Raw genomic sequence first — 144,179 nt, forward strand, 5'->3', positions numbered from 1 at the left:
TCATGAAGGGCAAAATTAGCCATATAGACCAAACCACATTTTTTACCAGGCTGTAAACATGATTTTTTTTCTGCTGTAAAGTTGGGCATTTTAACATGGGGCTCAATGAGATTCTGCTCCCTTCTGGAGCCTGTGTGGAGCCACCCCTAGTGGTCAGTTGATGAATTGCAGTTTAAGTCACTTCCGTATTGGCTTCAAGAGAAACTGCGGGAGGTTGCCGCTTGGAAAGCACCCTTAAAGGATTAGTTCACCCCAAAATAAAAATTTTCTGATTATCTTCTCACCCCCATCTCATCCAAGATGTTCATGTCTTTCTTTCTTCAGTCGGAAGAAAACATTCCAAGTTTTTTTAATCATATAATGGTTTTCAATTGCAACCAAAATGCTGAAGGTCCAAATCAATGCAGTTTCAAAGCACTTTGATGGGCTTCAGAGGCTCTGCATGATCCCAGATGAGGAATAGGGTCTTATCTAACGAAATGATAGGTCATTTTCAAAATAAAATAAAAATGAATATACTTTTTAACCTAAATTGTTCATCTTGCGCAGCTCTGCGAGGTGCTAAGGATGACGTAATCACGTAGGAAAGGTCACGCCAGACGTATGCAGGTAGTCTTCACACAAGCGCTTTGTAAACACGAGGGCGGTACTTCTGCCTACATCTAGCGTGTCCTTTCCGACATGATTACGTCATCCTTTGCACCTCACAGAGCTGCGCAAGATGAGCAATTTAGGTTAAAAAGTATATAAACTTTTTTTTTTTTTTTTTAATGACTGATCGTTTCCCTACATAAGACCCTATTCCTCATCTGGGATCACGCAGAGCCTCTGAAGCCCATCGAAGCGCTTTGAAACTGCATTGATTTGGACCTTCAGCATTTTGGTTGCAATTGAAAACCATTTTATGATGAAAAATCCTGGAATTTTTTCTTCAAAAAAAAGACTGAACAAAGAAAGACATGAACATCTTGAATGAGATGGGGGTGAGTAAATTATCAGGAAATTTTCATTTTGGGGTGAACTAATCCTCATGGATTCAGTTATAATTCTGAAATGTAAGATTTGGAAAACTGTTGAAAACTAAATCCCATTATTATCCTACAAAATGTGTGTCAATGAACTCCAGTCAGCACTGCTAAAATTAGTACATTGTGTAAATACCTTTCAATATAGAGGAAGTGGGATTTCCAGGTTTGAAAATGTATTGAAATGAATACAGTATCTCCCCCCAAAAAGCAAATATAGACACATGCAGTTACAATAAAAAGATATGTAGTCTACACAATAGTCTACACATTACAATACAGTTTACACACTACATACAATTTTCAGAACAAAATTAGGCTATATAAAAATACAATATACATATTACAATATGCAATCTAAATGAACAATTGTAGAAGGAAATAAAATAAAGAAAATAAACAGCTGCTCTCTGTGAATGCAATCTTTGTTAAATGATTAAAAAATAAACAAATACAATAAATACAATTCATAGCTCAAAAAGAGTGGTATCCCTTCATGTGGGTGAAAAGAGGTGGATTGTACACATGCATGTGTGGTCAGGGAAACAGTGCCAGTGAACAGTTCATTTAGCACCATGCATTGGATACATTTTACCCAGCCTATTAATGAATGAACATTTTAATGTATTTTTATATGTTCAGTGTGTACTTTAAGTTATAACTTAAAAAGCTACATGATTACTTGAGATTATGCCTTATTGGCAAGCTGTTGCCTTCTTGGCAAGCTGTCCTGACATTTCAGCCTATCCTACCAGGGCTTATTGGGCATGCACACATAAATATTTAATATTATTTGTTTAAAAAAAATATTTGCATTGTTTTAAGGGCAGGTGTAGGGTATATGATGTATGGATGTTTTAAAAAAAAGCCTCAAACCAGATGAATATGATGCTGGTAGCACAATCTGATAGCATTTTTCACTGTTGAATTGTGCTATACTCTTTTAATGGGAGGTAGCAAAACATGACAAAGTAGGCCTAGGACAAATCAACAGAACACCAGTCACACATCCATGTTATTGTGTCAAAAGTGTCAGAACATGGAACAAAGCACACAGCACTTAAGCGTTGTTTTAGCCATGAAATCTGACTCACAAAAACACGTACACAGAACTGTTAGAGTAGCCTAATTAAATCCAGCCGCCCTCAGACAGATCTGTGTCTGGTCACATGGCATGAACAAGATCCTGGTAAGAAAACAGAGGCACATGCATTAGCCAGAACAGTGCATTGAGACTGACACAAGCAGAGAGAGCTGACATTGCTGAATATGGAGAGGGAGACAGAGAGCGTGAGGGCGAAAATGCAGAGTGTGAAAAGAGAAACAGAGGGATTTAGTTAAACAGGGAAACGTATTAAATTATTTTTAAAGTCCACAAAAATGAACACGGCAGTAACTAGGTGTTGATCTCAGAAGTAGGAACAAGGAAAACCAAGGGCTTAAATGGATAGTTCACCCATGAAAATTCGGTCATTATTTACTGACCCTTATGTTTTTCCAAACCCGTAAGACCTTTGTTCATCTTTGGAACACAAATTAAGATATTTTTGATGAAATCTGAGCGCTTTCTGACCCCTCCATAGACAGCAATTTAATTAACACTTTCAAGGCCCAGAAAACATTGTTAGAATAGTCCATGTCAATGGTTCAGCCATAATTTTATGAAGCGACGAGGATACTTTTTGTGCACAAAAACAAACGAAAATAACGACTTTATTTAACAATTTCGTTTTAGCCTGTGCCAGTCTTCTATGCAGTTTACATTGTAAAAACAGTGCAGCTCCCGCGTCATCACACGCATGCATCGTGGTGCTCACTAATCAGCATCGGCTGCCGTAGAACTTGAAAGCGCTCTGCACTATTTACAACGTAAACTGGGTAGGAGACTGACACAGGCTAGAACGAAATTGTTTAAAATAACTTGTTAAGATCAATGATCTTGGAGATCAATACATATACTGTATGTATCTGCATCCACTAATTTTCCATACTGCCTAGTGCTGGCTCTGATGTCAGACCCAGCATCCCCCTTCACCTAGGGTATTTTGTGCAGTAAGTTTATATAAAATATGTAATATAATATTAATATAAAAGTATACACGTATATAAAATTACAAAATAAACATTCATCTATCAGTACATTTTACTTTTAATGCTTAAGTATTACAAAGTACTTTTTTACTTTTACCTAATTAAAAATGAAAAGGAGTACTTACTGGAGTAAAATTTTAATAGAGTATCTGTACTTTTAATCAAGTACTTGATTTGTGTACTTCATCCACCATTGATTTTATATAATATGATTGTGTGTAGCATGAATGTAATCTGTATGTACTACATTCACCATATTGTCATTATAATGTTACCTACCAGCGCTTTACTGACATTCACAAATCCTCTCCCGTGGCATCATGGGATAGTAAAGTGTCCATCCATCGTATGCACACTTTAGAATCTTGTTGGAAGTAGTAGGTCATCCAGGTACTTTTGCCTACACTTTCATGAGTACTGTGAATTCGGACATACTTATTTTGTCACATACTCTTTTTCACCTATATAGTAGGGAAGTATGCGATTTCGGATGCAGCCTATGAAACCAAACATAACCCTTACACAGGAACCTGAGAATATAATGCTTGCTAAGCGTCTTAAATGGCAAGGAGAACCATATCAAATGCAATGTGGCACTTGTCACTAAAAGCATAGGTCATCAAATAAATAAATTAAATAGGCCTCTAAATACAAGTCAAAGATAATAAGTGTATTAGAAAACAAAATATTTCCTTAATTTTTTAATGTAATTTTTGAAGCATAATAGCAGGTTATGAACTACTTCATGAATGATATTGGCCAGCTTACAAAATTTACAGCCACTACTTTGGAACAACTGTATGTTTGCATTTCTTTTTCAGTTTTGAGGTTAATTTATCTAATTTTGTGTCTCCCGAAAATAGTGATCTATAACGTTGTATTATGTTGAATATCAAAGTTTTTTGTCTATTTGTTAATGATGGATTTGTGGACAAACCTATATTTCTGGTTTGGTGGAGTTAAACTTTTTATTTCAAAGTAAAAATATAAAATTAGACCCATGGGGTAAGATGAAGCCCCCTAGAATTGGCACAGAAGGCCCCAAGTGGCATGTTGTTGCTAGTTTCTTACCCCAGGTAGGGGGCCAATTTACCCCAGCAAAGGGTAATCTTATAATTAATTTTAATAAATCTTAATATTTAATATTTTGTGCTACAACAACTAAATTAGCATATGTTTCTATTTATGTCGTATAATAACACATTGGCTGATGCATCATCGTCCTACACATGCTAAAGTTATCTAAATATGTTACAATTTAAAAGTAAATCCACATTGTTCTCAAGGGGGGCATCTTCCCCCATCCTACCATACATTAACATGTAGGTATATGTGATAAAATTAAGCTAATTAAAATTATCCTTTATAATTCAATAAATATAAATATAAATAAACCCTTATCATTTAGTGATTGAATCCTTGGTTTATAATTAAATGTTGATAAAACCCATTATAATCTAAAGCATGTTATATTAACAAGTTATATTGGCCCTCAATATGTTTGTCACTAACACTTGACAAATATCTGCTAAAACAATCCAGACAGACAATTTTAGAAACCAAAGAAACTAATGTGTCTTTAACTGTAAAATAAAAGAATAATGACCCCATTATCATTTTCTCTTAATTATTTTAATGACTTCTAAATAATAAGTGCAGTCACAGTGTATTAAGAGTGTGGCAGTTTGTCATTTGAGATTCTTTCAAAATCTTAGCATTGCATACAAAAGGTACAAAAACAGTATTATTCACTTAAAAATGCAGCCTATCAAATTCTTAAAAAAACCAACAAACTATTTTTTTTGTTATTGTTGATACAGCATGTATTGAACAGCATCACACACAGAACAGTCATATACATATACTAAAGGCCCAACAGTAGTCAATTAACCAATTATACAGACAAAAAAAATGTAATGCACAATTTTACCAAAAATATATGATACTTCATTAACTTGCTAAAAATAATAATATTAATTAAAAATAAAAATTATAATAACGAACATTCATTTAGTTCAAGATATGAATGCTAAAACAGGCATTTTGTTTATTATATCATAATGTTAAAATTACAAATTAGGAAACTGATGTGTAAAAAAACACAACAACACACTTGGTGACCAGGTTTTCTTTACACTACAGCAAAGTTGCAAAGCTGTGGAGAATTAGAGGTTACAATCCTATTCAAATAATGGAGTATGTTCTAACACAGTATATTTTCTGTTTGCTGTCCTGAAACACAAACACTAATCTTAAAGAAAGAAATCTTTGGTGTTTGCTGCAAGCTTTCATCACTCCTTTCCTCTTCAGTTGCTCTGTCGTTATTTATTATTCAGAAGTGCGTGTGGATTCATGGCTAATGGCAAGCCTCTTCTTCTGCAGGATTCCACTTATCTCGCTGCAGCTGAATTAAATGGTGATAGAGACAATACAAATATAGAAGCAAAAACCCAAATTGCCCAAATCACTGAATTAAAGGAACAGTTATAAGTGTACATTCTGATAACAAGACTTCTCAGAATAGTTGTAATAAATAATTTAACCAATAGAGGGAGGAATTGCGCCTTTAAGTTGACAAAATTTGTCAACTTAAAGGCGCAATTCCTCCCTCTATTGGTTAAATAGAGGGAGGAATTGCTTTAATAAACAACAACAAAAAAAACCCATCAAGCTATACACAAATATTTATTAGCTCATTGCAGAAGAGCCTTTCTTTTGTGGTTTATGAGAAAAAAAAATCGGACTATTGTCAAATTTAATGACAATTAGGCCATTCTTTTGTTAAACAGAAATTTAAAATCCCAAAATAAATGTTTTTTTTTTTTAGGTTTGAGGTGCTCACTATGCATTGTTTTTTGTTTTTTTTGTCTATCATATATTCTATATTTGTCTATTATGTACAAAATCTCTATCTAAAATTTTCATGAGGTAAACAGCTGTAAATTGCACTACATAATGATAAATTTTTATCACATTTATAGGGTACTTATATAAAACTATTATGCCAAACATTAACATGTTCCTTAGGTAAACAGGAACAAACCACATTGTCGCATTGACATGCTGGACACAATAGTTGTCCAAAGTCACAGCACTCATTCTGCTTTCTATTCAACAAAACAATCAAAAGCATTTCCTTCATTCATGGTCTAAAGTATGCAGTCTGCATGTCAAATTAAATTTACTTCGCACACTGTACTGGGCATGAGCTTGCAGAGCAAAAGCTGTGTGTTATACACAACGGCATTGCAGGTCTCTAGGGTTACACAGTGTTAGTGATAGTGTTTTGCAGTGGAAGTGCCTTTGATCTCCCTATTATATTTTACTGGGTGGTGGTTAGGGAAAAGGGGTTAGAGGCAGGGGAATGCTGGCATTGTGGAGGAGCGATGAATGGGTGGAAGCACCTTCCATTGCACTGCAGTGCTTCAGATCTAGCTTTCCCAGTCATCCACAATGAGAAAGCCCTCGGCTTCCTCTGAGTGTTTGGAGATGAGAAATGCGATGGAATTCCAAGAAGGGAAGGGTGTGGACAGATGAGAGGGAGAAGGGAACAATTTGGGTATGAAAAATAGGATTGGATCTGTGTCTTATTGCCTGGGAGAGGCTTTTGAACCAAACAACTGAATCTCACTGCATCTAATCATAGCAGGGAATGTTTGCACTACGCACTAGCAATGAAAACAAGTAGCAAACATGCCAAACACATGAGCGAAGTCTAATAGCTAATAAATATTCAGGCTTTTAATACAGATGGTTTTATGTCTTAAAGGGACAGTTCATGCAAAATTTAAATTCTGTTATCATTTTTTCAAGATCATGTTGTTCCAAACCTGTATGTCTGTCTTTCTTCTGTAGAACACAAAAGTGGATATTCTGAAGACTATTTCCATCAGATATTGTCAAAAAAACACATAATATGAATAATGTGTTTCACAGAAGATAAATATGTGCATGGTTTGGAACAACACAAATTTGAGTTTTAAAAATGACAGAAAAAAGACCACTTTGCAATATTTTTAAGAAAGATAGCTGTTGTGTTTTATCTAAGATCTGATTCTTTGTGTAATGTTTTATTTTATTTACTTGGTATTATGAATTTGTTAGTAAAAAATACATGCCCATTATAAACAAGACTATCCAAAGTCGTATTCCTGTGTTCTCAAACATTTATGCAGTGATTATCACAGACAGAATTAAGTGACATACCATTGTCCTCTCCAACTGATGTCTTACTGACTCCTAACAGCATAACCCCATCTTTGTTACTGTCTGTCCTCTGGAAAGAAGCACTGAGTGCCCCGCAGCAACATGAAAGAGAGAAACCACATTAAAAACGATAACCTCACATGAGCCATCAAAACATAACAATACATTGTCTTACTGTTAAGAATTTTAATATTTTATCAGCAATTCAATAAAATTTATATTTTAGACAAGGGTAATGTATAGAATTGAATACTAGCATATACACCAAAGTGGGTACACTGTATATGACCCACCAAAAATGTGTGACATTAGTTAACAATGGTATAACTGCATTGGTGTCACATGACCTCATTTACAGTTAATGTTTAATACAGGGTGTGGCATTTTCTATTTTTAATCCAGGTTTGTGTAAAAAAAAGTAATTCTGATTAAATAATACGCGAAAAAAAGGAATACCAGTTCATTCATCGCACTCAGCCGTGCTATATTCAGAACAGCAGCACTTGTTTGTGCAATATTTTAAGATAACAATTAACTGGCACACTATCTTTATATGATAACTAAACTTTACAATCTTAAAGGTCCCATGGCAAGGCATTTTTCTATTATTTTATAATGTTTCCTGAGGTGTACTTATATTGTTAGTATGATTTTTACATAAATTTTTTTTTCATAATTTAGAAATAAAAGGCATTTTTTCTTTACTGTTATCAGTGTTGGGCACGTTACTTTAAAAAAGTAATTAGTTATAGTTACTAGTTACTTCTTACAAATAGTAACTGAGTTAGTAACTGAGTTACATCATTATAAAAGTAACTAATTACCAGGGAAAGTAATTACTGCGTTACTTTTTTTTTTCCCCCAAATGTTCAAATATGTCAAATAACTAGCTCACGTTATCACCTCGGTTTTTAGCCACTAATTTTCTGGCATATGATGATGTGAGGCGCTTCAGAATCACTTGCCACCGGCGTGGAGAGACTCTTTCTTCCTGGGCATAAGTTGCACGTTACATAAATATTCTGACCTTTCACCTCAATGAGGGGAAAGTAGCGCTTATAGGCTACTTCCAGTTTGCGAAAGCTACCTTTGAAGTCGTTGGACCATCGCTGAATGTGCATATGCGTGTGCGTCATAGGTGTGTGTGTGAACCATAGACCGTGAAAAAAATAGGTGTAAACTCAACCTATCAACTTCAACCTTGTCTCCCACCCACCAATCATCATCAGTTATATGTACCACCGCACCCACCCCCAACACGCATGGCTGGTGCGCACACACACACACACACACACACACACACACACACACACACACACACACACACACACACACACACACACACACACACACACACACACACACACACACACACACACACACACACACACACACACACACACACACACACACACACACGTTACAGGTCCGACTGACAGAGAGCCTGTTCGGATGAAAACCGCTTCAGTGAACTCAATTATAGTAACGCGACTAACGCCGCATTTTTTTCCCTCAGTAACGCTAACGGCATTGTAACGGGAGAAACAGTAATTCGTTTGATTACTCGTTACTGAAAAAAATAATTCCGTTAGTAACGCCGTTTATCTGTAACGCCGTTATTCCCATCACTGACTGTTATTACCCCTCTGGCTGAATGTCCAGACCCAGACTGACAGGGCACTCATGAACCACGGAGAGATGGAGGAAGTTTTATTGTACTGAGTTGTTGAGAGCGCTGTGCTGTTAGTGCGAGCTTATTTGTAGCTGAGAGTTCTGAATAAACAGTTCCACACTGTAAAACCTAACAGTTGTATGTACTAAATAAAAATGAGTTCACTGCACTCAAACATTACCGAATGTTGTGTGGACACAATGACTGAAACAGAACTCAAAATGAATGAGTTATAGAACATTTCTAGTTCCCAGCATGATAATTGGATAATAATTGTATTCTTAATTGATTAAATAAGTGTTAATTGCAAATTGGTGGTGACACCTGATGATGGTAATGAGCAGAATCACTGAAGGAAATAGAAACACAAGAACTACAACTGACTTCAGCCACAGCTTTAGATGAAATCAACTGAAGGATAAAAGAAGACATTAAATCTCTGAAGATCTCAGCAGAGGAGGATTAAACAACTCCACAAACAGCATTACCAGCTTCACACATTACTAACCAAACTAACTTTATTTCTGTCATTTCTGATATATTGAAAATAATAGTTTTGTTTGAATTCACCATGATGGTGTTCAGTGTTTGCGTTTGTTGGGATCTTGACCCTTGACAAAACATGTCTTGCTCTGGCTGCTTTAACGAAGCACATTTGTTATAATAAGAAAAGCCAAGAGGAAATGTGATTAGCTGGTGTTGGTTGTTTTTTGCCTATGATATTATCGTAATGTAATGACTAAATCACTTATCTCATTCAGAGTCTAATGCTCTGGTTATAGAGGTTTTATGTGTGTGTTTTTTTTTTTTGTATTATTCATAAAAGAACTTATGTGATTCTACAGCACAAGATCCAGGATGGTTGTGGAAATCGAACAATATGCAGGATATAAATTAATAAAATTATTGCACAGAAGGTTTTAATCTACAACAGTACTTGGACACCAGTGCCGGCCCGTGGCATAGGCGGAATAGGCAAATGCTAGGGGCGCCACTCATCCATAGGGGCACCAAAATGTATTAATGATACTATTTTATTAATATTAATTTGAAATATTACCAAATAAAGCATAAAAAAACGTAACTAAGTCCCCCGCATCTTCCCGGTCCGCCTCATCAATCTCCCCCCGCCGATCTACTTGAAGTGCGTCGGAAATACAACGCGAGATCAGTTTATCGTTAGGGGAATTTGTTGTGTTGTGTTGCGTCGCCTCTCGCCGCATCCAACGCAGACAGGATTGCTTTCATTTTTTAGGGTGCTTGGCCGTTCGCACCAGGTGTTGACACGGTGTAAGTTGCCTGATTATTTATGACGGATGGCCGAATTGAAGTGTCAAAAAAGAAAGAAGCCCTCTGATGCAGGGAAGATAAGGGATACACTGCTCTTCTTACATAGTATTTGTGTCTTGTTTCTAGTCTAAATATCTAAAAATTCTTAAATCAAGGTGCATTTACTAGATAAGTAAATTAGATAATTTTCTTGTTTTCTTGAAAATAAAATCAAAATGATGTGAGTTTTTGCTTAAAACAAGCAAAATTATCTGCCAATGGAGTGGAATGAAATCTTGCTTCTGTCCCAAACATAAATTAGATTATTTTTCTCACCCCATTGGCAGATAATTTTGCTTGTTTTAAGCAAAAACTCACTTCCTTTTGATTGTATATTCAAGTAAACAAGAAAAATGTCTTATGTCATTTTACCTATCTAGTAAATGCACCTTGATTTAAGAATTTTTAGATATTTGGACTGGAAACAAGAAAAAGATTCTAAATAAGAAGAGCATTTTTTGTAGTGTAAAGACAGAAGTAAAGTGATGTAGGCAAATAAATGAACAGTTTATTTATTTGCATAGTAGTAAAATACTAATGTTTGCTAATTAATTCCAGTTATTTTTACCTTAAACTTTTTGCAAGCAGCTGTTCCGGGTTCTCCAGAGGCCACAGCCAGTGTGATTTTGCACAAAATAAATAATATAAAAATATTAAACGCATGAAATATCACTTTTTTAATAGCCTAATGTTTTTACTCTGCAGTTGTGCAGTTTTAAGGGGGTGTATAGCAATTTTAAAATGTATTTGCCGAAATTAGTAATGATATTTATATACAGGTTTATTTAAAATAGCAACATTTTATGTAAAATTCACATTAAATATCAAAATTTCTCAGTTGAATTCCTGGTGAAAACATGAAAATGCTCATAGTTTAGTGGAAGATTGCTGCCATCTACTGGAAAACAAACACTTTTGCTAGTTCTCAATGAATAGTTTGGCAATGAATGTTAGATGCACTCTTGCTCTTTGTGTTTAGGCTGTAATGTGACATAGGTGCAATTTTTGTACAGTTTTACTATCATCAGCCTTTAAAAAATAAAAAAATAATAATAATATCATGAACATAATGACGGGGTAGAATGAACTGGACATCATATAAAACAACAACAACAATAAAAATAAAACATCAATGCATTACAAAAATAAAACAGTACGAGTTAGTGATGTGTCGTTCATGAACGATTCGTTCATTTTGAACGAATCTTTAATATGACTCGGGACTACCGAGTTGTCTCAGAGAGTGATTCGTTCATTTTGTGTTGACCGCGCATGCGCATTACACTGAATCTGTACTGGAAAGAACAAAAATGATTAGTTCATCTTTCGAGTCTCCAGTCTCGAGTTCGGGTTTGAGTCTTTTGTTCTTCCTGTCAGTCCCATAGAGTCTGTGCTGTCAGTAACTGAAACAGAAAAGATTCGTTCTTACGAGTCTTTCGGGTTTGACGTTTGAGTCATTCGTTCTTTTGCCACGTGACTTGACTAGTATTGAACACTAGTTCACATCCTTTTTACTAACAAGCGCGTAGTTATTTTTTTATTTTTTTTTTATTTTTTTTTTATAATTCTCAGTTAATATCAGACATATACAAATATGGGAAATATATTGACTATTCAAGTCCAACATCACAAATTCAAGTCAATTAGACTATTACTCGTTTTGAATCAACTGTATTTTATTTTTCTCTATTGAGTTATATATATATATTTTTTGTCCTTGTGTTATTAATGAATAAAAATCAGTTTAAAAATGTTACCTAAACCTTTGTAACATAGCTTATAGGCCTATAGCACCTATACAAAAACATATTACACACACACATATATATCTATATATATATATATATATGTATATGTGTATGTGTGTGTGTGTGTGTGTGTGTGTGTGTTTGTGCTATATTATTCAAAATAAGTAATAGTCTAATTGACTTGAATTTGTGATGTTAGACTTGAATAGTCAATATATTTCCCATATTTGTTTATGTCTGATATTAACTGAGAATTATATATAAATTAAAAAAATAAATAAAATAAAAAATAACTACATGCTTGTTAGTAAAAAGGTTGTGAACTAGTGTTCAATACTAGTCAAGTCACGTGGCAAAAGAACGAATGACTCAAACGTCAAACCTAATCTTTTCTGTTTCCGCTACTGACAGCATAGACTCTATGGGACTGACAGGAAGAACGAAAGACTCAAACCCGAACTCGAGACTCGAGACTCGAAAGATTAACTAATCATTCTGTTCCCGGACCTGTGTCACATGGCCCGGCCCCAGATCAGAGTCAGACACAGACACGAGAGGCGGAGAACAAACGTGATAAATATGAAGTTGCAAAAGAAAGAATGTCTTGGATCAGGAGGTGAGGTGAACTAACAGAGTAAGACTGCAATAGCTTGACCCAACACTAATCAATTAATTAAACGTTTCAGTTTCTTATCATTTGGCTTTGGTTGCAGTACCCTATAGTTTATTTTTATTTAGTTTTACAAATGTAATCAACATTTCCATAAGTACTAGATGGGTTGGGCTATTTAACATGTCATTTTAATTATATTTTTCTGAAATGAACGAAATGACTCGAAATGACTCGAAAAAAGATTAGTTCATTTTGCTGAACGAGACTCAAAGATCCGAGTCAGTAAAATGATCCAAACTTCCCACTACTAGTACGAGTTTTTCCACAACTTAGACTGATAACGTGTAGTGCTAAACCTTGATACAAGGGGCACCAAGTAAAATCTTGCCTAGGGCAGCAAATTGGTCAGGGCCGGGCCTGTTGGACACACACAGACATCAAGAATCAGCATATGAATCTCAACAATGGTGACAATCAAAAAATATATTCAGATAAACAGATCAACTTTGAACATAAAACAAGCTACAAAAACATTCAATGGAAAAGTGTTGAATGTTGAAAGTGAAACTCAAGATGCGTACGTGATGTCATGACTTGCGTACCTGGTCGCGTTAGTCTTTCGATCGGCAGGGGAACTTTCAACAATTTTTCCATAAATTGAACAGGGAAGGCGGTTGGTCGAAAGTTTACTTGATAAAGTTTTAAATATGGATATTTTTCTTACACAAACGCATCGATTCGCTTCAGAAGGTTTTTATTAACACCTCAGAGCCACGTGGAGCATGTTTTTTGATGGGCAGATGCACTTTTTATGGACTTCAAAAACAGAGCAACTATGAATCCAATTCTAATGCTTGGATTAGCCTGGACTTTTGTAATATAACTCAGATTTTATTCGTCTGAAAGAAGAATGTCATATACACCTAGGATGACTTGAGGGGGAGTAAATTATGGGCTAATTTTCATTTTTGGGTGAACTATCCCTTTAATAAACACTGTTACTCACTGCTTGTGGCGGTGCTGTCGAATCCATATTGAAAAGTCTGTTTGTAAAGCCTGTGCTGACATAAACTGAATCCATTTTCTCCGAATGCTCTGGGCGGGCAAAGCAGAGGAAGGGGAGGTAACCTTTCCTGGCATGACGTCATAACAAGAAAATTCCAGATCAGCTCGTCTGAGCTCTCATTTTCTCAAAGGCAGAGAAAGACAGCCAGAACTCGGTTTACACCCATCAAAATTTCTAGCCACTTGGGGACCATATACAGGCTAGGGGAACTCATATTAATGTAAAAAACCCCTCATAGAATGAAATTTTCATGCCATGGGACCTTTAAGACTGAAATTCTATAAACAAAGACATAAAACAGATACACTCACTTTTCTGTTCCATTGTCAGCCATTTCTGAAAAGAGGGAAAATATCTGATTATCATTAATAGAGTTACTGACAGAAGTAAAGGAAATATTAAATATATGATTCAGTCACCTGGCCGATGCTGGACTTTTTTACACTTGAATTTTGAGTATATCAATGATGCCACTACTATACACAGAACAGGCAGCAGAATCCACAGATATCTTTTTTCTGTGAAGAGAAAGATGATCATGACTAGGCCTATATTCACTGAATAATGTACTCCACAAGTGCAGCAGTATTCTTTACACAGCGGTACACATTTTTACACAGATCTATTGTCCAAAGCATTAAAGCAGTCACATACACACAAATAATTTAAATTGTTGAGCTTTAATTACTGCTGTCATTTTATTTATTGTATGTTGGATAAGAAAGAAAGCCATGCTTTGAAGACCAGAGCTATAAGCAGTAAATATAGTACATGAAACACAAAGTAGATCATTGTGCTAGCAATGCCACGATCATGGCTCCAGTGCCCAGAGAATGCAAGACTTATAAAGTATACCTGCAATTCAATGTAATTCACTGTGGAAAATGCATAAATTACCCAAACATTTGTAAAGATAAATTAATGTCATTGCATTAGATACCAAAATATCAAACTATTCAACCCTTTCAAAGAGTGGATTAAGTATCCAAATCTTTTTTGGGGTAAATATAGTTGAAAGTTGTATTATAAGCAGAATGTGTGTTTAGTAAATTTAATTCAGGAATATTCCCTTTACGAAAGTCATGATTGCAAAACCTTGAAAATGTTGTCCTTAAAAATGTGCAAATTGTGAAAAGAATGCTCACCAAAAGATGGTTTTGCTGATGTTGCAGGGGTGGTCGGTGAAGCAGGATGGTTGGTAAAATTGCTTTTGTGACTTTGTTTTGTAGTGCGAGAATTTGTGTTTGGCTCTAGAGTTGCTGAAGGGGCTACAATACAACATATATTAAATATTACTTCAAGTATATTTTAGCTGAGGTGGATGAAAGTTCAGTTAAATGAATGACATGAAGAATCAAATTATACAATATAACTTTTCTAGAGAAATCAAAATTTATCAAAAAAAGATGCTGTAACAGTGGTGTACTGCACCTTCTGCTGAGCAAAGAAACTGTCAATCTACATATTTGCATTTAAACATTGACACTTAAAAAATGATTCAGGTCCTTCATAGATGTGACACATTTGAATTCTGTTCACTTTACTTAAACATATCTAATTTTGTCACAACTTAATTTAATTGTGTTCAATCAACCTAATATTTTTAAAACTGAAGTTTACTTAATTCAGTTGTGTTAAAACTACATTAAATATTTGTGTTGACACAACTAACTGGGCAGTTCCCAGCATGCTTGGCAAGGAGAGTAGGATTAGGATTAGGAGAGTAAATTTAAGGATTAAAGTGTTATTTTATTTGTTTTTCTGTAAAGGGAATGATGTTGTTAGTTAATGTTAGTGTTTAATGTTCAGTTATGTTGGACATTTAGAGAGGTTTCTGTAATGTTTTTTAATTTTGTGGTTACCGTTATGCTGAAGAGAGGCATCTGCTTAGGCTCAGTGATATAATGTCAGGAGTGACACCTCTTGTCTTATATTTGCATTATATACATTTTGTATGATGATGAATGAAACTGCTTATAATTGATTTCCAATTAAATGTTTTAATTTAAGTTTAACAAGTATAACAAAGTCATGTTATAAGTATATAAATAGCATTTAAACTGTATTTGATAAAATTGAGTTGGACCAACTCAATTACATTTCATTGCATTAATTCGTTTTTTATGAGTTGGGGCTACACATTTATTGGATGGAAAACCTGCCCTCAATTAAATGGAGTTTGTCCAATGAATTATTTTTTTTGAGTGTAGAAGAAATATGTGGTTACATATTTTCCTCGAAACGGATGCGATAATCTCTGCTTAATTACAGAAAACACATATCTTAAATTATTTCTCAATAAACAACCAGTGTGGATACCAGTGTGTCATTCTAGCCAATTAGAAATTAATGTTGCTAAAACAAAATAATTAATTATGTGCACAAAATGAGACATGATAATCCAGCCAATTTCACTTGAGGGTCAACAAGTTGAAATTGTGCAGAATTTTAAATACCGTGGTTAAATTCTGGACTCACATGTGAGCTTTGATGAAAATTCAGAGTACATTTTTAAAAGATGCTCGCAACGACTATTTCTTCTTACAAAACTCAGTGGCCTTGGGGTTAGTCAGCATATTTTAGAACTGGTGTACAAATACATTGTAGAGAGTGTATTAACTTTTGTTAATAGGTTCTGTTAGGTTGCTGTCAGATGTTGCTGAGCAAAGCAGCAACTGGCTGTGACTAAAAAGGAAGGACCCCAAATGGACTGCAAAATGACCAAGAGGGGTAAAAGCAGAGGGGAGCATACCCGGGACGCCAGGTGTTGCTGTTGAGCCCTCTGGAGGTGTTGTGGGCCTATCAATGAAACGCAAAGGAAAGAGGGTGCCCACCTGATGACCCCCATGATGTGATTACCCCTACCCACTCAAGATATTAAGAAAGTGCCGATTATTCAAAGGGATTGTACTATCAAGTCCAAATGCTCAACTGATAAGTTGGAGAAATCCAATGACTGCTGTGAAAGTGCAGCTGACAAATAGAGAAAGACCATGTGACTGCGTGGAAAGACAGCTGACAGGAGGAAAAGACCCCAACGGGGCTGTCATGGACTAGCTATCCATGAAGGCAGGCTTTGTTTAGTGAATAGGAGTCACCCTATATGGCTACGGAAAATTCAATAAGGAAAACACCCCTTGAGTCTGCGAGAGTGGGGGCAGAAGATGACTCATCGATTGACAACCTGGTAATCGACCCTGGCATGAATATGACGATGAATCAGATAATCGGCATGGCACCTGCAACATCAGCTGTGAGACAAGAGCTCAGAACATGCAGCTGTGGCTGGTCCAAGGTAACATCCATCAGAGGCCTAAAAATACATCAAGGACGGATTAATTGCTTGAAGGAGGTGAGATCGGGACCTCGCATTGATACTTATCTCTTGAGGAAAAGATCAAGTCAGTCAAGTGAAGCTCAGTGGCAGGACATAACCCACAGTACACGGAGCATCAATACCCCAATGTCCGAGGAGGGTAATTTGAGCACAACATCTGAGAACCTGGAACCCAGCCAGAGGCAGTCTGTTACGGAGAAGAACATTCAAGGCTACAGACCTCAAGTGAAGTGGCCAAAGTCCGGCAGCAAGAATGAGTGGACAACAGTCAATGCAGACCTGAGTCAGGTCCTGGACGAACTCAGAGGAACAGCAGAGAAGAAGTTGGAGAAAATTAGTGATCTGATCTATTCATACGGAGTGGAAAGGTTTGGAACAAAAGAGAGACGAAAGAAGGAACCAACAATCCCACCCAAATCCAGAAAGCTGCAAGAAATTGTGTGCCTTGTCAAACAGAGAAGGGATTTGAGGAAACAGTGGAAGAAATCATCACTAGAGGAGAGAGTTGGCATAAACCTTTTGCAAGCAGACCTAAAAGAATGCCTGGGAAGACTGCGGAGAGCAGAAAACATCAGAACTAGACGCAAGAAGAAGGAGAGGGCAAGAGCATCCTTCTATAAAGATCCTTTCGGATTTATGAGAGCTCTCTTTACAAAGGAAAAGAGCGGGTCACTTAAATTGTCAAAGAAGGAGATGGAGGACCACCTGAAAGCAACACACAGACAACCAGAGACATGAGCGGAGGGTGATACCACCAGACATGCCACCGATTCCTCAGCCAAAACATCAATTGGATGACAACCCTCCAAGGTGGAGTGAGATCGAGAAAACTGTGAGAAAGGCAAGGGCAGCTTCAGCTCCCGGACCAAACGGAGTTCCATACCGGCTGTACAAGAACGCTCCCGATGTCTTACGGTTCCATTGGAGACAAATGAAAGTAGTTTGGAAAAAGCAAACCATCCCAAAAACATGGCGAAGAGCGGGGGTGGGGGGGGGGTTGGGGGGGGGGATGGTAGCATGGCGGGGGGTGCTAATCCCAAAGGAAAAGGAAGCCTCAAACATCAACCAATTCCGGCAAATCAATCTTTTGAATGTTGAAGGTAAGATCTTCTTTAGCATTGTTGCTCAAAGGTTTTCAACATACCTGAAACAGAACAACATGATTGATATGTCAATACAGAAAGCTGGTATACCAGGCTTCTCTGGATGCTTAGAACACACAAGCATGATATGGCATTAAAACCAGGCAGCAAAAAGGGAAGGAATGCTTTTGGATCTGTTGCCCATTCTCTCCTCTGGACAGCCTTTGAGTTATTCCATGTGCCAACAACCAATACTCACCTGGTCAGAAACTACTTCAAAGATTTGCAATTTTGCCTTACAACAACAGAATACACAACTTTCGTGTCAACTTTATTTATATAGCGCTTTTAACAATGCAGATTGTTTCAAAGCAGCTTTACAGTGTTAAACAGGAAAATAATGCAGCATAATTTTATTCAGCCGTCTAGCCATTCTGGAGAAAACAGTGATTTCATCAGTTAATTTCAATTATCATACAGTGAAAGTTTTGGCTTTACATCAGTAATTAGATCAGTAATTTAGTTTATATGGTTAATTTAATTTATTAATTAGATTTATTTCGATATTTAGTTGAAAAATGTAGAAAAATTGAGTGTCCCCAACTGAGCACGCCAAGCCAGAGGCAACAGCGGCAAGGAAACCAAAACCCCATCAGGTGACCTAATGGAGAAAAATAAACCTTGGGAGAAACCAGACTCAGTCGGGGTGCCAGTTCTCCTCTGGCCAATTAACAAACAGCGTATGATTATTATTCTGGAAACTTTACAGGTCAGAGGTCATAATAGATCGGAATATTCAAAGGATCGGAGGCAACACGACGGAGACGGGTTTATTGAGGATGACATATCGATTTAAGTATTATTAAATTGTAATATTCGAACAATCGGAGTCATCATGCCGGAAACGGGTTTATTGAGGATGCCGTGTCGAAGATGCAATTTCAGGGGAGTCTAATTGACACAGTCTCTGCAGACACTTCAGGGTCCTGTGTTGGTCATGTCTGGGAGCAGGTCCACCATCTGATCTGGTTACGGCCCGGATCTGGCTGACTGCAGTAAACCTCGGGATAAAACAGAGAGACTATCATTAGCGTAGATGCCATTCTTCTGATGATGTAACGAGTACATCAGGTGTTTTGGGAAGCGTTCCCGGTTCCGGCTGACCTAGTTAATGCAGCCTAACAATCATTTAATTGAAAAAGTGTTTTATGTGTATGTCATAGTAAAGAGATGTGTTTTTACTCTAGATTTAAACTGACAGAGTGTGTCTGCTTCCCGTACAATGTAAGGAAGACTATTCCAGAGTTTAGGTGCTAAATAGGAAAAGGATCGACTGCCTGAGTTACAAACAGAGGTGACACGGAGAACAAAGGCAGGTGAAAGCAGAGTTTATTTCGGAACCAGGAAGTGAGCAGGTGCGGTGAGAGTCAGAGTGAGAGTATCTGGAAGTGCTGGATATGTTGGTAATACGATACGTCTTGGAATCTTGAACACAGGAACAATGGATCGAAGGAGACGAGGACCAGGAGACAGGACGAGACCAGGAGACAGGACGAGACGAGGAGACACTCAGGATTCGTTGGAGATCAGGTAAGGTATCAGGTGAGTCCGAGGAAGCAAGCATGTAGGGTCATGTGCAAACGATACCGGACAGTGACTGAGTGTGAGCGTGGAGCTTAAGTGCAGATGGTGATTACTGTGGTGATGACGTGCAGGTGTGTGTGCTCAGTACTCTGGTGATTGGGATCGTTGTGGTAGTGAGGGGGTGGAGCCTGGCGTGCTTGTAACAGCCTGCAGTTGATTTGGATATTCTCGGTATTATCAACTGGCCAGAATTTTGAGACCGCAGTAGACGTGATGGAGTATAATATGTTAAGAGCTCGCTCAAGTATTGGGGAGCTAAACCATTTAGTGCTTTGTAAGTAATAAGAAAGATTTTAAAATGTATGCAATGTTTAATAGGCAGCCAGTGCAGTGTTGACAGAACTGGGCTAATATGGTCATACTTCCTGGCTCTAGTAAGAATTCGAGCTGCTGCGTTTTGGACCAGCTGGAGATTATTTATTAAGCGAACAGGGCAACCACCCAGTAGAGCATTACAATAATCTAACCTTGAGGTCACGAACGCATGAACTAACTGTTCAGCATTTTGCATTGAGAGCATGTGCCGTAATTTAGATATATTTTTAAGATGGTAGAATGCAGTTTTACAGATGCTAGAAACGTGGCTTTCAAACGAAAGATTGGTATCAAAGAGCACACCCAGGTTCCTCACTGACGACGAGGACTTGACAGAGCAGCCATCAAGTGTTAGACAGTATTCTAGGTTACTACTTGTGGAGCTTTTTTGTCCAATAATTAAAAATTCAGTTTTTTCTGAATTGAGTTGCAGGAAATTACTGGTCATCCAATGTTTTATATCAGCTATGCATTCCGTTAATCTTGTGAATTGGTAAGTTTCTTCAGGGCGTGAAGAACTATATAGCTGAGTATCATCAGCATAACAATGAAAACTAACGCCATGCTTCCTAATGATATCTCCCAGTGGTAGCATGTACAGGGTGAAGAGCAGCGGTCCTAGCACTGAGCCCTGCGGTACTCCATACTGAACTTGTGATCGGTGTGACATCTCTTCATTTACTGCTACTAACTGATAACGGTCACAAAGCTATGATTTAAACCATTACAAAGCAATTCCACTAATACCTACATTTTTTCGAGTCTATTCAAAAGAATGTTGTGGTCGATAGTATCAAATGCAGTGCTAAGAACGAGTAACACTAATAGAGAGATGCAGCCACGATCGGATGATAAGAGTAAATCATTTGTAACTCTGATGAGAGCAGTCTCAGTACTATGATACGGTCTAAATCCTGACTGGAAATCCCCACAGATACCATTTTGTAACAACAATAAGTTTCTGGGAATAATTAATTCAAATGGTATGAATATTCATGAGGCTATGAATATGATTTGCTTGTTGTACAGACAAAAATTAACGTTTAACGGAACCTTTAATCATTTAAAAGTAACCTTTATCCAAATTGATTTCTTCATCAATTATCAATCTTACAAACCTTAAGAAACATTGATCTGTTTGATCAGGACAAATAATATCTCTTATGTTTGTACAATTTGTACTACTGAAGTAGTAATACAGGAAAATCAAGCTTAAATGGGGAGCTAAAATATTACGTTTCATTGACTTCGATATTTGTGAGCAAAACAATACGGATTCAATTTAATGCAATTATTGGGTTTTAATAAAACAACTACAGAATACAAAGCTACGAATCACACGGGGGTAAATATACATATATATGTAGGAGAAAACAAACGATATGGTACAAACAAGGAAAAATCAAACTTAACGAATAAAATCAAAGGGAAAAGAATGATGGAAAGAGAGAATCCACGAGGGAGAGAGAGAGAGAGAGAGAGAGAGAGAGAAAGAAAAACAGTTCCAAGCACTTCACCAGAGCCTTCCAGACATTTATGATTTCGTGAATCAGGAGTAATTAAGACAACCTTTTTCAAGCAGTTTAAAGGTGAAATATAATACTTGCATTAGGCTCTCTCGTGTACGTGTCTGAGTTCGAATCGTCGTGGCAGTTCGCTAAGGAGTTGCGTGTCCGGGAGAATTTCTGTGAAGTTCAGGAAAGTCGCTCCAGAAGTTTGCCGGTCTCTCTTTCTTGGCTGGGGATGCCAAAGGGATCCTTCTCTCAGGGGGGCGAAGGCCAGGGTGGTCTTCCGTGTGGTGGCGGAGTGCAAGGAGTTAATGATAAGCTCCTTGTTCTTATAAATGGAGTGGCCGAGCCCAGAGAGTTGGAAGGATCCAATCATGTCCGTGGAGAGAGAAGGCGCGAGTGTTTAATTGTTTCTGTACCCCCCTCCTCTTAGTTAATCAATAGGGTGGAAATTGTAAGCCTCTAATTCTTAGAAACCTGGTATTTCTATAATAATGCATCTTGTTGTAATTTGTGGACAAGATTCGGCACAGTCGGGTTTTTGCGTTAACAGAGATACCAAGAATGTTCATTCTGCGACTTGAGCGTACAGATATACAAGATTATCACAGTTACTGGCATACAGGTTTTGATTTACATACAGTAAACATCCTAGTTATTCTAATACATTCTAATAGTTAATCTAATAAATTTAAATCAACTAATTATATATATTTGAACATTATTGAGACAGTTTTTAGTCCACATGGTTCAAGTAACGCGTGTGTGTGTGGACGTGATGCTCCGCTATGTGTGTGCGTTTGCGGACATGAAGTCATGTGAATGTCTTTAGGCTGTCCTGTATACGCAACATGTGTCGGGAGTTATGTAGATGTCTGAGGCTTGAGTCATCAGTGAGCTCAGAGTCAGTGATAGGGTGGCAGGAGGGGTCAGAGAGGTGGTCAAGACTTGTCTTTATTGCAGTGTCAGAGGCTTGCATATCCGCAATGTCGTTGTTGGCAATCTGCGGAGTTAGCGATAGCGGCTGCGAGGCGGGCATTGTAGCCGGTGCCGGTCGCTTGCTGCGGGTTAGCACTGCAACGTTGGGGCTGGATGTGGGGTTTGGGGGTACCCACATGACGCCGTGTAGTGCGCCCGTCTTGGCGAGGGAGTCTGTTTGGTCATTCAAGTCTTTGTCGAGACCTGGTAGCTTTGAGTGTGCTTTTACCTTCTTCCAGTCCACTGTCAGGTCATGTGTTCTTGTGATGTTGTCACATTCCTGGAACAGGTGTTGGTGTTTGACTGGCTTGTTGTTAGCGGTCTTGAAACCATTCTGTTTCCAGCTTGGAAGGTGGCACACGAAACTGAGTCTGGCATAGTTAGAGTCTGAGCAGATGAGCAGTTCTCTGATGTCAGTGGCTGATGCGATCTGTAGGGCTATGAGAATAGCTGCTATCTCTGCATATTGCGATGACTGGGGGCCCAAGGAGCACCCATCGACGTAGGCCGTGGGCATGCCCTGGCACGCATTCGGTTCAAAGTATCTGTGACAGGTCAGTTGTTGTTGTTGGGGTTCTTGTGCATCCGCTGCAGCAGCAGGCGTGTTATCAGAGCAGTTATCAGAGCATGCAGCCAGGCCATTGCCCAGTGCAGACTTGTGATTCTGTGCGTACCGTGCCTCAACATTGCGTCCCTGGAGGGCCATTAACCACATGGCTATACGTGAATTAGTGACAACGCCATCTCGGATGCGTTGGCTGTTGAGTAACATTACGGGCTGGTGACAAGTCTCAATGATAACTTTCTGTGCCCCAATGTAGTTGGAGAATCGCTGAATGGCCCACACCGTGCAGAACAGGGCTTTTTCACAGTCTGAGAACTTGCACTCTGGTGGGAGAAGCGTTTTGCTGGCATATGCGACCACCTTTTTGTCTTGGTCATGTCGTTGATATAGGCCAGCACTGAGACATTGGTCGGAAAACCCGGCTTCCAGGTAGAATTCCTTCTGTGAATCGGGGTAAGCAAGGCATGGAGCTGTGCATAAATGTCTTTTTAGTGCCGTCATGGCGTATTCTTGAGCGTCTGACCAGACGAAAGGGCAGTCTTTCTTCAGCAGGGCTGTTAGAAGTCTGCCAATGTCTGAGTAGTTTTCGATGAACTGTCGGAAGTAATTGCATACCCCGAGAAAACTGCGCAGCTCAGAGACGTTTGTAGGGGGCTTGATGTTTTGAATAGCATGAATACGGTTTGACTGAGGTTCAATGCCTTGGGATCCGATGAGCAGGCCCACGTAGTTGACCTTGGTCCGGCACCACTGTCCTTTGTGGAGGGCGATCTTGGCACCGGCTGCGGATAGTTGGTTCAAAACATAGTCTATTTCATTCAGGTGGTCTATTTCATAGTCTATCGTGGGTCTCCAGGCTCCGCTAGGTTTCAGCACAAGCCACAGGGGACTTGAATAGGTACTGTTGCAAGGACGGATGACACCTTTTTCAAGCATGGATTCGATGATCTCCTGCACTGGTTCGTGTGAGGCGATGGGAATCTTGTCTTGCTTGACAAAAGTGGAAGGCGCATCAGGGTGCGTTGGGATGCGCACCGTGTGGAGGTTGGTGAGACCGCAGTCTAAAGAGTCTTTGACACAGGATTCTTTGAACTTATAAAGGACTTGTTTGATTCTTTGACGGTCTGTCTCGCTCTGGAGCGTGTCAGCGTCTCGTAGAATTTGCTGCACTTGAGACTCAAAACCTGGGTACGGTTCCTCCGTATGTGTGTCGTGGGTCAGGTTGGTCTTGAGAGGTGTGGCAGGTTCATCAGTCTCACCGACAGGCTGGTGGGAGACTGTGTATACTGCGAGGTGACTGTCCTCAGTCAACTCCGTTCGGTACACCTGGTCTTTGGTCATCGGCATGACAGACGTGATGGCAATGACTTTGAAGGGTGCAGTGAACAGTGTGTTATCTGTACTCCCTTCGGGTATCAGTGCAGGTGGAATGGGCCCAATGATGGGTAGTACAAGTTCAAAGTCATGAAAGTCATGGCTCACTAGCCATCCCAGCCGGTAGGCCTTGGGAATGTTGATGTCAGTTGCTGTGCAGTTGTTGAAAAGGATGTATACTACACGAGATGACACTTCAGTGAGGGGTGTGGCTTCAAGTGTGAGTCTGAGTTCCACACATTCAGGTGAGGGTTGGAAGAAGCCCAGCGTGTGGTTTAAGGTTTGACCACATCGCATGTTGAGCCGAACAGCGACCCCTTTGGTGTATGCTGGTACCACCGTTCCCTGTTCCCTGTGACCTGACAGTCTTGCTCAGAAGACCTGTGTGTCTGGAAGGGACGAGGTTCTCGCACTTGCGCCCAGAATTTCAGCTGTTTGAAGTCCAGTAAAGGTTCGAAGCAGTCCAGCAGGTCTTTGCCGATGAGAAACGGATAAGTGTTCATAGGTGACACATAGACAGGATGTACAAGATTCATAGGCCCAACTGCCAGGTGAATGGGAGCTATGGTTTTGAGCTGGATGTCGTTTTGGCTGTACGACTGAACATTCAGCTTACACGTGTGAAGGTTAAGAGTGCGATTCTGTCTCTGTGCTTCAAATTTGAGTTTGTCAAACAGTTGAACGGATATCAACGTTAGGTCGGAGCCGGTGTCAACCAGGGCTTCGAGTCTCAGTTCCTTTTCCAAGGTGATGGTTAGGTAGAGTTTTCGAGTCATTCCCTTCTCGATCAGGTTCCCCAAGAGTCTGGGTGTTGGGGCCTGTGTGTTGATCGGTAGGCAGTCGGTATATGTCTCTTGTGTTTCATTGTGAGTGCAGATAACCAGGACAGCACTTTCATGTACCTTGGTGTGCGGAGTGACACTGTCTCGGTCAGGAAGTGTTGCCGTCAGCTGGAGTGAGTGGATGTTGCTGACGTGTGGGGGTGCAACAGCTAGTTCGATAGTCTGTGGTTGGGAAACAGTGTTCTGGGTGTTTGGTTCAGTTGCAGAAAGGTCAGGAAGGTTGATTTCAGGCGTCCGGTTCAGTCATGCGGTGTCTGGTTCATCCTTCTTGTCTGTCTTGCGGGGTTTCTTTTGTAGAAACTCCTTCAGTACCTTCAACAGTTCTGGACTCGACCGTACTTTTCTTGTTAGCCGTGGGCTCAGATCCGCGCTTACCAGTATCACGTCGAGAGTGGCCCCTCTGTCGGTTTTCTGGGTTTGGGGTTCTGTGAGAGAGGGTTCGGCTCCTTCTAGGTTGCCGGCCAGCTTCCCATGTTACCCCCCCCCCCCCTTTGGTTGTGGAGGGGGCGAGGCCGGTCCCAGGATCCTCCAGAGCGATCGTTCTGGTACCTTGGATGGGCATTACCATGATCATGCTGCCCTCTGCTGGCTGGGAACGGTGTAGACTCTCTGTTGACGCGTAACTGTGGTTCTGTTGGGCGCCCTCTAGGGTCAGCTCTGGGCGATGCTCAGAGACAGGGCAAATGGTTGGGTGTTTTACAGTCTTTTCAGAAATAGCCTTTTGCTTGGTGTAAGCCTTGTGAGCTAAGTCTCTTAACTGTTGGGTGGACATGCTGCGTGTACAAACCAGAACTCCCAGATGGTGATTAATCGTGGGGTGGAGGTTTCGGAGGAACAGGGTTCTGAAGCTGAGGTCCTCCTCCATGCCTGGTTCGTTTCGTGTGCCGAAGTAGGTACGTCGCAGTCGATTATAAAAGTTCTGTGGGGTTTCAAGTCGACCTTGCCTGAGGTCCACAGCAGCGATGAGCCCCTGGACTGATTCTGGATCAGAGTATTCACGAATTAAAGCTCGTCGTAGCTGCCCGTAGTCCGCTTTGACAGTCTCTGGTTGGCGGTCTAGAAAGCTACGCACGTCCCGGTTAGACGTGATTCTGAGTAGGTACAATGTGTCCCAAGTGTTCGCATTAGCGACAGTCTGCAGGTGAAAGTCTATGTCTTGCAAATAGGCATAAGCATCGTGTCCTCCTGCATCGAGGCTCCCGAGGATCTTGACCAGTTCTTTGTGAGAGTAACTCTGCGTCGGGTCATGTGCCGTCAGCTTGTCTAGCTCTGTCCAGTTCCTCCTGGCACAGCTGTTGCAGATCACTGGTGTCCTCAGACGGAACAGTGCTCGTCATCGCTTCCAGCCATACCGCTAGGTGATCCCAAGGGACAGCGGGACTGGATGAACGGGACATACTGGTTCACTGTGGGCGAGAGAAACACAGCATACACACACAAAGAGGCCAATGCAAGTTTGTTCTAAGGTTTACAAGCTCTTGTACGGACTATGCCGTCGACAAGAATTTTGGCTAACTGATGTAGACAGTTAGACAGTTAGACAATTAGGCGGGCCAATTTTTGGGTCGGCCTGAAATAGAGACTTTGACAGGCGGTAGCCCTGTGGGTCACCTGGTGACGCCGGCTGCTTGGTTGTCACTCTATTACTTAGCTTTCCTTGGGGTCTCTTGGTGAACTGAAAGAAACAAGATTACGACAGTCCGGACAGTGAAGGTAGGAAAGAGCACAGTGAAAACAAACACAAAAATGAATTGGTCTGCAATAAAAAGGAGAATAAGCACGAACACTGGGAGTGTTAGAGAAACACTAAAAGGGACTAAGCTTGCTACCTTTCGTAAGAGTTTCTGATAGGGCCTACAGCATGTGTGGCTATCGGGGTAGGAAACCTAGGAAAAGGGTGCGGCTTAGAGAGGAAAGGTGGGCCAAACGTTTGGGCTATACTCGGGGAGTATCTAATATTCGGCTTATAATGTGGATTTTATCACATTTAGTTTATCCGGGGCGAGTTGAGGTCGCTCAGGTGGAAAACCATAGGCGCAGTCGGCCTTCCGGGCGTTCCCAAACACCCAACTGCCGTGTCCTCTGTCCTTCGTTACTCTGTATCGCATTACGCCCACTCAAACAGTTTAGACTTTAAACACAACCTGACGAAACCGAAACCGAAACCGAGATTCACACACAGCCGGTGCAGGTCACGTCGGTTGGACAACCTTGCTCGTGGAGACCACGTTGAGACGATTCTCAGTTCACCACAGATGCTTGTGAGCCTTACAATAAATACACAAAAGAGGGTAAACAGGTGAAATCAAAATTAAATAAGGCTCTATTGTTTACCGGATCAAGTGATTTATGGTTGCAGGCGAAAAGGAAATGCAAAACTCCTATATCGAGAGCGATTTAGAAAAAGGCAAAGGTTTCTATCAAATAACGATAAAACAAAAGGCAATTTTGATACTGTTGGTAACTATCAAAAAGAACCTAACCCTAATGAGAGGAAGAAAGGGACAAGCAAAAAAGAACTTAATAAAATTAAATTAAATAGAAAATAAAAATAAAAATTAACAAGACCAACTTAATTCAAATTAAATTCAAAACAAGTTTAAAATTTAAATTTAAATAAGCCTGTAAGGAGAATGTAAATAAAAGAAAGCAAGTCCAAATAATATCCTATTACAATTTAATGCTAACGTTGGAGTATCATCAATAACCAAAAAAAATTAATCATCAGAAAGGGAAACAGGAATAAGCACTTCACACAGAATTGGAAGAAAGTGGAAAAGAGAGAGAGCTGTAAGCTGACTTAGCAGGGTACGGCCACACGGTGGCGCCCTTCCTTCCAAGCGGACTGTCAGTAACTTTAAGAACCTAATTTCAATTTAAGTTAGAGGAAATTCATTTTTCCTTTTAAACCCAAATTCAAATAAGTGTGTTTAATCAGCGAGAATGAGACCTGGTTGCTGCCTAATGCTTAGTGAAATTGCAAAAATGAAAACGTTTCTAACGTGAAATTGCATAAATGAAAACGTTTCTAACAGTAATCAATAACAATTCACATGCTCGACTTAGGAAGGAAATTAAAGTTTGTCAAGACAAAATTAATAGCGGAGAGTAGAACTATCCGAAAATACCCACGAGATGGCGCAGTCGAGTCCACCCAGACTAGAGTTAGTTAGGAGGAATGCCCACCAGATGGCGCTGTTGCGCTCGCTCGGGATAAAGTTATGATGAAGTGTAATTCGAGAGCTGTGAGCTCGCGCCCTCTGGTGTCTAGCACGCGGAGTTGCAACACCGGCTCGTGTGATTTGGACCAAAAATCAGATGATGGTCGCACACAGAATTAACACATCACAATGACTTTTAGACCACGGCGGATCTTTTTGTGCTATAATGGCACAAGAAACATGTGGATACAGGAATTAACATCTGCTTTGCTTCACATTTAAAAGAACTCCAATAGACATTTATCAAATTGGCTGACGGTCAGTCAGCATTTATGAATCATGTGTTAGGCCTTTGATTTGGGTAGCTAAGCCAATGTGAAACCAGGAGTTTTATCGTTTATCTTAACGATTTAATATTATATTAGGCCTATTATTGAAGAGAGGAAACTCGCTCTATTTCAATCTTCCGCTTGAAAGAAGACTTCTTCGTTCAAGTCAAGCGGGATAAAACAATATTACGCATGTACGGACTGTACAGAGATTTCTTTATCTCTGCAGGACATTTAATATTGCCAATTTAGCATCTGTTAATATGCTTAAGCTGAGCTTGGCGTTGTGCCTTAGTCAGTAAGTGAGTTCGCTTTGCGCGATTTGTCTCACAGTTCAAACAAACGAACGAAAACGCGTGTGCATAATATTAATACCCAAAAATACACATGAATATGAATATTAATATTGCTCACAAAAACAAAGTTTGAAACTGCCACAATATTTCTCCACCAGAATGTAACAACAATAAGTTTCGGGGAATAATTAATTCAAATGGTATGAATATTCATGAGGCTATGAATATGATTTGCTTGTTGTACAGACAAAAATTAACGTATAACGGAACCTTTAATCATTTAAAAGTAACCTTTATCCAAATTGATTTCTTCATCAATTATCAATCTTACAAACCTTAAGAAACATTGATCTGTTTGATCAGGACAAATAATATCTCTTATGTTTGTACAATTTGTACTACTGAAGTAGTAATACAGGAAAATCAAGCTTAAATGGGTAGCTAAAATCTTACGTTTCATTGACTTCGATATTTGTGAACAAAACAATACGGATTCAATTTAATGCAATTATTGGGTTTTAATAAAACAACTACAGAATACAAAGCTACGAATCACACGGGGGTAAATATGCATATATATGTAGGAGAAAACAAACAATATGGTACAAACAAGGAAAAATCAAACTCAACGAATAAAATCAAAGGGAAAAGAATGATGGAAAGAGAGAATCCACGAGGGAGAGAGAGAGAGAAAGAAAGACAGTTCCAAGCACTTCACCAGAGCCCTCCAGACATTTATGATTTCGTGAATCAGGAGTAATTGAGACAACATTTTTCAAGCAGTTTAAAGGTGAAATATAATACTTGCATTAGGCTCTCTCGTGTACGTGTCTGAGTTCGAATCGTCGTGGCAGTTCGCTAAGGAGTTGCGTGTCCGGGAGAATTTCTGTGAAGTTCAGGAAAGTCGCTCCAGAAGTTTGCCGGTCTCTCTTTCTTGGCTGGGGATGCCAAAGGGATCCTTCTCTCAGGGGGGCGAAGGCCAGGGTGGTCTTCCTCGTGGTGGTGGAGTGCAAGGAGTTAATGATAAGCTCCTTGTTCTTATAAATGGAGTGGCCGAGCCCAGAGAGTTGGAAGGATCCAATCATGTCCGTGGAGAGAGAAGGCGCGAGTGTTTCATTGTTTGTGTACCCCCCTCCTCTTAGTTAATCAATAGGGTGGAAATTGTAAGCCTCTAATTCTTAGAAACCTGGTATTTCTATAATAATGTATCTTGTTGTAATTTGTGAACAAGATTCGGCACAGTCGGGTTTTTGCGATAACAGAGATACCAAGAACGGTCATTCTGCGACTTGAGCGTACAGATATACAAGATTATCACAGTTACTGGCATACAGGTTTTGATTTACATACAGTAAACATCCTAGTTATTCTAATACATCGTATAAAGACATTAAATCAACGAATTATATATATTTGAACATTACTGAGACAGTTTTTAGTCCACATGGTTCAAGTAACGCGTGTGTGTGTGGACGTGATGCTTCGCTATGTGTGTGCGTTTGCGGACGTGAAGTCATGTGAATGTCTTTAGGCTATACCACTCAATGCTCCATTCTTTGCGACAGCAGACATCGTGGCTCCTCGGGTTGTTAATTAATTTCGATAGCCCTATCACACACACAGCCCTTTGTTTATGTATGAACTGATCAGGAAAGTCACGAGTTGGTGTGTGGAGGTCCATCCTGTTGATCATTTGGCCAAAGTCTGATTGAATCGGAGCATTGTTGCTACAATTTCTTTCTAAAAAGGAACATAATTGTGAAGACACTGCCTTTTCAAGTATTTTTGACAGAAAGGGTAGATTTGAGATTGGTCTATAATTGACTAATTCTGTAGGATCAAGTTGCGTTTTTTTAATAAGTGGTTTAATAATAGCCAACTTAAAAGTTTTCGGTACATATCCTAATGAAAAAGATTAATTAATGATATTAAGAAGAGGATCTATGACCTCTGGTAGCATCTCTTTTAATAGCCTAGTCGGTATAGGGTCGAGCATACATGTTGTTGATTTTGATGATTTAACGAGTTTAGCCAATTCTTCTTCTCCTATAGCAGCGAATGAGTGTAATTTTTCCTCAGTGACGCTACAATGCTCTGTCTGATGTGAAACTGTAGTAGACGGCTGCATGGTTAACATTTTCTTCCTAATATTATCAATCTTACATGTAAAGAAGTTCATAAAGTCATTACTTCTGTGCTGTTTACAAACATCAGAAGTTGAAGCTTTATTTTTGGTTAATTTAGCCACTGTATCGAATAAATGTTTGTTTTCTTCCAAGAGAATCGAGAAATAAGCAGATCTAGCAGTTTTTACGGCCTTTCTGTATGCGATCATGTGCTCTTTCCACGAATTACAAACAACCTCTAGTTTTTCTTCCAGCTGCGCTCCATTTTTCTGGCTGCTGTTTTAAGGGCCCGAGTGTGCTCGTTGTACCACGCCGTTGGACTATTTTCTTTAATCTTCTTTAAGCGCAGGGGAGCAACTGTGTCTAAAGTACTGGATAAGAGAGAGTCAGTAGTTTCTGTTGCAACATCGAGTTCTTCTAAGCTATCTGGGATGCTGAGGAGATGATACTGATGAGGAAGATTATTTAAAAAGCAATCTTTAGAGGCGGCAGTGATTGTCCTGCCATTTTTGAAGCGAGGGGACGGCTTTGCAGCCTTAGCTAAATTAAGTATACGTGATACTAGGTAATGATCTGAGATGTCATCGCTCTGCTGCAGAATTTCAACGGTATCAACATTTATTCCATGTGACAATATTAGGTCTAAAGTATGATTATGACGATGAGTGGGTCCTGACACGTGTTGCCTAACTCCAATAGAGTTTAGAATGTCTTTAAATGTTAATCCTAATGCATCTTTTTCATTGTCTACATGGATATTAAAATCACCAACAATTAGTACTTTATCTACAGCCAGTTCTAACTCTGATAGAAAATCAGCAAATTCTTTGATAAAGTCTGTATTATGCCCTGGTGGCCTGTATACAGTAGCTAACACAAATGTTAAACAGGTTTTATCATGTACACTACACAACGTTACATAAAGCACCAAAACTTCGAAGGAATTATATTTGAAACTAGACTTGTCACGATTCATGGATTCACTGGCTCATTTCTCTTTAGATGTGTGTTTGGTTGTGTTGGAGGCGTGGTCACTGATCACAGCAATCATCAGCACCGTCAGCTGCACCTCATTCACCTGCCTATATAATTGCCTCACCTGCTATCTGTGTTTGTCGATCGTTGCAGTTTGTCCCGGTGTGTTTCCTGTGCAGTCGTCTTCCCTGGTGGTCTTGTGTTGAGGATTCCGCTTCTTTGAAGTTCCCGTCGCCTGGTCTTGCCCATTGCGTCCCTGTGTCACGCCACGCTGCACAGAGTCTCTGTCTCCGTCATCTCTCTGCCTGCATCGGACTTTCTATTGGGACTTGTGTTTGGACTGTTTGTTTCCTTGAGTCCTTGTCAGTAAATAAATACTTATTTTCACTCGCTATTGGATCCTCATCTATTCCTGCATATATCAGCGTGACATGACTTCTGAGTAATACTGAAGATATTATTATAAACTACAGCAACCCCTCCCCCTTTACCTTTCAGATGCAGCTCATATTTATAACAATAATCTTGGGGGATGGACTCATTTAAAGTAATGTAGTCGTCAGGTTTTAGCCAGGTTTCTGTCAAACACAGCACATCTAAATTATTATCTGTAATGATATCATTAACAATAAGCGCTTTTGGGGAAAGGGATCGAATATTCAGCAACCCAAGCTTTATCAATTGTTCATCTGTATTATATCTGTTGTTCATTTGTTGGACATCAATAAAATTTTTACTGTTGAATGGTTTTGATGTTTTTTTGTATTTACTAATTCGGGGAACAGACACAATCTCTATATGATAATATCTAGGTGAAAGAGTCTCTATGTGCTGGGATTTATCTGACTCCGGTGACGTGAGACAGCTAGCAGACGGTCGGTTTAGCCAGTTTGTCTGCTTCCTGACCTGGGCCCTAGTGAGTCAAGGTTTAGCTCTAAGACTATGCCAAATTACTAGAGTGAAGAGCGGAACCACCCCAGGAGGGATGGATGCCATCCTTCTTCAACAGGTCAGGTCTGCCCCAAAAATGTTTCCAATTGTCTATGAACCCTATGTTATTTTGCGGACACCACTTAGACAACCAGCCATTGAGTGATGATAGTCTGCTAACTATCTCATCACTCCTTTTTACAGGGAGTGGTCCAGAACAATAAACAGCCTCTGACATCGTACTAGCGAGTTCACACACCTCTTTAATGTTAATTTTGGTGATCTCCGACTGGCGAAGTCGAACATCATTAGTGCCGACGTGAATAATAATCTTAGAGAATTTACGATTAGCTTTAGCCAGCACTTTTAAATTTGCTTTGATGTCAGGCGCTCTGGCTCCTGGTAAGCATGTGACTATGGTGGCTTGTGTCTCTATTTTCACGTTCCGTGTAATAGAATCACCAATGACTAGGGCACTGTCAACAGGATACTCAGTGGGTGCTTCACTGAGAGGGGAGAACCTGTTTGATGTTCTAACCAGAACGGAAAAGTGATTTTTTGATCTGCAACTATGCCGTCTCACCGTTACCCAGTTTCCCTGCTGCGGGGGCCCTGCAGCCGGAACCAAAGAATGTACAGAGTTCACTAAGCTTTTCGTATCCAAATCAGTATCTAAAGCTGTTACATCCTCACTACTCTCAGATAAAGTATGGATGCGTGTTTCTAATTCTGAAATCTTCTCCGTCAGCCTGTCATGATCCTGGTTCTTCCTTCTTTTCCCCCCTCTGCTGATCGTTCTCTGACTCACACTTTCCCTCTGGGTGCTTGCACGCACACATGTTGATCAGCTGTCGCTCGTTATCTGCTGACAGGCTGTTTCTCGCTACACCTGTTCCCTGTTCTCCTCTGATTGGGTTTTCTATTTCTAGTCCCTGCCTGTCCTTTGTTCTTTGCCAGATTATTATTTCTGTAGACGTATGTGTCGATCGTTATTCTTCCCGTCTGGCTCTGTCTTGTCTGGTTAATACTACCTTCGTATTGACCTGCGCTAATGCTTATGCTTAGTCTGTGCTCTGCCCAGCTCGCCTGCCGCTGAATGCTGATATCAGGACACTGAGTGCTACTATCGACGGCCGCCTGCCTGTCACCACTGTTTTCATCTAAGGACTGGTCTACCAACCCAGATCTCCGGCAGCTTTGGTTATCCTTTAAAGACTTTCTGTTTGATGGTGCCAGCGGCTGTTTTGCCTATTTTTCCATTAAAAGACTGTGTTACTTGCCTTCGTCTCTGGGGTTCTCTCTCTCACACCTGACACAGCCTAACTATCTCCTTACATTTATCACATGTGAAGCCCTGTTCGCCAGCGGAGAAACCTATACTGAACATGCAGCATGCGGTGCAAGTGACAATGACAGGAGATGACATGACTTACCGTGTTTGTTGATTAGTCCAACTTACCACAATTGTTTGCTGGACACTATTTACTAATCCAACTAATGAACTCAGAAAACAAGAGACCTGGGTGCAGAGATGACAAGCTAACAGGCTAGCAAAATGCTAACGTGTGATGGTGATTTAGATTAAAAGCTAGCGATGTCAAATTTAACGTGATAGGCAATATTTAAACAATGTATGATGATGAGTAAGTTATATTTAGCAGTAGAACAAAGAAGATATATCAAAATAGAGATTCAAACGCAACCAAGGCTGTACAGAGCTACAGACAGGCAGGAGGCAAACAGGAGACAGGAGACAGGAGCAATCGATCAGGAGCCAGGAGCAATCGATCGTGGCAATCATTGGAAGTGTGAATAATGGCTTGATCTACCACCTCCCCCCTAGCTTTTACAGTGGCAATGGAATTGATCATTCGAGCTTCCAAATGGGTTGTAGGAGGAGAACGTCTGCAGTCTGGCCTGCGGCTTACATGGATGACATGACCACGCTGACCTCAACTATTGCATGTACCAAACATCTACTGGAAAAGCTTCATGCCAACATGACATGGTCACGGATGAAGTTAAAACCTAGCAAATCCAGAAGTATATCCATCATTAGAGGGAAACTCATAGACCAGAGATTTTGCATTGAAGAAACACCTATCCCAACAGTGTTGGAAAAGCCAATAAAGAGCTTAGGGCGATGGTACAAGGACTAAGACCAGAGTGACCAACTAAGGGAAGAAACCATCCAAGGCCTTGCTTGATCACTTTAAGACGAAACTATGCTAATAAACAATTCCTTGCTTCCTGGGAAGCTGAAACTCTGGTGCCTACAATTCGGATTACTCCCCTGTCTGATGGGGCCTCTAACGGTCTACGAGGTCCCCATTTCCAAAATTGAGAAACTGGAGAGAACAATCAACCATTATATCAAGAAGTGGCTTGGACTCCTGCATTGCCTCAGTAGTATTGGCCTGTGTGGGAAAAGTGCTCTGGAACTGCCTGTCTCAAGCCTCACTGAAGAATACAAATGTAACAAAGTGAGACTGGACATGACCTTGACCGAGTCTCAAGATGCTGTAATACAAGCGGCTGCTCCCAGACTGGCAACTGGGAGGAAGTGGACCATGGCTGAGGCCATACAGCAAGCAAAATCTGCTCTCAGGCATGGAGACATTGTAGGACAGGTGCAGCAGGGAAGAGGGGGTTTTGGACTCGGGGCAAGCCGGCCCTCATGGTTCAAGGCAACATCCGCCCAGAGAAGAAAGCTGGTAGTAGCCGAGGTCCGACAGCAAGAGGAGGCAGAGAGATGCACAAAGGCAGTCTCACAGTCCAAACAGGGACAGTGGACTAACTGGGAAAACCTGGAGAAATGTAAGCTCACCTGGAGGGATCTTTGGGAGATGGAAGGAAACAGGCTGAGCTTTATGATGTTCTTCTTACACCCAAGAACCTAAACCAGTGGACTGCAGAAGATCCATCATGTCCTCTCTGTCGAACCCCAGCAACATCAAAGCACATCCTTGTTGGCTGCAAAACCTGGGGGCACAATCAGGTCCTGAGACAACTGGCGATTATCCTGGAAGGAAGGAGAACCATCACAAATGCCCTCCTCAAAAACATGCATGTTCAAAATCCATTACATTCATAAGAACAGGACAACTTCCAATGAAGCCAACTACAAAAGTGGAATCGACAATGCTGGACGCTGCCCGGGACTGGAAAATGCAAGTTGACCTAGACCGGAAGCTCAGCTTTCCCCCAGAGATAATTACAACTAACCTCAGGCCGGACCTGATCATGTGGTCAACCTTGCAAAAGTCTCTGATCATTGTGGAACTAACTGTGCCATGGGAGGCTACAGTTGGTGAAGCGAATGAACGCAAAAGCCTAAAGTACAGCGACCTAGCCGAAGTAGTACAACGGGGTTGGCGAACCCAGTTGATCCCAGTAGAGATTGGTTGCAGAGGTTTTGTAGCCACAACAACAACTAGGCTATTGAAGGGATTGGGAGTCAGAGGACAGGCCTTCCAACAATCTGTTAGGTTGCTGTCAGAGGCTGCTGAGCAAAGCAGCAACTGGCTGTGGCTAAAAAGGAAGGACCCCAAATGGACTGCAAAATGACCAAGAGGGGTAAAAGCAGAGGGGAGCATACCTGGGACGCCAGGTGTTGCTGTTGAGCCCTCTAGAGGTGTCTTGGGCCTATCAATAAAATGCCAAGGAAGGAGGGTGCCCACCTGATGACCCCAATGATGTGATTACCCCTACCCACTCAAGATATTAAGAAAGTGCCGATTATTAAAAGGGATTGTACTGTCAAGTCCTATATGCTCAACTTCATCTCCCTGCCTGGTATGATCACTTAAACTGTAGATCTAAGAACAAACTTAACAGAATTGTATTAATGGCAAGTAAAATAGTTGGTAGACCACAAAAGCCCTTAAAGGATTAGTTCACTTCAAAATGAAAAATTCCTGATAATTTACTCACACCCAAGATGTTCTTGTCTTTCTTTCCTCAGTCGAAAAGAAGTTACGTTTTTTGAGGAAAACATTTAAGGATTTTTCTTCACATAATGGACTTCAATGGCAACCAATAGGTTGAAGGTTCAAAAAACGATTTCATTCATCTGTGACAAATCAAACACAAACTCACTGTTGGATGGTAAAGCTGTGGTGGTAGCTGTGGTGGTAGGTGCTACACTTGAAGCTGCAAAGAAACAGATATTAACCAAATTCCAATGGTCACTGACACAATTTATTGAACATGTTCAAACAGAGCATAGTAGAAACATACTCAAACAGTACAAAATTCTCATGTTGTGATGTTCATGTCTTTAAACTATTTGTGCCAGCAGCCATATCACCCTGTAGCCCAAGACTGGTTTCCCACTGAAGCTAAGCAGGGCTGAGCCTGGTCAGTACCTGGATGGGAGACCAACTGGGAAAACTAGGTTGCTGCTGGTAGAGGTGTTAGTGAGGCCAGCAGGGGGTGGTCTGTGTGGGTCCTAACACCCCAATATAGTGATGGGGACACTATACTGGAACAAGCACCGTCCTTTGGATGAGACGTGAAACCGAGGTCCTGACTCTCTGTGATCATTAAAAATCCCAGGATGTCCTTCGATAAAGAGTAGTGGTGTAACCCCGGCATCCTGGCCAAATTTGCCCATTGGCCTCCTAATCATCCACAAATATATACACATACACATACACACACACACGATTGGCTTCATCAATCTGTCTTCTCTCCACCAATCAGTTGGTGTGTGGTGGGCGTTCTGGCGCAATATGACTGCTGTCGCATCATCCAGGTAGATGTTGCACATTGGTGGTGGATGAGGAGATCCCCCCCCCACCCCCTTCTATGTAAAGCGCTTTGAGTGCCTAGAAAAATGCTATATAAATGTAACAAATTATAATTATTTATAAAAAGTGTTTAGAACAATTGTGTATAGCAACAAATGTGTATAAAGCAATTTGCCAGCTCTGAAAAGTGGTGTACTGTCTGTGTGTTGATTTCAGTTATAGCAGTTTACTGTAGGTATATTTATAGTATGATTTGACTTGTGAAAAGTGATTTTGGTATAGAGATACCATTAGTTCCAAATTACTACATGTTGCTCTAACAATAAAGGCCCTTTCACACCGGACGCGTAACGGAAAAGCGAAGCGGAGAACCGAATATTTTGTGTGCGAATAGTTTGCGTCAAAACCATTCACATCAGCCGCGATGCGAGTTTGCGACGTTTCAGAGCTCCAACATTCCAAAACATTCGCGCCGACAGCTGTGAAAACACGGACACTTCATCATTCAGTGAAGACGAGCTTTTCATTTTATTTAAAAGAACGAAAAGATGGTATTGGGTGCACCCAGTCTTAAAGAACAAAGAGTCTGAAGGGGAGTATGCTAATCTTGTACAGGAGTTAAAACTTTATTATGGCCGGTTCTGCACTTACTTTCGTACTTACTCAGTCATACTGACGGAAACACATTCACTTTCTAGTCGCAGACACAATTAGATTAGAAAAAAAAATCTACGAGTTTTAACTCAAAAGGTTATGATATCGTTGTCTGTAGCCTACAGTGGGCAAACACAGCTGCAACTGTACAGCTGTAAACACAACTACAGCTGTAATCTCGTGAGAAACGTGATACCTGGCAAAGGTTAATCTTGATTGAATAGCTAATGACATCAACTGGACATTTCATGACCTTTGTTTCCTTGTATGTGATTGGTTTAAGCTTTTTCTGTCGCTGTGAGTGTTAAAAAAAAATCGACATTGAAACGAAAAAAATAAACACCGTTTTTTTGCCGCAGCACATTCGCGTTCGGTGTGGAAGCACTCATTACACAAACAGTTGATCAAAAAATAAAACCATTGCGCGAATTATTCGCGCATCCAGTGTGAAAGCACCTTAAGAGAGGACGTAATCCATGATGATGCTATGATCCACAACTAACCAAATGCAACAATCTCTGCTGCTAATAATGGTAATGCTAATATGATGCTGCATGTCCTTTCTCTGGTTTTCCACTATTTGTAAAGTCTGTGTTAGACTAAGCAACACACATACACACAAACCCAGGCGCGCTGGAAGCCGTTTCATTCGAGGGGGGCTGAGAGTTGGTTCGGAAAATGTGTGACGTCATTATGTTGTCGCTGGCGACCAGACAGGTGTTGTATTAAAACCACCCCTATCGCGTCAAAGAGCACAGACGGCCCCCACCGCCGCAGATTATTGTTGTTTAAAATTAATTACTTGTTAAAACCTGATCATACACAGACACTCTTACTTGATCTGCACAAAGGGTTAATCATCACTCATAAAGCATTCTTTTTATTTGTGTTCATAGGTTACATACAATATCCAGCATCTGCCAGGGCTCTTAGTCCATGTGCGCATATTTGGAGAAATAATGATTCATAATCACGTTTGTAAAATATTTTGTCATACAGAATAACATTTCTATTCATTTTGCTGAATTATGCGATCTGAAGAGCTCAAACAGCTATAGAGCTAGCGATGACTCCCCTCTGATCCGGCAGCTGTGATATCATTAGCTTGTAAAGCTGTCAATCATCTCACATGATTCAACGTGACCATAAGGCTGTGATTCTGGATGGCGTTCCTGTGTACACTTCCTCATTATCTGATTCAAGAAGCTAATAAATGCAGGATTCAAGTAGGCTATATCTGGTGTGTGATTTCCTTTCGATTTTTGTTATTATCATTTCAGTCATTTTTTATTTAATTTAATATTGAAAGCAAAAAAATTAGAAAACGGTTCCTTTTTCTTTCTTTTTTTTTTAAATACGAAAAACAAGAATTCAGCTTGATTTTTTTTGTTTTTCGTTCTGAGGTAGAAAAATTAATAAACAGCTGGAATCCAGCTATTTATAAAATAAATAGGCCTACACTAAATATTTTTCACTTAAATAATTAACAAATTAAGATGACAAAACGAAAACACTGACTCCGTTTGAAGCTTTGAAGAACCGGAATAGTTTTTTCCCGTCAAACTAAGTTTTTTTCATCATATAAAAATAGCAGGCCACACCTTGACTGGTTTTACATTTTTTTAAAGTAGCATGTCTAAGTGGTGCAGGGGCGTGGGAAGTGGGGGTGCTGCAAAGGATTGCAAATGCAATGCAAATTTTTGTTCATTTTATTCATTTTTAAAATGTAATAATTTATTTGTAATAAACATTTTAAGTGGCCCATTAAAAATTATTATACTTGTTGAATTATGTAAAACGATTCCGTTCATTTCTGAAGCTCATTCCACTCAGCACCGCATGCTCAACCCAGAACTCAATTTGTGACATGTTGGATAAAATATAGGTCTATCTGAAATAAATAGTTAGGGCTGCCCCTGACCCATTTTCTAGTAGTGGTTCATTTAAGCCGTTTCAACGTAAATAAAAAAAAAAAAAAACATTATAATATTTAAACTGAAACAAATAACGTGTTTTAATGGCTACAAGTATAGTAGGCTACAGTACAGAGAAATGTCATGTCGCGGGATTTGAGCGCACGTCATTTTACCGCTGAGCAGTTCATGAGTGAAGCTCCGCTTTGCTGACATGCTCTGGTAAGGTAGGCAGGTTTTTTGCGTTAATTTTTATTTCCTGTCACTGTGCAAGCTCGTTTACTGTATATGACTGTGTAAACATTTTATTTAAAGGTTTAATGTAGGCCATAGTCCATTGCATTACGATTGCAAGAAGAATCAACTTTAGGAAAATTGTGATATGCAGTCCCAGTGTATGTAGGCTTAAAACGAGTGTTCTCACCGATATATTTGTTGTTCTTTTGTGTTTAATAGACTCGATATTGTTTCTTATAAAAATGTGGTGATGCAGCAAAAAAAAAAACTTTTAAACCGTTTAACTGATAGTATTAATCGGTCAAAATTCATTTCGTTAACGGTTAAACGGTCAATATGAGCATCCCTAGTCCCGACCTCAGCAGACTGGTGAGAGTCCATGTTAACGTCCAGCTCACAAACCTCGCTGCTCGCGGATGTCTGAACAGAGTTTTTGTCGGTGTCAAGGTCAGCATTTGGCGCGGATTTAGTCGCCGTCGTTGTTTACATCCTTTATTTGAGAAGAATTCACAATTTTACTTTTCTTAACCGTGTTAGTAGTAATGTTACTCAAAAAAAGTCTGAAATGCGTTTCTGCTGCTTATTGCTAGCCATGACCAAACGAGTGTGCGAGGTGACGTGACGAAAGCTCTTCCTGAGGAATTATTAAAATAATTAATCATTAGTTTATATCTTATCCACTGCCCATTATTTTAATCCCATATCAAACAGTATGTTATGTCATTTTAATTTATTTTATTTCATTTCATGTTTTTAAATAGAGTATAATTTTAGTCCACAGCCCCCCACCAGGGTATATAACGAGGGGGGCTGCAGCCCCCGCAGCACCCCCCTTCCCGCGCTACTGCACAAACCCCTAGTTTCAGCCTCACATGACATGCCAACAGACCACCCATGGTTGAGTAACCCTCTGATGCATTCTGCACACATGGAATGCACGCGCTGAGCGGAATGAGTGAGCGAATAGACTGCTATTTATATTTGACGAAAAAAATGTGTCTGACGGCGGAGATTAAGATTAAATGGATTCTATATTATTTCTATAGGCGTTACAAATAAAATACAAACAAGGACAAAATAAATAGGCTGAATAAGCTGATCTAAATGGTGGTAGCCTAGTCTATGAACGGTATACCCCCCCCCCCCCCCCAAGCTCACAGAAATGGTTATACCCAAGTCTTCAGCAGCCAATGACCTGTTTAAACAGATTTTTTTTAATGTGTATTTCACGCGTATTTTACTGTATTTAACATGTAAAATATGTGTGAAATACACGCAAAATACGCACTGATTTGTCACGCATAAACAACACGTATTTAACGCATATTTCATGTGTATTTAATGCGTCAATGAAATACACGTTAAATAGGTGTTAAAATTCTCATGTTTTTGGCCCTCTTGACTTTCCATAGCAGCGCAGCCTTGTGAACACGCTGCCGCTTGTCCTTAAAGGAACTGTATGTAAGAAATGTATTTCAATTAATCATAAAATGGCCCTGATATGTCACTAGACATTAAGAAATCATGTTAATTTCAAATACTTATATCACTGACAACAGTTGTCCGGCCAAGATATTGTCATTTTAAAAGTGAAGTTGCAGCCCTCAACTGATGTTGATGTTGACATGTTGTGTCATGCCTGAAGCGCCACCCTCCACCTATCTACCAATCACGAAGTCAGTAGTGTTTCTGCATTCGGGTTGCCAGCTCTGCTCTAGTTAACACAGCTGCAGCTATAAACTTTTTGGATAAACAATGTCTAACTTTACGAAACCTAAACGACCTCGTTATGAATAAGAAAAACGTTGTGACAGTGTCCGAAATAAAACAAGGATTTGTATAAGAGATGCCTTTGAAAGATGGAGACGGCTGAAAACGGAGAATAATTTGAAGACTGATGCCAACGTTGCTAATTTTCTCCTGGACAGGTAAGGTTCATATGTTTGGCTAACTTGTACTTAATGTAAATGGACATTTCAAATATTCATGACAGTCGAACAAAGTTATGCATGTTCGTGCAAAGTAACGTTAGGTTTGCGCAGATGGAGGAGGTGGGTCATTGAATTGAAAAGGTAACGTTAAGGAATTGTTTGGTAAATAAAAACGGCGAGTCGTCATTGCTAACATTAGTAATGCATTATCAGAGCCCGTTTCTCTGTCATTATCCTGGGACGCTGAGGAAAACAACATTAGCACGCCTATTATGGCAATGTGAAAACGTATTTGAGACAGTAGCCTAACGTTACCTCTGTAAAAATTATTCCTCATTCGTTCTTCGCATATATAGTGGACAAAACATGCTGCAAGTTGACCTGTATGACCATTGCTAATGTTATTTAGCTTTGCTGTAATTTTACTATAATATACTATAGTATTTTTTCATGTGGGAATGTACTGTCACATACGAGCGTTCATATTTACGATTATATTTGGCTAATCGCCATTAGTAAATGTTTGCCATTCATAATTACTTCATAAAACATCGCTCTTGAAGCATAAACATAATTAACAGAAAGAAAAAAAACTAACTGTGTACGACTCGTCACTTGCCATTGAAAGCTCCGTGTAGCAGCCTACGTTCCTGCTGCATCCTGCAGCCTATCTGGCAGCCTCGAGTCAGGGGGAGGGGGAGAGGGGATACACCGCTCAACAGTCATTTGAAAGTGATTGCAGTACCAGTTTTGGCCACAGTCCTACATACAGCTCCTTTAAAGGGACAGTTCACCTAAAACTCAAAAATTATGTCATTATTTACTCACTCTAATATTGTTCCAAACCTATACTCATTTCTCCCGTTGAACACAGACAGTTGAATACCAGACAGTTGATGGTAGCCATTGACTTCAATTTTATTATTTCCTACAATGGGGACCAGCAACTGGTTGTTCCCTTTCGAAAGGGAACTCTCGCTGCATCAGCTGACGCTATGGGGAACGCCTCCAGCGTGACAGGTGTCTGAAGCTACTATCGAATCAAGTCAATCCTATTGACCGGCGACAGCCCATGATGTCATCAATGTGCGACCTGGAAGTATATAAGGGTGCCTTGCCAACACATACACATCTTTCTCGTCTTCAGGGACTGTCTGTTTGAAGTGCTATACGAGTTAAGGTAATACAAATTCATTATTTAATACACACGAGTGTGTATTTACTGCCTGGGATCAAGAGCATGCACAGTCAGTTCATTTGAAGTTGTTTGTGTGTAAGTGTGAGCGGTTTTCAATCTGAGATCGCTCCACTCTAGTCTGGCTTTCTTCTTGAGGGAAGAGAGTTTGGCATCTGGGACTGGATGATGCTGTCCCGCTCATGCTGAGGCTGAGCGCTGGCATCCATCATGGGTTCTCAGATGCAGCTCGCCGATCGTCGCGAGAGGTTTTATTCCTCTCAAACGATCTGGCGGCTAACAAGACTTATCAGCAAGTGCTCTTAGGGATGGCTGGTGAGAGTGGTATGAATCCTCTCAGTCACCCTGACCGTGTATGCTGAGCTGATGAATGTTATGAAACGTGCTGCAGGCAGGCTGCGGCTGCCATGTTGGTGCTTTAGAGGAGAGATCGCTCGTGATAGATTGCATGATTGATTTCTCCTTGGCCATAAACCATCAGCTCAGATGAGCCTTCCATTCCTTCCGGATCTTCTTACAGAGATCGAGAGGGCATGGAAGAATCCATATTCGACCCAATATTCATCGACATCAGCGTTTTAACTTCGCTGATGTCGAGGGGATAGGGGAATATGGATATGTGTTGATGCTACCGATTGACGAGGAACGTTTGCAAACTTTTCTCGCATTTTGTTGGGCATCAACACCGAGAGCTCAAACTCTGCCATCTACCTCTCTAAATCACATTGTGCTTTAATGGCAGGGCATACACGGCAGCAGGTCAGGCTGGTGCTGCTTTTCACACCATGGCTGTGTTTCAGGCGTACCAGGCAGATCTGCTGGGGGATCTCGATCAGGGTAGGTTTTTAACCCCTGATGCGGTGGTTGAACTGCGCTGCACCACAGGTCTAGCTCTCCGTGCCACCAAGCAAAGCAGCTGCCACGATCGGCTGATCGTGGGCGGCGATGGTGGCCTCGGAGAGACATCTGTGGTCGAACTCGGCGGATATCGTGGAGAAAGGAAAGAGCTTTCTCCACGATTCACCGGTTTTGTCATGAGTTGGGTTTGGCTCTCTTCTCCTTCCCACCTGTTTGCTATCGCAATCAGCGCGCTCTCTGATTGAGACGCACCTGTTCCTCTTTTCATTGATCTTTCTGGCTATTTAGTGCCTTCTGTTTGTGGCTTCTTTGCCGGATTATTATTGTATGCTTTTCACTCTAGTTCACGTCTCTCGTTTGCCCTGTCTATCTGTTCGAATCGACCTGTGTTGTCGTGTTGGTCTCACCTGTGTTTCTGTCCAGTTTCCTGCTGTACGTGAGTAACCATCTGGACGCTGTCTGTGGTGCTGAGTGCTTTGATTGGCGCTGATTCGCTCGCCACTGCCTTCCCGTTGCGAGCTCTATGACCGGCCTGTTTCCAAGGACTGTCATTGTGTGTTATGCTCCAGATCTGCATCACCCTTTCCTGTGATCGGCAGTCTGCCTAAGTTCTTTTGTGACTGAATAAACATTTCTGTTCTGCACCTTTGCATTTGGGTCCTCTCTCCGTTCACTGACAGAATAATCCGGCCAAGATGGACCCAGCAAAGGAGACGCCTTTCCGCACTGCTGTTGAGATGCAAGGAGCTCTGCTCGGCAAGCATGAGGAGGAGCTCTCTGTCACCAAGCATGCTGTGGAGAGTCTGGCAGTCCAAGTAACCGAACTCACGAACCAGCTTCACCATCTTCGCCTGGAGCAGTCTGCGGGCGCATCTCGTAGTTCCGCGGAGCCTCGAATCAATAATCCCCCCTGTTACTCAGGTGAGCCCTCTGGGTGTCGTGCCTTCTTAACGCAATGCGAGGTGATTTTCCAGATGAACGTTCCAGGGTTGCCTTCGTTGTCTCTCTCCTCACGGGACGGGCTCGCGACTGGGGGACGGCTCTCTGGGAGGCTGGTTCCGTGTGCTGTCAGCAATTCGCTACCTTTAAGGAGGAAATTATAAGAGTGTTTGATCGCTCCGTCTTCGGAAAGGAAGCTTCTCGGCAGCTCGCCACCTTGCGCCAGGGTAAGCTTTCCACTACTGACTTTGCCATTGAGTTTCAGACTTTGGCCGCTACCTGTGAATGGAACGAACCCGCTCTATCTGCACGTTTCCTGGACGGGTTAAACGACGAGCTCAAGGACGAGATTTTTGCACGAGAGATCCCTTCTCAGTTTAACCAACTGGCGGAGCTGGCGATCCACCTTGACAAGCGTTTTGATCTGCATCGACGAGCACGCGGTAGCAACCCAGAGCAACCGAGGTATCCTTCCGCCGCACCCTTTTCTGAACCAAGTTCTGATCCTGAACCTATGCTGCTGGGGAGAACACAGATTTCTTCCACCGAACGTCAACGGCGCATACAGGAGGGTCTCTGCCTGTACTCATTACGCGGCTACCTGTCCAGTAAAAGCAAGAGCTCGCCAGTAGATCGGGGAGTACTGGTGAGCGCAACCCCCATGTCCCCACTTCACAAGAACCGCACTATGTTTGATGCTGTCGTGCGCTGGCGGGGCTCATCATTTCCCTGTTCTGCCCTTATTGACTCCGGTGCTGAGGGAAACTTCATGGATGAGAGCTGGGCTATTGAACATGGTATTCCCTTACGGGAACTGTCTGATCCCCCCACTGCCTTTGCATTAGATGGCCGTGTGCTGTCTAACATTCATCGAGCATCCGTAACAGTGAGTCTCACCATTTCTGCTATTTCTTTTTTTACTTTTCATTCCCCACTAGCCCCTATTGTTTTAGGTCACCCATGGTTACAACAGCATAATCCCCAGATTAATTGGGTGGAGGCGTCTATTTTATCTTGGAGTTTACCGTGTCATGTCAAGTGTCTTGTATCTGCTGTCCCCGCTGTCTCTTCTATCTCTGTTTTTCACGAGGAGTCTATTGATCTTTCTAGGATTCCTGAGGAGTACCACGATCTGCGGGCAGTGTTCAGTCGTTCACGGGCCACCTCTCTCCCTCCCCATTGACCATACGATTGTAGCATCGATCTTCGCCCTGGTACGACCCCACCTCGCGGGAGGTTATATTCTCTATCTGCACCCGAGCGCGAAGAGCTAGAGAAGTATTTGTCTGAGTCCTTGTCCGCCGGAACTATTGCCCAGTCCTCCTCTCCTGCCGGGGCGGGGTTCTTTTTCGTGAAGAAGAAGGACGGCTCGCGGCTCGCTGCGTCCCTGCATTGATTATGAACGACATAACCATTAAGAACCGGTATCCGTTACCATTGATGTCGTCAGCCTTTGAGATCTTGCAGGGAGCGAAAGTCTTCACGAAACTGGACCTCCGCAATGCGTATCATTTAGTATGCATTAAGGAAGGAGACGAGTGGAAGATTGCGTTCAATACCCCTCTAGGCCACTTTGAATACCGCGTTCTTCCTTTCGGGCTGGTAAACGCTCCCGCAGTTTTTCAGGCGCTTGTAAATGACGTTTTGAGAGATATGCTAAATGTCTTCGTCTTTGAGTACTTAGACGTTATACTAATTTTCTCGTCCTCGCTCTAGGAGCATGTCCAACATGTACGATGCGTGTTACAGCGCCTTTTAGAGAATCGTCTTTTCGTCAAGGCCGAGAAATGCGAATTTCATTCTGAATCTGTAACGTTTCTCGGTTCCGTCGTGTCGGCAGAGGGAGTTAGTATGGATTCTGCTAAGTCACAGGCTGTCATCGATTGGCCCGTTCCCGATTCCCGTACGGCTCTTCAGCGTTTCCTGGGATTTGCAAATTTTTATCGACGGTTTATCCGTAATTTCAGTCAGATTGCAGCTCCACTTACCGCCCTTACTTCTGTCAAATCGCGTTTTCTCTGGTCAGATTCTGCTCAGCTCTCCTTCGAACGTCTGAAGAGGTTATTCTCCTCTGCACCTATCTTATTTACACCTGATCCCCAGAGACAGTTCTTTGTGGAGGTTGATGCTTCAGATGTGGGGGTGGGAGCGGTTTTGTCACAACACTCGTCTATTGATAACAAGATCCATCCGTGCGCTTTCTACTCTCACAGGCTTTCACCCGCGGAACGAAATTATGATGTGGGAGACCGTGAACTTTTGGCCATTCGGCTGGCTCTTGGTGAGTGGCGCCATTGGCTAGAGGGGGCGGCCGTTCCGTTTATCGTCTGGACCGACCACAGAAACCTTGAATATATTCGTTCTGCTAAGAGGTTAAATTCGCGTCAAGCACGATGGTCGCTTTTTTTTGGACGGTTTGACTTCACCATTTCTTTCAGACCAGGCTCTAAGAACCTTAAGCCAGACGCGCTTTCTCATCAGTTCGGCTCCTCGGGGGAGGGTTCCACCACCGAGTCCATTTTGCCTAAGGGCTGTGTGGTTGGTGCGCTCGTCTGGGCAGTCGAACGGTCTGTTAAAAGAGCGCTCGCCCACGTTACGGTTCCTCAAGGTTGCCCAGAGGGTAGAATGTTTGTTCCTAAGACTGTTCGATCCGCCGTTCTCCGCTGGGGTCACGCTTCCAAATTTGCCGCTCACCCTGGGGTGAGGGGTACCTTGGCCACAGTTTGCCAGCGTTTTTGGTGGCCGTCTATGACTCGCGAGGTTCGTAAATTCGTGGCTGCCTGTCCTGTCTGCGCCCAGGCTAAGTCCGGTAATTCTCCTCCCGCAGGTCTGCTCCAACCCCTCGCGATTCCCTCTCGTCCTTGGTCCCATATTGCCCTGGATTTCGTTACGGGGCTTCCCCCGTCCTGTGGCAATACGGCGATCCTTACAGTTGTTGATCGTTTCTCGAAGGCGGTCCACTTTATTCCCCTTCCTAAGCTTCCCTCTGCTAAGGAGACTGCGCGGCTGGTCTTTGACCATGTCTTTAAGATTCACGGGCTTCCTACCAATGTCGTTTCCGATAGGGGGCCTCAATTTGTCTCGCATTTTTGGAGGGAGTTCTGCCGGCAGGTTGGCGCTACAGTCAGCCTGTCGTCAAGATTTCATTTATTGCTCTGTGACCGGCCTGTTTCCAAGGACTGTCATTGTTTGTTGCCTGTGTTATGCTCCAGATCTGCATCACCCTTTCCTGTGATCGGCAGTCTTCCTAAGTTCCTTTTGTGACTGAATAAACATTTCTGTTCTGCACCTTTGCATTTGGGTCCTCTCTACGTTCACTGACAGGTTTTGCCTTGCAAACTTTTCAATAAAAAAACTTTTCAATAAAAAGGCGAAGGCGCGTTCGGCAGCGTTTAACCTGCGTACCGCTGAGATCCGGATCCGCGCCCAGGCAGGCGGGAGGGCCTGGCCCGTCATGGCCTGAGGGCTGGAGACAGGGCCAGAGTGCCAGTATTGCCTTTCGTGCGCCCCCTCATAGGAGTAGGTCGCAAAAGAGGCGGGTCTCCCGTAGGAACAAGGATCCCTCATAGTTTTTCGTCATAGAGCGTTTCTCCAGGCGCTTCTTACATCAGGCCTGGGGCGGCCCGCCTTGGCTTGATCAGTGAGAGCGCCCCTTTCAGTAATGCAAGGACGGTAGAACACCGCGTTCATATGAGAACTGTGTGGTGAGTCTTCGCTCTACACGCCGCAGGTGAGAGTGGTCTATTTTGTGTGATAACACTAAAATATGTATTTCTTACAGACCTTTGTTCCCTGTATAGAGTGTGGGTTTACGCAACCATTAGGAAGGAGGAGTTAACTGAAGTTTCCCCCTGTAGGTGGCTTATTGCAGCACCAGGAGCTAGGCACCAGGAGCTATTGTTTCTAAATGTCCGTTTGCTATTTTGTGTTCACATTACGTTCTGTTGAAGCATGTTTTCTCAGGTTTCCTTTCAGTCGGTCACGTTCGACGTACGTCGGAACTGACCGACGAATTGGGATCTGTTTTTTGTTTCTCAATCTGTTTTTCTGTTTTGCAAAGCAGTCTATTTTTATGTGCAAAGTTTTTGATTAAAACGAAATTATATTTGAATGTATTTGTCTTTTTTTTTTTTTTTTTTACATGCATGCCAGGGAAACGAAACAAACAACCCCATGAATCTCTTTAATAATATCAATACAAATACGTGTTTTTTTTTCCTGCGGGATGGGAGAAGACACAAAATCAATGCATCTCTATTATTGTGCGGGAATAAATTCTCAGAGTTTTGCGGTTGCGGGCGGGAGTGGACATACATATTGCGGGAGCGGGCGGGAGTGTAACACATACGTTGCGGGAGCGGGCGGTAATGGTCAGAAATTCGGCGGGTGCGGGCGGGAGCGGGATGAAGAAAACAGTCCCGCGCAGGGCTCTAATACGCGGCGTGATTGACAGCTTTGACACCAAATGGATATACGTGAAAATCAGATGACATGATTTCACAACTTTTCATTGGCCATTTAGATATGTGAAGCATACTGTATACGGAAATTAACCTGGACATTCAATCCGTCGAAAAATCTCAAAATCGGCAAAATGGACATACGTGGTTTTCATCGGACAGCGACGATATGTATGTAATTAAGTCCTCCTCTCATGGTGAGAGTTGTGTTGAGGCCGCCGCTCATTTCTACTGAAATGTTAGCAGAGTACTAAGCGGTAGGACGTCCTTCTGGGAGAATGCTACCACTTAGGGTTTTTGCTATGTGTCTTCGGTAGTAGGCCCCACGGGTCGTCCTTGAAGGCGAAGTTCCCGAGTTTAGGCACTTCTCGGTTACCAGTTCTCTGTGAGTAGAACCTACGGTAGCTTAGCCTACAGCTGGAGGTTACCCGCCAGGCAGGTTCAGCTGCTCCTCTCATTGAGGGTCATGTACAGCACACAGCCGCCTGAGCCTGGTCAGACAGTCGCAGGCCTGTCGTGAGGCCTCCCTGTTAGATCAGTCCATAGGCCTTTCCGGCCTCCCTACTGCTTTGAAATGAACCTGGACATTCAATCCGTTGAAAAATCTCAAAATCGGCAAAATGGACATACGTGGTTTTCATCGGACAGCGACGATATGTATGTAATTAAGTCCTCCTCTCATGGTGAGAGTTGTGTTGAGGCCGCCGCTCATTTCTACTGAAATGTTAGCGGAGTACTAAGCGGTAGGACGTCCTTCTGGGAGAATGCTACCACTTTTTTGCTATGTGTCTTCGGTTCCCCTAAGCCACCGCAGTTTAGAGTAGCTTGTCTCTTCTAGAGTGTGTTTACTAGAGACTGACGCTGGAGCTTCAGTTGGGCATATTTGCTTAGTTGGCGTAGGCTGTATGGATGTTGGAGGTGCGTTGCTGAGGCACTGTCACCTTTGGCTGTTCACTACGTGAATCTGAGCCTTTATACCATCCCTGTGTTGTCAGCCTCCTCTCATGTGAGAGTCGCTCAGTCAGAACTAGCCCGTTTTTGCTAATGTCTGGGTTCACAGCAGCTGCAACCAGGTAGCTGCCTAAAAGGCCTCCTGTGGGCAGCCCCAGTTGTGTGAATTGGTGTGTTATACTTCCCAGATACGTTGACTATTGTGAAGACTCGTTATCAGCTTGTAGGCTTTACAAAGCCTCCCTGAGGGAGGGTCCCCATAGCAAGGTGCAATGGGTAGTTACTAGTCAGCCAGTAGTCTAACTGTCAAGGGTTTCATTGCAGTCAGTTGTGACTTGCTACCAGGTGGTAGGCCTCACCTTGGAGGTGAGTTCCTGAGTTGGATACTCAGCTAGCATGGCTTGCTATTGAGTGGTAGGCCTCATCAGGCCTCCTTGAGGGCGAATGCCGATGTGTGACATCGGTACGGCTAGCCTGACTGGCTATCAGGTGGTTGGCCTCATCAGGCGTCCGTGAGGACGAGCCCCCAGGGTCTTTTTTGTTATTCTGACAATTTGTATAAATTGCTATCAATTGCCAGGCCTCTCTAGGCCTCTTTGGAGGAGTGCTCTGAGTCTCTGTCACTTGACAGTTAGCATGGTTAATGCTAGCAGGTAGTAGGCCTCACCAGGCCTCCCTAGTAGGCTTGCTATCAGACAGAAGGGCTTTCTAGGCTTCTTTTTGAAGGTGAGCTCCCGAGATAGGAGTGCTCGGGTAGCTAGCATGACTTGCTATGAGGGTAGGCCTCACCAGGCCTCCCTGAAGGCAAGTATCGATGCGTGGCATTGGAATAACTAGCCCGGCTGGCTATCAGGTTATAGGCCCCAGTAAGCCTCCCTGAAAGTCGGCGTTCAGGTGGACGGCCTCACCAGGCCTCCCTGAAGGCAGGTACCGATGTATAGCATCGAGGTGATTAGCCTGGTCGGCTACCAGGGTTTAAAAGGCCCCATCAAGCCTCCCTGAAAGTTGGCGTTCAGGTGGAAGGCCCCACCAGGCCTCCCTGAAGGCAGGTACAGATGTTCAGCATCGGGAAGAATTGCCTGCTGGCCATCAGGTTCTAGGCCCCATCAAGCCTCCCTGAAGGTCGGCTGTCAGGTGGAAAGCCTCACCAGGCCTCCCTAAAAGGCATGCTATCAGTTGGAAGGCCTCGCCAGGCCTCACTGAAGGTAAGTACCGATGTTGGCATCTGGTTAAATAGCCTGGCAGGCTGTGAGGTGATAGGCCTTATTAGGTCTCCCTAGAGGCTTGCTATCAGGTAGGAAGCCCCATCAGGCTTCCCTGAAGGCAAGTACCGATGTTCTTCACATCCGGACAGCTAGCCTGCTGGCTATTAGGTTGTAGGCCTCATCAAGCCTCCTTGAAGGCCTGCTGTCAGATGGAAGGCCTTAGCCAGGCCTCCCTGAAGGTGAGCGCCGACGCACGGCGTCCGGGTATGCGGCCTAGCAGGTTATCAGGTGGAAGGCCTTACTAGGCCTCCCTGAGGGTGAGCTCCCAGATTGCGGTCACTTGAACAGTTAGCAAGAGTTGCTATCTGACAGTAGGCCCGCACCGGGCCTCCCTAGAGGTGACCTCAGCTATTAGCATGCTTCGCTGGCAGGTAAGTAGGCCTCACCAGGCCTCCCTGAAGGTGAGCTTGAACGCTCTAGAATCCGGCATATATTGCTATGCAGGTGAGAAAAAAAAAAAAAGCCTGCCGTCAGGTAGTAGACCTCACTAGGCCTCCCTCGAGGGTGGAGTCCCGAGTCATGCTCGGGCAGCTAACATAGCTTGCTATCAGGTAGTAGGCCTCTGTAGGCCTCCTTGAGGAACCCGCTATCAGGTAGTGGGCCCCACGGGGCGTCCTTGAAGGCGAAGTTCCCGAGTTTAGGCACTTCTCGGTTACCAGTTCTCTGTGAGTAGAACCTACGGTAGCTTAGCCTACAGCTGGAGGTTAACCGCCAGGCAGGTTCAGCTGCTCCCCTCATTGAGGGTCATGTACAGCACACAGCCGCCTGAGCCTGGTCAGACGGTCGCAGGCCTGTCGTGAGGCCTCCCTGTTAGATCAGTCCATAGGCCTTTCCGGCCTCCCTACTGCTTTGAAACACAAGCACTTGGTAGATCCTTGATTTGAGCAGGCAGACTCCCCTCGCTTGCAAGGGTTGTAAAGCGCTATGCTGAGTGTTGCTCTCTGGGATAACCCGTCTCTGAGTTCCGGGCTAAGTAGGAGTGCCAGGGTTTCAGTCCCTTAGTCTGGATGCCTTCTGAGGCACCATCCGGAGGCTCTGTTTCTGAACCTACAGGGTTGGCTAAACCAAAGTGTCCATAACACTTAGGGCACCAGGTCAGGCCTCCCTGGTGGCACTCGGGATAACTTGTTTCCCAAGTAGTGACTGGCTGGGGCTCCTTCGGGTCCCCTAGCCACATTCCCTTAAAGGGACCCCTTCTGTTGAAGTAGTTGGTCCCGGGCCTTTGAGCAGGCTGGATAAGACCTCATGCAGTTGCATTAAGGTCCCGTTTTAGGCATATAGCTTGGGCTATGACCGAAGGGGATGCTGTCACTGACAGCCCAGTGTGACCTGAGGGGGAGTTGCTCAGGTTTTTCAGTTGAATTTACTTGTGCTGACAGTTGTCACTGCCAGTGGGCAGACACTCCCCTCAGCATGGCGGCGTGGGTATATCGTTACCCATAGCGTCAGCTGACGCAGCGAGAGTTCCCTTTCGAAAGGGAACGTCTCAGGTTACATATGTAAGTTGTGTTTGATTAGAAAGAAAACAAAAAATGTCTACTGTTTGTGTGCCTTCAGAAAAATGGTGAAGAACCACTGGGTTAGCTTACTAACCATAGCATAAATAATAAATATATTCCTTGATTTTATGTGCTAAAATATCTGATGTGATAATCTCTGCTTCCAATTACAAAAACATACATTTACATCTTAAATTATTTCTCAATAAAAGATCTAGTGTGGATAAGATATAATTTTACAGAATCAGACTCAATCAGTAGAAGGAAAACTATTTCATTCATCTGTGACAAATCAAACACAAACTCACTGTTGGATGGTAAAGCAGTGGTGGTGGGACTTGGTGCTGCACTTGAAGCTGCAAAGAAACATATAAACCACATTCTAATGTCACTGATACCATTTATTGAACAAACTGAGCATAGAAACATACTCAAACAGAACATGTTGTGATGTTTGTGTCTTTAAACTATTTATAAAACATGTCTAAAGCATTGTGTATAACAACAAATGTGTATAAAACAATGCATCATGTCTGCAAAGAGGTGTATTGTCTGTGTGTAGGTTTATGCTATATCAGTTTACTGTATATATAATATGATTTGACTTGTGAAAAGTTATTTTGGTATAGAGACACAATTACCCCATGCCACAATCTTTGCTGTCAATATAAAAAACAGGAAACAATCTTAGATTATATGCATGTAGAAGTATAATGCTGTCTGTCCTTTCCACTATTTTTCCACTATTTGTAAAGTCTGTTAGAATAAGCTATACACAAGTAAGTTAATATTTAAACAATGAATACCATTAGCATTTTGCATAACTGTCTTAACTAGCATGGATTATCGTAAGGTATAGGTCTGGTGAATATTGTCAAATAGATGTCACAGTTACAGATGAATGATGAATTTGCACACAATTTTTATTAATAAAAACAAACAGGAAAAATCTGAGTTGTTAATTCACCTTTTGCAGACTGTGTGGCAAACTTGCCATTATTTGAAGAATCAGGAGTTGTTGTGGCACTTGGAGCTGCATAAGACAGATATAAAGTCTTCTGATCACTGACTTCAGTTACTGAATATTTTCAAGCAGAGCATAGTAGAAACACATGAAGATTTTTCTATGGCAGCTGGGTGCATTCTGATGTTGTGCCAAATCCATTCCATTCCTCGTTCAGAAACCCCACCTCACAAGACTATGAGGAGAAGCAATCACATCATATCCTAGTTCATCAAAATGCCTTTCTTTTTCTCTAATACAATTAGTCTAGTAAGATGTCTATGCCAACTGGATAGCTCAGCGTTTCCCAACTCTGATCCTGGAGTCTCCCTTGACCCATCTAGTCTTGGAGTCTCTACTAATGAGCTGATGAGTTGAACACACTGATTAGAAAGAAAAAATAATGTTTATTGTTGGTTTTCCCCTTCAGAAAAAAAGTAAAACAAGAGAAAAGAAATGTGTAAACTGGCAACTTGTAGCTACTGTTATACGTGATAACTAAATTCATATACAGAGATTAACAAGCTAACAACAGTTATGAACATAATGATTCTGATTATAATGCTCTTAAAAGAGTTCCAGCCAAATTAATTACTTTACAGTTGTTGGGTGTGGGTCAGACTTGACAAGACATTGGTTAGATACTTGGATGTGACTTTTTCTCTTTATATTAACAGAATTGTTAATAGTTGCATACTGTGTCTGACTCTCTGGGGGATTGTGGGTCTTTCCTGCTGACATTTCCTGTTCAGCCCAAACACAGATTCTGCTCTCTCCTTGTCTGTGTTTGTGACCCTTTTCACAACTCAAGGCTCTTAACACTACTGGTGAAAGGAAGATAGTCAAAGTCTAATAAACTAATAAAATTATCTCTTTGTGAAAAAGAAGTACACTTTTAGATACTTAAATTTTTTTACTTTATTATGGAAATAATATATCCTATCCTAAATTCTTCAAACTATCTTCTTTAGTCTTCTGCAGAATAAATAATGCCATACAGGGTTGAAATGACTAAATAATGATAGAATTTTCATCTTTGGGTGAACTGGATCCCTGAATCCCTTATATTGACTGCATTTCAATGAAAATATATAGTTTGAACTAGAAAGCAAAGTTTGTAAACAAATTTTGATATTGGCTCAAGAAAGCCTAGCCAGAAGGCCTAAAGTAGTTTAAAATTGATAGATCTTTTTAATATAGCAAGTGTTGCTAGCATGTTTTAACATTTTGCTAGGTGTTGCTAACATTTTAGCATGAAGCTAGCATGTTTTAACACATTGTTAACATGATTTAACATGTCGTTCGCATGTTTAGCATGTGAAGTGTTAAAGAGAACATGTTTTAGCTAACATGTTGCTACAATTCTGATAACATGTTTTTATTTAAATATCTTTTAATTAAAACAATAATACTAAATGTTAAATAAAAGGGAAACATTTTTTTTTCCAGAGGACAAAGACAAAGTTACATTTCGGTTTGGTTCGGTTCATTGGGGAAACACCTTCCACAGACAAATACTGAAGTCTATTTGAAAAATGTTCAAGTGCTCGAAGTAGAGGCGGGCTTGCTCCCTATATAAAGCTGAGCTGAGTGACATTGACTCAGAATCTTACTCCTTCAAGAGAATATATGCAAGAAGCCTCTCTCGCCTCAGGCGACGCCCAACTCAAGTAACAAGTTCTCATGCACCCCTCATGGTAGTAGAACTGTTACACTAAGGGGTTCATATGCGAACACAGGTCCCTTTGAAATGCTTTCCAAGAAGACTTGTGCTGATGGCTGCAGCTGTGACAGTATGTCAGCTGGGCCCGCTTCATATGCAGGGGTTTCAGCTCATGACTAAGAGGCCGTGTCTCGTTTCATACTTGGCACACGGGTCCGCAAATGCCTATATGCAATGGCCCCGCGTTGGCTGCTTAGTGGCATCTGTGCACCAGTTGCAGTTCACTCACGCAGGGAAATCCTCGTATCATCGATAGACCGGGCATGACGTGCTGGGAAACTTGAAGAGCTGGGATATGTTTTACCAGCGTTGAACAGTTTTGAATAGTGTTCATGACGTGCTGGGAAACTTAAAGAGCTGGGATATGTTTCACCAGCGTGAACAGCGCGTGTAGCAGTCCGGGCAGCTCTGTTGCTTGATTTGTTTTCTGCTTTGCTTTGCTTTATTTCATGTTTTACTGTTTTGCTTTGCTTTCTATTTTATTTTGCTTTTCTACAGTTATTTAAGTTCATTTGTATATTTTCAATTAATTTGCTATAATTGGGACTTTGGATTTGTTATTTTGCTTTATATTTTTCCTATGTTTGGTCGGGCCCTATTTTGGATCAGTTTATGTGTGTTACTAAGGGAGATTCTCCTCTAATTCTCCTAATTAGATTTTTATTTTTTTGAATTGCCGGCAACCGCTTCGCTGCACCTAAATCATCAAGGAGGCATCAGCTCGCGTTCCCTGCTGAAGATCGCAAAGAGCCTTCTTTTGTGGGCAGATCAACATCTCCTGTCTATTCAAGTTATCCACATTCCCGCCCGTTTTACCAGCGGGGTGGACATGCTGTCGAGAGGAAGAGTAGTTTTAGAAGAATGTGAATGTTACAGTGAAAATGGTTTGGAACAGTGGGGACCTAGTGGGGATGCTGACAGCTCCCCCCTGGACCATTCCACCGAGGAACGACCTCCTCTCTCAGGTGGGGGGTTCAATCTGGCATCCCAATCCTGAACTGTGGAATCTGCATGTTTTGTTGCACACCAGAACGTGTCATAGCAAAATAGGGTAACTTTATAACAGTACAGTAATAAATTACTTACAAATCATTTAGTTTATAGTTATGTAATAGTTAATATATTATAGTCTTAATTAATTAATTCTTAATTCATTCATAGTTAATACATTGTTAACAATTTTATGGCTTACAGCCATGTCAAATTCCTGTGTGTGAATGCTGCAAGATGCATAAAACACGTGCATGGCTTTGTCACACATTAATTGATTGACAATTAATTGATCAGTAAACTGATGGACACAATGTTTAATATGTCCAGTCCTTAGCATTGTTGCAAACTGGAAGGGCCCCTAGTTTCCAACATATGACTAATGACAATACAAATATATCTAAAGAGTTAGATCTGGAATGCAGGCATTTCTATAAATTAATTAAACAATTCTCAGTCAGACCTGCATCATTGAGTGTGACTCCGCCTGTACATCAAATGTGCAGAAGATGAGTGCCAAAGTTTAACTAAAGATTTTAAATCTCTTTTTCTGTAAATCTCATTCTCTAAGTAATCTGATTGAAACATAAGAATTCAATAATGATTTGCATTTAAAACAACTGATATAGACAATTTTATAATGGCAATTATCCAATTGTGTACTTCCATATTTAATTATGTGATATATTATGCATACTGCTGGTAAATATACTGTTCTATTGACGGTTTGATACCTTTCCTTCAATTCATCCAGACCATGTTTAAATTTCACTTCCATATCACTAGTGGTATTGAAGAATCTGGCGATCAAATGAGACTTGCTCACTAAATATATGACACTGAGAAATGAGACCGTTTTTACCACTCGCACTTCTGACAGGAGTTTATCATGTGTTGTTATTTTGATGTTCTTGTGATTATCCAACAACTCTCTTTTTACATCTCACAATAACCACAAATTCATCAGTGTTCAATTATTGCATGGTTATTCAGAATTTGTTCAGGTGTCTCGCACACAATGGAGCATCATCAGTGAAATGATTCCTTCACCCATGGAGATCTGACCTGCCCGGCAAACCAAACCTTCTGCTTGAAGGTGACCGAGGATTTCTCTAAGGGTCAGCTATTGATAAGTATTCTGGGGAGGACACAGATGTTTCCTCAAAGTGTAAAGACACTTTCCACTGACACTTTCTGCTCATGCTGACTAACACAACTGACTTGGGACAACAAGTCATTCTACAGACTGAAAACCATCACAATCATGGGCAGGTGGAAACAAACCTGACCAACGGGATAACAGATATCCTGCCTAATTGCTACAGCATCCAATCAGCACAGTACGCCTACACCTAAAGGGACTGTGCCGCTGAGGTGTATTTCAGCAGTGTTTTCATCTTCATGTTCAGCCTGTCTTAATGTTGTTATTTCAGGTGAATACTTGACTCCGGCACCCATTGACTTGTGCTGTTAACTCAAGGATCAGCACCATGAACACTTCGGAAAGGACATCCAAAATATGGAAACAAGGAATGTCCAATTATGTCCCCTTGGGAACTAATCTGATTTGTCCCAATGGGCCAGGGGCCGTCTGTAAGGATCGGTTTTGGTGCTAAGATAAAATCTTAGATCCACACCCCAGCAATAGAACAATAAAAGTCACTAATCTTAAGAGAAGATCTCACAGAAACTGTGGGACACCACCCTGATGAAACATTTCTACCCCCTCCCCATTCTGCCCTTTCCTTGCCCTGTTTTCAAGTCACCAAATCCAGATATACCAGTGATGATGTATCTTGTAAATCTATTGTTTTATCCCTTTCATGTTTGATGTCTTTTTAAAGGTCACGAATGGTGCGAATGGTAAAATGGTCTCCGTTTCACTGCAGTCACTAGTAGTATTAGAAAGATTGAAAACTAATGAGAATTCAGTTCTCCATTTGAGGAGTCTCTTCAAAGATATCTGATCCACTCCCCCAAAACCAGGTGTTTGTGTTGCAAATATTTACAACCCTTTTGTTCTAGTTGGAGTATTTAAGGGAGGGTAACATAGCTTTCAGGGGGAAAAAATTCTGTAGCCAGAACCCCCATGTGGTGCTGTGTCAGTGTCTTTGGGGCACACACACACTGCATGTAGATTATGAGCCAGACAAGATGACTCTTTTAAATAATTTTCATATTGCTTTGCAATTGTGTTTTATGTTTTTACGCTGATCAGTTGTGTACCATGGATTCTTGTTTACTTATTTACTTTTCCTGTCTGGCCAAAATAAATATTAATCTTGATTTATCTTGTATTATTCTGAAATCATTTTTCTAGTATGGATCATACTAGATCATTTTACACCAGTTGCTTTTGGCTCCATGGTGAGCTATTGTTAAAAGTGGAGAACAAGCAGTAAGATATGAGAGAATATAATAAGATATAGAGAATTATATTTTAGAGCTGTTTTTGCTCGCTGTATGGAATACAGTTTTTTATTTTCCCAGTTAAAAAAAAAAAAAAAGACGGGAATATCGCTGGTAGTTCCGCTCATTCCTGCGGGTGTGTAGCGCTTTTTTCTCTAAAAATAGAAAGGCTGCGTGTACGAATATCCCAGCTTTAAGCTTGTAACAGGTAGCCGCCTCAGGGTAGGGCGGTCTGTATCTTCTCTCAGTATAAACTGTCTGGAGAATGAGGGATCAGACTATGCTAGAACTGCAGTTAGATCTAGAGCCCATTAAAACAAAACAGGTATAGATCTATTTTGGCCTAGGCTTCTAGGGATTACGGAGTCACCTGCCAAAAAGCCAGCCAGTGGTCGTGTGGAGGGTCAGGCCATCTTTTCGTTTAAATATGAAGATGTCGCATGTATTGTTCAACTCTGCCCTCCAGAGCTAGTTATTAGAAGCCGCCAGTTTTTGGCAGGCTCGGGCCCTGTGTATATGTCCTGGCCAGGTGGCAGTACTCCTCTGTTAAGACAGGGTAGATTCGAGTATCCCACTCCTAGCTCTGTATCATTCTGCCTCACCCATGGCTTGGGTTGAGCAGCACTTCTTAACCTTTGTCATATGTTGGTTTGGTAGTGAGCTCCCTTGAAGCCAGAGCATTGCCATGGCTGACGCCCTTGCAGTAATGGTAGGCCACTTTAAAGCTAGGTCCTTCATGGGGTAGGTGGCGTACGTGGTACTCCCCCTGCTTAGGGGGTCCAGGGTATTGTTTTTGCCGAGTACCCTGTCATGAGTAATGTAATTAGGTTCCAGAGCTTGTAGGCGCTGCTGGGAAGATTGCACTGTCATACAGTAGGCCCGAAAGTAGGCCGCTGGGATGGATTAGCCCCAGGTTGAGACATTGGGGAAGCCAGTTGGCTGTGAGCAGCCAACTCGGGCAGTCTGGGCAGTAGACTCCGGGTCAGGTGGTAGGCCTCAGTAGGCCTCCTTGCGAGTGAGTCCCAACGTTGGGGAGGTTAGCGATTAATAGCTGCAACCTAGATAGGTAGACAGCCTTGGAAAGTAGGCCTTTTGCAAAGTCGGCCCCTTTTGTATTGCTATGTGTTTACTCCCCAACAATGTCGGCCTCAAGTAGCAGAATTACCAACTAATAACCTTTCTTGTTATCTTGTCAGCCAGCAGAGAAGCCGCTGTCAGTCCAGGAGTTATAGCAGCTAGTTTCTCATGCCTGCCACCAGGAAGCTGTCCCTGCAGGTCTGCTGTAAGGTAGTAGGCCCCGATAGGCCTCCCTGAAGATGGGCTCCACGGACGCCAGTCGACCGTGACAGTCAGTGTGGATTGCAAGCAGGCAGCAGGCCCCTTCCAGGCCTCCCTGTGGCTCGCCACCAGGTACTAGGCCTCACCAGGCCTCCCCTGGATGTGAGTTCCTGACCGTCCCTAGGGGTGAGCCCCGGGACTAGGATGCCTCTGGCAGCAGACATGTGGGATTACCAGGTAGTAGGCCTCACCAGGCCTCCCTGAAGGTTTGCCATGGGTAGTAGGCCTCAAGCTGGGCCTCCCCTGATGGCATGTCCCAAGGTTTCAGTCATGTGGACTAGCATGGACTGTTGGCAGGTGGTAAGCCTCACTCAGCCTCCCTGTGAGCTCGTTACCAGGCGATAGGCCTCACTAGGCCTCCCTGAGGGGGAGTTCCCGAGTCAGGATGCTCGGGCAGCTAGCATAGCCTGCTATTAGGTAGTAGGCCTCTCCAGGCCTCCCTGAGGAGACGAGCTTCTGTTTTCCAGCTACTTGGACAGTGGGCTTCGACTGCTATCAGGTAGTAGGCCTCACCAGGCCTCCCTTCAGCCGAGTTTCCGAGTTTGGTTTCTCGAGCATTTGGCATGTACTGCTATCATGTAATAGGCCTCACTAGGCCTCCCTGAGGGGTTGGGTTCTCAGTTCAAGAACCGTTTACTGGCATATGCTGACAGCTAGTGGGGACCCTGCCGTCGATATCTGCCCCTTATTTGGCAGCATCTGAGGATGGTCTTACCCTAGCGCGACTGAGGTCGCTTCTGCTACTTGGTTCCCATGGGAGGGAATTTAGCCTACAACCTGGCTTACCTACCGGGCAGCCCTTTTTAAGCTCCCCTCTCTTCGAGGGTCGTCTGTGAGCCCGAAGCTGCCTGGGCCTGATCAGATGGTCGTAGGCCCCTCGCGAGGCCTCCCAATTAGATCAGCTTATAGGCCAGTCTGGCCTCCTGAATGTTTCCGAGCGGGCGGTTTGAATTTTTCTGCGGGCGGGAATGGGCGGCTAAAAAAAACACAGTGGGAATCGGCGGGATAGGGAGGTTGCCTAACGACATGATGGAGATCTAGTCAGCCAGTAGTCTAACTGTCAAGGGTTTCATTGCAGTCAGTTGTGACTTGCTACCAGGTGGTAGGCCTCACCTTGGAGGTGAGTTCCTGAGTTGGATACTCAGCTAGCATGGCTTGCTATCGAGTGGTAGGCCTCATCAGGCCTCCTTGAGGGCGAATGCCGATGTGTGACATCGGTACGGCTAGCCTGACTGGCTATCAGGTGGTAGGCCTCATCAGGCGTCCGTGAGGACGAGCCCCCAGGGTCTTTTTTGTTATTCTGACAATTTGTATAAATTGCTATCAGTTGCCAGGCCTCTCTAGGCCTCTCTGGAGGAGTGCTCTGAGTCTCTGTCACTTGACGGTTAGCATGGTTAATGCTAGCAGGTAGTAGGCCTCACCAGGCCTCCCTAGTAGGCTTGCTATCAGACAGAAAGCCTTTCTAGGCTTCTTTTTGAAGGTGAGCTCCTGAGATAGGAGTGCTCGGGTAGCTAGCATGACTTGCTATGAGGGTAGGCCTCACCAGGCCTCCCTGAAGGCAAGTATCGATGCGTGGCATTGGAATAACTAGCCCGGCTGGCTATCAGGTTATAGGCCCCAGTAAGCCTCCCTGAAAGTCGGCGTTCAGGTGGACGGCCTCACCAGGCCTCCCTGAAGGCAGGTACCGATGTATAGCATCGAGGTGATTAGCCTGGTCGGCTACCAGGGTTTAAAAGGCCCCATCAAGCCTCCCTGAAAGTCGGCGTTCAGGTGGAAGGCCCCACCAGGCCTCCCTGAAGGCAGGTACCGATGTTCAGCATCGGGAAGAATTGCCTGCTGGCCATCAGGTTCTAGGCCCCATCAAGCCTCCCTGAAGGTCGGCTGTCAGGTGGAAAGCCTCACCAGGCCTCCCTAAAAGGCATGCTATCAGTTGGAAGGCCTCGCCAGGCCTCACTGAAGGTAAGTACCGATGTTGGCATCTGGTTAAATAGCCTGGCAGGCTGTGAGGTGATAGGCCTCATTAGGTCTCCCTAGAGGCTTGCTATCAGGTAGGAAGCCCCATCAGGCTTCCCTGAAGGCAAGTACCGATGTTCTTCACATCCGGACAGCTAGCCTGCTGGCTATTAGGTTGTAGGCCTCATCAAGCCTCCTTGAAGGCCTGCTGTCAGATGGAAGGCCTTAGCCAGGCCTCCCTGAAGGTGAGCGCTGACGCACGGCGTCCGGGTATGCGGCCTAGCAGGTTATCAGGTGGAAGGCCTTACTAGGCCTCCCTGAGGGTGAGCTCCCAGATTGCGGTCACTTGAACAGTTAGCAAGAGTTGCTATCTGACAGTAGGCCCGCACCGGGCCTCCCTAGAGGTGACCTCAGCTATTAGCATGCTTCGCTGGCAGGTAAGTAGGCCTCACCAGGCCTCCCTGAAGGTGAGCTTGAACGCTCTAGAATCCGGCATATATTGCTATGCAGGTGAGAAAAAAAAAAAAAAAAAAAAGCCTGCCGTCAGGTAGTAGACCTCACTAGGCCTCCCTCGAGGGTGGAGTCCCGAGTCATGCTCGGGCAGCTAACATAGCTTGCTATCAGGTAGTAGGCCTCTGTAGGCCTCCTTGAGGAACCCGCTATCAGGTAGTGGGCCCCACGGGGCGTCCTTGAAGGCGAAGTTCCCGAGTTTAGGCACTTCTCGTTTACCAGTTCTCTGTGAGTAGAACCTACGGTAGCTTAGCCTACAGCTGGAGGTTAACCGCCAGGCAGGTTCAGCTGCTCCCCTCATTGAGGGTCATGTACAGCACACAGCTGTTTTTTTGTTGCCTAGCAACGAGGGGGAGAGGACGCTGGCATTGTCTGTTCGTCGCTTTTCCACCCGACTTTGGTTTGAATTGTAATGTTAGATTTAGATTTTATTTAATTTTTTGTTATCATAACTAGTAAAATCAGTCAGTGCTAATATTGGGACCGTTTTTTTTGGATCTTATCGTCTCAGATGACTCCACTCGGCTGTTTACAGTTGGTCGTTGGCAGTTTGAATGGATTTACTCATGACAGGAGAGGACGCCCGTTGTTACGTCTAAAAACTTTTTTTTATTTTTTTTATGGATTGTTACGGCTTGCTTCTAATCTGAAGGACATTTACTCACCTACCAAACTACACATTTCAGCTGGAGATCAGATCAGACACTCGCCCCTTCTCCGTTTTCTCTAACTGAAAACCCTCTACCGTGCAACAGTTGTTATTATGGTATAAGCATAACGTTTATCGACCAGTAATACGTTCAGTAAGTCTTACTAGTGTTGCTGCTCACTAGTAAACATTGTGGATTTGTATGTGTTCTGTACGGATTCCACCGACTCAAGCGGCTGTTTGCCTACCAGTTGCTATCGCTTGGGGATTCCCGTGACTGTTCGTCGCTACCCGTTGCCGTGGGGCTTTCGCCTAGGGTCGCTGCCGATGATCGTGAGGTGTTCACCCATTGTCACGGTTGTTTGCTTGCTGTGTCTGTTGGCTTTCCTATGTGCATCACGGGCGTGGCTTGCGGCTAGCAGACCACTCTCCACGACTGGCATAATGCTGAACTACTCAGCCATTCAACTTCAGAAATTCAACAACTATACCACTCCATCGTGTACATCAGTCATTAAACAACTTGGACTCCTTCGCCGGCCCCGTTACATTCACAGAAGTTGCCGTCGAAAGTTTGTTTTCTCCCGGTCTGATCACAACATCTCATCCATCTGGTCCGGCGTGCGCACCGTTGCTTCTCGAACACGTCATCAGGGCGCCGTCACTCCTAGGACTAGTAGCGCTGGAGTTTCCGTGACAACGCTATGCACTGACTTGGATGGAAACCGGAGAAAACATGGAGTGGATCTCAGTTTACTTCGGCCAATACAGAGACACACTGTTGCAACGAATATCAAGATTGAACTTTTTAATGCACAATCCATCACAAACAAATCTTGCCTCATACATGATCATATTCTAGAAAAGTGTTTAGATATGATGTGCCTTACAGAAACCTGGCATCAACCAGATGTTTATTCTGTTTTAAATGAGACCTGTCCCCCTGGTTACTGCTATTTACAGAAAGCCCGCAGCACAGGGCGTGGTGGTGGTCTGGCTGTCATCCACCGAAGTGATCTGATCTTGTCCCCTATAACCCTGCCTGAGCTGTCTTCGTTTGAATGCCTTGCATTTAAATGTAAGCACCCTCTTTCCACTACGATACTTCTTATTTACCGGCCACCAAAACCAAACCCATCATTCATCCCAGAGATGTCCAATCTTCTTTCAACTTTCTGTATAATGTCTGCTAATATCATCATACTTGGAGATATGAATATTCACGTCAACTCTTCAACCTGCCGTTTTGCAGCAGAATTTCTCCAATTACTCGACTGTTTTAATCTGACACAACTTGTCGATGCCCCCACTCATACCAGGGGTCACACTCTCGATCTAGTCATTACAAACTCTGTTTCTCTCAGCAATCTTCTGGTGTATGATCTGGGAGTTTCTGATCATAAGGCCATCTCCATGAAGATGTCTTCACTATCCAGCCTCATCAAGCCCAAACGCCAAATCTGCTTCAGAAATCTGAAAAACATCAACCTAGAGACTATGGCATCCGATCTCCAGCATCTCCTTTCTGTAAACTGTCTACCACTCATGGATTCAGTGGACTATTACAATAACACCCTCAGAAGCATTCTGTATCTTCATGCCCCGGTAAAAACCAGAACAGTCACTTTCACCCAATCAGCACCCTGGTTTACCAGTGAACTACGAAAAATGAAGACAGCTGGGCGTGCCATTGAGAGGAGATTCAAAACCACAGGTCTCACTGTGCACAAGCTTGCTTTTCGGGAACACCGAAAGGACTATTCAAAGTCACTTATGGAGGCACGGTCAACTTACTACTCAAACCTCATCAGAAATAGTCCCGGAAACTCCAAACAGCTGTTCTCCACCATAAACCATCTACTCAAACCACAAACCCCCTCACTTACAGAAACTACAGAAGAGCACTGTAATAATTTCCTCGACTTTTTCAAAACAAAAATAGACTCAATTCACTCTACCTTTCCTGGATCCTCACCACTATCCACCCTGACTATGCACTCACAGCCTGTAATTTCGGAGCCCCTACATCGCTTTCCAGAAATCTCACAGCAAGAGGTTGAGACGATAATTAAAAAGATGAAACCTACCACCTGTGCCCTCGACCCTTTTCCTTCAGCTCTAGTGAAAGTAAACACCTCTGTCCTAAGTCCTCTGATTACCACAAAAATAAACAACTCCCTCCAGTCTGGCAATGTTCCATCTGCCCTAAAAACTGCCATAATCAGACCACTTCTCAAAAAACCCACCCTTGACCGAGATGTGCTTGCAAATTATAGGCCCATTTCCAATCTCCCATTCCTCTCCAAAGTACTGGAAAAAGTTGTAGCTTCCCACCTCCAGGATCATCTCAAATACAACAATCTTTTCGAAAAATTTCAGTCTGGCTTCCGCTCTGCACACAGTACGGAAACGGCCCTGGTTAGAGTCACAAATGACCTACGGATGACAGCTGATGCAGGTTCACCATCCCTCCTCATTCTCCTCGATCTGTCTGCTGCATTCGATACAGTGGATCATGGTATACTCCTTAACCGGTTGCATCAAACCACTGGACTCACTGGCACTGCTCTTAACTGGTTTAAATCGTACCTCACTAGCAGAACAGAGTACATTTCATTTGGAAGTGCAAGGTCCCGGCAACACACAGTTACCTGCGGGGTTCCTCAGGGGTCAGTCCTTGGCCCCATTCTCTTCATCATTTACATCCTCCCCCTCGGCCATGTCATTAGCCGCTATGGAGTCTCATTTCACTGCTATGCTGATGACACACAACTGTACATGAAATCAGAAACACACAACTCCATTTCAACAACATCATCTCCGTCTTCAACACTCACCGCCTGTCTGGAGGAGATAAGGATGTGGATGAAGCACAACTTCCTCCAGTTAAACAGCTCTAAAACTGAGGCAATTCTTGTTGGCACTCCACATCAAACCCAGTCTTCCTCCATAACTGGTAAAATACTCTCTGGTCATGACATTCCCCTCTCCACAACTGTCACCAATCTTGGTGTAAGATTTGATCCACAACTCAGCTTTGAAGCCCATATCAAAAACCTCTGCAAAACATCTTTCTACCATCTCAGAAACATTGCAAAACTCCGTCCAACGCTATCCTTAGCAGATGCTGAAAAACTGGTCCATGCCTTTGTCTCCTCCAGACTGGATTACTGTAACGCACTTCTCACCGGGATCCCTAACAAAAGCTTGCAGAGACTGCAGTACGTTCAGAATAGTGCTGCTAGGATCCTGATGAGAGTTCGAAAATACGATCACATCACACCCATTCTCCATTCACTTCACTGGCTTCCTGTTACCGCCAGGATTGACTATAAGGTCTCCCTTCTAACCCACCAGTGCATCTATGGAAATGCCCCCCCCTATCTGAAAGAACTACTCACACCTTCAACTACAACTCGATCAACAAACTCAAACCTTCTCCTTCTCCCCAAGACAAAGCTCAGCACTATGGGTGATCGGGCTTTCTGTTCTGCCGCTCCTCGGATTTGGAATGCCCTCCCCGACCATCTGAGGGCACCTCAAACTACTGAGACTTTTAAAAAAGGACTAAAAACATTTCTTTTTAGGAGAACTTATGACTTTTAACCATTCAATCTATTAGTATTTTATCCTTCTTAAATGATCTTAACTGTAGCACTTTGAGATTTGTTCCAAATGTAAAGTGCAGTACAAATAAAATGTATTATTATTATTATTATTATTACAGCCGCCTGAGCCTGGTCAGACGGTCGCAGGCCTGTCGTGAGGCCTCCCTGTTAGATCAGTCCATAGGCCTTTCCGGCCTCCCTACTGCTTTGAAACACAAGCACTTGGTAGATCCTTGATTTGAGCAGGCAGACTCCCCTCGCTTGCAAGGGTTGTAAAGCGCTACGCTGAGTGTTGCACTCTGGGATAACCCGTCTCTGAGTTCCGGGCTAAGTAGGACTGCCAGGGTTTCAGTCCCTTAGTCTGGATGCCTTCTGAGGCACCATCCGGAGGCTCTGTTTCTGAACCTACTGGGTTGGCTAAACCAAAGTGTCCATAACACTTAGGGCACCAGGTCAGGCCTCCCTGGTGGCACTCGGGATAACTTGTTTCCCGAGTAGTGACTGGCTGGGGCTCCTTCGGGTCCCCTAGCCACATTCCCTTAAAGGGACCCCTTCTGTTGAAGTAGTTGGTCCCGGGCCTTTGAGCAGGCTGGATAAGACCTCATGCAGTTGCATTAAGGTCCCGTTTTAGGCATATAGCTTGGGCTATGACCGAAGGGGATCCTGTCACTGACAGCCCAGTGTGACCTGAGGGGGAGTTGCTCAGGTTTTTCAGTTGAATTTACTTGTGCTGACAGTTGTCACTGCCAGTGGGCAGACACTCCCCTCAGCATGGCGGCGTGGGTATATCGTTCCCCATAGCGTCAGCTGACGCAGCGAGAGTTCCCTTTCGAAAGGGAACGTCTCAGGTTACATATGTAAGTTGTGTTTGATTAGAAAGAAAACAAAAAATGTCTACTGTTTGTGTGCCTTCAGAAAAATGGTGAAGAACCACTGGGTTAGCTTACTAACCATAGCATAAATAATAAATATATTCCTTGATTTTATGTGCTAAAATATCTGATGTGATAATCTCTGCTTCCAATTACAAAAACATACATTTACATCTTAAATTATTTCTCAATAAAAGATCTAGTGTGGATAAGATATAATTTTACAGAATCAGACTCAATCAGTAGAAGGAAAACTATTTCATTCATCTGTGACAAATCAAACACAAACTCACTGTTGGATGGTAAAGCAGTGGTGGTGGGACTTGGTGCTGCACTTGAAGCTGCAAAGAAACATATAAACCACATTCTAATGTCACTGATACCATTTATTGAACATGTTCAAACTGAGCATAGAAACATACTCAAACAGAACATGTTGTGATGTTTGTGTCTTTAAACTATTTATAAAACATGTCTAAAGCATTGTGTATAACAACAAATGTGTATAAAACAATGCATCATGTCTGCAAAGAGGTGTATTGTCTGTGTGTAGGTTTATGCTATATCAGTTTACTGTATATATAATATGATTTGACTTGTGAAAAGTTATTTTGGTATAGAGACACAATTACCCCATGCCACAATCTTTGCTGTCAATATAAAAAACAGGAAACAATCTTAGATTATATGCATGTAGAAGTATAATGCTGTCTGTCCTTTCCACTATTTTTCCACTATTTGTAAAGTCTGTTAGAATAAGCTATACACAAGTAAGTTAATATTTAAACAATGAATACCATTAGCATTTTGCATAACTGTCTTAACTAGCATGAATTATCGTAAGGTATAGGTCTGGTGAATATTGTCAAATAGATGTCACAGTTACAGATGAATGATGAATTTGCACACAATTTTTATGAATAAAAACAAACGGGAAAAATCTGAGTTGTTAATTCACCTTTTGCAGACTGTGTGGCAAACTTGCCATTATTTGAAGAATCAGGAGTTGTTGTGGCACTTGGAGCTGCATAAGACAGATATAAAGTCTTCTGATCACTGACTTCAGTTACTGAATATTTTCAAGCAGAGCATAGTAGAAACACATGAAGATTTTTCTATGGCAGCTGGGTGCATTCTGATGTTGTGCCAAATCCATTCCATTCCTCTTTCAGAAACCCCACCGTACAAGACTATGAGGAGAAGCAATCACATCATATCCTAGTTCATCAAAATGCCTTTCTTTTTCTCTAATACAATTAGTCTAGTAAGATGTCTATGCCAACTGGATAGCTCAGCGTTTCCCAACTCTGATCCTGGAGTCTCCCTTGACCCATCTAGTCTTGGAGTCTCTACTAATGAGCTGATGAGTTGAACACACTGATTAGAAATAAAAAATAATGTTTATTGTTGGTTTTCCCCTTCAGAAAAAAAGTAAAACAAGAGAAAAGAAATGTATAAACTGGCAACTTGTAGCTACTGTTATACGTGATAACTAAATTCATATACAGAGATTAACAAGCTAACAACAGTTATGAACATAATGATTCTGATTATAATGCTCTTAAAAGAGTTCCAGCCAAATTAATTACTTTACAGTTGTTGGGTGTGGGTCAGACTTGACAAGACATTGGTTAGATACTTGGATGTGACTTTTTATCTTTATATTAACAGAATTGTTAATAGTTGCATACTGTGTCTGACTCTCTGGGGGATTGTGGGACTTTCCTGCTGACATTTCCTGTTCAGCCCAAACACAGATTCTGCTCTCTCCTTGTCTGTGTTTGTGACCCTTTTCACAACTCAAGGCTCTTAACACTACTGGTGAAAGGAAGATAGTCAAAGTCTAATAAACTAATAAAATTATCTCTTTGTGAAAAAGAAGTACACTTTTAGATACTTAAAATTTTTTACTTTATTATGGAAATAATATATCCTATCCTAAATTCTTCAAACTATCTTCTTTAGTCTTCTGCAGAATAAATAATGTCATACAGGTTTGAAATGACTAAATAATGATAGAATTTTCATCTTTGGGTGAACTGGATCCCTGAATCCCTTATATTGACTGCAATTCAATGAAAATATATAGTTTGAACTAGAAAGCAAAGTTTGTAAACAAATTTTGATATTGGCTCAAGAAAGCCTAGCCAGAAGGCCTAAAGTAGTTTAAAATTGATAGATCTTTTTAATATAGCAAGTGTTGCTAGCATGTTTTAACATTTTGCTAGGTGTTGCTAACATTTTAGCATGAAGCTAGCATGTTTTAACACATTGTTAACATGATTTAACATGTCGTTCGCATGTTTAGCATGTGAAGTGTTAAAGAGAACATGTTTTAGCTAACATGTTGCTACAATTCTGATAACATGTTTTTATTTAAATATCTTTTAATTAAAACAATAATACTAAATGTTAAATAAAAGGGAAACATTTTTTTTTCCAGAGGACAAAGACAAAGTTACATTTCGGTTTGGTTCGGTTCATTGGGGAAACACCTTCCACAGACAAATACTGAAGTCTATTTGAAAAATGTTCAAGTGCTCGAAGTAGAGGCGGGCTTGCTCCCTATATAAAGCTGAGCTGAGTGACATTGACTCAGAATCTTACTCCTTCAAGAGAATATATGCAAGAAGCCTCTCTCGCCTCAGGCGACGCCCAACTCAAGTAACAAGTTCTCATGCACCCCTCATGGTAGTAGAACTGTTACACTAAGGGGTTCATATGCGAACACAGGTCCCTTTGAAATGCTTTCCAAGAAGACTTGTGCTGATGGCTGCAGCTGTGACAGTATGTCAGCTGGGCCCGCTTCATATGCAGGGGTTTCAGCTCATGGCTAAGAGGCCGTGTCTCGTTTCATACTTGGCACACGGGTCCGCAAATGCCTATATGCAATGGCCCCGCGTTGGCTGCTTAGTGGCATCTGTGCACCAGTTGCAGTTCACTCACGCAGGGAAATCCTTGTATCATCGATAGACCGGGCATGACGTGCTGGGAAACTTGAAGAGCTGGGATATGTTTTACCAGCGTTGAACAGTTTTGAATAGTGTTCATGACGTGCTGGGAAACTTAAAGAGCTGGGATATGTTTCACCAGCGTGAACAGCGCGTGTAGCAGTCCGGGCAGCTCTGTTGCTTGTTTGTTTTCTGCTTTGCTTTGCTTTATTTCATGTTTTACTGTTTTGCTTTGCTTTCTATTTTATTTTGCTTTTCTACAGTTATTTAAGTTTATTTGTATATTTTCAATTAATTTGCTATAATTGGGACTTTGGATTTGTCATTTTGCTTTATATTTTTCCTATGTTTGGTCGGGCCCTATTTTGGATCAGTTTATGTGTGTTACTAAGGGAGATTCTCCTCTAATTCTCCTAATTAGATTTTTATTTTTTTGAATTGCCGGCAACCGCTTCGCTGCACCTAAATCATCAAGGAGGCATCAGCTCGCGTTCCCTGCTGAAGATCGCAAAGAGCCTTCTTTTGTGGGCAGATCAACATCTTCTGTCTATTCAAGTTATCCACATTCCCGCCCGTTTTACCAGCGGGGTGGACATGCTGTCGAGAGGAAGAGTAGTTTTAGAAGAATGTGAATGTTACAGTGAAAATGGTTTGGAACAGTGGGGACCTAGTGGGGATGCTGACAGCTCCCCCCTGGACCATTCCACCGAGGAACGACCTCCTCTCTCAGGTGGGGGGTTCAATCTGGCATCCCAATCCTGAACTGTGGAATCTGCATGTTTTGTTGCACACCAGAACGTGTCATAGCAAAATAGGGTAACTTTATAACAGTACAGTAATAAATTACTTACAAATCATTTAGTTTATAGTTATGTAATAGTTAATATATTATAGTCTTAATTAATTAATTCTTAATTCATTCATAGTTAATACATTGTTAACAATTTTATGGCTTACAGCCATGTCAAATTCCTGTGTGTGAATGCTGCAAGATGCATAAAACACGTGCATGGCTTTGTCACACATTAATTGATTGACAATTAATTGATCAGTAAACTGATGGACACAATGTTTAATATGTCCAGTCCTTAGCATTGTTGCAAACTGGAAGGGCCCCTAGTTTCCAACATATGACTAATGACAATACAAATATATCTAAAGAGTTAGATCTGGAATGCAGGCATTTCTATAAATTAATTAAACAATTCTCAGTCAGACCTGCATCATTGAGTGTGACTCCGCCTGTACATCAAATGTGCAGAAGATGAGTGCCAAAGTTTAACTAAAGATTTTAAATCTCTTTTTCTGTAAATCTCATTCTCTAAGTAATCTGATTGAAACATAAGAATTCAATAATGATTTGCATTTAAAACAACTGATATAGACAATTTTATAATGGCAATTATCCAATTGTGTACTTCCATATTTAATTATGTGATATATTATGCATACTGCTGGTAAATATACTGTTCTATTGACGGTTTGATACCTTTCCTTCAATTCATCCAGACCATGTTTAAATTTCACTTCCATATCACTAGTGGTATTGAAGAATCTGGCGATCAAATGAGACTTGCTCACTAAATATATGACACTGAGAAATGAGACCGTTTTTACCACTCGCACTTCTGACAGGAGTTTATCATGTGTTGTTATTTTGATGTTCTTGTGATTATCCAACAACTCTCTTTTTACATCTCACAATAACCACAAATTCATCAGTGTTCAATTATTGCATGGTTATTCAGAATTTGTTCAGGTGTCTCGCACACAATGGAGCATCATCAGTGAAATGATTCCTTCACCCATGGAGATCTGACCTGCCCGGCAAACCAAACCTTCTGCTTGAAGGTGACCGAGGATTTCTCTAAGGGTCAGCTATTGATAAGTATCCTGGGGAGGACACAGATGTTTCCTCAAAGTGTAAAGACACTTTCCACTGACACTTTCTGCTCATGCTGACTAACACAACTGACTTGGGACAACAAGTCATTCTACAGACTGAAAACCATCACAATCATGGGCAGGTGGAAACAAACCTGACCAACGGGATAACAGATATCCTGCCTAATTGCTACAGCATCCAATCAGCACAGTACGCCTACACCTAAAGGGACTGTGCCGCTGAGGTGTATTTCAGCAGTGTTTTCATCTTCATGTTCAGCCTGTCTTAATGTTGTTATTTCAGGTGACTACTTGACTCCGGCACCCATTGACTTGTGCTGTTAACTCAAGGATCAGCACCATGAACACTTCGGAAAGGACATCCAAAATATGGAAACAAGGAATGTCCAATTATGTCCCCTTGGGAACTAATCTGAATTTGTCCCAATGGGCCAGGGGCCGTCTGTAAGGATCGGTTTTGGTGCTAAGATAAAATCTTAGATCCACACCCCAGCAATAGAACAATAAAAGTCACTAATCTTGAGAGAAGATCTCACAGAAACTGTGGGACACCACCCTGATGAAACATTTCTACCCCCTCCCCATTCTGCCCTTTCCTTGCCCTGTTTTCAAGTAACCAAATCCAGATATACCAGTGATGATGTATCTTGTAAATCTATTGTTTTATCCCTTTCATGTTTGATGTCTTTTTAAAGGTCACGAATGGTGCGAATGGTAAAATGGTCTCCGTTTCACTGCAGTCACTAGTAGTATTAGAAAGATTGAAAACTAATGAGAATTCAGTTCTCCATTTGAGGAGTCTCTTCAAAGATATCTGATCCACTCCCCCAAAACCAGGTGTTTGTGTTGCAAATATTTACAACCCTTTTGTTCTAGTTGGAGTATTTAAGGGAGGGTAACATATGAGCAGCCAACTCGGGCAGTCTGGGCAGTAGACTCCGGGTCAGGTGGTAGGCCTCAGTAGGCCTCCTTGCGAGTGAGTCTCAACGTTGGGGAGGTTAGCGATTAATAGCTGCAACCTAGATAGGTAGACAGCTTTGGAAAGTAGGCCTTTTGCAAAGTCGGCCCCTTTTGTATTGCTATGTGTTTACTCCCCAACAATGTCGGCCTCAAGTAGCAGAATTACCAACTAATAACCTTTCTTTGTTATCTTGTCAGCCAGCAGAGAAGCCGCTGTCAGTCCAGGAGTTATAGCAGCCAGTTTCTCATGCCTGCCACCAGGAAGCCGTCCCTGCAGGTCTGCTGTAAGGTAGTAGGCCCTGATAGGCCTCCCTGAAGATGGGCTCCATGGACGCCAGTCGACCGTGACAGTCAGTGTGGATTGCGAGCAGGCAGCAGGCCCCTTCCAGGCCTCCCTGTAGCTTGCCACCAGGTACTAGGCCTCACCAGGCCTCCCCTGGATGTGAGTTCCTGACCGTCCCTAGGGGTGAGCCTCAGGACTAGGATGCCTCTGGCAGCAGACTTGTGGGATTACCAGGTAGTAGGCCTCACCAGGCCTCCCTGAAGGTTTGCCATGGGTAGTAGGCCTCAAGCCGGGCCTCCCCTGATGGCATGTCCCAAGGTTTCAGTCATGTGGACTAGCATGGACTGTTGGCAGGTGGTAAGCCTCACTCAGCCTCCCTGTGAGCTCGTTACCAGGCGATAGGCCTCACTAGGCCTCCCTGAGGGGGAGTTCCCGAGTCAGGATGCTCGGGCAGCTAGCATAGCCTGCTATTAGGTAGTAGGCCTCTCCAGGCCTCCCTGAGGAGACGAGCTTCTGTTTTCCAGCTACTTGGACAGTGGGCTTCGACTGCTATCAGGTAGTAGGCCTCACCAGGCCTCCCTTCAGCCGAGTTTCCGAGTTTGGTTTCTCGAGCATTTGGCATGTACTGCTATCATGTAATAGGCCTCACTAGGCCTCCCTGAGGGGTTGGGTTCTCAGTTCAAGAACCGTTTACTGGCATATGCTGACAGCTAGTGGTGATCCTGCCGTCTTAATCTGCCCCTTATTTGGCAGCATCTGAGGATGGTCTTACCCTAGCGCGACTGAGGTCGCTTCTGCTACTTGGTTCCCATGGGAGGGAATTTAGCCTAAAACCTGGCTTACCTACCGGGCAGCCCTTTTTAAGCTCCCCTCTCTTCGAGGGTCGTCTGTGAATAAAGGCTGCCTGGGCCTGATCAGATGGTCGTAGGCCTCTCGCGAGGCCTCCCAATTAGATCAGCTTATAGGCCAGTCTGGCCTCCTGAGTGTTTCTACTTGATAATAACTCAGTAGATCCTAGGATCAAGCAGATTAACTCCCCTCGCTGGCAAGGGTCGAAAGCGCTATGCTGAGTACTGCTCTCCAGGATGCCCGTCTCTGAGATCCGGCTCGAGGAGGACACTGCCAGCTTGCAGTACCTTGGGCTGGATGCCTCTCCCGGAGGCAAGTTTCCAGGGGCTCTGTTCTCGAACAGACAAGGATGGCTGGTCCTATGCGTCCCATATAGAGGTCTCTGGGACAGGCCTCCCTGGTGGCATTCTGTGATTTCTTCCCGAATAGTGGCTGGCTGGGGCGCCCTAGGGCCCCCTAGCCACATTCCCTTAAAGGAGCCCCCTTCCTTTGAATGGGTTGGATCCAGGCCTTTGAGCGGCCTGAATAGGACCTTGTGCAGCCGCACTAAGGTTCCTGACGAGGCTTATAGCTTGGGCTATGACCGTAGGGAATGCTGTCACTGACAGCCCTGTGTGACCAGAGGGGGAGTGGTTCAGGCATTTCATTTGAATTTGCTTGTCCTGACAGTTGTCACTGCCAGTGGGCATGCACTCCCCTCGGCATGGCGGCGTTGGTATTTCGTTTACCGTAGCGTCAAGCTGACACAGCGCGAGTTCCCTTTCGAAACGGAACGTCTCCGGTTACGTATGTAACCTTGGTTCCCTGAGAACAGGGAACGAGACGCTGCGTCGCTTTGCCATGCCTCAGGGCCTGCCTGCCGAACAGTCCCTTCAGACGAAGAGGCGGTGTCATGTTGGTAAGGCGCCCTTATATACTTCCTGGTCGCATCTTGATGACGTCATGGGCTGTCGCCGGTCAATAGGATTGACGTGGTTCGTGGCACCTGTTTTGAACTCTTGTCATTGCGGTGTTCAACTAGGTCCCCCGCAATGCCAGTAGGGTCCATCAACATGGGTCTTTTATATTAATGGGACTTAAGTATCTTTCAAGATATACCCTATTGTGTAATTTGAATGAACTAAAAAACTATGAATAAAATGATTTTATGCATTCCCCATAGTGTCAGAAGACGCATTGTTGAGTGAACTGAAATCGAAAGGGAACCTCTCATGTTACTAAACGTAATCTCGGTTCCCTGAGATGAGGGAACGAGACAATCAGGCTTTGTTGGTACCATGACACTGATCATCAACTTTCTCTGTCAGCAGGCTTTTATCCTGAGTTTAGGAATAACTATGGTGTGCGTGCACATGAAAGTAGCGACATCAGTAGCGAACAGCCAATAACGTGCTGTGTAACTGTGAAATTGTGAATTGTTTTGATTCTGTCACATGTTGCTTTGTCTTAGTTTCCCGCCACTGTTTCCTTGGTTACCCTCATCAGTTAAGTTCTGTTCAGATGTGTTTAGTTAATTATCTCGTTTCTGTCTGCTAAGTTCCTCTTGTTCACTTGTCTTTGTCTGGTCGCTGTTATGCTAAGTGTGTGTTTCTGTTGCCTGTTCCTGTGGTGAAGATTAAAGTTTATGTTTGATTTTGGATCTTCTGATTCCTCCATTTGTTCCTGCCGACATACACCCGTGACAGATGACCGGACCCTAAAGTGGATTATACTGCACAAGTTTGTGGCTGTGAGTTTTTTGCCTTTGCGGAGGAATTTATCCATCTTGCCATCAACTGCCCTTATGATGACGAGACACTGAAGTCTCTGTTCTGGATCGGGGCAAATTACCATCACCCCGTGGACCTCCCAGACCACCACTGGACTGAGCTGGAGAGAAGCTCTCATCCGGTGTTTTGGACCGTGCGCTCAGATTGTTAAAATAGAGCCCTAAAGCTTATTTATACTACATATATCCATTATATGTTTGTATTAATTTAAAGTTCTTAATAATGATTGATAAACTAAAATTGCATGTTTAACGGATTAAGAATATAATAATTAGATAAATAATATCGAAATAATTAAAAACATATTATTATTAATAATCATCGCTAAAAGCCATACAATTTGATCAAAATCATTTGTTTCTAGTGACTTTATTGCATCAGAAATTTTTCATTTACTCACAGCTGATGATGGTTACTATGACGATGAACACCACCAAAGCCAAGCCACTTTCATGGTGCATAAAACCCAGGGTTGGCCTAAACCGGCTTCATGGTATAGGCCCCTGGACTGAGAAATTCATGTTTTATTTGTAGGGGTGTAACGATTCATCTACTACATCGATGTATCGATTTATATTCCTATGATCTAACTACATCGATCTGTGCTCGGCAAGTTGGCCTTCCGGACGACATATATCGATCTAACATCGTTTTAAAAGGTAATCAATCGATTGTATCGATAATAGGAAATAACGTATTGGATTTAAGCACGTCAGACTTTATATGGATTTTTTTTCTTAGCACTTTTAATGATAAAGGCATTAAACGTTACTCGATTCAGTCTGCCTATCTGTGACATCATCGCCACGCACCAGCAGCAGCGCTAAGAAAACAAAACATAGCATGGCGGATGGCAGAGGAGAAGCCAACGAGCGAGAAATTATCAAGCCACCAGGAGAAAGAGCTACCAGTACTTTCAACCCTTGCTAAATGTTACCTGTGCATTCCTGGCACCAGTGTGCCAGCAGAGCGAGTTTTTAGTACTGCTGGCGATATAGTGAACGAACAGAGAAGTGTTCTGCGGTCAGATCATGTTGATCAGTTGATATTTTTGAAAAACAAAATCTGTAGAGTCATTGAGTAGTTGGTTACATTTTATCTTTTGTTAAATATTGTTTGTTTATTAAACTGAGAGTAGTAGCAGGTTCAGCCAGTTTATTCAACCTGAAGAAATGTTGGTTGCACTTTATTTTTGATATTAATATTGTATTTATATTATTTTAATGTTGAAACACAACAGCAAAAGTGTCAATCGTGATACAAATCGAATCGTTGTTAAAACGAATCATTACACCCCTATTTATTTGTCAACAAAAGTTTTGCAAAATATTTTTGAAAGTTCCTTTTGGCCTTTTTTTTGTGCCTTTTTCTTCCTTAATATTACATTATCTGCAAGTACAGCTTTTAAAAAATATACTTTTAAGATTTGAAGTAGGCCTACACTACAAGTGCATATCCAATACAATTAAATACACTTCTTTTTCACAAAGGTCATTCATGGAGAACATAAGATATTTTAGCGTTCCATCTACACAACATAACTATAGCATTTGCCTCCCCTTTTTTAAATCATAAAACAAAACAAAAAACAAACAAATAAACATGTTGACTTACATGAAGGTTTAACAGTAGAAATGGGTTCCCCAGGACTCGAACCAATTCCTGGACCTGCATAAAACCGATAAACAAAACAATTTTTGTCAGGACCACTATCGTCAAAGATGATTGATTGACTATTAGCATATAGTTTGGATTGCCGGTATGGTTCTGTTCCGGGCAGCCTAGGGTAAACAGAACAAAACCAACATAATGTATTGCAGATAGCATTAATGTTGATATTACATGTACAAAGTGATTCAGGAATTTAGTCTGATTCAAGGGAAATCAGAATACCACATCCTGACTGACAAGAGGAGGAGCTGGGGTGGAGGAGGGTAAATGAGCTCTGGAGAAACGCAATAGCTGCTGATAGTACTGAGGAGCTATATATATATGCGGTGATAGACATCATATTCCTATAGGTAGACGTGATCAGCTGACAGACAGCTGATGCGAGTTTGACTAACATGACCTGCCAGAACTGAAGCTATACACTTGATTTATTGAACATGCAGGATAAGCATTGTAAAAACATATCTGTATCTGTGTGGGTTTCTGATATAGCAGCTTAAAGGGTTAGTTCACCCAAAAATGAAAATTCTGTCATTAATTACTCACCCTCATGTCGTTGGACACCCGTAAGACCTCCGTTCATATTCGGAACACAAATGAAGATATTTTAGTTGAAAGCTGATGGCTGAGAAAGGCTTCACACAGGCCTCCATTGGCATTCAGTACATTGACACTTCCAAGATCCATGAAAGGCACTTAAAACGTCGTTACAAAGTCTATCTCACCACAGTGGCTCTACAATAATCATACAATGCGACGACAATAGTTTTTGTGCGGAAAAAAAAATCAAAATAACACCTTTATCCAACTTGTTCTCGACTTCCGTGTGTGCCTCCACGACGCATGCGCGAGAATATGACGTAGCGCCGGTGTTCGGGAGTCGATGAAATACACACTTAAGCCCCATTTTGAGCACTACGCCGAGACCTAAAGCACGATAAATGTAGAATCCAACAGCTTAGACACGCGCGTCTTCCTCTGCTCGTAAACAAATCGCTTCTGGGTCATATGTCCGAACGCCGGATCTGCGTCATTTTCTCGCGCATGCGTCGTGGAGGCATACACGGAAGTCGAGAACAAGTTGGATAAAGGTGTTATTTTGATTTTTTTTTGCGCACAAAAACTATTGTCGTCGCATTGTATGATTATTGTAGAGCCACTGTGGTGAGATAGACTTTGTAACGACGTTTTAAGTGCCTTTCATGGATCTTGGAAGTGTCAATGTACTGAATGCCAATGCACTGCATGAAAAAAGGTGTATCCGGACCAGGATACTCCTGTATACACTGCTGAAATTCGGAAGAATCCAGGAGTATACTGGCCGGATAGGTCAAATTCCATGGATCCGTATATGTCCGTATTCATCCGAAATGGTACCAAATCGGATGTATGTTGTGGCCGTATACTCCCATGCTACAGCCATTTGTTGCCATGGCAAATAATCCCATCAAGTTTTTCCCAGGAGACATTTTCACACCTCTAAACAGCTTTGCCTTCCACCCCCTATTGGTCCTTCATCTCAAACTGGATTGGTTGTTTTTTTTAAAACCACTCCCAAAACCCAGACTGCTATTGGAGGACAGGACGCATTGAAAACCCAGTCAAGTGACTTTATTGGTTACTTCTAAGGCTAAGGGTGGGCTAGGTTTTGTAGCATAGGGACTTGATTGGTTATAGGCCAGCTATGCAGATTTTGCTAATTAATATATAATATATATATAAAAAAGAATCCCCTCTCCCTCCCAAAAGAAAAATACACACAAAACAATTTGAGAAAGTCTGAAATATTTATTAAAAAGGTATAAAAAAAAACAAACAAAAAAAAACATTCTTTACAGCATTATAAACGAACATTAAAACAATGGTGAAACAAAAACAAGTGAACTAAATGTATTTAAAAGGGATGAAAATGTAAAGGAACAAATGTAAAAATATAAACAGTCCAAAGAACATAAATATACATTAAAATGAATTGGTAAAGAAACAAAAAGGGGAAAAAAAAATGAACAAAATGCATTTAAAAGACAGATGTAAAGGAATAAAATACACAGTGAACATAAAAAGGAAAAGAATAAATATACAAATTAAACAATATAAAATGAGAACAATAAATTTATAAGACAAAAAAAAGTGTATATAAAATACACATAAATATTCCAAGTAAACAATATAACCAAATAAAAAGAACAAAGAGCATTATAAACATACATTCAAATGAATGGGGGAAAAGATAAGTGAACAAAATGTTTCTAAAGGAAGGCGACGTAAGAGGAACAACAATACAAAACGTGGAGATCAAAAGCAACATGGACATCTAAAAAGGAACAAACATACAAAGTATACAATATAAAACGAGACAAAGAAATCTATAAATTAAAAAGTGTATATAAAATATATGTAAATGTTCTATATATGGGAACCAATAAAAGTATAAGTATATAAACATAGGAATAAAGAAAATATAAAATGGACCAATTGAATATTAAAATTATAATTATAAAATAATTGTGACCAACTCTAACACAATGTTGTTTGAGCTAGCCAAACCATCCACACTGGCCTTCCATCAACAACAGCATCATCTTCATCTTCATCAGGTCTATAGTTGCGGTCTCCCACAGGTTCTGTGTTGGTTTGTGCAACCCTGGACCTGGTCTCCAGCAACTGTAAAACATGACAGTAAATTAACCACTAAAACTCAGAGAGGAGTATAGTAACATTCTGGAGGGAAAAAGCTTAACCGGTTTCTTAACTTACCCGTCTCTTTCTCTGACGGTTCTGTGTGATGTTCTTCATAGTGTTTCTTTTCTGGGCCTTTTCAGACTGAGCCAAAGAATACTTCCTCAGCAAAGTCTCACAAAATAAAATACATCTTGCGACCTGCCAAATAATACATTAATAATATATAGTTAATGCCAATAAAAGTAAGTAAAACAATTCAATTAAAATGTATTTGTATAGCGCTTTTCACAATACATATTCAGGGTTTTTCCTGGGTCAAAAATGGTCTTCGGTGGTGGCTGACAGACATGGTAATCCATACACACACATACGCACGGTAAAAAAAAAATACCCTACCCACTTGATCTGCAAGCGCAAAACTGACAATAAATTTGAAATAAATTCAAAGAAAGTTTGTAACTTTTGCTTATCTTATTTTGATACCTTGATGTTTGTTTTTTTTCCTCATTTTTACACTATTTACTGATAATTGTTTGTTTTGGTAATCATATCAATATTAAAAAAATGAACAAATAGCCTAATTTTCTGCCATATACAATCAGCTAGCTAACAACAAATTTGTTCTGGGTTCACCTCACTCCAGTCTAAACTAAATTATTTTAGGCTATTTATTTTACTACACATTATGAACATAAATAAGCTGAAAGACTGTTGATAATTAAAAATAATTCTTACTATCCACTCTTGCTAAATTGGGTAAGCACACTTGTGTTCTCATTTCAGGTGTTGTTCTGAGTAAATGATTAAACTAATTCGTGAGTTCAGTGTTGGACAGATCAGTTGTTCTAACCAGTCGTTAAAATGATTCAGTTCAAAGGAGTCATTAGGTGGCGAATCGGACATTAGCAGACGCGTTGTGTGTGAATCCCGTCTTTAGAACATCGCGAAAGATTTGTCAACACACAGAAAACACTTCATAACCGGATAGGATTTGTTTCCTGTTTATTTAAAGTATGCTTTATGCAGCTGGTCAGAGAATCAGTCAATGTTTTTTGAGCGCATTTCACACCCAGCGGTAATTAAAGGAAAACATCGTCTGATAGCGCCACGTGCAACATGGATTCGGTCTTCCGACCTTTTGATTTTGATTAACGTAATATGTGAAACATTAGAAAGCTAAGAATGCTTATTTTGAAGACAGAGAGAGTGTGCGTGGGGGAGGAGCTCACTGGTCATTCTCTCTGTCACTCAGTTAACTCAAGTGCAGCACTCATCTGTTCTACATCACTCATAAATCACAATAACTGATCAAATAAGGCTTTGGCGGGACAAAAATTTGTTTTGGCGGCCGGCAAAAATTTTTCAATGTAGGAAAAACCCTGTTATTGTTTCAAAGCAACTTCACAGAAAATGCATGTGTCTACATTACAGAAAAAAACAGAGAACATTAAAATAATTTTTAAGATTACCTTTGACACATTCAGGGTCAACATCTGTAAAAGTTCTTCACGATCATGGATCCAAAACTTCTGGATCATGAGGGGGGAAGAAACATGCACACACACAAATGAATATTAATTTGTTTGATAAAACATTAATATTAATTATCAACTTACGGACAAGGACTTGCAAAACATACTCACCAGGCCCATAGAAAAACTTTACAGTAGATCCAAAATCCTGGTTTGCCTATAATTCTTCAGAGTCCAAGGATGGTGGATTCCTGTCCTCTCTGTTGAACAAGTGTACATGACAGTGTTCTCAGATTACTCTTTCCAAAACTCTGTTACATTTATGACAAGCTTGATCTTAAAACTAGCTGACAGTAGGGATGGGCATTATGACCATATAATTATACATACATGAGAAATTATATTTTACAATAACGATATCACAATATATTTATTTTGATGGATATTTTATTAAAATGCTACAGAATAATACTGCTTTAAAAGTCTTCACTGTATGATATTCAATTAATTAATATCACTTGATTCTTAAAGAAGCAGAAGGTCTTCTCTATCTCTTTTGTTTTATTAAAATGATGACAAAGCTGCAGCCCCTTTAAGAACGGATGCACAGAATGACACACATCCGGGATTCCCCATGTTAACTTGAACTGTTTAACTTACTTAAGACATAACTGACTGTTTAAATCAAGTGAATACCTCACATGACAAGGTTTCTGAGATAATTGTGTGCATTTTACAGAAAGATAATTGATTTCGGGATCGCATGCTGTCTGAGAGAGGCTTATTTTAACACATGTCCCGTTCATTATTCTACATTCATGCATGTTTCCTTGTCAAAATGTCAAAAAGTTTTAGTACAGTCAGTGCTGCGTTATATACGCTATATTCCCATTCCGCAATATAAAAAGGTAATGTTAACGTTTACAGCAAAATCGCTAACAATAGTCAGTATCATCAGATCGCCATAACACCCAGCCCTAGCTTAACAATATTACAACAAAACACAGAAACAGAATATGTAAGTTAATCATGATTAGCATATGACTTTAATGCACTAACGTTATATCTTGATGAGCAGTAGAAACAATATAAAGGGATTTACGTTACCTTCTGCCGTCTGCTGTCCGCCATTGGAAACTTAGTCTGTTCGTATTCATGTTTTTTCGTTCTCAGTCGACATCCCACAATCAAAATTCGTCCAAAATAAGATTTTAACAGGTTTAAATGGTCCATGCAATGCCATTAATAGACCGACGTGAAGATTAGAAGCCGCGATCGCGTCGCGTCCCCGCGAGCCACGATCAACGGCAACGGGTGTATAATTCAAACTGAAGGCGCGCACTGTCATTGGCCAGATTTCTGGATGACGTTCAGATTGACCAATCACGCTCAAAAGAACACGGAAAGACAGCAAATAGCCTTGCAAATATAGAAAAAACTTGTTTTAAACAACAGTTAGAAAATGTGTATATTTATTTTTATTTGCTGTTATATTTAATTAATTGGTCAAATGGTGTTTTGTGGTGTGGGCACTGGCAGAGGCCTGGAAGTTTCAACCTGGAGAGCAGTGCAGATTTGTACTCTTTAAAAACAATTATTGTTTGATATTTAGTTTGCTATATATTTTGTTATATTTGTATCCAGAATTGAATGTAAAACCAGTTTGAATGTAAAAATACACCTTCACTGTAAAACAGAAAATTAAAGTAAAATATCTTAATTTAAATAAGGAAAAATCTGTAAACTAATAGTGTTTTCTCTAAAACGTTTAATGTAATTTCTGTGACGTTTTTTAACTTTATTTGACTTTAGATATTTGACTTTAATTTTACGGTTTTTGTTTTGCAGCTGTAGCTGCTGTTTTTTTTAGGTTTTTATTTTTACAGTGTAAATATAAAACTAATAAGATTTACTTTAAAATGACAAAGAATAATGTTAAATTGTTAGTATGGACATAAACATAAACCTTTAATATAATGAGCTAAATATTGTATTACAGTTGTTAATTTACAGATATTGTTTGTAATTTTGCATGAATTTGTTATTTATGAAAACAGAAAAATAATACAGTGATGTTCCTGTATAAAAAAATGAGAATTACTGTAATTTGTCATTAATGATATAATCCTTAAAATAACAGTCAAGTTGTTTATTTAGATATTGTTTGTAATTTTACATCGTTTTAAACATAATTCAAAATTACAAGAAAATAGTTTTTTTCTGTAAAATTAGGATTATTTTTATTGGTTGCCTTATTTTTATTGGTAACCTAATTGGTTGCACCTACATCTATTGTGAGTGGTGGATTTCAAACCTCAAAACGCCCCTCTTTTGCAGCGTGTTAAAGTTAAGAATCTTAGAGTGACACTTTTTGTTAACAGTTGCAGAGCTGAAAGATCTGCTTGTGTTTCTGTGTTTCTTGAGCAAGTGAATCCCTGCTCTTTTTTATTCCATATTTTTATTTTGAGCATATCAGTTTTTGGTGTTTTTAAAACAAACTTTTTCATTTTCCACATTTCATTTCCTTTTTATTTAATTCTATTATTGCCTACAATTTGTAAAACTTTGCAAAAATTGTTTGGGGATAGTCTAAAATGTTTGGTTAATTATCCTTTGTTAATTCCATTACATTTCTTTGTTTATTTCATTACATATTCAGATTTTTTTGTGAACGTATATGTTCAGACAGGGTTTTTATTTTGTACTGTTTTTATAAAAAATATTTGATTAAGAGACTCTTTTCATGCAGTGGTTTTAAGGCCCTGACACACCATTCTGATGGTTTGGCCCAGACCCAGGCAACGTGAACCAACCCCACAGTCGGCTTTAGTCATTGCTAGTTCAGTTTAGTGTTTCAGGGCCTTAAGAATTTATTTTTCTGTGCAAAAAGCTTGTTTGCTGTAGCCTACAGTAGACCAGAGATAATTCTCAATCCTGAAGTCCTCCCCTGCCCCCCCTCTCTCTGAGAACAGCCAGCACAAGTGTCAGTCATTAACATATGAAAGGTCTTCTTCACACCTAACAGTCTTCAGTCCTAGCACACCCAGCAGTGTTTCAGCTGTATATGTCCGTGAAATTTCACGGATTCCTGTATACGTCCGCATACGTGAGGTTTCCGGGTTTTTCTGGAAATATACTGTTCCGTGTTACTCTGATCCGCTTTTTCCCACATACATCCGGTAAACATCAAATTACACAGGAGTATACCATGCCCGGATAGTGCCGGATTTCAGTGTTTTCATGCAGTGGGAGGCCTGTGTGAAGCCTTTCTCAGCCATCAGCTTTCAACTAAAATATCTTCATTTGTGTTCCGAATATGAACGGAGGTCTTACGGGTGTCCAACGACATGAGGGTGAGTAATTAATGACAGAATTTTCATTTTTGGGTGAACTAACCCTTTAAGAGATTATTGTTACTTGTTTTCAGTATGGCAGCTTCACATCCATTTAGCCAGTTTTACATTATACTCTAATGTTATACATGTTTAGAATTTTGAAAAGCTTCCTCTGTCAGACATCTGTCTGCTGGGGGATTGTGTGGGACCTTTTGGCTGACATTTCCTTTCCTGGCCACAGTTTCTGCTCTCTCTCTGTCTGATTTTGTGACCCCTTGCTTGACTTCTGCCTCTTAACAGCGAAAATAAATGCAGACACTTGCTGTGCTGTCACAGTTGCTGTCCTGCTAAACAACACACAGACTACAAATATAGACATAAACTTTCACTAGTTAAGTTCATGCTGTCACTTTATAAGAATAGTTTAGATTAAGTATAAGTTGCATAGTTTTTTTTTTATTTCAAAGTCTTTTTTTTATCACAGAACATAGAAATTACATACATAAATCACATTCATATCTCAAATATTGAGGAATTACATTGGGAAAAAAGGACAACATTTTTTTTGCGTAATAAAAAATATCTTTGATATAGCAAAGGAGTCATTTGTATAACTTCTATACAAACCATATAAACTTGTGGGAATGTGATAAGTTGTGGCCACAAGATCATTTTGTTTCTAACAACATCATTATTCTTTATGTTCACGGAGAGATATCTATTTCTCATGGCCATGAGTTAAATGCGTAAACAACCTCTGATAATTCCATAGCGCTGGAATTATCAGAAATTGATAGGCCTATAATAATAATATTTATATTAATTATTATATTAACATGTTGCCTATTGTGTTGCATGCGATGGTGCCTAGACAGCATTTGAATGTTATGAATAAATGTTAAAAGAATATGCCATGTACATTTTTATCTATCCCATCCATGTTTTAAATCCATTCACTGATCGTTTATTTTTTTATTTTATATTTTTATATTATTATTATTATCATAACTATCATGGTTATATTTTGTATTCATTGTTATCTATTTGCTTTATTTTGCCCTTTATTTCCCATATCTCTTATGTATATTATATAACTACTGTAAATGCCCAATCATGCCAATAAAGTTTTTACTTTGTGACTGTATTTCTGTAGACTACACCAGTAGCCTATGTGACGATAAATGAGCATATGTTTTCATCCCCTCAAGCGGAAGTTGTCATAGATAAACTTCATAAACTACATAAACTTCTATAGCAGTGAATGAGAGACTACATTAAATATATGTTTTGTGTTCAAAATTGCTCAAATAGCAAAAGAAAAACTCCACAACAGATTGATAATGGCAGTCAGAAGAGAGGAAGATGTCAATTTTACCATCACTCCTATAGCCACTGTATTAGAAACACCCTCACAGCAGCATTAGTACTGTAATTTGATGCAAAGGTAATATCATACAAAGTATAGTGTTATAAATGTATAACGTTTTGTTTATATATATATATATATATATATATATATATATATATATATATATATATATATATATATATATATATATATATATATATATATATATATATATATATATATATAAACATTTAACCCCTAGAAGTCTGAGCTCTTTTGGGGCCCTTTAGAAGTTTTGACATGCTCTGACATTTGTGCTTTTTTCAGTTGCTTATAAACATATTAAATGGTAAAAGTGTAATTACATTGTATTCAGCACAAACTGGGCTACCATAATATCTAAGCAACATGTACACTCACCTAAATGATTATTAGGAACACCTGTTCAATTTCTCATGAATGCAATTATCTAATCAACCAATCACATGGCAGTTGCTTCAATGCATTTAGGGGTGTGGTCCTGGTCAAGACAATCTCCTGAACTCCAAACTGAATGTCAGAATGGGAAAGAAAGGTGATTTAAGCAATTTTGAGCGTGGCATGGTTGTTGGTGCCAGACGGACCAGTCTGAGTATTTCACAATCTGCTCAGTTACTGGGATTTTCACGCACAACCATTTCTAGGGTTTACAAAGAATGGTGTGAAAATGGAAAAACATCCAGTATGTGGCAGTCCTGTGGGCGAAAATGCCTTGTTGATGCTAGAGGTCAGAGGAGAATGGTCCGACTGATTCAAGCTGATAGAAGAGCACCTTTTACTGAAATAACCACTCGTTACAACCGAGGTATGCAGCAAAGCATTTGTGAAGCCACAACACGCACAACCTTGATGTGGATGGGCTACAACAGCAGAAGACCCCACCGGGTACCACTCATCTCCACTACAAATAGGAAAAAGAGGCTACAATTTGCACGAGCTCACCAAAATTGGACAGTTGAAGACTGGAATAGTGTTGCCTGGTCTGATGAGTCTCAATTTCTGTTGAGACATTCAGATGGTAGAGTCAGAATTTGGCATAAACAGAATGAGAACATGGATCCATCATGCCTTGTTACCACTGTGCAGGCTGCTGGTGGTGGTGTAATGGTGTGGGGGATGTTTTCTTGGCACACTTTAGGCCCCTTAGTGCCAATTGGGCATCGTTTAAATGCCACGGCCTACCTGAGCATTGTTTCTGACCATGTCCATCACTTTATGACCACCATGTACCCATCCTCTGATGGCTAATTCCAGCAGGATAATGCACCATGTCACAAAGCTCGAATCATTTCAAATTGGTTTCTTGAACATGACAATGAGTTCACTGTACTAAAATGGCCCCCACAGTCACCAGATCTCAACCCAATAGAGCATCTTTGGGATGTGGTAGAACGGGAGCTCCGTGTCCTGGATGTGCAGCCCACAAATCTCCATCAACTGCAAGATGTAATCCTATCAATATGGGCCAACATTTCTAAAGAATGCTTTCAGCACCTTGTTGAATCAATGCCATGTAGAATTAAGGCAGTTCTGAAGGCGAAAGGGGGTCAAACACAGTATTAGTATGGTGTTCCTAATAATCCTTTAGGTGAGTGTATGTACATGCTTGTATTTTTGAGAGAATAATGTTTATGCATGGTTTTTGAAAAAACAAAAAAAATTGTTTTAAAATTAAGGCCTCAAAACACACAATATACAGTATATGTGTCCACAAAATTTTTGGCTAATGGATGTTGTTGCCTAGAGTTTTTGCTTCAAACTGATGTTAGAATCATTGAGCCTACACATTCACAGAAAACAATACACTGATTTGAAATTTGTAAGACACTTTTTCTTTACAAAGCCAGTATGCGAGGAGGCGTGAACACCAATGAATAATGCTGGGTATCACACCTGAGAGACAAAAGACCTGCATAATGGGCTGCATAATGACCTGCAAAATGAATGAGCTTCAGGTATGTGACTGAGAGGGAGCAACAGGAGCAAAGGAAATATATTTTTTTGTAGTTTATTTAGAATGTAGTCAACAAAGGCCTATTATATTTTAAATCATCAAAAGATTTGATTACTCTGCAAAAAATGCTTTTCTTATTTAGTATTTTTTCTTGTTTCCAGTCCAAATATTTAAAATTCTTAAATCAAGATTAATTTATAAGTAAAATTTCCTGGGGGGAAAAATCTAAATTAAGTGAGTTTTTGCTTAAAACAAGCTAAATTATCTGCCACAGCAATTTATGATTTATTACACCATAATTTATGATTTATTAAACCAATTTATTAAAACACAACAATTTATGAGATTAAAACCATGTTTTTACTCCAAACTTACTTTATATCACAAGTCAAATGTTTTAAATAACCTTCTGTGATCTCATTTGGCTTCGGATAAAAAAAAAATCAGACAGAAAATAGATAATTTTACAATATTCTGCATAATTATTAAAGCTATGTCGAATAGCATTGAATTATAATTATAATCTATTATGAAAACATCCAACATGGTATAAACACAGATAAACCATATATTGTCGCGATTGTGTGTTTATTGTCTTCAAACGTGTCTATCTGCATGTTATAGCAATCTCAGGAAGCTTTGTTTATGTCAGGGAGTTTCTGGAATGTCACATGGTATATATCTTCTTCGTCTGTACCATATATGGACTACATGTGCACGGAGCGCCCTCCGGCTGCCAGTATGAACTGAAAACACAACACATCAGAGTATCCAGCGCTCATAATGATTACTTCTACGCATTTTGGGGAAAGATTGAATAAATAATACTTCTCTGTATAGAAATTTGACACAGACCTATGAGAATCTATCCATATTTCACCTCATCTGCACACTTTTGAACTAAAAGCCCTGAGGGATGTTGTTTAGTTGCGAGTCTTCATGACGAGCATAGAGGAGTTTTTTATGAATGAGAGCAGCTGGCGCTCAAATTACAATCAAAAGGTACCGACGCCGGTTTTCATATTCATAACTCCTGACACATATTAACAAATTACGGCAGTGCTTCCCAAACTGTGGGCCGCGGCCCCCCGGTGGGCCGTAGCAGAAGCTAAATAAATATTAAAATAATAAAATATTCGAATTGTTATAAAATGTGATTTTTTTTCCCCCTCCTTATTACAAAAATAAAATATAAAACATATAAAAACATGTTTTTCCATTAAGCCGGGGACACACCTAACAACTGTTATGCTAATTATGAATGGAATTTGGCTGTGGTTACGACTGATCATGCTCAAACGCGCCAAATCATGGACAGCTGCATTCAGTCTATGTTTACAGTCGGTGTGAAAAATAATGCAGTGTGCTGTATCTAAAGATTCTAGTATTAGAATTTAAGAACCAGCTGTTGCAGTCGTCCTCCCAAAGATTTTATTAAACATGTTTAATATTTGCGACTGGCGCAGGCGATTATGCTGAGGAGATGCGTTCCCTGTCAAACATCATTCTTGTAATTATGTCAAACACAATCTTTTTTATGTTTCTTTTGTGTTAATTCATAAGATAACATTGAAAGTTAACTGTTTTAGGCTATTCATTTTGTGCTGCAGACGGAAAAAAAGTCTGCATTCTGTAAAAATTTAGAATAAGCAGTGATTTCTCTCATTTAAAAAAATAGAAATAAAGGGCGTTTTTACACTGGCAGCTCCTTTCTGAAGATTCCGTTAATTTCTAAATCTCATTCCCAGCGCCGCGCGCTCAACCCAGAATGCCCTTTGTGACATATGCTGGTTTGAATATAGGCCTATCTGAAATAAGTAGCTATAGGGCTGCCCCCAACTAAAGTTTTTTTCTAGTAGTTGTTTGTTTAAGCCGTTGTTCACGCAGCACTCCATGTCATTGTCTGCTATGCTATTTGCTTATTATTTATTAAATCAAGTCAATTGGCTGATAAAACATTTATTAAAATTAAGATACAATTTATGCAAAACGATAAATTAACTTTAAAGGAAGGCTTTCAACAAATGAAGTGGTCAAAATCATTTCTGACCCCCATATCTTCTGACATATTTCGCATCTTATTGTGTTCACTTTTCACTGTTCCTATTCACTTTTCATAATCAATGTAGATTAAATAAAATAGTAACATTATAATATTTAAACATATAAAACTAAATACGTGATTTAATGGCTATTGCTTCATGTTTTATAGACTCTTATTCAAATGTGGTGACACCCCCCTTACATTGATTATGTAAGATGCACCAGAGTTCAAAAGATCAAGTTGACCAACGCTGCGGGGGAAACCGGGAAATATTGCACTCGGACTTGGACTGCAGCAAATGTGCCCAGTGTAAAAAACCCTTTTCTTTTATTTCGACTTGGAGTCTAATATAAGTTAAACAGAAAAAAAATGGTATAGCTTATGTAGGCTATACACGGCACTTGATGATTGATAGCCTAATGTTAATTTAAACAGTCTAACGAATAAAAAACAAATATATATATGGGTGGGCCGTGGAGCACTTGCTGTGTTTTTTGGGGGGCCTTACCCCTCTGAAGTTTGGGAAGCCCTGAATTATGGTCACTATAAGACCTTATAAGGTATAATAACTACTATAAGGTAAAAAAATTGGAAGCTTGAGTCTTAGATCTTTTTAATGATGTATAGTTTGTTAAGGTAATTACTTACATCTGACAGTAATTTTGAGCTAATTTAAACAAAGAAAGCTTCAGTGCATCCTTGCACAGGTTTTTGTGTTTAATATTCACAGATGCTAACAGAATAAACTTAGCCTACCTTGCATTCAGCGCAGAATCCGTTGCTCTCAGAAATGAACAGCTTTTCATGAGGTTATTCCAGGATTACTCAACACGGCTCAAAACGATGTAGCTGAAGTATAGCACTGCACTTGATGTGTTTGTTTGAGTTGATGTGTGGGCGTCGACTCTGGATCGCCTCAGTATTTGAATCTCAATAGAACGCGCGCTTCGTGGGTCCCATTAGCGGATAATAAGATGCTCAGGAACGACTGACATCTCTCTGTTTTCAAACTGATTACATAAACTAGGAATATTTGTTTTCGATTAAGTTTACATTATTTAAAACCTGACATTTCATTGTTTCTTTAGACATATGTCTCATGTTTGTGAGACAAGTATTCACTAAGCTAGAGTTCCTTCTCTGAAGACTATCTGAATGAACGTCTTTGACAGAGAGGCTGCAGAACGCGCGTTTGTTTTCTTTATTTTGCAAAAAAGCACATTTTGTTTTTATTGTGACTGTACACAAAAAAAATAGAAAATTAACAGATTATAATGATGTATTACACTTGCCTGAATGATAAAAAAACGTATTTGAGTCTCTTTGGCACTGATAAGAAAGAAAGCGAGTCGATCGAGCCGGCGCGACCGCCGACTCGAGGGGGTTAAACCTTTCTATGAATGAACATGTATACCCCCAGGACATTGTGTAATTACTATATTGTATGTCTTTGTACTGGACAAATAAAAGCAATTTTTCTGCCTGAAATTACACCCTTTTCATTGGTCAGGCTAATTTGAGAGGTGTAACCGTAGAAGGTAAAAGGGCCTCTACCCCATTGACCCTGGCTCTGCGCTCTTCTTGTTGCTGTTTGTGTGGAAAAGATTGGAGACAACCGACAAGCAATGTGACACAAGCAATGTTGCAACTTTACGCCTGGGAGAGAGCACTCTCCCAATAAAAACAAGTAAAAAGTAAAAACAAAATAAAACGAAGTTCATAATTTTTCACTCATCCCGGAAGAACCTGAATGCAACTTTACTGCCATAAAACTATCAAACCATCAAGACATTTCATCTGATACTACATCCGGATGCTTGTTCAACGGCTAAGTCATAGAAAGTATCGTACATTTAATTAACTAAACAGAGGTTTAGTGTAAGCTGTAGACCCCTTGTTGCCAAGGTGATTTAAATTTTTAAAAATGTATGGTTTTGTTCAGGTGATTAACTGACTTTTGTTTTTGCCCCCATTTTTCTGAATTCAAAGATCTAAGGCCTATTTCTCTCAAATATTGTTCACAATTCTGTCTAAATCTGTGTTAGTGAGCACTTCTCCTTTGCCGAGATAATCCATCCACCTCACACGTGTGGCAAATCAAGATGCTGATTAGACAGCATGATTATTACACAGGTGTGCCTTAGGCTGGCCACAACAAAAGGCCATACATATATATATATATATATATATATATATATATATATATATATATATATATATATATATATATATATTGTTACAAACAGAGGTGACACGGAGAACAAAGGCAGGTGAAAGCAGAGTTTATTGCTGAACCAGGAAGTGAGCAGGTGTGGTGAGAGTCAGAGTGAGAGTTTCTGGTTGATGCTGGATATGCTGGTGATACGATACGTTTCTTGGATCTTGAACACAGGAACAATGGAACGAAGGAGACGAGGACAAGGAGACAGGACGAGACGAGGAGACACTCAGGGTTCGTAGGAGATCAGGTAGGTTATCAGGTGAGTCCGAGGAAGCAAGCATGTAGGGTCATGCCCAAACGTTATCGGACAGTGACTGAGTGTGATCGTGGTGCTTAAGTGCAGGTGGTGATTGCTGTGGTGATGACGTGCAGGTGTGTGTGCTCAGTATTCTGGTGATTGGGATCGTTGTGGTTGTGAGAGGGTGGAGCCTGGCGTGCTTGTAACATTACCCCCCCCCCCCCCCTCCACGGCCATCTCCTGAGGGCCGAGGACCCAGACGCCGTGGTGGTCGACCTCTACCCCGAGGTGCCGGTCGATCAGGGCGGGTAGCGTGGAACGTCTCCAGTAGATTCGGGTCAAGGATGTCATGCCTGGGTACCCAAGATCTTTCTTCAGGGCCGTACCCCTCCCAGTCTACCAGGTACTGGAGTTGACCACCACGACGCCGGGAGTTCAAGATGTCCTGGACCTGATATGCTGCGCCGTCGTCAACGGGAAGTGGAGGGGGAGGCTCCGGAGTAACGCCAGGCTCTGGGGAAACAGAAACAGGGTAGTGAGGGTTTCAGGAGAGACACGTGGAAAGTGGGGTGAATCCGGTACTGAGGGGGTAGTTGGAGTTTGTACGTCACCGGATTGATTTGCTGCAGGATCTCGAAGGGGCCAATGAACCTGGGACTCAACTTCTTACACTGCAGACGCAGTCTGATATCCCGGGTGGACAGCCAGACCTTCTGCCCCACCTGGAACGTCGGAGCATCGGAGCGGTGAAGGTCGGCTGTCAACCTGCGTCTGCAGAGTGCCCGTTGGAGTTGGTGATGGGCTGAGTCTCAGACCTTCTCACTTTCCCGGAACCAGTAATCAACCGGAGGGACGTCGGAGGGTTCCCCAGACCAGGGGAAGAGGGGCGGTTGATAGCCGAGTACGCACTGGAACGGAGTCAGGCCGGTGGTGGGTTGTCGAAGGGAGTTCTGTGCGTACTCGGCCCATCCTAGGAACTGGTTTCAGGAGTCCTGGTGGCCGTGACAGAAGGTACGGAGGAAACGGCCAATCTCCTGGATCTTTCTTTCCGTCTGCCCGTTCGTCTGAGGATGGTATCCGGACGTGAGGCTTACGGTCACACCTAGGAGTGCGAAGAAGGCCTTCCATACCTTGGAAATGAATTGAGGACCTCTGTCAGATACGATGTCTTCGGGAATGCCATAATACCGGAAGACGTGGTTAAACATGGCTTCCGCGGTCTCCAGGGCTGTGGGAAGTCCTCGTAGTGGGAGCAGCCGGCAGGACTTCGAGAAACGATCCACCACTACGAGGATACAGGTACAGTTCTCAGAATTGGGCAGGTCTGTAATGAAGTCCACCGCTAGGTGTGACCACGGACAGTTGGGAACGGGCAGAGGCAGGAGTTTCCCAGCTTGCAGGTGTCGAGGGCTTTTAGCCATGGCGCATTCCCGGTATCCCTGCACGTACCTTCTGACATCAGCTGGCATATGTGGCCACCAGAAGCGCTGGCGTAGCAGTGAGAGGGTTTCATTGACCCCAGGGTGACCAGTGCCCAGTGATGTGTGCGAGGAGTGAATAAGAGGGATGCGTTGTGCTCGAGTGATGTATTGCAAGCCCGGAGGACAGCCCGACGGCACGTTGGTGGAGGCATTGGTAGAGGGCAGGGTCTCTTCTGACCATGTGATGGGACTGAGGAAGAGCTTCGTGGGGAGAATGGGTTCCTCTTCTTCCTCGGAACGTTCCTCTGGGCCGTGGATGCGGGAAAGGGCATCCGCCTTGATGTTCTTGGCCCCTGGCCGGTAGGAAATGTGGAAGTCGAACCTCGTGAAGAAGAGTGCCCAGCGAGCCTGTCGGGGGTTAAGTCGTCTTGCCTCTCAGAGATACCCCAAGTTCTTATGATCAGTAAGGACCAGGAATGGATGTTTGGCGCCCTCTAACCAGTGCCTCCACTCCTCCAGTGCGAGCTTGATGGCGAGGAGCTCTCGGTTGCCGATGTTGTAGTTAACCTCCGCCGGGCTGAGCTTGAGGGAGAAGAAGGCACATGGATGGAGACGGCTGGGGTTCCCCTGCTGCTGAGATAGGACCCCACCCACCCCAGTGGTGGAGGCGTCCACCTCCACGACAAATGGAATCTCGGGATCAGGATGGACCAGGAGGGGAGCTGTTGTGAAGGCATCCTTCAGGGTCTGGAAGGCTTCGGTGGCGGATGGGGTCCAGGACAGAGACTTGGGCTTGTTGCGGAGAAGGCTGGTGAGGGGACTGGCGATGGAGCTGTAGTTCTGAATGAAGCGTCGGTAGAAATTTGAGAAACCCAGGAATCGTTGCAGTTCTTTCACAGAAGTGGGAGTTGGCCAGGACCGGATGGCTTCCACCTTCCTCTCATCCATCCGGATGCCACTGTGATCGATGTTGTACCCGAGGAACTGCACAGAGGGCTGGTGGAAGGAGCACTTCTCGGCCTTGAGGTAGAGCTGGTAGTTCCTCAGGCGTTGTAGGACCTCCACAACGTGAGGGCGATGGTCGGCCATGCTCCCGGAGTAGATCAGGATGTCATCAATATAGACCAGCACGAACCTGTGGAGACATTCCCGGAGCACCTCGTGGATGAAGTCCTGGAATACGGAGGGGGCGTTGGCGAGTCCATATGGCATCACAAGGTATTCATAGTGACCAGTGGGCGTGACAAAGGTGGTCTTCCACTCGTCCCCCTCACGTATCCGGATGAGGTTATAGGCGCTGCGGAGGTCCAACTTCGTGAACACAGTGGCACCACAGAGATGTTCCAGGGCAGCTGGGACGAGAGGAAGGGGGAGGAACTTGACTGTAATGTTGTTAAGTGAACGGTAGTCAATACAAGGCCGCAAGCATCCGTCCTTCTTTGCCACGAAGAAGAAACTCGAAGCAGCAGGGGAGGTGGATGGACGGATGTAGCCTTGCTCCAGCGCCTCCTTGATGTACTCCTCCATGGCCTTCTCCTCTGGAAGAGAAAGGGGATAGATTTTCCCCCTGGGCACTGGTTCACCTGGCAGCAGATCGATGGCGCAGTCCCATGGCCGATGGGGAGGCAGCTTGGAGGCCCGTTGGGGACAGAAGACGTCTCTGAAGGGGGCGTAACAGGAGGGGACATCCACCGATCATCTCTCTACCGGACTCTCGATGGACGTGGCACAGACAGGGAGATCTTGGGGACGCGGAGAGGGACGAATCGGTGGAGATGGGAAGCAGTCCGGGAAGCAGCTGTCGCCCCACTTCAGGACTTCTCCCGTCTTCCAGGAGATGACTGGGTTGTGCTGCTCTAACCACGGGCGCCCTAAGATGATGTCAGCGGTGGATTCCTCCAGAACCAGCAGGTGTAGTCGCTCCATGTGGAGGATTCCGACTTGCACTCCGATGGGACCCACGGAGCGACTAACCTGCCTCCGACTGCCCGTGGTCTGCCCGTTATCGACTGGACTTGGTAGGTCGTCGTAGTTGCAGACGTGCGGAGCTTGAGCTGACGGCAGAGGGTTCCCGAGATGAAGTTCCCGGCTGACCCAGAATCGAGGAGGGCAGTAACTGAAAGGGAAATTCCAGCAGCAGTAAGGTTCACAGTTGTGGTGAGTGGCTTCATCTTAGAGAGAGAAGGGATGATTGCACTCACCAAGGGTCGAGGAGGACGGACTGGGCATTCAGAAATGTAATGCCCAGGTAGACCGCAGTATAGGCAGAGATTCTGGGTCAGCCGTCTCTGCCGTTCAGCCAATGTCAGTCAGGTGTTCTCCAGTTGCATGGGCTCGGGGTTGGGTTCTGGAGTGCTGACATCACCTGGTCGGCGGAGGAACAATGACGACTGGCCCTGGTGTTCTTCAATGCACGACTGCATACGAGTGGCGAAGCAAATGGAGAGTTGGATGAAGCGTTCTAGCCCGATGGTATCCTCGTATGCAGTGAGATGCAGCCGCACCCGAGGATCCAGACCCTGTCGGTAGGTCGTAATCAAGGACTGCTTGTTCCATTCACTAGCAGCAGCGAGGGTTCGAAACTGTAGAGCATACTCATTAACAGTGGAGGTACCTTGTTTCAGATTATATAACTGTTCTCCGATCGACGTATCCCATGATGGTTTCCCAAAGACCTCCTTGAAGTGAGACATGAACCCCGACAGGGTCTGGATCACTGGACTGTCTGTGGACCATATGGATTCCGCCCAACGGAGCGCTTTACCGGAGAGTTGAGATGTGATGAACCCTACCTTAGCGCGATCGTTGGGGTACAGGCGCGGCTGCATCTCCAGGACCAGCGAACATTGCAGAAGGAATCCGTTGCAATCCTCCGCCGAACCAGAGAAGGGCGCCGGTCTGGACATGGGACTGGCGTACTCAGGGGGCGAAGAAACGGTGGTGTGGATCCCGGAAGTGCTCGCCGGTGAAGGTGCAGGTGCGCTGGTGGGAAGAGCTCGCCGAACGGCGTCGACAAGCTCTTGGAAGGGATCCGGGGTGCTCATCCTGGTGCGCTGTGTTGGTCCGGTAATCTGTTACAAACAGAGGTGACACGGAGAACAAAGGCAGGTGAAAGCAGAGTTTATTGCTGAACCAGGAAGTGAGCAGGTGTGGTGAGAGTCAGAGTGAAAGTTTCTGGTTGATGCTGGATATGCTGGTGATACGATACGTTTCTTGGATCTTGAACACAGGAACAATGGAACGAAGGAGACGAGGACCAGGAGACAGGACGAGACGAGGAGACACTTAGGGTTCATAGGAGATCAGGTAGGTTATCAGGTGAGTCCGAGGAAGCAAGCATGTAGGGTCATGTGCAAACGTTACCGGACAGTGACTGAGTGTGATCGTGGTGCTTAAGTGCAGGTGGTGATTGCTGTAGTGATGACGTGCAGGTGTGTGTGCTCAGTATTCTGGTGATTGGGATCATTGTGGTTGCGAGAGGGTGGAGCCCAGAGGTGTCAAAAGTATTCACATTCATTACTCAAGTAGAAGTATAGATACTAGGGTTTAAAAAGACTTATGTAGAAGTTGAAGTATCAACTCAAGCGTTTTACTCAAGTAAAAGTGTAAAAGTACTGGTTTCAAAACTACTGAAAGTATAAAAGTAAAAGTAATGTAAGGGGAAAAAATGCCATTAAAGGGGTAGTTCACCCAAAAATGAAAATTCTGTCATCATTTACTCACCCTCAAGTTGTTCCAACCGGTATGAGTTTCTTTGTTATGAAGATATTTTGAAGAATGTTTGTAACCAAGCAGATTATATGCAACCATTGACTGCCATAGTAGGGGAAAAATGCTATGGCTGTCAATGGTTGCATATAATATAAAGATTTCCAGCCACAAAACTCACCAAATGAACATTTTATATATATATATATATATATATATATATATATATATATATATATATATATATATATATATATATATATATATATATATATATATATATATATATATATATATATATATATATATATATATATATATATATATATATATATATATTAAAAAAAAAAGTTATTGATAACATGCCTCTGAATTTTGACTTTTTGCACCTTTACAATACTTATAGGTAACTAAGTTAGTCACTCCAAGAAAAAAAAAAACTTTAACTGTCAAAATAATGTGATATTTTATTGCCATACCAATCAAGGTTGATAAGTAAGTTACCATTTTATCTCCTTAAAACATAACATTGATGATTAAAAAAAAAATCTATTTCCCAGTAAAACGGATCAAATAAGACTATATAGTATATGTCCAGGTAGAAACTGTCAAAACGACAATCCCTCAGAAAAACACATGCATCATTTTCAATGTCAACAGTAAGAAGCCAATTTATGTGCAAAAAGTGCCTAATAGGCCTATAGAGATTGGAAAAAGCAATGTAATTAGCAGGCATTTCACACGTTAATGCACACACCACTGCCAAAATGCGTAATTCATTGATACTGTACAATAATCTGCCAACAAAAAAAACAATGCTCTTACCTTTGTGTTGCACTTTGCTTTGACAAAACTACAGCATGTCTTTCGTGAAGTACATGGCACATAAACTTAGCACAGTCAAAACTGATTAATCGTTGATTTAAACCTCTTTCAGCAGCTGTCGGGGTTGCAGATGTCCTAAGTGTGTATATGACGATGGACAGGACTCCCGGTTATATTTATAAAGAGTCTTCGAGTCACAGGTGTAATTCACGTTTGAGAGTTGAGTCACTCTCCCACTCTTTACTGTAAATACAACTTACTGTATATTTATTCCACTGGCATAGCGATCACTGGAATATACAGCTACGAGTTATCACGCTAAAAACATAGGCTAAAAACCCGGCTAAAGTCACAAATGAGCACGTCTGCCTGCTGATCGCTGATTGGCTGAAAGTGCGTGCTCGTCGCGAGAACCCGCCCTATCTGGCCACATGGTGTGTGTGATTTGTGCAGGTGCAGGCGTGATTGATCGCCTACAACCCAATAGGGTGTCTGAATGGTTTGTGTTTATCCTTCTCATCCAACCACAATCAAATTCACTCTATCCGCATGGCGCGATTTATCTGGATTGGTTTTTTTTTTGACGACAAGCCGGAATGAAAACATGCCGAAATGGAATAGGAGTAACGAGGCTACACTGCATGAAAAGTGGGATTTTCGTCAGTATGTGACACTGTAGATTGCCGTGAAACTTCAGGTTTACGACTGTGCACGGCAATTTGCAGGCAACACCGAAAACTGCCGTAAATTGTCGGAAATTGACGTGGGCCTTGCTTGGCAGTTTCCCCCCCCTCCCCTTAATTCTAGGGGAGGCTTTATCATGTAAATGAACATGCTGTGAGCTACACAAATGCAAATCAGAGTAGCAGCAGGGGGAGTTTTATCTAGGTTCTGAATTTTTTTGACTAAAACAAGTTTAAAGTTTAAGTTAAAATGTTAACTTAAATTTAAGTTAAATGTACTCGTTTTAGTACACATTACTAAATTTTTAGGGCAACCAGTTTGCTCCAATTTTTTAAGTAGATTCAACTTGTCCGGGCTCACAGTGTAGATTAATTACTCTGTATGTCATTAGCAATAACCAATGTTATGTAAAAAAAATAAAAAAATACAGGACAGCAGTTCATGTCTTCAACCTTTAGAGAGGTTATGTGATGCAACAAGACAATGAACCAAAGCACACAAATAAATCAAGTAAAGCATACAGTTTACATACCAACATTAATTTTAACACCCTGCACTGTGAATGATTTTTTAAATGGCTATTAATCATAAATGTGAAAAGTACAAGTTTGTGTGTTTATAGTTAAGTCAGATTGTGTTTTTCTGTAATTGTCATTTAAATTGAGCTCACACCACATTTTATGAATTATCAATGCAGATTTTCAAGAGGTGGTTTCCTGGACAGGGTTTAAATTATGCCAAGAGTAGGCCTTAATCTAGTTAATCGTGAGTTAAAAAATTGTTGCCTGGAACAAAGATTAAGCACAGATTACTAACACCTGGACTATGAGTCCTGAACTAAAATAAACTGGATTCATTTACAGTTTTATCTAATTGCTTACACACAATTTCTGAAAATATGGCTCCATTTCTTGTAACTCTACACACAAAACATCAGACATCTCTTGCAAAAGCAACACTTTGTGCAAAACTATTTTAACTATTTCCAAAAATGTTGTTTTTGCATATATCTAACTACACAATGCACAACTGAGGAATTTACAGTTGAACTGAAATCAACTGAACTGAATCAACACTGAAGTCACTTGAGCTGAATATTGACACTATATTGGCTTGTTAGAGCCGGTTTACAGCAGAATTTGTTTTGAACTTGTTACTGAAGCTGCTATGAAACAATATATTTTGTTGTATGCATATTCTTTCTTTCTCAAACCTTAGTTTTGATTTCTAAGTGATCAATTTATGTATGTGTTTTCACACATGATCATTGGCTGTATGGGTCCTCAGTAAATGAATGTGGCATTTAAATGGCAAAAGTTATTCTTGTCTCTATAACTTATGGCTTCCTAAAGACACGTTTATGGGTAAATAAAATATTAATAATATAAATAAAATGAATATCAAAACATATTTTAAATATAATGAAGTCATTTTATTATAGCACTCATCAGATGTTCCTGGAAACAAAACAGAGACAGAACAGTATAAACAAACTATACAACAAACTAAACACCAAATTACAAAAACATTATTATGTGAAAGTGAATAAAGTGGTGTGTGTTTTCAGTTATAAATATGTGCTGTGTAAATTAGCCTATACTTTTAGAAATTATATATAGCCTAACTTTAAAAAACAAACAATAACCCATATAGATAAATTATAATAATTGTATAATATTAAGCATTTACTTAATATACATTGTAACATTAGGCTACTTTACTCTAGCACAGTAGTCAGTTAAGCAATTAATTAATATCTTATATTAATATGTATGTAGCCTAGGCTACATCTAAAGGTAAGTCTGCTTTAAAAAAAAAATATTACACTTCGACATGTACAGAATGTGCGCGTTAAGAAACACGTTCAAATGTATGTGTCTTCTTAACATGTTAAAACTGTGCGTGAAGCGGAAAACAGGGCGTGTTGAAGGTTGAAACGATCATAAGTCACGCGTTTCGTATAAAGAGATTTGGCCCCGGGCGCGTTCCATATCAGAGCCCTAGTCCAATGGGGTGCGAGGTCGAGGTCATGGCCATGACGCGTAGAAGACGAGCTTTAAACTATTTTTTTATGTTTTTTGCTGCTTTCCTTTTTCGTGATCAACAATGACAGGACACCGTCTTCAACTCAATCTCTGCATGGACGCGACGAACTTTTTGGACTCATTTTCAGGAGGCTGTCTTCGTCTTCATAACTCTGAGGCAAACTGCAGTCGCTATGAACCACAGCATGGGTAATGTAACGTTACGATTTAAAGAATATGCTTTTATTCAGCTGTATAAGGAAATGGATGCGTTAATAGATCCGAGCTTAAAACTGCACATTTTGTTTACACAGACTATCCTCGCCTCATAACGAAGCCGTGAGCTCTTATCTGCTTGGAGCGATTACCGCGAGTCCAGATTTAACCGCTGATCATGACGAAATTGTGTGTAAGTAACTTCTAATGTGTTTCTCATTCCTTGTTTAATTTTACCGTGACTGTTTTTATTAATACCAGTCTCATGTAATTGTTTTCCAGCTGCCTGTAAGACGTATTATGAATCGACACGCCGGAGCTTCAGATACAAACAACCTGAAACTGCGAAGTTTAGCTCGGAGTCGATCAAGAAGAAAAAGGGTAAGATTTATTATATTAGATCCGTTTTTTGTCAATGTGAGTATTTTTCAGGTTGCTTATTGTCTTTATGGATTGTATTACAGTTGCTGGAAGCGAGAGTGTGCTGGATGAGGTGGACGTTTGGAAGTCCGCGACCATTGAACTCATGTCTGACGAGGAAGACGCATTGTTGACGGGGTGTCTGGATGGATTGTGCGGCCACCGCCCTCTCGCAGCCTGGAGCACGCCGAACTTTACATTACATTACGAGACATTACTGCTGCACTGTAGTTGTGTGTTTAACAATAAAGCTCTTTCTTTGAGTAAACCGCTGTGTTTTATAAATTAAGCCCTTTCTTTGAATGAACAGCTGTATGCTTATAAATGAAGCCCCTTGTTTGAATAAACGGCACGGTCCGTATAATTTGCCCATATATTCCTTGATGGTATGAATACTTCATAGCACAATAACATTAATATGAAACAAATTATTACAACATAAATTATATATTTATTATTATTATTGGGGTTTACATTTATAATGAGCCAGGGGGACCAATAATGATTGGTTTGCAGTGATCTGCCAACCAATCACGAGGGATTTTTCTTTTTTAAATGTAGTGGCTTCAGCCAATAGTGAGTGAGTAAATTCAAGTCTGGCCGTTGACTCTCTGGTTTCGCTGCTATTCATATGCAAATTAGAGGCGTCGCACCTCCGCGCGGTCTCTCAGCGGGGGGCTCTCCACCTACGTCATGGTTCGTTTACGACAATTTGTGGCACAGACGAACGCGACGTTCGCTGCCTCTAAATTGTCGAAAACTGCCGAAAATTAGGGAGATTTCCAGGAGTATACAGGCGTTTATGGGGTCGAAAATCCCACTTTTCATGCAGTGCTATTATTAAAATGTAAGGAGTAGAAAGTACAGATAATTGCTTGAAAATGTAAGGAGTAGAAGTAAAAAGTAGGCTGAAAAATAATTACTCCAGTAAAGTATAGATACCCAAAATTTCTACTTAAGTAAGGTAACAAAGTATTTGTACTTCGTTACTTGACACCTCTGGTGGAGCCTGGCGTGCTTGTAACATATATATGTTCAGTGAATATATATATTTTTTTTTTGTGCATAAAAATCTATATTAACATTATAAGTGAACCTTAAGGAACATAAAAAATATGTAATTTCCATGTCCCTTTTAATGTTATATCCACAGCTTCACTCTGACTCTGACTCTGATATTGTAAAAAGCGCTACATAAATAAAGATGACTTGACGAACTTTTAGGGTGCTTCTCAATTCTCAAATTGATGCTTCCTTGTCTCATAGCTGCTCTCTCCTCCAGCCTGTGACCCGGAAACTGATTAAAAAAAAAAAAACATCTTGAAGGACAATTCACTAATTGCACCGTGAGGAGGTGAGGAACAAGGAGTGAGGAGGCTTCCAGAGGAGCTATGAGCGTGGATGCACAGGTGTATCTTATGCGGAAGTCTTTCTAGTCTAAAAGAATGATGCACATATAAATTGTCCTCCCCCTTCACATATTGTAACATGTCTGTCTGTTTAGTTTATCTTTAAGTTGTGTTTTCATCCTGTCACGTGTTCCTTTGTCTTAGTTTCCCGCCACTTGTTTGTCACCATAGTTACCCTCTTTAGTTATGTTTGTTTCAGCTGTGTTCATTTAATCATCTCGTTTCAGTTTGCTATATAAGTTCTTCCCTGTTCCTCACTCTTTGTCTGGTAACCGTGATGAGGAAATGCATTTTCTGTGTTGTTCTTCCATGTTCCTGAGAGTTCTCGTTAAAGTTTGTTTATATTTGGATCTTCTGAGTCTACTGCCTGTTGCTGTGCACCAACCCGTTACACATATGTCACAATAATTTTACTTTATGCTTTACCTTTGCAGTTTAAATAAACCATACATCTAACATATTTCAAGAGGGCATCTTGCTTTATTATTATTTATTATGAATTTATTAACCAAACTTCAACAGACTTTAAAGTGACGGTTTAGCCATATATAGAATAATATTTCAACAAACAAATAATATTTCCTTCGATCCTTGTGTCCTTCCCACACATGCTAATGGAGGTTGTGCGGAGATGCAAGGAAAGGAAATTAGGATGCACAAATAAGAAACGAGAAGCACTCTTAGTAATCAGTTTTCTTTGAGGTATGTATGGTATGCAAACAAATCCATACCAATTTAGATTCAGTAATATCATCCAAGGCTTATATCACAGTTCTGTGCTTGCAACACTGAACACAAATATGTAAATGTACATTTTCTGCATTTTTTAAAAAGGTTTTTAAACATAATTCTGATTCAGGCCTGACAAATAAATTGCAGATAATTTAAAAGGGTAATTAAGTGAGAGGGTTTAATTAAGAATAAATGCATTATTATATTTAATCAATAACTCAATTTAGCATATTAAATATGAACCCTGCTCAGCATTTAGCACAACAAACTTTGTATCATGTAAATTTTTTTATAATATATACAAAGTTGTTTTATATACCATATCAAATTATTTGCAACTTTTATAAAGGAAGACCATAATTCAGAGACACCATATGTACATTATCATATACAAAGCTGTGCTGTGATCAAACTCAAAACCTCCCTGTCACTTCAAAACACCCATTAATCTTTACAGCATGCTATAAAGGAAAATCTTATTTCACCTGTCTGGTGGAGGAGGATGCAGGAACAGATGAAGAATGAAATCCTTCTAACCATGGTGTAGTTTTTCTCTAATTTCCATAAACAACCACAAAAGACTGTTGCTTCAGAGAAGAGCACCAAAGTGATGAGAAAGAGATGTGTATCCAGCCACTCCGATGCTTATTTTAGAACTTCCCTTAGACAAAGAGGTACAGGAAACAGCAGCTACTGAGGGTGGAGGACTAGGAACCGGGAGATGTGGCGTAGCTTTGGAAGTGGGTGTTTGAATATTGCTGCTTTGCTAAGGCCAAGGGCTGAAATTTATCTACAAGTCTATGTTAGTGTAGCCGGTAACCTGATTGCTCTGAAGGGGCAACCTTAAATCCAAAAGAATTGTTTTACTTTTTCATAATGTTGTGTTAGAATTAAGTTAGGCAGCATTTGGTAAACTCTCTGATGCATGATGTCCGCTGTTGAACTTAAAAGTAATTTTTAATTGTTCTGAGTGTGATGCCAGACAGTCTGAGACTTTGTTGCCATAACAGGTTGCTACGAGTCTGTGTCTTACTTTGGATTTGACTTGACTTTTTTCCCCTTTAAAGGGTAACTAAACCCTAAACCAACTTTTTTTAGTTGATGATCTGCAAGACTGGGGATTTGTTAACGCTGATCATTGATTGGAGTAAATGTTTTGACATTTGGGTATAAAGTGTTTTAATTCTATAATATATGGTGTAAAACCGTCTGAGTGCTGCCCTCTTAAGGTTGAACGGTGGCTACTGCAGTTGAATTTTCCTATTGGACGTTGTAGGTCATCGTGACATATGATGTTCTTCCAATGGCTCACTACCCACGCCCCTGGCAAAAGCTCACCACGCTCTCAGAAATGTTTTCCCCAATCACATGATGAGAACGGATTCACTCCAGTATGAACTCTCATGTTACATGAAGTAGAAACATTATGAATGAAACTTGACACTTGCTTTAACATTGATGAAGAAAATACAGTTAAATAATGCAGTTGTCAGTACATGTCAGGCTTTTCTTGCGATATTATTGCCGCTTGTCATGTGTACAGATAATTTTCATACACGAGACACCCTTTCGAACCCTGACACACAACTGGTTGCTGTGGTAACGAACAATACCGTAACGTGCTGGCGTATATAGTCTAACTTTTATTTGAGGAAATCTGTTTATAATAGGCTATTAGGTTTGAACTTATTGGTCCTGCACTGCTTATTGATTTTTTCATCAATAAATTGATTTTTTCATCAATTTTCATCAATTTCATCAGTTCATTTTAATGAAAATACATCGTATGTATCTGATCTATTTTTAGTGGCATTCAGTATAAGGATTTGACTGTTCATAGATTAGGTCAGTGGTTTCATTCTCTCTTGCGCTGCTACTTCGCTAGTATCGTCGGCCAGCGGCTCGAATTGATAAGGCTCCGGGTCTGTGTCTACCTCCACTTCAGGTGAAGGTAGGGGAGAATGACCGCTCTGTTGCAAAGCTACTGGCGTCACTCCAGTCATTCTACATCTTTGCGACTTGCGAGTCAGACAGTTATCAATCAATCCGCCACTGCGGGTCTCAGCTCAGGTGCACGCCCTCAGCTCAGTCCCGCCCTCGCTTCGTCCCCTCTGTCTCCGCTGAAACTGAAAAAAAACACAGCTTGTCAGAAACCAGCTTGACATCAGAATGCACATGAAGCTCATTAGAACGCAGCCCATCATCCGCAGCGGTCATAGTTTATTTCACATAGATAGCTCACAACCTGCGAAAAGTTCAAACGGCTGATGACATCAGCGGGGGTAGTGCCGACACATAGCTGGGCCTCTGGGGCGTTCTATCACTACACATCAAAATTTGATTGGCTGATGACTAGGGTTGGGCATCGAGAACCGGTTCCAACTTGGAACCGTTTAAAAAATAACGATGCCATTGGAATCGTTTAGAAATTTTGTTTTCGATTCCGATCATCGGTTCCAAACGCGCAAGTTTTCGGAAGTGCTTGCCACGCCCGTTTGTTCTGTTGCAGCCATGGAGCACGGTAATCGGCGCTCAAAAGTGTGGCTTTATTTCACTTTAAAAAAAAAAGCCTGGGTCGGCACAGTGCAACACATATCACAAACTTATTTCGTGCACGGGAGGATGCACTACAAATATGTGGTGTATAAATTAACGAGTGTAGCGTGTTTAAAATGCTGCGCAGGTCTGTCCTCCTAGGGCAACCCTGCGCTAACCAACGTTACTAAAGGGATAGTTCACCCTGAAATGAAAATAAAGCCTTCTTTTACTTACCCTGATGTTGTCCCAGTGCCCTATGTCCTATGACATTTAAAATACTGTTCCTGCACGCGCTCCTTCCTATTATGGAATGGCAGTGAATGGCGATCAGCTAAAACATTACAAAAAATAAACAAATGTATCACGCAACGATACAGGGAGACGCGCGCCATATGGAAAGTGTTCAGGGGGCACACTATAAGGTTTTGCGAGAAAGAAACCGTATTATTCAGTAAAAACACTGAGCTCAGCCGTTATTCTGAGCGCGCTCCTCTGTGTACAGAGCCGTCAGCAGCCGCCGGCGCTCATGCCTACTATAATAACTCGCACTGTTGTCATTGCACCCAGGATAAGCACACACACACACACGCACCATTTGGAGAAATCAAGCTCAATAGAAAAAAACGCGATTCTCGTCTTTTCTATAACTTATATGATAAGAAATAATACTAATAATATAACCTCCTTAAGTGAATATTGTGTACCGGTTGTCATGACAATATTGCACGAGGCTACTGCGGCTTGGAGTGCGCACACACATGAACACGCGCATTTGAACAACAGCTGGGTGAGTAAAAGATGGCTTTATTTTCATTTCAGGGTGAACTAACATTATCCCACCTCGTCATAATCAGGTAGTGTAATAACAAAGCCCTTGACCAAATTGCGAATTGTGGTGAACAACAACGTTACTGAAATTATTTTTCCCCCTCGTAGATAAATGTAGCTATACGCAAATTGCCCACGCTAGTAGCAGTCCTAATATGACTGCTGTTAATGCTATTGCTAAACCGGGACTCATGTGAAACTCCATTCACCTTTGCAGCAAAGCAAGTGAAAATGCCAGCGGAGAAAGTCCCAAAACTAAAACTCATTATTGAATCAAAATACAATTTTCCTCTGTGAAATGAGCCTGTGACATGTTGTGACTCCACCCCTCAAAGAATCGGAATCGAGAATCGAAAAGAACCGGAATCGAAACTAAGAATCGGAATCAGAATCGTTCAAATCAAAACGATGCCCAACCCTACTGATGACCCAAGTCAGTCAAAGTTAATCCCGGGGTACTCCGAATTTAGTGATTCAGACAGTTAGGGATTAAGTTATTTGTTTATAAATCAAAATATAATTATAGATACAGGACTGCCAGGGATGCATCTGGAATGGTCCCGAGTAAAATATAAGCTGTGACCCAAATTGGTGTGGACCAGTATATCTGACTTCTTTTTATAGTGTACTTTGCGGTTTCATCACGCAGAAGCCACAGCTGTGTTCTTCAAAGATCGCCACCTCTATCTCTTGCTGTTATGCTGTTTCTGGTATTAAAAGATTAGTTCACTTCAAAATGAAAATTTCCTGATATTTACCTGATATTTATCTCATCCAAGATGTTCATGTCTTTCTTTCTTCAGAAATTCAGTTTTTTGAGGAAAACATTCCAGGATTTTTCTCCACATCATAGACTTCCATGGCAACCAAAATGTTGAAGGTCCAAATCAATGCAGTTTCAAAGGGCTTCGAAAGGCGATCCCAGGCGAGGAATAGGGTCTTATCTAGCTGCTAAATGATCGGTCATTTTCCCAAAAAAATTGAAATTAACTTTTTAACCTAAAAACTTTGCGCTGCTCTGCGACGTGCCAAGGATTGCATAATCACGTCGGAAAGGTCACACTAGACGTAGGCAGACGTCTTATATACATACTTATATACTCTTATATACACTCACCTACACTGTAAAACCTAACAGTTGTATGTACAAAAAAAAAATTAGTTCACTGCACTCAAATATTACTGAATGTTGTGTGGACACAATGACTGAAACAGAACTCAAACTGAATGAGTTATAGAACAGTTCTAGTTCCCAGCATGATAATTGGATAATAATTGTATTGTTAAAGGGTTAGTTCACCCAAAAATGAAAATTCTGTCATTAATTACTCACCCTCATGTCGTTCGACACCCGTAAGACCTCCGTTCATCTTCGGAACACAAATAAAGATATTTTTGTTGAAAGCTGATGGCTGAGAAAGGCTTCAGATAGGCCTCCATTGGCATTCAGTACATTTACGCTCCCAAGACCCATAAAAGGCACTAAAAACGTCGTTACAAAGTCCATCTCACCACAGTGGCTCTACAATAATTTTACGATGCGACGACAATAGTTTTTGTGAGCAAAAAAAATCAAAATAACGCCTTTATCCAGCTTGTTCTTGTCTTCCGTGTAGGCATCCATGACGCATGCGCGAGAATATGACGCAGATCCGGCGTTCGGACACATGACCCAGAAGCGATTTGTTTACAAGCAGAGGAAGACACGAGTATCTAAGCTGTTGGATTCTACATTGATCGTGCTTTAGGTCTTGGCATAGCGCTCAAATGGGACTAAAGTGTGCATTCCATGGATTCCCGAACGCCGGCGCTACGTCATATTCTCGAGCATGCGTCGTGGAGGCACACACGGAAGACAAGAAGAGGTTGAATAAAGTGGTTATTTTGATTTTTTTTTGCGCACAAAAACTATTGTCGTCGCTTCGTAAAATTATTGTAGAGCCACTGTGGTAAGATGGACTTTGTAACGACGTTTTTAGTGCCTTTTATGGGTCTTGGGAGTGTAAATGTACCGAATGCCAATGGAGGCCTATCTGAAGCCTTTCTCAGCCATCAGCTTTCAACAAAAATATCTTCATTTGTGTTCCGAAGATGAACGGAGGTCTTACGGGTGTCGAACGACATGGGGGTGAGTAATTAATGACATAATTTTCATTTTTGGGTGATTTAACCCTTTAAGTGATTGATGGTGACACCTGCTGATGGTAATGAGCAGAATCACTGAAGGAAAGAGGAACACAAGAACTACAACCGACTTCAGCCACAGCTTTAGATTAAATCAACAGAAGGATAAAAGAAGACATTAAATCTCTCTAGATCTGCAGAGGAGGATTAAACAACTCCACTAACAGCATTACCAGCCTCACACATTACTAACCAGACTAACTTTATTTCTGTCATTTCTGTTTTATTGAAAATAATAGTTTTGCTTGAATTCACCGTGATGGTGTTCAGTGTTTGCTTTTGTTGGGATCTTGACCCTTGACCAAACACGTTTTGCTCTGGCTGCTTTAACTGTTTTTACGAAGCACATTTGTTATAGTACAAATGTGCTTCGTATAGTTTTGGTTTCCTTGCCACTGTTGCCTCTGGCTTGGCGTGCTCAGTTGGGGACACAAAATTTTTCAACTAAACATCAAAATAAATCTAAATAATAAACTAAATTAACCATTTAAACTAAATTACTGATCGAATTATTGATCTAAAGCCCACACTGTCACAGTATGATAATTGAAATGAACTGATGACATCAACGTTTTTTTCCAGAATGGCTATACAGCTGAATAAAATTATGCTGCATTATTTTCCTGTTTAACACTGTAAAGCTGCTTTGAAACAATCTACTTTGTGAAAAGCGCTATATAAAATAAAGTTGAGAGTAAGAAAAGCCAAGCGAAAACGTGATCGGCTGGTGTTGGTTGTTTTTTGCTGAGTATATTATTGTCATGTAATGACTGAATCACTGATCTCATTCAGAGTCTACTGCTCTGTTTATAGAGGTTTTGTGTCACTATTTTTTCAAATTATTCATAATAAAACCTATGTGATTCTAGTCAACTTTATTTATATAGCGCTTTTAACAATGTAGATTGTTTCAAAGCAGCTTTACAGTGTTAAACAGGAAAATAATGCAGCATAATTTTATTCAGCTGTATAGCCATTCTGGAAAAAACGCTGATGTCATCAGTTCATTTCAATTATAATACAGTGACAGTGTGGGCTTTAGATCAATAATTCGATCAGTAATTTAGTTTAAATGGTTAATTTAGTTTATTATTTAGATTTATTTTGATGTTTAGTTGAAAAATTTTGTGTCCCCAACTGAGCACGCCAAGCCAGAGGCAACAGTGGCAAGGAAACCAAAACCCCATTAGGTGACCTAATGGAGAAAAATAAACCTTGGGAGAAACCAGGCTCAGTCGGGGTGCCAGTTCTCCTCTGGCCAATTAACAAACAGCGTATTATTATTATTATTCTGGCAGCTTTACAGCTCGGAGGTCATAATAGATCAGAATATTTGAGGGACCGGGGGAAACATGCTGGAGACGGGTTTATTGAGGATGATGTTGATTAAATAATTATTAAAAGTGCAATATTTGAATGATCGGAGGCAACACGCCGGAGACGGTTTATTGAGATGCCGCGTTGATGAGGCAGTTGCAGGGGGAGTCTAATCACGGTCTCTGCAGACACTTCGGGGTCCTGTGTTGGTCTTCTCTGGGCGCAGGTCCACCATCTGAACTGGATATGGCCCGGATCAAGCTGACTGTAGTAAACCTCGGGATAAAACAGAGAGACTATCATTAGCGTAGATGCCATTCTTCTGATGATGTAACGAGTACATCAGGTGTTATGGGAAGTGTTCCTGGTTCCGGCTGACCTAGTTAATGCAGCCTAACAATCATTTCATTGAATAAGTGTTTTATGTGTATGCCACAGTAAAGAGATGTGTTTTTAGTCTAGATTTAAACTGACAGAGTGTGTCTGCTTCCCGAACAATGTTAGGAAGACTGTTCCAGAGTTTTGGAGCTAAGTAGGAAAAGGATCGACCGCCTGCAGTTGATTTGGATATTCTCGGTATTATCAACTGGCCAGCATTTTGAGACCGCAGTAGACGTGATGGAGTATAATATGTTAAGAGCTCGTTCAAGTATTGGGGAGCTAAACCATTTAGTGCTTTGTAAGTAATAAGTAAGATTTTAAAATGTATGCGATGTTTAATAGGCAGCCAGTGCAGTGTTGACAGAACTGGGCTAATATGGTCATACTTCCTGGTTCTAGTAAGAACTCGAGCTGCTGCGTTTTGGACCAGCTGGAGTTTATTTATTAAGCGAGCAGGGCAACCACCCAGTAGAGCATTACAATAATCTAACCTTGAGGTCATGAACGCATTAACTAACTGTTCAGCATTTTGCATTGAGAGCATGTGCCGTAATTTAGATATATTTTTAAGATGGTAGAAAGCAGTTTTACAGATGCTAGAAACGTGGCTTTCAAACGAAAGATTGGTATCAAAGAGCACACCCAGGTTCCTCACTGACGACGAGGACTTGACAGAACAGCCATCAAGTGTTAGACAGTATTCTAGGTTACTAGTTGTGGAGCTTTTTTGTCCAATAATTAAAAATTCAGTTTTTTCTGAATTGAGTTGCAGGAAATTACGGGTCATCCAATGTTTTATATCAGCTATGCATTCCGTTAATCTTGTGAATTGGTAAATTTCTTCAGGGCGTGAAGAAATATAGAGCTGAGTATCGTCAGCATAACAATGAAAACTAATGCCATGCTTCCTAATGATATCTCCCAGTGGTAGCATGTACAGGGTGAAGAGTAGCGGTCCTAGCACTGAGCCTTGTGGTACTCCATACTGAACTTGCGATCGGTGTGACATATCTTCATTTACTACTACAAATTGATAAAGGTCGCATAGGTATGATTTAAACCATGATAATGCAATTCCACTAATACCAACATAATTTTCGAGTCTATTCAAAAGAATGTTGTGGTCTATAGTATCAAATGCAGCGCTAAGATCGAGTAACACTAATAGAGAGATACAGCCACGATCGGATGATAAGAGTAAATCATTTGTAACTCTGATGAGAGTAGTCTCAGTGCTATGATACGGTCTAAATCCTGACTGGAAATCCTCACAGATACCATTTCTTTCTAAAAAGGAACATAATTGTGAAGACACTGCCTTTTCAAGTATTTTTGACAGAAAGGGTAGATTTGAGATTGGTCTATAATTGACTAAATCTGTAGGATCAAGTTGCGTTTTTTTAATAAGTGGTTTAATAATAGCCAACTTAAAAAATAATAGCCAACGACCAGCAGCCATATCACCCTGACGCCCAAGACTGGTTTCCCACTGAAGCTAAGCAGGGCTGAGCTTGGTTAGTACCTGGATGGGAGACCAACTGGGAAAACCAGGTAGCTGCTGGTAGAGGTGTTAGTGAGGCCAGCAGGGGGTGCTCACCCTGTGGTCTGTGTGGGTCCTAACACCCCAGTATAGTGATTGGGACACTATACTGTAATAAGCACCGTCCTTCGGATGAGACGTTAAACCGAGGTCCTGACTCTCTGTGGTCATTAAAAATCCCAGGATGTCCTTCGATAAAGAGTAGGGGTGTAACCCCGGCATCCTGGCCAAATTTGCCCATTGGCCCCTCTCCATCATGGCCTCCTAATCATCCCCATATACAGATTGGCTTCATCACTCTGTCTCCTCTCCACCAATAAGCTGGTGTGTGGTGGGCGTTCTGGCGCAATATGGCTGCCGTCGCATCATCCAGGTGGATGCTGCACATTGGTGGTGGTTGAGGAGAATCCCCCTTCTATATGTAAAGCGCTTTGAGTGCCTAGAAAAGCGCTATATAAATGTAACAAATTAATTAATTAATTAATTAATTAATTAAAAGTTTTCGGTACATATCCTAATGACAAAGATGAATTAATGATATTAAGAAGAGGATCTATGACCTCTAGTAGCATCTCTTTTAATAGCCTAGTCGGTATACACTCAAAAAAATATTTTGGTCTAAATATAAGTTTTATGTATTTGAATTACATTACAATTTTCCATCCATTTGGACTACATAGTTTTAACATAAACAAACAAATAAACTTAATGTGATTCATATTTGTCAGTCAAACGTAAATGAAATAGGTAAGTTTTATGTAATGGTACACAGAAAAATGCCCATGATAAATTAACACAGCCTAGTGCACACTACTGAGATAAAGTACCATTGAAGCAGTGTTCAAGTTAATGAGATAATTGAGTGATGATTGAGAATTAATGATGAACACCTGATAATAATGAGCAGAATCACTGACGGAAAGAGAAACACAAGAACTACAACTGACTTCAGCCACAGCCTTAGATGAAATCAACTGAAGATAAAAGAAGACATTAAATCTGAAGATCTTGGCAGAAGAGGATTAAACAACTCCACAAACAGCATTACCAGCCTCACGCATTATTAACCAGACTGACTTTATTTCTGTAATTTTCTGTTTATAGTTTTGTTTGAAGTCACCATGCTGGAGATCAGTGTCTGCTTTAGTTGGGCTCTTAACTCTTTAACTTTTTTCTCTAGCTCCTTTAACTGTGTGTTTATAAAGCACATTTGTTATGGAAAGGGAATCCAAGAGAATATCTGGTGATGTTGGCTATTTATATATTGTTAATGACATCGTGTGGCTAAATCACTGATCTCATTCGGAGTCTAATACTCTGGTTATTGTGGTACTGTGTTAATAGTTTTGTTTTATTCATAATAGTTGCCATTTGATTCTACAGCACCGTTGTGGTATTCGAATAATATGCAGGATTTAAATCTATGGCATTGCTTAGATATACACAGACATCAAGAATCAATGTATGAATCTCAACAATGGTGACAATCCATTAAAATCTTCAAGCTGCAGTGCATGTTACCACCAATCACCCCCCCCCCCCCCCCCCATGAGTCCCAGAATGCATTGCGGCATGAATAAATTATGCATCTGAATTGACAAATTTTCTTTGATAGTTGATCTGTTTATCTTAATTTTTTTTGATTGTCACCATTGTAGAGATTCAAATGCTGATTCATGATGTCTGTGTGTGTCTAAGTAACGCCGTAGATTAAAACCTTTTGTGCACTTTTTTTTTTTATCTGGATATTATTCAATTAACACAACCGTCCTGTATCTTGTGCTGCATAATCACATGGCTAATACTATGAATACAACACAATTATTAAAACATTACGTCTATAACCAGCAAATTAGCCTCTAAATTAGAGCAGTGATTCAGGCCAAAACAAATAGCCAACATCACCTGATAATATTTTCTCTTGGATTCTCTTGAAATAACAAATGTGCTTTATAAACACACAGTTAAAGGAGCCAGAGAAAAACTAAAGCTAAAAAAATTAAGGGTCAAGAGCCCAACTAAAGCAGACACTGATCTCCAGTATGGTGACTTCCATACTATGAAACTATTATTTTCATTAAAACAGAAATTACAGAAATAAAGTCAGTCTGGTTAGTAATGCGTGAAGCTGATAATGCTGTTTGTGAAGTTGTTTAATCCTCATCTACTGATATCTTCAGAGATTTAATGTCTTATTTTATCTTCAGTTGATTTCATCTAAGGCTGTGGCTGAAGTCAGTTGTAGTTCTTGTGTTTCTCTTTCCGTCAGTGAGTCTGCTCATTATCATCAGATGTTCATCATTAATTCTCAATCATCACTCAATTATCTCATTAACTTGAACACTGCTTCAATGGTACTTTATCTTAGTAGTGTGCACTAGGCTGTGTTAATTTATCATGGGCATTTTTCTGTGTACCATTACATAAAACTTACCTATTTCATTTACGTTTGACTGACAAATATGAATCACATTAAGTTTATTTGTTTGTTTATGTTAAAACTATGTAGTCCAAATGGATGGAAAATTGTAATGTAATTCAAATACATAAAACTTATATTTAGACCAAAATATTTTTTTGAGTGTAGGGTCGAGCATACATGTTGTCGATTTTGATGATTTAACGAGTTAAGCCAATTCTTCTTCTCTTATAGCAGTGAATGAGTGTAATTTTTCCTCAGTGACACTACAATTCTCTGTCTGATGTGATGCTGTAGTAGACGGCTGCATGGTTAAAAATTTTTTCCTAATATTATCAATCTTACATGTGAAGAAGTTCATAAAGTCATTACTGCTGTGCTGTTTACAATCATCAGAAGTTGAAGCTTTATTTTTGGTTAATTTAGCCACTGTATCGAATAAATACCTTGGGTTGTGTTTGTTTTCTTCCAAGAGAGTTAAGAAATAAGCAGATCTAGCAGTTTTTATGGCCTTTCTGTATGTGATCATGTGCTCTTTCCATGAATTACGAAATACCTCTAATTTTTTTTTCTTCCAGCTGCGCTCCATTTTTCTGGCTGCTGTTTTAAGGGCCCGGGTGTGCTCGTTGTACCACGGCGTTGGACTATTTTCTTTAATCTTCTTTAAGCGCAGAGGAGCAACTGTGTCTAAAGTACTGGAAAAGAGAGAGTCAATAGTTTCTGTTGCAACATTGAGTTCTTCTATACTATCTGGGATGCTGAGCAGATGATACTGATGAGGGAGATTATTTAAAAAGCAATCTTTAGTAGCGGCAGTGATTGTCCTGCCATTTTTTAAGCGAGGGGGCGGCTTTGCAACCTTAGCTAAATTAAGTATACATGATACTAAGTAATGATCTGAGATGTCATCGCTCTGCTGCAGAATTTCAACGGTATCAACATTTATTCCATGTGACAATATTAGGTCTAAAGTATGATTATGGCGATGAGTGGCTCCTGACACGTGTTGCCTAACTCCAATAGAGTTTAGTGTGTCTTTAAATGCTAATCCCAATACGTCTTTTCCGTTGTCTACATGGATATTAAAATCACCAACAATTAGTACTTTATCTACGGCCAGTACTAACTCTGATAGAAAATCAGCAAATTCTTTGATAAAGTCTGTATTATGCCCTGGTGGCCTGTATACAGTAGCTAACACAAATGTTGAACGGGTTTTATCATGTACACTACATAGTGTTACATAAAGCACCAAAACTTCGAAGGAATTATATTTGAAACTAGACTTCTGAGTAATACTGAAGATATTATTATAAATTACAGCAACCCCTCCCCCTTTACCTTTCAGACTCGGCTCATGTTTATAACAATAATCTTGGGGGTGGACTCATTTAAGGTAATGTAGTCGTCAGGTTTTAGCCAGGTTCCTGTCAAACAGAGCACATCTAGATTATTATCTGTAATAATATCATTAACAATAAGCGCTTTTGGGGAAAGGGATCTAATATTCAGCAACCCAAGCTTTATCAATTGCTCATCTGTATTATATCTTTTGTTTATTTGTTGGACGTCAATAAAATTTTTACTGTTGAATGGTTTTGATGTTTTTTTGTAATTACTAATTCGGGGAACAGGCACAGTCTCTATATGATAATATCTAGGTGAAAGAGTCTCTATGTGCTGGAATTTATCTGACTCCGGTAACGTGAGACAGCTAGCAGACGGTCGGTTTAGCCAGTTTGTCTGCTTCCTGACCTGGGCCCTAGTGAGTCGAGGTTTAGCTCTAAGACTATGTGCCCAATTACTAGTGAGAAGAGCGGCACCACCCCAAGAGGGATGGATGCCATCCTTCTTCAACAGGTCAGGTCTGCCCCAAAAACTTTTCCAATTGTCTATGAACCCTATGTTATTTTGCAGACACCACTTAGACAACCAGCCATTGAGTGATGATAGTCTGCTAACTATCTCATCACTCCTTTTTACAGGGAGCGGTCCAGAACAAAAAACAGCCTCTGACATCGTACTAGCGAGTTCACACACCTCTTTAATGTTAATTTTGGTGATCTCCGACTGGCGAAGTCGAACATCATTAGTGCCGACGTGAATAATAATCTTAGAGAATTTACGATTAGCTTTAGCCAGCACTTTTAAATTTGCTTTGATGTCCGGTGCTCTGGCTCCCGGTAAACAAGTGACTATGGTGGCTGGTGTCTCTATCTTCACGTTCCGTGTAATAGAATCGCCAATGACTAGGGCACTTTCAACAGGATACTCAGTGGGTGCTTCACTGAGAGGGGAGAACCTGTTTGATGTTCTAACCGGAACGGAAAAGCGGTTCTTTGGTCTGCGACTATGCTGCCTCACTGTTACCCAGTTTCCCTGCTGCGAGGGCCCTGCAGCCGGAACCGAAGAATGTACAGAGTTCACTAAGCTATTTGCATCCAAATCAGTGTCTAAAACTGTTACATCCTCACTACTCTCAGATAAAGTATGGATGCGTGTTTCTAATTCTGAAATCTTCTCCGTCAGCCTAACTATCTCCTTACATTTATCACATGTGAAGCCCTGTTCGCCAGCGGAGAAGCCTACACTAAACATGCGACATGCGGTGCAAGTGATAATGACAGGAGAAGACATGACTTACCGCGTTTGTCTATAAATCCAACTTACCACTTACCACAATCGTTTGCTGGACACAATTTACTAATCCAAGTTATGAACTCAGAAAAAGGGAGACCCGGGTGCAGAGATAACAAGCTAACAGGCTAGCGAAATGCTAACGTGTGATGGTGATTTAGATTAAAAGCTAGCGATGTCAAATTTAACGTGATAGGCAATTTTTAAACAATGTATGGTGATGAGTAAGTTATATTTAGCAGTAGAAGAAAGAGGAAATATCAAAATAAAGATTCAAACGTAAGCAAGGCTCTACAGAGCAACAGACACAGCAGGCAGACAGGAGCAATCGATCAGGGTTCAATATGCAAGATTTAAATGAATAAAATTAATGCACTAAAGGTTTTTATCTACAACAGTCTTCGGACACACACAGACATCAAGAATCAGAGTATGAATCTCAACTATGGTGACAATAAAAAAAATATTCAGATAAACAGATCAACTTTGAACATAAAACAAACACAGCAAAAGTAAAAGCAAATAGTAAGAATCAAAGAAAATTAGTCACAATTCAGATGCATCATTTATTCATGCCGCAATGCATGCTGGGACCCATGAGGAAGTTTTGATTGGTGGTACCCAGTATGCACTGAAGCATGAAGATTTTCATTGATTGTCACCATTGTTGAGATTCATACACAGATTCTTGATGTCTGTGTGTGTCTAAGTAATGCCATAGATTAAAACCTTTTGAGCACTACATGATCTTAAAATCTTGCATATTACTCAATTACCACAACAGTGCTAGATATCGTGCTGTCGAATTATGTAGCCACTATTATGAATAATACAAAAATTAACAACCCAATACCACTATAGTCGGAGCATAAGACTCCAAGTGAATTTAAGCCACTACATGATGATTATACCATCATCATTTTATAGGCAACATCACCTAATCACATTTTTATAATCATATTAAAGATTTAAGGGTCAAGAGCCCAACTAAAGCAAACACTCATCTCCATCAAGGTGACTTGAATTAAACTATTATTTTCAATATAACAGAAATGACAGAAATAAAGTCAGGCTGGTTAGTAATGTGTGAGGCTGGTAATGCTGTTTGTGGAGTTGTTTAATCCTCCTCTGCTGAGATCTTCAGAGATTTAATGTCTTATTTATCTTCTGTTATTTCTTCTAAAGTTGTGTCTTAAGTCAGTTGTAGTTCTTGTGTTTCTCTTTCCTTCTGTGATTTTGCTCATTATCATCAGGTGTTCATCACTAATGCTCAATCATCACTTAATTAATCACTTAATTTCTTAAATGCAATGAGTGTCTTATTTTAGTGAACTCAATTGAAATAAGTTCAAAGTACTCATAACTATTTGTTTTCTAAAATTAAAATAAATGGAAGCTTTAGCGTAAGTTCTGCCAGGAAGACTTAATTGTCATGTCACTTTAATTTTATCTATCCAATCACATGCTAAATACCTGGGTATAAAAGATCGGTACTTACACATGTCTGAGTTCGCAGATGCTGACGCTCCAATTCACTTGACGATCCGGGCGTTCCGTAGTGGTCGATCGCTGGTCCTACGATAACTAATTATGTGTTTACAGTGGCGTTCTAAGTCCATGTCAGCCTTTCATTCTGTTCAATGGGTTACCGCAGTAACAGACGCGAGTGCTTCACTAACAAGAGCAAGTCTCACGTCAGACCCAGATCAATCGCTTCATGAGGACTATCTGGGCATGTTATCAAAGACACGGCTGTGGTTTTCATCACCATTCTGGCGACATCACTACATCAGCATTTATCACAGTGATATGCATATGGTTATGCATTCCGATGCCGATTGGGTGTAGTATCTTACTCTTTTTCAACTTTGTCGCAAGCATGTCTGTATAGAGCACACACATGCATCGTGTGAGACGCGCACAGGTGTTTGCCGGTCTGCTCGTGCAACGTGATCTCTCGTTGTGACTCGTTTGTGCCCATAGTGCTCGTAAATGATTCGCATGCCACCGGTCACCGTTATAGATAGTATTTTGTTATAAAACTGAAACAGAACAGATATGCACAGCATATTTTGACTCTATCATTCTCCCTACGAATGCAAGGAAAATAACACGGGTTTTAAAGCAACATGCACCCATTTAATCGGGGCTTCATGTTGAACTGAAGTTAAGCTGAAATCGCGATTGGGTTCAGTGTTATCAGATCGCTAAAATTAAATTTAAAAACTATGCTGAGCAAATAAGCATATTTAGGTAAAGCACCGACATCAGTGCTTTGATCCGGTCTGATTCAATGGCGTTAGATTCATCTTCCAAGCACTGTGAGTTCGTCACATATGCAATTTAACTGTCACAACAAAGTTTCAAGCTTGAAGTGTTGGCTGTCATCCAGCAGAGTACATATTTTGCTCAAACATACGGGGCACCAAGCGTTGGACTGGCTTCCTTTCGTGATTCGATATGGCTTCCTTCCCTATGAGGAAGATCTGTAGCGTTCTGTGCTCATATAAAGGTGCTTTGCTTATTGCATTATTAATGCGCTACATATTAATACATTAGTTAATCAAAACAAACACGTCATATATATATATATATATAATGTAATTGTGTGCTTTTTTCTTCGCTTTACTCTAGTTAATTTGACTCTATTCGTATTTTATTCAGCTACTGATATCTGGATACCTCTTTATATTTCTAGAAACGTAGAATTTGGTGTTATGTCTCCCTTGGTCTTCCGTGCTAGGACGCCATGGCTACATTCATGAATAAAACAAATGTGTCTCTCGCTTGTACTCTCAGCATCATATGTTGGGTTAGGTTTGCATACAAAACAAGGTTGACTTGATATTCGATAGCAGTACTAATTTAATTCTCTTACTCAATCCGACCTGTTAACATAAAGATTGCATCGCACAGCATCTAAATCGCAGCACGGGAATACAATTATTCAAATCTTTTATGAATATAGTGAGCAGAGTGCACTCCTTTATAAACGCATGAAACTGCCAAATGCTTCAGTTCAGATAAACTCAGTGGAAACTGCTGTGGTCAATCTGACTACACCGAATCATGATCTTTTGGATGTTCTACTATTCGTTGGTCAAACGAATGCACTGGAAGGCAGAATTAGCGGTGAACAAGCTCTGAGCCATTCAATCCTGATTGTGTGTTTTCTGTTTTGTGTAGCGCCTCCAATTGGGCATTGTATTCGAGTGCCCAACGGACATTACATTTATGCATTTGGCGGACGCTTTTGTCCGGGCACCTTGAGTTGCATTCAGGGTGCACATTTGGCGTTTTTCGGGTCTTGCTTTTCCTGGGAATCGGGCCCGTGGCTCGGCGTTGCTGGTGCCATGCTCTACTGTTTGAGCTACAGAAAAGACATGCCTGTGATCAGTTACACTCGCACTGAATTCCATCGTGACTAAAACATATACAGGGGAGTAAATATAGCATTGACTGTTGCACAGTCTGTTTATGCGTATTGATTTCTGGCTGCGCCGCAAACAGCGAGTTCTCTCGCAGTAAGTTTTTCTCTTCACTAAAGCTGGCACACACGGTGCACTTATAGACATTGTGATTTGTTGCTTTTCAGACTGCGATCCTGATGCCACCCTGGGGGATCTCAGTGCATTTACAGCAGGCTGTATGTTAATCAGACGCACGAAGACGTGTCTGGAGTTTTACATCAACCCATTCACTAAATTATCATGGCGTTGGGGAACATGTCAAACTAACTATTAAAGACATCAGATTTTATTCTAGGAATTTTTAGGATTGCGATATTGTCTCATACTGCCAAACGTGGCTAAAATCACACAGTATTATCCTGGCTTAGGTTATCAAATGAAGATTTCGCTTTGATCTCTTTCATAGGTTCGGTAGCGGTGTCGGTTCCTATATAGCTAGTTATGGTTTTATTAGCTAGTAAAGCTTAAACATATAAAACATTATTTTTCCTTTTGCAAGGGCGTCGTCCGGTGTTCCCAATCACATGCGCATGTTATGTATTTGTCATGCTGTTCTGGTTTATTTTCTTTTGGGGGTTCTCTCAGCAGGTTGACGGTTAGATGGTGTTCTATCAAGATGTGAGCGGGAGCTACGCCCAGGGGTTTAGAATCCTCCTAACTGCAGATGGAAAGATGTGTGATCTCTAACTCACCTGTGCATGGGCCATTCTTTCAGATTGGTGTTGCTACGAACATAGCTCAACGCGCGGAGTTGGCATCCTCTACTAAGGTCTCTCCTATCAAGAAGCATTTGAATGCAGGATTCCTTGATGGTCAAGATGGTTTCTTCAGCAATGCTTAAACCATCAGGCATGTTCATTAAACTCTCCCATAATTCCAAAGGTAAAACTAAGATTACCTACTTGTCTTAACAAACATCAGGTACGTTCAAAGCTTTTAAGGTTGATCTTCCACTTACACCGATATTCCGATAGAAACCATGTTTTATCAGCCTTTCGGCTTCATGTGTCCAGGGAAATTCACTTTAGAAACGAATCAGTTTGATTCTACTCTCGGTCTTTCCCGTCTGATCGTCACTTCTCACTCAATTTCTTTACTCTTTTACTTAAGCATTCTAGAATGACTTTAAAGGTTCTGGTATCACATGAACAATTTCTAAGATGAAGAATAATTACTGTCCCTTCACTTTTAAGGTTAAATATCTTCACGTTCATCCTAAGACTTCTGACCACTCCCCCCTATTTTTATCTAATGGAGCACCTCTCTCTAAGGCCTGGTTAAGACCCACTTTTATACTGACTTAAAAGCTGCAGTTTACCTCCTTCTCTTCATATCAGACTTTCTACAGCTACGACAGCGGAAATTCTAGGCCAGCATTTAAGCTACCGGGGAGATGATGTTCTTCTGCATTCAAGTCATATATAAGACAGATTCTAAAATCATCCTTGAAGCTCAGCAAGCTCTCCAGTAATGGTTCTGGTAAATCCCTATGCAACTACTGGTGGTGGTGTTCCGGCCAATTCGGCTCGGTACGTTATGATAGCATGGTCTTTCTACTATATCAAAGATGGCGTGTTGCCCTGCGGCCTTGTCTCTGTGGTCTAGCAGACCGTGTGGCCCTGCGGCCTTGTCTCTGTGGTTTATACATGTTTAAATAAAAAAAAAAAAAAAAAAAATATATATATATATATATATATATAAAAACCTGTTACATTTATGCAGCAACAGATATGAATTGCTCACGTGTAGTACTCCTCTACAAATTATAACTTCAAGTTCTGTTTTATCATGAATTGACCTGTTTAGCCATCAGCAGGCGGCGTTCCATGTTCACGCTTAACATGTTAAATCTTATTCTTCTTCTTTGTAGGAACTCCAGGACACAAGACCGGTGGGTCTATTTTATTTACCTTTTTTCGTGTGGCCCTGCGGCCTTGTCTCTGTGGTCTAGCAGACCGTGTGGCCCTGCGGCCTTGTCTCTGTGGTCTAGCAGACCGTGTGGCCCTGCGGCCTTGTCTCTGTGGTCTATCAGGCCGTGTGGCCCGGCGGCCTTGTCTCTGTGGCCCTGCGGCCTTGTCTCTGTGGTCTAACAGACCGCGCGGCCCTGCGGCCTTGTTTCTGTGGTCTAGCAGACCGCGCGGCCCTGCGGCCTTGTCTCTGTGGTCTAGCAGACCGTGCTGCCCTGCGGCCTTGTCTCTGTGGTCTACCAGGCCGTGTGGCCCGGCGGCCTTGTCTCTGTGGCCCTGCGGCCTTGTCTCTGTGGTCTAACAGACCGCGCGGCCCTGCGGCCTTGTTTCTGTGGTCTAGCAGACCGCGCGGCCCTGCGGCCTTGTCTCTGTGGTCTAGCAGACCGTGCGGCCCTGCGGCCTTGTCTCTGTGGTCTACCAGGCCGTGTGGCCCGGCGGCCTTGTCTCTGTGGTCTATCAGGCCGTGTGGCCCGGCGGCCTTGTCTCTGTGGCCCGGCGGCCTTGTCTCTGTGGCCCTGCGGCCTTGTCCTTGTGGCCCTGCAGCCTTGTCTCTGTGGTCTAACAGACCACGCGGCCCTGCGGCCTTGTCTCTGTGGTCTAGCAGACCGCACGGCCCTGCGGCCTTGTCTCTGTGGTCTAACAGACCGCGCGGCCCTGCGGCCTTGTCTCTGTGGTCTAGCAGACCACGCCGCCCTGCGGCCTTGTCTCTGTGGTCTACCAGACCATGTGGCCCGGCGGCCTTGTCTCTGTGGTCTATCAGGCCGTGTGGCCCGGCGGCCTTGTTTCTGTGGCCCTGCGGCCTTGTCTTTGTGGCCCTGCGGCCTTGTCTCTGTGGTCTAGCAGACCGTGTGGCCCTGCGGCCTTGTCTCTGTGGTCTAGCAGACCGTGTGGCCCTGTGGCCTTGTCTCTGTGGTCTAGCAGACCGTGTGGCCCTGCGGCCTTGTCTCTGTGGTCTAGCAGACCGTGTGGCCCTGCGGCCTTGTCTCTGTGGTCTATCAGGCCGTGTGGCCCGGCGGCCTTGTCTCTGTGGCTCTGCGGCCTCGTCTCTGCGGCCCTGCAAGCCTTGTCTTTGTGGCCCTGCGGCCTTGTTTCTGTGGTTATACATGTTTTATATATAAACATATGTACATTTATGCAGCAGCAGATATGAATTGCTCACGTGTAGTACTCATCTACAACTATAAATTCAAGTTCTGTTTAATCATGAAGTGGCCTTTAGCCATCAACAGGTGGCGTTCCATGTTCACGCTTAACATGTTAACTCTTATTCTTCTTCTTTGTAGGAATCCCAGGATACAAGACCGGTGGGTCTATTTTTATTTTTACCATTTTTGGGGGTAGGATAGGCTCCGTCCAGGTGGAAGTATTCTTCCACTTATTCTTGGGGGTCGGCTGCGCCTCTGCCTTCGTCTTCAGGCAGGATATGCAGAGTCCGGACCCTCAGATTGCGAGCTACGGACGGGGCCTATGCTAATATACTTTATTCCTTGCTGGGTTGTTAATAAATGGATAATTGTCACAGTATTTATTCTCCCGAGTCTTTCTGGCAGAAATGGAAGCTTTAGCGTAAGTTCTGCAAGGAAGACTTAATTGTCATGTCACTTTAATTTTATCTATCCAATCACATGCTAAATACCTGGGTATAAAAGATCGGTACTTACACATGTCTGAGTTTGCAGATGCTGACGCTCCAATTCACCGCCATCCTCCCCACCACCTCCAAGTCAAATCCTTCCCTACATCCACCCCACCACCACCAGGATGGTCCCTTCCATACCTCACGGGGGGGTCGGCTGTGTCTCTGCCTTCGTCTTCAGGCAGGATATGCAGAGTCCGGACCCTCAGATTGCGAGCTACGGACGGGGCCTATGCCAATATACTTTATTCCTTGCTGGGTTGTTAATAAATGGATAATTGTCACAGTATTTATTCTCCCGAGTCTTTCTGGCAGAATTAAGGTAATCGGTGTCCTCAAATTTAATGAGTTAGCTTAACTTACTAGATTTGACTTTGTGTGTGCTATTGTGAGCTAGCAGTAACTGCAAGCACTCTGAGTTCATTTAAAGTTTGTAATTTCAGCTGTTTTACCCAATATAGGGAAGGTTCAGCTATATAAAGTATTTTAATGCAGTGTAAAGTTTAATTGTATATTAAGAAATATCCTTTTTTAGTGGACTTGATTAAAATGAGTGCAGAGTACTCATAACTATTGTTTTTTATAAACTTAAATGGTTTGAGGTAATCGGTGTCCTCAAATGAAATGAGTTAGCTGAACTTGTTGGGTTTTACAGTGTAAAGGATTATTAGGAACACCTGTTCAATTTCTCATTAATGCAGTTATCTAATCAACCAATCACATGGCAGTTGCTTCAATGCATTTAGGGGTGTGGCCCTGGTCAAGACAATCTCCTGAACTCCAAACTGAATGTCAGAATGGGAAAGAAAGGTGATTTAAGCAATTTTGAGCGTGGCATGGTTGTTGGTGCCAGACGGGCCAGTCTGAGTATTTCACAATCTGCTCAGTTACTGGGATTTTCCCGCACAACCATTTAAAATTGAAAAAAAAAACAATACAAAGAATGGTGTGAAAAGGGAAAAACATCCAGTATGCGGCAGTCCTGTGGGCGAAAATGCCTTGTTGATGCTAGAGGTCAGAGGAGAATGGGCAGACTGATTCAAGCTGATAGAAGAGCAACTTTGACTGAAATAATCACTCGTTACAACCGAGGTATGCAGCAAAGCATTTGTGAAGCCACAACACGCACAACCTTGAGGCGAATGGGCTACAACAGCAGAAGACCCCACCGGGTACCACTCATCTCCACTACAAATAGGATAAAGAGGCTACAATTTGCACGATCTCACCAAAATTGGACAGTTGAAGACTGGAAAAATGTTGCCTGGTCTGATGAGTCTCGATTTCTGTTGAGACATTCAGATGGTAGAGTCAGAATTTGGCATAAACAGAATGAGAACATGGATCCATCATGCCTTGTTACCACTGTTCAGGCTGCTGGTTGTGGTGTAATGGTGTGGGGGATGTTTTCTTGGCACACTTTAGGCCCCTTAGTGCCAATTGGGCATCGTTTAAATGCCATGGCCTACCTGAGCATTGTTTCTGACCATGTCCATCCCTTTATGACCACCATGTACCCATCCTCTGATGGCTACTTCCAGCAGGATAATGCACCATGTCACAAAGCTTGAATCATTTCAAATTGGTTTCTTAAACATGACAATGAGATCACTGTACTAAAATGGCCCCCACAGTCATCAGATCTCAACCCAATAGAGCATCTTTGGGATGTGGTGGAAAGGGGGCTTCGTGCCCTGGATGTGCATCCCACAAATCTCCATCAACTGCAAGATGCTATCTTATCAATATGGGCCAACATTTCTAAAGAATGCTTTCAGCACCTTGTTGAATCAATGCCATGAAGAATTAAGGCAGTTCTGAAGGCGAAAGGGGGTCAAACACAGTATTAGTATGGTGTTTCTAATAATCCTTTAGGTGAGTGTATCTTGGTATTTATGATTACAGGCCATGTCTTTATTTGGTGTAGTGAATTAGCTCAGAGGGCAAATATTAATCATTCTTCATAACTCATGATTATTCATTATGCTTAATTATGAATATTTGAATCAGTTAAATAGATTAACTTGATGTAGCATTAACATTACAATCAATCAATCAGTTCATCCTATGAATGTTCAGTATTGATTATTAATGCATTCTAAGAAAAGGATATTTTTCATGGCCACAGAAAAATAATTCTTCGTTTGTATTTACATAAGCGCTTAGAGCGCAGAACAAGATCGATTATTTAAGTGAAAATTTGTTTGCAGCGGGGAGTCAGAACCAAACGTATATTGTGCACAAACCTTAATAACTAAATCACGGACAAGATTAAACAGACATAAAACATACATACACAAAACATACATGGCAAAGTTAAAGTGGTTGGAAGAACCGGGTCAGAACAGAACGATGAAGTTATGCAATGAGTCTAAAACCTGGGAAGAACCATCACTGATAAACTCCTTTGTCTGCACAAAGGGGTTTACAGTTTTACTAACTACACAGCGATTTGTGTTTCGTACTTTACTTGCATTTAGCAAGGAGAAAGTTTCGATGGTTCCGTCTGATGGCATTGAAGTGGTGATCGAGTTCTTCTGCATCGATTGAAGAAGAAATTATGAGCTTGCGTGGTTGCTTTAACTCCATTGAGGTTGAGGAGGTTGCACATGGCGTGCAGAGTTTGGGCCTGCTGGCCCATGGCCGTATGGTGGCATCAGGTTTCCTGTCCCACACACACACGTGAGGCTGTGTGTGTAGGCCTTATCTGGTCTGCTGGCCGCCTGGCCAAGATGAGGTGACGTTTCAGCCAGGAAGAAGAGAAGAGCGGGAGGATCTGTCCATCTCTCGCTTTTAAGCTTTTGGGAGAAATCCCGCCTTGTAGGTCAGTGAGCTAATCGTATTCAGGCTCTTGGAGGGAAAGTTTTACGATCCTTTGTCTCAAGCAGATCATTTGCAGACTGGTTGCTGATGAAGGAACTATTAAAGATTATTGTAATACTAATACAGGGCTCTCAAGTGTCACGCATTGAGCATGACAGTCACTCATTTCGGTCTTTTGTCACGCACTCCCGCCACACATTGTATTTCTCACGCAGAAAAACTACTTATCATATATTTATAGGCGGCAGTGGCTCAGTGGTTCATGTAGGTTGTCTACAAACTGGAAGGTTGGTGGTTCGATCCCCGGTTCCACCTGACCAAGTGATGAGGTGTCCATGAGCTAGACACCTAGCCCCAGCTGCTTCCGACGAGCTGGATGGCGCCTTGCATAGCTGACACAGCCGTCGGTGTGTGAATGGGTGAATGTGAGGCAGTGTGTAAAGCGCTTTGAATGGCCATTGGTCTGTTAAAAGCGCTATATAAATGCAGTCCATTTACCATATTTAATATGCCGCAGCGGCCAAAATGTATCTGGCCGCGCCGCTCTCTCTATGGAACCGGGCAGGAATCAAGCGCGTCTCCCCTGGAGTTCTTAGTCGAGCCTGCCACTTATCAGCCAATCAAAAAAAGAAAGAGGCTACACAATAGCCAATCAGAAAATAGCGTTATTGTATCTGGGTAAGATTTAATGCAACAACCAATGAAAAAGAAAGCATATCCTGGAACTGTTCACCATCATCCTCTTTTAAAACCACTGGAGCTCCGAACATCACTTTGAGCACAGAGTAAGTCATAATCTCCTGTTTTAATGTAATAACAAATTCACAACTTGTTTGACACAAACAATGACAACTTGACTGCTGTTAGAGAATGTTTCCCAGATAATCAGCATCAGTTATTCACGAGTGTCTGTAACTTAGCCAACAGTTTTAGAGCCTGTTCACTGACAACACCTGCTCAAAACAAGTAGTCTAGGCCAGGGGTTTTCAAACTGGGGTCCGGGGACCCCCAGGGGTCCTCCAGAGGGTTCTAAGGGGTTCCCAGAAAAACTGTTTCTCTCCCTGTTTGCCATATACATACTTTCCAGAATATATATATTCCAGAATTTTGTATGTTTTGCTTATTATCTTTAGTGAGTTTTTCTCACCTTAGTCCCCTCTGTCTCGCTCACTGGGGTTGTACGGCAATATTCTTAACGCAGTATGTAAGCTGCTTGCATGCATTTATTGTGAAAGTTGCTTATACAAGTAATTTTTCATTGAAAATGTTCTTCTTCAGGTTTATACATCCAACATTAATAGCCAAGTTTGGAAACAATATGTTGTATTTATAATGTCACACTTGTTATGCTCAGTTCACTCCATCAGTCACTCTTATTTCTACAATAAAAGAAACTCACAACCGCATAATTCTCAGTGCTTCCACTTTACTTCACGTGCTTGCGCATCTCAATGACATCACATATACACGACTCACAATTCAACCATACATGGTCTGTCACATCCTGCTGACCATATAACATATTGTAACATTCTTCCTTTTTTTTTTTTAACATAAACTTGACAACAACAACATAACGCTGTGTATATCCTCAAGGAAGATCCTAAGTGTGATTAGAACAATTAAACAGATTTAAACAAAATCTTTTAAGTGTGTCGGTCTCTTGACTACTCTGCCACATCTGGTTGTCACAACCAGTGTTGGGAGTAACTCAATACAAGTAACCTGAGTTACGTAATAATATTACTTTTTCCAAGTAACTAGTAAAGTAACACATTACTTTTCAAATTTACAACAAAATATCTGAGTTACTTTTTTAAAAAAGTAACGCAAGTTACTTTTTCACATTCATTTGACTGACAGCTCTCCTGCCCCCATGTTGAGAAAAATAAGTGCAGAGGCGTTGTGTGTAAACATGATGGTTATTGTAGTTCCAGACTAAATGTGAGCATATTCTACCATTATCCAGAATGGAAGCACAGCAGAGATGCGCCCTCTGCTGTTCATGCGTGAATTTGCATTTTTACCATTTTTATTATTTCAATTTTGGTATGAAGAGGTCTTTACCGTTGCACAAAAATATAACTTTTTTGTTATAAAAAAACAAAACAAAAACAAGCCCAGCCCAGGTGAGAAAAAGTAACGCAAAAGTAACGTAACGCATTACTTTTCTTAAAAAGTAACTAAGTAACTCAATTAGTTACTTTTTAAGGGAGTAAAGCAATATTGTAATGCATTACTTTTCAAAGTAACTTTCCCCAACACTGGTCACAACACTGTTGCTGTTATCTGAATGTTGAGTGTGTGTGTGTTTTGTGTGTGTCTCTGGTTCTGTCTTGGAATGTCCCTCATCCAGATGAATCTTCTGATTAGTCTGTTCCATATTGGCACTCGTGTTTTGTGTCTCTGCTCCCTGTGGTCCTCCAGGCACTGTCCTGAGATGTTTCCGATTTCTCCTTACAACGCTTCCATTTTCCAGCTTTACTGTGTATGATCGGTTATTGGCCATTCTTATCACTTTTGCTGGTGTCCAGTCGGATCTGTTTTTCGTGTCCAACTGAACTCTTACTTGTTCTCCATCCTGAAGAAGTCGAAGATCTTTTGCTCCTCTGTTGTAGTAGTAAGTCTGTTTGCGTTGGTTGTTTTTTATTGCATGTTCTGTGTTCACAACACCTGGCTGCAGAAGGCTGTTGTGTGCCGGCAGTAATGTTTTAGTTCTTCTGCTCATGAGTCTTTGTGCTGGACTGGTGTTGAATCCCTGAGATGGTGTGTTCCTGTGTTCTAGAATGGCTAGATATCGATCAGTCTTTGCTCTCTTTGCCTTTTCCATCAGCTGTTTGGCCGTCTTTATCGCAGACTCAGCTTTGCCGCTGCTTTGGGGATATGCAGGAGATGATGTTATATGCTTGAATTCCCAAGCTGTGCTGAACTGTTTGAATTCCTGTGAGCTGTACTGTGGTCCATTATCCGAGATCACTGTGTCTGGGATCCCATGTCTTGCAAAATGGGCCTTTAATTTGTGTATCACTTTGCTTGACCTGGTGTCTGTTAGACAGTTTACCTCCCACAAATTGGAAAAATAGTCAACTGTGATGAGATATGCTCTGCTGTTGAAAGAAAAGAAATCTGTTCCCACTTTTGACCATGGTCTCATCGGAATGTCATGTGGGCACATTGTTTCTTTCCACTGTCGTGCATCTACTGCCCTGCAGACCGCACAGTTTCCTATGTACGCTCTTATTCCCGCACTCATCCCAGGCCAATATACACAGTCTCTTGCTCTGCGTAAGCAGCTTTCAATGCCTAAGTGTGATGCATGAATTCTCTCCATGATATCTGTTCTCAGCTTTGCTGGTATTACAGCTCTCTCTCCTCTGAAAATCACACCATGTTACACACTCAGTTCTTCTCTCACAGAAAATAATTGTCTCACCTCTTCTTTCAGCTGATATTTCTCTTCTGGCCATCCCTGGACTATCACTTGCTGTAAGATCTGAAACGTAGCATCCTTAGCAGTTTCTGTCTGTATCTTTTGTAGACTTCCTTCTGATATGGGCAGGTACTGCAGCATGTTAATCGTCTCAATCTCTGTCTCTACAGATCCTTCTGCCGCACACTCCGGTAAATAAGCTCTGCTAAGGGTGTCTGCTAGGTGCATCAGTCGACCTGGAACATAGACAACGTAAATGTCATATCTCTGGAGTCTCAAAAGTATTCTCTGCAATCTCTTAGGTGCATCCAGGCTTTCTTGTGATCGTTTCCAGGGGTTTGTGGTCAGAATGTACTTCTACGTTCCTGCCATAGGTGTACTGGTGAAATTTCTCCATCCCAAACAGGATTGCCAGGCATTCTTTTTCAATTTGGGCGTACCCCCTTTCTGTGGGTGTAAGTGCTCTGCTGCAAAAAGATGGCAGACCCAGTCCTGTCTCGGAGGAGTCACACTGAAGAACTAGGTCTTCTTCCGGATTGTAGTATTTTAAAACAGGTGCAGACGCAATAATTTGTTTCAATTTATTGAATGCTTCTTCCTGTACATCCGTCCACTCCCACACTACATCTCTGTGCGTCAGTTGTCTTAATGTGTCGCAGCTGTCTGACAAATGTGCGCAAAATTTGGATAGATAGTTCACCATACCAAATAATCAATGTAGCCCCTTCACATTTGATGGTCTGGGCATCTCTACTATGACTCTCACCTTCTCTGGGTCAATATTTAAACCTTCTGAAGTCAGTCTGTGTCCAATATATGGCACCTCTTTCTGTCTCAGCTTGAGTTTGTTGATGTTTAGTTTGATGTTTCTGTTTCTATACCAGTAGTTGTCTCAGTTTTGCGTCATGATCTTTCTCAGCTGCCTCATCGCTGTCGCCTTCCCCACAGACGAGAATGTCATCTGCTATTATCCGAATTCCTGGGAGCCCCTCCAGCGCCTGAGTCAACCTGTGCTGGAACACTTCTGGAGCCGGGCTGATCCCCATGGGCATTCTGGTCCATCTATACCTGCCAAAGGGAGTTGCGAATGTAGTGAGATTACTTGACTCTTCTGAAAGCCTTACGTGCCAGAATCCATCCTTCATATCACACACTGTGAAAACTCTTGCTTTAGTCAGATCAGGAAGAACATCATCTATGGTGGGCAATGGGAAGTGTTGACGCCTAAGTGCTTTGTTTAGTGGTCTTGGGTCAATACAAATTCTTAATTTTCCACTTGGCTTCTTCACCACCACCATACTGCTAATCCAATCCGTGCTCTTTTCCACCTGAGCTATGATGCCTCTCTCTACCAGGCTTCCCAGTTCATCTTTTAGTTGTTTCATTAGTGCCACTGGCACTCTCCGCTTTGGAAACCTCACTGATTGAACTTCAGGATCCACCTCAAGGTCGTATTTCCCTTCCAGGCATCCATCTCCTTCAAATATGTCAGCATACTCAAATTGTATGTCTCTTTTGTCCCATGGTTCCTTTTCTCTGCATCTCTCTGTGGTAAAAATATCATCAATCGCCATAATGTTTTCATGCTGTATTCTTACCAGATCCATTGCTTGCACAGCCTTGTTTCCTAACAGGGGCACTGACGAGCTCTCCTCCACTACAATGAATTCCAGACGATAGATTTTTCTGTTTCTGGGATTTCTTATTTTTATTCTGCATTTCCCTATGGGTTTCAAGGTGCTCTTATTATACATGACCAGAATCTGTTCAGTCTTTTCCATTATTGTGTCAGGGTTTAACAGTTGAATTGGAATGACATGCAACTGGCTCCACAGTCTAGCTGAAATTTTACTGGCCTTTCAGCTATCAGCATGGTTGCAAACAGCTGTTTTTCCTCCCCTTTTTGTGAACTGAGGCTTAGGATTTCTTGAAACGGCTCCTCTTCCATTTCTGCTACACTGTGTTGTAGCGTGGCCACATAAGGGGAAGCATATTTATATTAGATCAACTAATAAGAATGATTAGTTGGTCATTTGTTTTAAATGCTATCTCCTGTGTTCTGTATTTCTTCCTAACCTGTCTGTGTTATTGAGCTTTATCTCCCGTCTCGCGAGATGCGTTCCGGGCGAGACGGAGTGTCACGTGATGACACGTCACCCAAACAGGAACTGGGGGTGTGGGTTTTAAATATATAGGACCGGCAAACCGGCGATCGAGAGCGCGCTCATTCATTCTCACTACGGACCCGATCGTGTCGGATTACCTGAGTTGTTTGATGGCTGATTTTTTGAGCATTGACTGCCGATCTTCTGTGGAGTATATCCGTTTCCTTGGACTGTGGATTACTCGTTCCGGAGGAATTTAAACAGCTGGACAACACACAGATACTGCTCCCGGAGTTGTCAACGTTGCCGGTGAGACGGATCTGACTTTGTATATAGTAACGTTACACGCTGGACATAAAGACTTATGCACCTCGCTCACACAAACACACACACACACACACACACACACACACACATTCACGATTGAGTAAATGTTATTTTGGGTATATTTGTGTCTTGTTAATACACTGGTGATTTTGGCTTTACAATCTGATTTGTCTTGTGTTTTATACTCCTCCATAGTTTTGATTTAGCAAATAGGAACGAGTGGTCCCATTTAATAGTGTAAACTCCACTAAGCTGTTTAGGGGAGTGTTACATATTGGTGGCCCGTACGGGGACCGTTTCGTTTCTTTTTGATTTGTTTATTATTGTGGAAGTTTGTAATTATGGAGGAAGAGACAAATGTAAATGCAGAAAATGTTACACCAGCTGTTGTTCACAATGATAACGTACCTGAAACTAATAAAACTGATGAGACACGCAGTGCTGATTTTACTGCAGGCCCGTTTGTCACTAGACGCAATCCCACTGGGGAAATAACATCTATGCTTAGCTCATTGTATATTACTGATGATGAGGATGATGATGATGATGAGGATGATAGCTGTGTAGTGAATGTAAACCTGGTACAAAGAATGCAATCTGAGATTGATGGGCTCAAAGTTGATTTATTGGCTCTTAGTTCAAAAGTCACATCCGTTGAACAGGATTATAAGCACTCGGCTGACAGTTCACTTAATAGGGAAACTAGTTTCCGGGAGGCAGTGGACAATGGCTTAGCAGAGTTAGAAGATTATTTCCGTCGTTCACTGGAAAAGTTGGAGACGGCTGTGGCTGATTGTTTCCTGAGAAGAGATGAAAAATGGGAAAATAAATTGAAAAAATTACGTTTCACCAGTACCCCTTCTCCCTCTAGATTACAGCCATATACCCCTATTACCGCCATGTCAACTATGCATGATCATAGAACTCCGATACCGGCTACTAGAGTTAAATTCCCTCCATCTAAGACTGTTAATGCTACGTATGATATCTCCCATGCATCTCCTCCACTTACTGATGTGCTTATTCCTCCGGTGGTTCCAAGTTCGTCGTCCTTCTGCGGGCAGCCCCCGATTCGGCTGGAGTTTCCCACCTTTGGTGACTCCTGCGAGACATCGGATGTGCTCAACTTCATCGAACAGTGTGAAAACTTTCTGGATATCAGGCCACTTCCCGGTGTGGAGCTTGTGGGCACCCTGAGCACGGTTCTGAGAGGACCTGCTCTGAGCTGGTGGAAGGCAGAGAAGAGCAAGGTAACAGATTGGCAATCTTTCAAGGAGGCTTTTATGTGTGCGTTTCTTCCAGATGATTACCTCACGGAAGTGGAAGATAAGCTGAGATCTCTGGTTCAGCAGCCACGTCAACGTCTGAGAGATTTTGCCTATGATTACCGAGCACTTTGCCTGAAGTGGAAGCCCGATATCACAGAGGAAGAAATGGTGAGCCGCATCCTTAACAACATTAATCCAAGAGTCGCGGGCTGTCTAAGAGGGACGGTGAGGACGGTGGAACAGCTGGTTAAGGTGGGCTCTATGGTGGAGAAGGACTGTATGGGGGCGAAGGATTACTGGCAGAAAGTGGACAGTCAGAATGGTAAAGAAAAGACCCATAAAAAACCACCTGAACGTCAGTTTTCCAAAAACTTGGCAGGACTCTCTATAGCTCAACCCCATTCACTAAATGCTCTTCTCTTGGTGCCTGTAATAGTAAAAGGTAAAGAGGTGAAGGCAGTGGTGGATACAGGGAGCACGTACACACTGATGCAGGAAAACCTTTGGAGACAGCTAGGAGGTGAGGCTTCATCAGACCCTACAGGTTCCCCTCAGCGCTTCATCATGGCCGATGGAAAGGTGCACCAGGCTATGAACCAGAAAACCATCTGCTATAAGTGGCATGATAAAGTGTGCAGAGTGGAGACGTATATAATGAAGGATGATCACCTGGCGTTTTCCATTATAGCTGGCTTGGATTTCCTGAGGGCGGCTGAAGCCATCGTGGATGTCAGCCAGGGTAGATACGGACTGAAAGTGGGAAAAGGATATATGTACTATCCCTTCTTATCCGCCCTGATTAATCCGGAGCTGTCAGTAATGCCGGTGGGTGAAAGAGGATCCCATAGTGCCATGGTTAGTCTTTACTACGCCTTACCTCACACCTGGGAACCAACACTCACAGTCCTGGACACTGAGGGTGCATCGAGATGGGACTCCGACAATCCCGAGGAGTTGTTGAAGCTGATGAATACCTGGCCTCGCTCCACGTCGAATGTCCTGGGAAAAACGTCAGTGGAGCATCACAAAATTACCCTATCGGATGAATTACCAATGAAATCTAGAGCTTACAGGGTCTCACCCTTCAAGAAAAAGATCATTGATGACCAAGTGGACCAAATGCTAAAAGACCACATCATTGAACCTTCCTGCTCTCCATGGTCTTCCCCTGTAGTCCTGGTCCCTAAACCTGATGGATCCTACAGGTTCTGTGTGGACTATAGGAGGCTCAACAGCAAGACCATTCCTGATGCTTATCCAATGCCGCTTATTCATGACATCTTGGAATCACTAGACGGCGCCACCTGGTTCAGTACACTGGATTTGCAGTCAGGATATTGGCAGGTGGATATGGAGGAAGGTAGCAAAGAAAAAACAGCCTTCATCACCAACCAGGGGTTATTCCAATTCCGATCCATGCCATATGGGCTACGGAATGCCGCTGCCACATTCCAGAGGCTTATGGAGAAGGTTCTGGCAGAATTGAGAGGAAAATTCTGTTTTGTGTACATAGATGATATTATCATCTATTCTCGATCATTAGAGGAACACATAAAACACCTGAACTCCATAATGCAGAGACTGGAAAAGGCATCTCTTACCCTTAACATGAAGAAGTGTCACTTTTTTAAAAGACAGTTGAAGTTCCTGGGCCACATAGTCTCAGTGAAAGGAGTAGAGGTTGACTCTGAAAAGACAATGGCTGTTGCCCAGTATCCTCCTCCCAAAGACCTCAAAGCTCTCCAACGCTTCTTGGGATTAGCAGGCTGGTACCACAAATTCATTCCCCATTTCGCTGACATCACTGCACCTTTGAATCACCTGAAAAAGAAGGGAGTAAAATGGGACTGGACTTCTGAGTGTCAAGCCAGCATGGATACCATCAAACAAGTGCTACAAGACCCACCGGTATTGATGCAGCCAGACCTTAACCAATCTTTCCAGGTGCATACGGACGCCAGTGATGTAGGTCTAGGAGCCATTATCACCCAGCAAACACCTGAAGGGGAAAGAGTGATAGCTTATGCTTCTAGGACATTACGAGGAGCAGAACTAAATTACTCCACCTCTGAAAAAGAGTGTCTGGCCGTGGTTTGGGCAGTGGAAAAATGGAGGCATTACCTTGAAGGGAGTCAGTTTGACATTTACAGCGATCATGCTGCATTAACATGGGCCTTCAATAGCCCCAAGACCTCCTCTCGACTGACCCGATGGACTCTAAGGTTGCAGCAGTTCAATTTCCAAGTACATCATAGGAAGGGATGTCTCAACCTGGGGCCCGATGCCTTGTCCAGAGTCGGTGAAGCTGAGGAGAGGGAAGATGCGCACTGTATGACCATCATAACAAGGACTGGGTGTTCATCAGACATACCTCACACACTAGCGGAAATTTCGTTAGCACAAAGTACTGACAGCACTTTGGCTCTCCTGAAGTCAGACACCAATGTCAGGAAGGTACAAGACCAAAAGATTACCTTCGAGGTCCAACAGGGGGTGTTGTATCGACGGGTACCTGTAAAAAACAACGGAGACAAATTCCAATTGGTTGTTCCTCAGGCATTAATGTCTGGCTTTTTACATTACTTTCATGACAACCCACTAGGAGGACATCTGGGTCGACTAAAAACTTTGCTGAGGCTCTTGGAGGTGGCTTGGTGGCCTACGGTCCGCAAAGACGTCTGGCAGTACGTCAAGGGTTGCGATATCTGTCAAAAATATAAACATGACAACACCAAACCCAGCGGTTTTCTACAGCATACTCAAGTGACAGAACCAGGTCATACACTGGGTATGGATTTAATGGGACCCTTTCCCCTCAGCAAGAAGCAAAACACTTACCTCTTAGTGATAGTGGATTACTACACTAAATGGGTAGAGATGTTCCCCCTTAGGGATAGTAAGACACAAAAGATTGTCAAAATTCTAAGGGAAGAAGTTTTTACTCGTTGGGGCGTTCCCAAGTACTTGATCTCAGACAGAGGAGCACAATTTACCTCCAACATACTGGCTGAGTTATGCAAGACCTGGGGAAGTATCCAAAAACTCACCACCAGCTATCACCCTCAGACAAACCTGACAGAAAGGGTAAACCGGACATTAAAAACAATGATTGCATCATACGTGGGACAATACCATCAAGCCTGGGACCAGTGGTTACCTGAGTTAAGATTCGCCATTAACACTGCACACCAAGAAACCACCGGTAGAACACCGGCAGAGTTAATGCTGGGCAGGCAGCTTCTCGGACCGCTGGAGAGGTTAATCCTCAAACCTCCCACCCCAGACCAATCCTCGTATAATCTACTGGAACGACAGAACATCATTGCAGAGGAAGTAAAGCAAAGAGTGGGTGTGCAGCAAGCCAGACAAGCTAGATATTACAATTCCCGACGGAAAGATGCGCAGTTTCAGCCGGGTGATCTAGTCTGGATAAAAACTCATCCTATCTCTTCTGCCTCTAATAAATTCTCTGCTAAGCTAGCGCCCAAGTGGGAGGGACCGGCTGAAATAACAAAAAAAATGGGGCCAATAAATTACACAGTTCGTTGGGGTGACCCACTTAAAACAGACATTGTAAATGTGGTTAACCTGAAACGCTGGTTCGGACGATCTCCTCCGATGCCGATGGCTGGGGGGGGGGATCTATGTAGCGTGGCCACATAAGGGGAAGCATATTTATATTAGATCAACTAATAAGAATGATTAGTTGGTCATTTGTTTTAAATGCTATCTCCTGTGTTCTGTATTTCTTCCTAACCTGTCTGTGTTATTGAGCTTTATCTCCCGTCTCGCGAGATGCGTTCCGGGCGAGACGGAGTGTCACGTGATGACACGTCACCCAAACAGGAACTGGGGGTGTGGGTTTTAAATATATAGGACCGGCAAACCGGCGATCGAGAGCGCGCTCATTCATTCTCACTACGGACCCGATCGTGTCGGATTACCTGAGTTGTTTGATGGCTGATTTTTTGAGCATTGACTGCCGATCTTCTGTGGAGTATATCCGTTTCCTTGGACTGTGGATTACTCGTTCCGGAGGAATTTAAACAGCTGGACAACACACAGATACTGCTCCCGGAGTTGTCAACGTTGCCGGTGAGACGGATCTGACTTTGTATATAGTAACGTTACACGCTGGACATAAAGACTTATGCACCTCGCTCACACAAACACACACACACACACACACACACACACACACACACATTCACGATTGAGTAAATGTTATTTTGGGTATATTTGTGTCTTGTTAATACACTGGTGATTTTGGCTTTACAATCTGATTTGTCTTGTGTTTTATACTCCTCCATAGTTTTGATTTAGCAAATAGGAACGAGTGGTCCCATTTAATAGTGTAAACTCCACTAAGCTGTTTAGGGGAGTGTTACAGTGTATTCCTTTCCGCTTTGTCTCTTTTGCTTTGCATGTTGTTGCAAAATGGTTCATCTTGCCACATTTTCTGCACTGCTTTCCATAAGCTGGGCAACTCTGTTTTTTCCACTCGTGCTGTTTTCCACAGAATTTACACTAAACTACTTGAGTTTGTTTGTCAATCTGAGCCTGTCTAGCTCTCTAAATTGCGTGCACTTCAGCTTTCTGTCCCTCAATGGTCATCACTTTTTCTTTTGACAGTTCTGATGCTCTACATATCCTCACACATTTCTCAAGTGTCAGGTCGGACTCTCTTAGTGAAGTTTTAGTAACTAATTTCGGGAGGAGCACGTCCAGATAATTAAACCTATCTAAACAATGGAGCACGCCAGATAATGTAACCTAATCAAACCCAAGTGGAGCACCCTCAGATAATTAAACCTAATTAAACACATGTGGAGCATATCAAGCCAATCGATTTAATCAACGATAAGAGGTGTGTGTATATATACAGCATATTTACCTTCTTTCGTTGACCGTTTTTATTTTTAGCATGGACTGCTAGCAAGGTCGCCCTACCCGCCCACGCTGTATAGCCTAAAATAGCTCAAACAGCTCGAAGCAATTCTACAATGCTAAAATCTTTTCCTTACAGATTTCTAAACCATTTCGGCCGCTTCCATCAGCATTCACGGTAAAATAAATGCAGCTTTTCCCGGATGTAACTGTTAATTGTGTTTGCCACAAATCACAATTGAGATTATGACTTCTAAATTCTAATCGTTGTTATAAATGCATGTTAATAGCGTGTTGTTTTAGAAAAATTATGACAGCGTCAACCACGAAAGTGCTCGGACAGCGTAAAGAGTGCACTCCGCAGACTTGCAACAGGGGAAACTACAACAAGCCTTTCTTGCGATCTTGCCGCCTGTGTGTAGCCTATACAGACATAATTTTCACACGCGAGAAGTAGCCTACGTTCATCATGGACACGCACGCGGTAATGATCTATAAATATACTTGCTGGTAAAGAAATCACTAAAATGATGACAGTTCCAAACGGCATATTATGCCAACGATCAGCCACTTGTTGGAACCAGCTGATAATCACTGCTTTGATTCAATACTTCTCAACTTGACTCAACTTGAGCTCGCTCACATAAGCTCGGTCACACAGGGCTCGACAGTGCGACCATATAGCTACTCACATTTGCGAAAAGAAAAAAAAAAATGTGTGCGAACTAGTACACTGTATCTTGGAGCACCCATTTCCTTAAATGTAGCATCAATACCTTACAGTAGGCTATATTTTATACCATGCTATTAACGGTTCAGAGCAGTTCACAATCAATGAATGGCGCACATCTAACGTTATGCCAAGCGAATATTTATGAACAATGACAATGTTTTCTTTATTGTGATTTAATATTGTTTGTTGTATACATGCATAGCTCTTCACACAGAGAGGCCGGAGAGCTGGCCTGAATGGTCGTTGCCAAGTGTAAGCAATCTCACATATCTGACATTCCATGGAGTTTATTATCCGCGTCGATCCCACGCACACATGGGGCAGTTCGCATACACTCCTGACTGACAACTGCGTTACTGAACAGAAAAATAAAAATAAAAATAAAAAAATAAATAAATTAAAATAAATGGCAATAGCAAAGGAATTTAGAACGCATGCAACGTTCACAGCTCGCGCTCCATCTACGGACTGCCCACTCATCAGCGAGTGAGTGAGAGAATGTGTTCCGCCTTAAAGGAGCAGTTTTCAGCGAGGTAAAGTATCCGCCTAGGCTGCTTTAGGGACCGTCTGCAAATTCACCACACAGTGCAAAGCGAATCTCAACAAACCATTCAAATTAATTTTTACAGGGCCATGGTAAATGCCTAGCGAGCAAAATTATTTGGCTTTCATGATCCAAAGGTTGTGAATTCCTACTGGCCAGACTGACCTACAGGTGAAATTAACTGGAGTAAGCTCCATGACTTTGGATATTCGATATCCGCGGTTTTAGGGACTGTCTCTAAAGTTACACATGTTTCTGACTTCAATGGCATTTGAGGAGAATGGCTTTGTCATAGAACCAACTGTGAAGTGTTCATCTAGGTTCATTTTAGATTTTTATTTTTAGATTTAATAGAATAAACAAATTACATGAAGATATGGACAAATTGTTTCACTGGGCTACTGTATGGGCTCATACATAAAATATGCTAGATTTAAAAGTCATAGCTGTTTCCCTAATATGAATGTGGTTCTCCATTGTCCTTTAACCTTTTCTCCAGTGCAGCAGTGGTGCTGTTCCCTCTGCTCCCGCAGGTATTCAGTTTCTCTGGCTAACTTCTCCCTCTGCTCCCGCAGGAGCTGAGTTTCTCTGGCTAATTTCTCCCCTGCCATAGCAGTGCTTCTCCCTCTGCTCCCACAGGAGCTGATTTTCTCTGGCTAATTTCTCCACTGCCACAGCAGTGCTTCTCCCTCTGCTCCCGCCGGAGCTGAGTTTCTCTGGCTAATTTCTCCACTGCCACAGCAGTGCTTCTCCCTCTGCTCCCGCAGGAGCTGAGTTTCTTTGGCTAATTTCTCCTCTGCCACAGCAGTACTGTTCCCTCTGCTCCCACAGGAGATCAGTTTCTCTGGCTATTTTCTCCACTGCCACAGCAGTGCTGTTCCCTCTGCTCTCGCAGGAGCTCAGTTTCTCTGGCTAATTTCTCCACTGCCATAGCAGTGCTTCTCCCTCTGCTCCCGCAGGAGCTGAGTTTCTCTGGCTAATTTCTCCACTGCCATAGCAGTGCTTCTCCCTCTGCTCCCGCAGGAGCTGAGTTTCTCTGGCTAATTTCTCCTCTGCCACAGCAGT

The 144,179-nt window shown here is 41.7% G+C and overlaps 1 protein-coding gene across 1 annotated transcript; it reads right to left on the reverse strand.

Annotated features, from left to right (window-relative positions):
• Positions 1-4,736: 4,736 nt before the first annotated feature.
• Positions 4,737-106,748, reverse strand: LOC307142010 (uncharacterized protein). Its single transcript, XM_079842528.1, has 12 exons — positions 106,566-106,748; positions 79,252-79,305; positions 69,879-69,944; positions 69,214-69,261; positions 54,833-54,898; positions 54,174-54,221; positions 37,311-37,364; positions 14,896-15,018; positions 14,170-14,268; positions 14,062-14,086; positions 7,323-7,405; positions 4,737-5,520 (listed from the first exon to the last, which is right to left on the reverse strand). Exons 1-12 carry the CDS (start codon positions 106,618-106,620, stop codon positions 5,507-5,509), a joined length of 735 nt encoding a protein of 244 aa, XP_079698654.1. The 5' UTR covers positions 106,621-106,748; the 3' UTR covers positions 4,737-5,506.
• Between the last annotated feature and the right edge of the window lie 37,431 nt (positions 106,749-144,179).

The sequence above is a fragment of the Gobio gobio genome (genome assembly GCF_949357685.1).
Source record: "Gobio gobio genome assembly, chromosome: 2".
NCBI classification, from domain to species: Eukaryota; Metazoa; Chordata; class Actinopteri; order Cypriniformes; family Gobionidae; genus Gobio; species Gobio gobio.

Bases quoted from the DNA above. Each gene is read 5' to 3' on its own strand.
- LOC307142010 (XM_079842528.1), bottom strand. From the start codon at position 106,620: ATGGTTAGAAGGATTTCATTCTTCATCTGTTCCTGCATCCTCCTCCAC. The intron at 15,019-37,310 runs GTGAGTTTGTGT...GTTGTATTGTAG, and splicing joins CACAGCTTTACCATCCAACA to CCCCTTCAGCAACTCTAGAG. The intron at 7,406-14,061 runs GTGAGTGTATCT...CGGGGCACTCAG, and splicing joins GCTGACAATGGAACAGAAAA to TGCTTCTTTCCAGAGGACAG.